At 33.3% G+C, this 144,179-nt stretch overlaps 1 protein-coding gene across 1 annotated transcript; it reads left to right on the forward strand.

Moving 5' to 3' along the window:
• Positions 1 to 30,164: 30,164 nt before the first annotated feature.
• Positions 30,165 to 72,815, forward strand: LOC126880478 (ionotropic receptor 75a-like). The gene is made up of 9 exons (XM_050644338.1): positions 30,165 to 30,359; positions 33,994 to 34,343; positions 35,930 to 36,105; positions 40,726 to 40,967; positions 42,352 to 42,636; positions 44,617 to 44,773; positions 61,295 to 61,412; positions 70,137 to 70,334; positions 72,670 to 72,815. Exons 2-9 carry the CDS (start codon positions 34,015 to 34,017, stop codon positions 72,746 to 72,748), a joined length of 1,584 nt encoding a protein of 527 aa, XP_050500295.1. The 5' UTR covers positions 30,165 to 30,359; positions 33,994 to 34,014; the 3' UTR covers positions 72,749 to 72,815.
• Positions 72,816 to 144,179: the final 71,364 nt, after the last annotated feature.

Raw genomic sequence — 144,179 nt, forward strand, 5'->3', positions numbered from 1 at the left:
AAGATGACTCCAACCTTACAAATCCTTATACAGAACTACATATGTAGTTATCTCGTAACTTCACGTATAACGTTACGTTATAAAATGACAGTTGATACATCAAATAACTCAAGACGTAACGCAAGAAGTTAATATGATACATCACACCAATTCGACGATTATAACTTAACTACAGGATAACTTTACGTTATATTTTAACGTGAGTGATACATCACATTAAGACAGATGAGACAATTGAGTAGAGACCAAGGCCGTGAGAAGATGGGTAGGTAATATCCAAATGACTCCTGCACGTGCCATCTTCGCAAAGAAATTCAGCAGCCATCATAGCTATTCCAATTTTACCGAAGACTGCTCTGAAAAATTCAATTCATAATTCATGTATATGCGTAACATTGTCTCAGGTTGCGCAGCCTGTTCTTATTCTTTTAGTTCGATTACCGTCATCGATCGTTGGCTATCATGTTGGCTACCATATTCGATTTGACCAGTGTAACCTCACATACAGCAGCTCTGAATAATGATGTAGTCGATCTTTCGTACCATTGCATTAGATTTTTCAGCCACGACGTTCTTCTTCTACCAGAACCACGTTTACCTTGGATATTTCCTTGGATGTTTCCTTTCAAAGACACATCCTGGCAGACATCCGAAATATGAGGGGCACACCTGATATCAATAAGAGAATCAATATTTGTGAGACAGCCAAGCAGGCTTGAGGGCTTTAAAGAACCCAAGGATAACTTACAGGCCTGTATGGGAATACCGTGAAGAACTTGACACCCTGGCGGAACATAACGAGGTAAAACTCATATGGGTGCCTGGACATCAAGGGATGGCTGGCAATGAGACAGCTGACGAACTTGTTAGACGAGGATCAGTAACAAGACAAAACAAAGAATACTGGGAAAAAATTCCCGCACAACAGACATGCGCGAATAGAGCTGAAGACCTGCGCTCAATGAACAGGAATCAGTTCAAAATCACTAGAGGTTTCCTAACTGGACATTTTCCAGTAAAAAGACACCTACACACGATAGCACTATATAATGGTGATCTCATTTGCAGACCATGCAAGAGAGAGACCGAAACAGTCAGATATATATTGTGCGATTGGGAGGCACTGGATCGCAAGAGACAAGCAATATATGAAGATTGCAGACCAAGTTCCAAAGCATATGGCACTAACCCAATGGACCTTTAGGGTGTGCTCACTACGGAGACCAAAGGATTGTATCCTCGCTCCTACCCTCGCTCCCTGGTATTTATATGGTAAATACATTATTTTAAATACGAAAATTCACGAATATAAATACCAGGGAGCAAGGATACAATCCTTTGGTCTCCGTAGTGAGCACACGCTTACAGGATAGTGAAGCGTATACAGCGATATTGGATTGGGTGTCATGAGAACAAACTAAAGAAAGCACAATAAGTCAAAAGGCTGCAGTGCGACTGGAGTAGATGCGCGGATGGCTTCCAGAAGGCAAAAAATGGTTTGTAGTGGTCAGTGAAATTTTTGTCTCTGACGACTGGAGCAATAATATACAATATTTTGTTATTATTTATAAAAACTTCCACTAAATGAAGAGTACAGGGGAAAAACAAGGAATCTCACATTTTCATGAATTTTGGCTTTTCTCACCATGTGGTAGCAAGAACTGAGTACTATCGACTGAACTATCGATTCAGAATAATACTTAACCAAAAAGATCAGTCTATATAATTTTTTTAAGAATTTGTATCCAGTTGAAGGAACAAGATTTTCCGCACGCCACTGGACAAAAATAAGGATTGTTAGCAGTTTTTTGTGCATTATTATATTAATAAGTTAATATAGATTAACTTTTATTAAGATTATAGACTAATTGCTGGAGTTCCGCTAAGAATCTTCTAAGTTGTTTTTAGATATCATAAGAATTACACCTTTATTTGTGTTTATCTCAATATGTATAAATAAAATGTGACATTCCCTGTTTCTCCCCTGTACTCTTCAAATAATCTAATAATAAACATACACCAGCATCTTGTGGGAGTTACCTCTAATAAAAATTCCAATGTTATCTTCCATCTAAACATTATTTAAGCAATTTGAAATGGGAGTAAAAGTGAATTGGGTTAAGCTATTCTTTAACGAAACGGTGACAATGCGAATTAATAAATTATTGTTTCCAGGGTACATTTACCAACAACTCCCACAATAAATTACCTTGTCCTTGATACATTTGTGTAATGAATAGGATATGTAGTTAATTTCCTATTCAAACCGGTTTTGCGGCCATACGATCGGATTTGCTCTCGATGGAAATGCATATTTAAGAAATATGAGTAAAAGGTTACAATTAAACCAGTTATTTTAACGTATTTTCAATTGTGTTAATTTATGTATTATTATTAGAAGAATAAAAAACCGCTAAACACCGTAAAAATGAGTGGAGCACACAATATTCCAGCTACAAAAGAGTTGATATGAATATTACGTGGCGTAAAATACCTATTTGCTATATTTAAAGTAAAACGCACCACAAAAGAGCCTCAAACTGCAAACTTTATCAAAGGTACTCTTTTGTGGCACGTTCTACTTCAAATATAGCAAAAATGTATTATGGAAAAAATTTTAAAAACAAAACTATAATTTTATTTTCCATCAAAATGAAAATACATTTTGGCGTCACGTAATATTCATATCAGCTCTTTTGTAGCTGGAACATTGTTTGCGCCACTCATTTTTACGGCGTTCAGTGGCGTTTTTATTCTTGTATCAGGGGTTTTTCAAATAGTACAGTCATTGAAGCTTATTAGCTCAGAAATTTTTTACTATGAACCGATTTACATGAAGTTTTGGAATTAGGCTTATCCTACCTTTAACTTCAAAAGGGATATTGACCCGAACTCCGTTTTCACCCTGGGGGTGGTTGCCACCCCTTTTCGGTGGTGAAATTTTTTTTAAATAACCTCAGATATCGATAGAAGACCTAATTTTAAGCAAAAAATGTTGTATACAGTTTTTTCAAAAACCCAATACTTTTCAAGTTATTGGCAATTGAAAATTCGGAATTTTCTCACGATTTTCAACAGTTTTTTTGAAAACTCCAAAAATATGCATTTTAACGATAATATTATAGTTATAATGAACAAAATTGTAGCAGGTAAAAAAATAAACAAATTGGTTGCTTAAAGAGTGTCCTAAGTGCAATATTAAGCGAGATATTGAAGATCAAAGCCGTTTTTTATTTTGTGTGAAATTTAATCGATGTATTCAATGCCATCTAGGGGAGAGCGAATAAATTTTATGCATGCTAGTAAAGGATTTTATAGTGCTTAAAATAAGCTTTAAAATGAGCACTGTTAAAAGTCTTTTGTAGGTAAAATGAGTGAGCTGTAATGAAAAAAAGAGGAACATCTAATGGTTTTTTTCTAAAAAGTGCCATTTCTACCCAATTAAATTTAATCGTATTCCGTCTAGAATCAACTTTAATATAAAGAGTTTGATGGATTCTAGCAGTTTCGCTGCTTTAGAACACATATTTTTTGAAAAAATCACGATTTTAAGAAAAAAAAAATTTTCGAATTTTTAAGAAAATCAACTTTTTTCATAATATCTCAAAAATAATTAAAGATGCGTAAAAAAGTGTAATAATAAAAAAAAGAATGTGTGTGTACTTTGTACGCACGTAAGAAGTTATACTTCTATTATATGATTTAAACGAAATTAATATACTTTTTATTTATATTTTGTTTAAATATTAAACTAATTTATACTTACTACTTCTCAAACATTTTTATTAGAACAGTGCCAAAAATTAAAATTATAAAAGAATAAAACACACACAAACACATTAAACAAGCCACAAATGATGTCTGAACATTAATTGTCGAAAATTTTTTTAACTAAATACGTATTTTCTGAAAATACAATTATATAATAAATATACTTACAATCATAAAATGTATAAAAAAAACAAAAAAGAAAGTTTCTATTGGGACTCGAACCAGCGCTGATAAGAGCGGTTGGTATTGGAATTCATTCGCCTTCTCCGCTTAGCCACGGACACTATGTGTCATTATTTACGAAGATCGACTAACTAAACGGATTAAACTTGTGATATTTAGATATTTTGAAAATTGATCAAATTATTTTAATTTTGAATTGAAATGATTTAGAATTGAAAAAATACAACAAAACATAGAGTAAAAAAGAATATATTAGGTGAATATTGATAGAAATTTTGATGGTAATCAAATTATATAAATAAAAGTATTACATACTATGTATTTTGGCAGATCAAATAGGTAGGTTTATACCCATGATACATTAACAATTATTACGTACCTGTTGCTTTTAAAAACTATTTAAAAGTCACTACAATATTATAAACTTTTTTGTTTCTGTCCTCACAACAATAAAACTAATATATTATACATTTGTTTACCTTTACCTTTACCTCCAAACCACAGCTGCCATATCGGATAATTTTTGACATGTCATTTGAAAATCCAATCAGAACAAAGTTATAATGCGCATGCGCCGGGCTGATAGGTTTTAACATATAAAAAAATCACCCTCTATCGCCGGTAAAGAAGTATAACTTCAAAAAATAGGTTTTGTTTTTGACAAAAATTTTCGTTTGTTTGTTTTTCCTATCACACAAAAATTGACGAAGATACGATTGATTAAAGAGCGCGCGGTAGCGCAACCACAGTCTCTCTCGAGCCCTTTGAGCCTTTACCGTTTCAAAATAATTGTGATAGCTTCAAAATTGAAGTAGTTATGGCCCAAAAACAAATAATGTATAATCATACATATTCAATGTTTTAATTTAGGAGTAGTTTTAAGGGTTAAAGAACTTGAGCACTTATGATTTTCCACCATAGCTTTTTCGAGAACGTGGAACGATATTTAAATCCTTTTTAGTTTATCAAAAGAAATTTTTTTATACAATTTTTAATCAAGGGGTTGATTTTAAGGGATGAAAGGGGTTAACAATTAAATAATTAAGATAGAGAATGTAAAATATTATTTACTCTATATTTAAGTCTTCTTGTCAAACCAAATTAATTCTTTGTAAATTTTTTTCTATTTACGGGTTATTTTTAAGGGTTGAAAAGGGGTTAACAATATGATAATTAAGATAGAGAACGTAAAATATCATTTTTACTCTATATTTAAATCTTTTTAAGTCATACTAAATTAATTTTTTGTAAATTTTTCCGATTTAGGGGTTGTTTGCAAGGGTTGTACGGTTTTCAAGGGAATGAAAATGAGTTTAACCTGAGATTATTGTGTTAGAAAACACTTCACAATGTCACTCTTTATTATTAAACACGTTTTCTGGCGATAAAATGGCTCAATGTCAATTTTTAAAAATTAAAAACGGGGTTCGGGTCAATATCACTTTTGAAGTTAACGATAAGATAAGCCTAATTCCAAATTCTCATGTAAATCGGTTTATAGTAAAAAATTTCAAAGGTAAAAACCTATTTTACGCTTCAATGACTGCACTAAAAGTTTTTTTATAAATTAAATGTATAAACTTAAATGAAATGTTTCTGGAATACACGTTAACAATATGATATGATAACTCGGATTGCCCGATCAAGTTTAGGGTCGTAACCACTATAACCTTATATACCATTTCGGTGATAATGGTTAAATGGATTATACTTTGGAGCTCGATAACTGTTTAACCGATTTTGACCACTAAACATGAGTTTGGCAGGTATTTACAAGTAGTATGATGCACCTAAGGGCAAATATGATATCTGAAGGTATTGTAGGATTTAGTGAGCTTAAAAGCCGTTTTTACAATCGGAAATGGATTTTATTATATTTATGAAGCCTATAACTTAAAAGTTAGAATTTTCCCAATATAGCGTGAGCCTAGCGCCCAATATAGCGGTAGCGACATTTATTAGTTACGTACGTATGGGGATTGTGGATCACTTCTAAACCGAAATAAAACATAAGCTGTTGTTAATCCATTCTACTGTTTTTACAATTATACTCCAACTTTCGTTGGAATTTTTCCTAGACGAATAGACAGAATGTTACTGCATATTGTAGAGTCCGTTTCATCTTCTTTATTCGTCGTTTCCTTTCTTGTCGCTAGATGTCGCTACCGAGCGTCCGATACGCAGAATTATTTTCATAATACCTTCTTCTTCTTGCAGTACCGTCTCCTATCGGAGGTTGGCTACCATCACAGCAATCTTAACTTTGTTGACTGCAGCTCTGAACAACTGTATTGCACTGCACCCATACCACTCCCTTAAATTTCGCAACCAGGAAATCCTCCTACGTCCCACATTTCTCTTTCCCGAGATTTTTCCTTGGATTATGAGTCTTAACAGAGAGTACTTTTCTCCTCTCATTATGTGGCCTAGATACTCCAGTTTTTTCGTTTGTATGGTTTTTATGACTTCGCATTCCTTCCCATCTTCAGCAAAACATCTTGATTTGTTACTCTTTCTGTCCATGGTACTTTCCACATTCTCCTGTAACACCACATCTCGAATGCCTCAGTGTTTTTGATGTTTAATAATATCTATTCTGCTCAAATAAGCAATTTGGTTTCGTTTCGATTCAGCGGTGTTCATGTATCCCCACTGAAGGCGTCTGGAGAGACAGAAACGTGGTATGGAGATGATGCATCACCTCTGAACCAAAAAGAAACATAAGCTGTTTTTTAATTTTATACATGTTATTTGAAAGCATATACCTGATGTCAGTTTGCCCTATATCGTATTTGTATTATTAGACATTGCGAATTGTGTTAGCCGGTGTCCATTATCATTTTTTGTGTCGCGTAAGATATGTTTACTGATTCTTCTTCTTCACGTGTCATATCAGAATTATCCGACGTTGGCGATCACCATTGCGAAGGCTTCTCGATCTTCCGCAATATGGAATAATTGTCCTGCAGGTGATATCGGAGTCCATTCACGAATGTTTTTTAACCACAAAACTTGTTTTCTCCTTACACCTTTGTTTTGCCTTTAAGGATCAGTTGTAATATTTTATATCGATTTCCTCTCACTATAGTCCCAGATAAGACATTTTACAGTGTTTAAGAGTCTATTTAACAGTTTACGAGTTTTAAACTGCTGAAACTTGATACATAACAAAGATAGATGAGTCCTATCTTCGAATTAAAAAAATATATTGGTTGGATCAGGGAGAGCAGCATATGTGCCTCCTGATGAGAGACTAATAAGTTTCGAAACCGGTAGAGGTGCTTGCAGCACTCTCTGATTGGACTGGAATATGGTTCGGCTGTATTTTCGTTTTGCAACGAAATTGAAAATGGTTATTCATTTTTGATTTACATTTACTCTGTGTGGAGCATGAAGGGAACCATTCTCGTTGGAACTTTACCGCGCTGAGCAGATGGGATGTGAATTGTAAATTGTAGAATTCCCTCAAAAGTCAGATTACTACGATGTTATATCTTCCCTATCCTGTTGTACGGAGTTGAGTCGTGGACTCTCACAGACGCCACCTGCAAGAAAATTGAGGCTTTTGAGATGTGGCTTTATCGTCGAATCCTGAAGATATCTTATACCGACCACATTACTAATGAGGGTGTTTTGCTGAGAATGCAAAAAGATAAAGAGCTGTTAATCAAAATAAAAACAGCCAAAATCGAATACCTCGGTCACATCATGAGGAACAGTGAAAGATATGGACTGCTGCAACTGGTTTTACAGGGAAAAACAGAGGGAAAGCGAGAACCAGGAAGGCGAAGGATTTCGTGGCTGAAAAATCTACGTACGTGGTTCAACACAACCACTACAAATCTTTTCAGAACAGCAGTGTGCAAAGTACAGATTGCCATGATGGTCGCCAACATCCGAAACGGATAGGCACTACAAGAAGAAGAAGAAGAATTCCCTCATCTTCCTTAGTCTCAGCATCCGTATGGCTTGCAAATTGTAGAAGCCTCGGAGGTGTAACCAGAGAAGGTTCCCATTGTTTTCATTCTGGTGGGATGTAGAATAGCATTATGTTGTTTTATATGCCATTAGAGTGAAAACTTAGTCTTTTTGGTAGCAGTTGCCGCTAGGGCATCTATGCCATTTCGTTCGTTGTAATCCGGGACTGCACGCTGGGGTTTGTTTTGGTTGGATCAGGGAGAGCAGTATATGTGCCTCCTGATGAGAGACTAATAAGTTTCGAAACCGGTAGAGGTGCTTGCAGCACTCTCTGATTGGACTGGAATATGGTTCGGCTGTATTTTCGTTTGGCAACGAAATTGAAAATGGTTATTCATTTTTGATTTACATTTACTCTGTGTGGAGTATGAAGGGAACCATTCTCGTTGGAACTTTACCGAGCTGAGCAGATGAGACGTGAATTGTAAATTGTAGAATTCCCTCATCTTCCTTAGTCTCAGCATCCGTATGGCTTGCAAATTGTAGAAGCCTCGTAGGTGTAACCAGAGAAGGTTCCCATTGTTTTCATTCTGGTGGGATGTAGAATAGCATTATGTTGTTTTATATGCAATTAGAGTTAAAACTTAGTCTTTTTAAAAAAAGATACTTCGATGTAGCGATCATAGAGAATTAAACGTAAATTTAAACTTCAATAGTTGGTAATAAGGTTCGTAACATCAAAATGACTGGCTAGGCTTAGGCTCCTAGGAAGAATGCCCTTGGAGAGAGATAGACTAAGAAGGCAATCGTTGATGGACATAGAGTATTTGACAGTATGCGGGTTCTCCACCCTCGGGAACATCTTAGGGTAGTTTGGGGTAGTTACCCCCTACCAATAGGGGTTGATGAATTAAACACTATTGATAATTACTTGTTTATTACCAACTATAAAGACTACAGTAAATAGTTGATGTGCTCACGGTAAAACCATCTACGGGTGCATCTGAATTAAGAATGATAATTGCATTAATTAGAATGAATCACGATACCTCGCTGTATGTATAAACAAACTTGTAACATGTAATATGTTTATATTGTCGATTCAGCTTTGGCCATGACTTACGAAAATATTGATTAGCTGACGACGCATTACTTCCGACTGGTGTTTCTAACAATCTAGGTGACCTACTTAATTGTAACAAATGTGTATGTTTTGATTTTGTTTCTAGGACATTTAAGAATTAAATTAATATGTCTTGATCTTAATTTTGGATGTTGATAAACCCTTACAACAGCGATACAAGGTAGAAAACGAAGGGATGTGGTAGAGAGGAAGGAAAACCTAAGGTAATTTTTGTAGAAGTAGGCAACACCCACCACGCGTTGTAAATAGTACCAAGGATAAGAATGAATAGTGCACGTAAAAATTAGGAAATTATGAAAGGGAGGTAAAAGGATATCACCAAACACATGGATTAATACAGTGAAAAAACTACTAGATACAATTTTCGTAAGTGTACTACGAGTAATAAAAAAATAAAAAGGTATAGAGAACCAAAATTAAAGCAGTAATATCTCTGAAATATCGTTAATATCATAATCAGTAGTGTACACATCTGCTAAGATGAAAAAAATAGAAGATTTAATTTAGTTTAGCATTAAAAAATGTCATATATTTTCTACGGACGTTACGATTTATTTCAAATAAAATAGGATTGCGGTGCTTAAAAATATCGCACTACACTTTCAGCAAACATCTTACCTACCCACATAGGATTATAGAATAACGGATTAGTAAGTAAGGAGTTGCTTTTTAAGTGATACAGTTAATTTAAATGACTATAAAATAGTAGCAATAATTTTATTTGACCTTGAATAGCTTTCTAAATAATAAAAAGTTGACGTGAGATAGCGCCTGAAAAAAAGTATATTTACGTTATATAACAGAAATTTTTAGATTTTTTTATACTTGATCTTGTTTATACGACGCTTTGTATAGTAACGACAAAGCAAACGAGTTCAACATGACATTTACGTTAGAAAACCGGCACTTCCTTTAGCGAATTTTGTTGAACAGCATGTTAATAAATTTTTTTAATGACTACTATTTATATTTCACATACCTTGAAAATTCTGTTGAAAATTATCCAAGCCAGAATACACTCTAAACTGGAATTGGATATTAGTGACACTCAATATGAGTTCCGCAATGGTATGGGTATCAGAGAGGCATTATTCTCCTTCAACATGCTGACACAGAGATGTTTGGATGTTAACCATCCTCTTTACGTCTGTTTTATAGACTACAATAAAGCGTTTGATAAAGTAAAACATGATCGACTCATGGAAATTCTAAAAAATAAAAACCTAGATGCAAGAGATTTAAGACTAATAACACACCTCTATTCTAGTCTATCTAGACTAATAACAACAAAAGAAGTAGAAGAAGTATGTAAGTTTTTAAAAAATAACAAAGCACCAGGACCAGGGAACATACCAGCTGAACTAATAAAATATGGCACAACAAAATTATATGAAAACCTGGCTAAACTCTTTCAAAGATGCATCAACGGAGCGGAAATCCCAGAAGAATGGAAGACATCATGGATATCCACCATACATAAAAAAGGCAGACGGGATCAATGTGACAACTACAGAGGCATCGCTGTAACGAACTCGATCAGCCAAATATACGGAAAACTGATTAAAAATAAAATCGAAAACGAATATAAAGATATAGAAGCTGAAGAACAGGCAGGATTCAGGGCAGGGAGATCAACGGTTGACCATCTGTTTTGTATTACACAGATTATTGAGAAGAAACTGGCCGTCAACCAGGAGGTGCATCTGTTATATGTGGACTTAAGAAAAGCGTATGATAGCATCCCACAAAACAAATTATGGGAAGCATTAGAGAAAACCAATATAAGCGCAAATTTAATAACAGCGACGAAACAATTGTATACCAAAACTGCATCAAGGGTGAAAGTTGGAAGCAGGCTATCGAGAGGATTCCAAATTAGCAAAGGCCTAAAACAAGGGTGCTGCCTTTCACCGACATTATTTAAGATCTACCTCGAACAAACTCTAAAACTTTGGAAACGCAAATGCAAAAACATGGGATTACCGATCAGCAACAATACAATATACACTTTGTCATTTGCAGACGACCAACTTGTACTAGCGCAAGACTACGATGATATAGAATATATGACAAGGAAATTAATAGAGGAGTACAAAAAAGGTGGTTTGGAAATAAACATAAAGAAGACCGAATATATGTGTATCGGTGGGACACAGCAGGACCTTACACTGGGGAATGGCGAAATTATTAAACATTGCGACGCATATAAATACCTTGGTATGACCATCACACAAGAAGGAAGCGTAGACCGGACGATAGAAGAAAGAAACAACCAGGGAAGAAAAGCAATTACCCTTCTCAATAGCATCCTCTGGGACCAGTCAATATCAAACAACAACAAACATAGAATATACAATACAATTGTTAAGAGTATAATCACTTACAGCAGTGAAGTATGGCAAATAAAAGAAAGATACAAGAGAAAACTTGAAGCAACAGAAATGGATTTCTGGAGGCGCTCAGCAGGAAAATCAAGATTAGAAAGGGTAACCAACAACAGAATTAGGGAAATAATGAATGTGAAACACACAATAGTAGATGACATTAGTACCAAACAGCTTAGATGGTATGGACACGTACAAAGAATGTCCGAAGAACGACTCCCGAAACAAATCCTAACGTGGACCCCTCATGGTAGACGAAAAAGAGGAAGACCCCGCCTGAGTTGGAGAGAAGGCATAAATCGAGAAATGAGAGAAAGAGAATTGGATGAAGACCTTTGGATGGACCGAAGTGAATGGCGACTAGGCATCGGAAGACGTAGGAGAACGTTTTAAAACCGATATATATATATATATATATATATATATATATATATATATATATATATACACACCTCTATTACAATTAGCGAGCAATAGTAAGAATTGAAAAAGCAACATCTGAAGAAATGGAAATAAAGAGAGGAGTCAGGCAAGGCTGCATACTATCACCTCTATTATTTAACGCTTATTCTAAAAAGGTAATGCGAGAAACTCTGGAAGGTGAAACAGTCGGCATAAGAGTAAATGGAATCTTAGTAGTTAACAACATCAGATATGCAGATGATACAGTAATAATAGCCGATAGTTTACAAGACCTGCAAAGACTCATGAGTAAAATAGTAAGATGTAGTAGGGAGTACGGACTCTCTCTCAATATCAAAAAGACGAAGTTTATGAAAATTAGTAAAAACAACCATAATACTAACGAAATCTTGATAGTAGAGGGCCAGCAGGTCGAAAGAGTAAAAAAGTAGACTTACCTAGGAACACTTATAACAGAAAATAATGACTACACTGCAGAAATAAAAGTCAGAATCGAAAAAGCACGTTCTAATTTTATAAAAATGAAAAAGGTCCTATGTAACAAAGATTTAACATTAGCTCTTAAAGTACGCCTAACAAAATGTTACGTCTACAGTGTACTATACTATGGAGTGGAATCATGGACGTTAAATTTAGAGACAATGAGACGACTTAACGCCTTTGAAATGTGGACCTATATAAGAATTATGAGGGTTTCCTGGGTAGATAGAGTTACAAACAATGAAGTACTGAGAAGAATAGGTAAAGAGAAGGAAGTTGAACTTACAATTAAAGAAAAGAAGCTACAGTATCTCGAACATGTGATGCGGGGCGAGAAGTATGGCATCCTACGACTCATAATACAGGAAAAGATAGATGGCAGAAGAAACATTGGAAGAAGACGAATTTCATGGCTGAAGAACCTGAGAGAATGGTTTGGATGCAGCTCAAAACAACTATTTAGAGCTACTGCCTCAAAAATTAAAATAGCTATGATGATGGCCAACCTCCGTAGCGGAGATGGCACCTGAAGAAGAAGAAGATTTATATTTCTCTTTGTGTTACATTTCTTTATTCATCCTTCTTAGAACCTCTTTTTTTGTGATATTTTCACAATTCGTCTATACACTCACAACAAATGATTCCAGTTTTTTTCACTGATTGCTCATTCAAAGTTCAAGCTTCTATTCCAAATTTTCTATTTCATAAAACAAATTCAAGAAAACGTAGCACCTCGCCAACCTAACTCTTAGTGCTTGTCCATATGAGGGCGGTTTGCCAGCGGTTGACGCCGCGGTTAGCCGACGTTTCTATCGTACACATGAGAGCGGTTGACTGGCGGTCCCATTCCTCCCCAGTAACTTACAACCACCGCGGTTTGACGACGGAGCGGTTGCATGTGTACGATTCTATTTGTTCCTTGTCAACTTGAACCGCGGCGGTTGGGTTTTTCAAGTAAACCGCGACGTCGACGTTAACAAACCGCCCGCATGTGGACGAGCTGTTAGCTACAACTTTAAATCTCTTGCGCAGAGTAATCTTCTCATTTTGTTGAAATTTGCTCGAGCTTTTTATGTTCTGACTTTGATTTTATGCAAGTAATCATTTGTGAAGTTAATCATTGTTCCAAGATATGCATATTTGTCCACCTGTTCGACATTGTCCAATATTTATTACCTATAAGACTTTCGTCACTATTGGATAGAGATAGAAGTGCAGATATACGACAGAGATGCAAGGCGGACAACATTAATAACTGGATAAAAAACAGAAGAGTGGAATGGAACGACCACATAAGCCGAATGACAACAAACATAGTAGTAAGGACAGCGAGAGACGGTTCCCTAATAGGATCGACAACTTACTGGAGGCACATTGATAAACAGAGTCATGTCTACACAAAAAGAAGAAGAAGGAAAAGAGGAAGATTCTCGTTAATATTTTTTTTTGAGATTTTTATATGCTCCTAAATTTTGTCTTCTTGGCGTTCATTGTTAGACCGTATTTTTTCCCATACTTCCTTATTCTGATCACCAGTCTCTGAATATATTTAATATTTTCGGCAAATATGACAGTATTCTCGTCTGTTTCATCCTCAAGAGCATTTTTCAGGATCTCTACCGAGTAGGCATTAACAATAATTGGCGATAATACGCACCCCTGTCTCACTCCACGTCTAATTTCAATTTCCAGCAAAGCTGTGGGGGGCATTTGCCTGATGCATTTCATACATAATCTTCAATTTAAAAAATACAATCTAAAGAAAAGACGGTTTTCTCTATGTTTCAGTATTTTATGCCTGGTTGCACCAACAGATCTTAAGCTCCAGCTTAGCTAAGCTCTACTTATAGATAGGGCCTCCTTGAGTATCACTTACGTTGCACCATAATTTTAGATTCTTACCTTATTATCAATTATATCTATTATTATATTATAGTATTCTTATTGTAATATATTATAATTATATTATATTAATTCTTATGATATTCTCGACTTAAGCCTAAGATATGTTGGTGCAACCGGGCATAAGTCTCTCCTATTAAGGAATAATAAAGTTAGTATTTAAATCTCTTCATGTTAAGCTATTAAAAAAAAGAATGTGTGTGTACTTTGTACGCACGTAAGAAGTTATACTTCTATTATATGATTTCTTAAAAATAAATATACTTTAAACATTTTGTTTTAATTTTTGTTAAACACCAAACTAATTTTATGCTTACAGCTCTCAAAAAAAATAAAAAAAATAGTATAGGATTGCTCCGGATTCGAACTCAAGACCTCTCGATCTCCGGCCGAATGCTATACCAAATACGCTACGAGGACTGTGTCTGTATCGGTTCGGACGTACCTAATGACAATTCACGGTAACAAACAGACAAGTATAATAAATATACAATAAAATGTTTTAATAATACTCAACTTACTCCTGAGGAAGACAAATCCAAAGACACAAAAATTATAATAAATATATTTACTAAAACACTAATATATCCTTTTCACACCTTTTCTTGCACTGATATATTTATACATAACTTGAAAGATTTAGCAACTAAACGCCATACTGTCTGTATGCGCATGCGCGCAGTATTATGAAATTTTACTCTCAATCGCGCCTAAAGAAGTATAACTTCAAAAAAATTGAGAATTGTCAGTGTTGGAGAAAAAGCAATAAAGAAGTTTGAAAATTTGTCGAAAAGAACGAAATTTTATTGCATTTCCATTAATTAGTTGCAGCTAACCTAATTTGATTGGTTTTTACTTCGAAATCTGGCAAATTAAGGAGTAGAACAAAATAAAGAAGTTATTCTAAGGTAGAAGTTGTCTTGTTCGAAACATTTTGGTGCCGAAACCCGGGAATCGAAATAATTAAGAAGAGGTTAGCTGCTCTCCAAAAGAAGGAACCAGTCATTTTAAGTTCAAAGGTCCTGTACTGTCTACAACAATGCCCGCAAGCGTGCCAGCATGGTGAAAGTAAGCGGATATTAAGGTCCCCTTCAAGAATGTTATACAACGAGTTTGGAAACCCAATAGATACCATAACTCCAGTGACAGTAAGACAACCAATTGCCAATTCAAGCCGAAGAAGCTCATTGTCAAGAGCTTTATCAGTATGATCAACAAGGAGTAACCAGTTCGTACAAGTTGACCTTGAAAAGGAATACGCCTCAAGAGACAAACTCTCCGAGACAAAGGAAAAGATTGCTGAATTAAAAATTAAGATCATAGAAGAAGAAGAAAAGGTTGAACAATCCTCTTAGGACTTTTAACCCTGAAAGAGATCTCTCCAGAAGATCTGAGTGTAGATGATGCCGAGAAACTAGTCAATGTACAAAAAATACCTGCAAGAAAGTAAGAAGACATTGAGGCACCTTCAGCTAAAACTACAAGGCCTACAATCGTTAAGTTTAGTTCAAGAAGAAAAGCTTAAGAATCTTGAAGAGCTTAAAAAGAAAAAAGCTGAAGTCATTCGACAATTAATCGCCGAAGAGCAGTATATAGGAACTGATGATGATGGTGAAGTTATCGAAACCAATCATTCAAATGAAGTGATCATACAAACTGAAGTGGAAGAGATACAACAAGTAAAGGATCTACCGCAATCAAAAAATCTTCCAGTTGACCCAATTGTTCTGATGGCTCAAGCGATTTCACAGATGTCTGCTACACCATCCTATTCTTGTAAACATGAGGAATTGCCAAGGTTCAATGGATGTTCAGAAGAGTGACCACTATTCAAAGCTGAGTTCGATCGATCAACCAAAGAGTACAAAATTGGCAATTCAATCAACATTCGAATATTAAGAGAAGCTTTCTACAGTTTTCTTTCAATTTTGGGCTAATATTTACGAAAGTATATGACTTAAATGATAACTCTTATAAGTAGGTATGTTTTAGTTATTAAGGTATAGTATTTTTACTACAAAAACGTTATTACGTAGGTCAAAATTTTTGACGTAAGAGAACTGTCAAAACATTAGAATGTGACTTTTCATTATTACCGTGTTTATAATAAACATAGCAATAATGAAAAGTCACATTCTAATGTTTTGACAGTTCTCTTACGTCAAAAATTTTGACCTACGTAATAACGTTTTTGTAGTAAAAATACTATACCAAGGGTATTATAAGGATAATAACGCTTGAGATCAATGGCGTATATACCAAGGGCCTTTGGCCCGAGGCATATAAGTTGACCGAAAGGTAATTATCTATAATACCCGTGGTGCCTTCAACGTTTAATATCCGACTAAATATTCTTTATATGCAAAAAATTTGAATGAATTTTAAATGAATTAGTTTTCAAATAAGTATATTTACCAGCAATAGACGTAACGTAATAATTGTGGTAACCATAGTTTGACTTAGGTTGTTATTTGGCAACTTGACAGTATTTAACTAGTTATTTAAATTTAATACCCTAGGGGGTTATTTTTCAAAACAATGCCCTAGGGAAATACATTCATACTTATCTGACTCCGAAATCATGTCATTATTTGTCAAATAATATACCAGTCGGATATTAAATTATTTTTCTATTCTCATACTATAATATATCACTTATGATGTCACTACCTGTATCATAATGAACTTCATTATGATACAGATTTTCATTAAGATACAGATTTTTAACCAATAAGATCGCGATATGGCATTCGCGATAAAGGTGGTACACGCGCAGTGACCAATGACGAGTCAAATACATACGCTTTGGCAGTTCTCAATATGTAAACAAACTGACAAACTACTGAATTTATTTGTGTTACAAAATTAATAAATTTGAATATATTTTTTGTTGCGAATGATCATAGAAAAAATAGTGTATACAACTTGCATTTAATTATCATTATGAAGCTCGTACTCTATACGAAACTCGCCGCATACGGCTCGTTTCGTAACCCTCATACTCGCTTCATAATGACCATCATTAAATGCTCGTTGCATAATATACTATTAAAATTATAGCGGTAAAGAATAAAAATTAAAGTTTTTATTAAATATTTAGTAGCAATATTTTATTTTTTTAGATAACACTTCATTTAAAATTGAAATAAAAGTCGTTTTGGCTTCTACCACACCATAACATTATAGCAGCATATTGGAATATATTTGCAGCGGTAATTTAAGGTCTTTGGAATGCAAAATTGCCCTAAAAGGACAATTTTCGTGTAGATAAAGCTCCAAGACATGCAATTTTATTTAAAGAAAAAATCGTTTACAGTTCATTTAAATTTTAAAAATGTAATTTTTCTTACTTCTCTAACATGGTGTCACTAGTCTGACATTATAATATAGGTATACCCTATTCCACGAACATACGCCTGTTTTGGATTACTTCGACAACGAATATTTTACTATGCAAAATAAGAAGAACGAAAGTAAATTGCAAATTACATTGTTGTTTATTGGAATAATTATTAGCGCCATTTAGTTTCGTACTTCTTATGTTGCACAGTAAAATATTCGTTGTCGAAGTAATCCAAAACAGGCGTATGTTCGTGGAATGGCCCATACTTACTGTTCTTCTCCTTTTTATTCATTATAATATACAAGACCAAGGAAAGGAATCCAATGAAGGCTGGGAACATATTTTACCTTATTTCAGGAAGAAGTTGCCGCAATACAAACATGTTCTATGGATATTTCTGCAAGTGAAGAATGACTCAATCGTGATCTACTACGATAGTTAAGCAGCTCTAAAAGCTCTCAGTTCTATGCAGGGCGCAGGTTGATTCAAAACTCGTGTGGGACTGTTTGGGTACCCTTTGCCAAATAATAAGTCGGAATATATTGAGACTAGCCTGGGTTCCATGATACTAAGACTACGTAGGCAATGGGAAGGCTAATAAACTGTCCTGTGTTATGCGGAATTAATTGGCTCGGAGCCCTTCTTTTGGGGTTACACACAAAACAGCAGTCATTGATAAATGAGTTCAAGAATAGTCTTTGTAATGGTGGACAATTGCACCAGGCTCAAGAGTTGGTTAAGAGACATTCAGCTTACTGACTATGAGAGTAAAAGTAGGGCTTTAAAAGTCGGGCTTTTATGAGAGTAAAAGTTTAGACTGGACACGTAAGCTCAATAAGTATTTGAGTCGTATGGACTTGACGTAGAAGGATAATTTTTGGTTCTGCATGTTTTTTATCAGTGTCAAGGCCGCACAGACCTACGGTATTTAGAGCTCGAAGAGGAAAATCCAAACGCATCAGTCTCATTAAGAGAATAGGAGGAGCGTTAAAGCATCACTCTTCTTGTGGTGCTTTTTGTTTAGTGGAGGCTGGCGACTACACTGGCCAATTTGTCTCTGTCTCATGCAGCTCTAAACATAGATATTAAATCAAGGCTGGTCCAGTAATATTTTTAAGCCATGAAATCTGGCGCCTACCAGGACCCCGTTTTCCTTCAATCTTACCCTAGATGATAAGTTGCGCGAGTCGCTCATTTTTGTTTCTCATGATGTGTCCCAGGTAGCTAACTTTTCTAATTTTGATGATCTTTAACAGCTCTATGTCTGTACCTATCCTCCTCAGAACATTTTCTTTGGTGGTGTGGGTTGTCAAAGGATTTTCAAGATTCTTCTATAAAGCCAGAATTCAAAGGCTTCTAACTTTTTCATCAGCGTTATGTTGAGCGTCCAGGCTTCCGTTCCATACAAAAGTATTGACCATACATAGCAATGCAGAAAACGACATCTAAGGCTGATTTTAATGCTACTGTTACAAAATAAGCTTTTTATTTTGATAAAGCCTTGTCGGCTAAGTACCTCTATTCTCGCTTATACCTCTATTCTCGCTCTTACCTCTATTCTCGCTCTTACTTCTTTTTTATAATCAAGTTGATTGTTGAACCAGCAGCCAACATATTTGTATTAGTTTACGTATTCAAGCTATTGGTGGTTCACATAAGGGCTAAAGTGGTAAATTTTTGTTTTTTGACATTTTCATAACTTTGGTTATGCATTATTAAAATTTTCAATTCCTATTTCTGACGGATGGACTCAGAAAAAGCTAACCATTTGTTACTATAATGATTTATCAAATACGAGAGAAGCTGTTATTTGGTGTCATTTTAATATTCTTTACTATCTTTAATAGGAATTCACTAAAAGTTCAGTTGAAAAAACTTTATTTTGGCGTTTTTTAAACAACATAATTTGTTTAATTTGTATTTTGAGAACGATATCCGAACAGGAAACAAAAATGTATTTTCAGCTGAAATTGTGCTTAATTTTCAAGATACTAAATAAGCCTTCCTGTATATGGACGAGTCATTACATAAGAAGGTAATGTTGTTTGCAGACCACTTTTCTAAATAAAATGTTCAACTCAACTAAAATCTCCGCAAACCAGTTCGGAAAACCAATAACAATGAAATATACGATACTTTTGGTTATTTCATTATTAACACAGCTTGTAACAACTAAACCATCAATTTCAGATGTTGTCGCAAGTTTTGTATCAAAGTATGATGACTTTTTACGAATAACTCAGTTTTCCTGCAACTATACAGGTATAATCGAATGTAGTAAATTAATAGCGAATTAGATATTCATTGTTTACTTATTTAGGTATAATATTGTTTTCACTCAATTTTGAAAAAATGTGAAAATTTTGAATTATCCACGTCCGTCTGTCCGTCCGTCTGTCTGTCTGTGAACACAACTCCTCCGTCATTATACCTACTAGGTAGAATGACAAATGAGGTGTCAAATGAAAGCTTATAATTTAAGGATGGTACTAAAGGTGAGAAATTTGACCTAGGCTGTCTGTCCGTCTGTCCGTCCGACCGCGAATATAATTCCCTCGTCATTAAACCAGGTAGAATGAAAAATGAGGTGTCAAATGAAAGCTTATAATCCAAGGATGGTACTAAAGGTGAGAAATTTGACCTAGGACTTCCAATTTTAAAAATTCGACCAGAAGTACTGTTTCAAAGTGACCGAAATAGTACAAGCGGTATATTATTCGACGCACCTTCGCAAGACGAGAACAAATATATAGTTTCGGTTTCATGACTGTCTATCTGGCTGTCTGTCCGTCCGCAAATACAACTCCTCCGTTATTATTACAGATAGAATGACAAATGAGGTGTCGAATGAAAGCATATAACACAAGGATGGTACTAAAGATGAGAAATTTGACATCGGGCTTCCGGTTTTAGAGTTGCCAATGACTTTACAGCAGTAAAATCGTATCAATCGACGCAAATTTACACGAACAGTTCAAATATCGACTTCCAGTTCTACTTTCGATTACTTTGGGTGTAAACCTAGGACTTACGAAGTCCAATTACATGTTTTTTTTTGAGTAGGGTTTTAAAAACTTTCTTTTATTTAAAACCTTATAAGTATTTATTTTGAACACCTACATACAATGAGTCAGTTTCATAGTTACCCTGCAATTTTACTGCAGAGATTTGGATCGTAGGTTGCAAACACTCTTTTAAGACTACTACATATGGCAATAATCCACTAGATCTCTACAAGCTGATACAGGGATCCAGAAAGAGTATTATAAATCTAACTTTAGTGTGGTACCTGGCTTATTTCTGTTCAACAGCATCATCATCATCTTGCCTTCTCTTCTGCGTCCAAATTTGAACATAGATCTTCCCTAATTTCTTCCAGTACTGTCGGTATTGAGCTTCCTTGATTATTTCATTCATAGGAGATTCTGACCGATAGTAAGCTACATAAATCTAAATTAAATCGATTATTTTTTAATGATTTTAACTTCCAATCGTATAGTAAGATATTTGATCACGTATTTAATTCTGTCCAATCAGATAAAAATTATACTGAGAATTATCTACTGTAGAAAATTACCGATAGAATTTTTTTAAGTAGATTGTTTCTGTTTAATGGCAATTAGTTTCCTAGTTTTGACAACTGTCACATCTAAGAAAATATCCATAATATACGTATTAAAAAATAATCATACGAATATCACACGACAGTAAAAATAAATAAGAAAATAATGCTTCATTCTTACTCAAATTTGTTGTCATTGGGCAATAGCCACTCGAGCCCTGCGGGCTCTCGTCTATTGCCAGACAACAAATTTTCGAAAAACTGTCGCATTATTTTCAATTTATTCTCACTCTCTTGTGATATTATACCCGATAATTTTTGATAATTTCCCGTCGTCAAGTATATTACGCCAGATGCCCTTCGTTGCTACGAAAAAATACGTTCAGTAACATTAATGATAATTAATGTTTTAAAAATTATAAAAGTGATGACTTTCAACCGTCAAATTAATATTTGTAACAACTGTGTGTTTAATTGTACTAATTTGTACTTACATAAATAAATTACAATAAAATTTTGGTTTTGAACAGTTTTATTCATGAAATAATCCCAACAAATTGCACTCGATCTCTAAAATTAATATAGAATTTTAGAGCTCTTGTGCAATTACTACTGATAATTTCCCACCTCTACTAGTTTCATCTCTTTTTATTGCACAGCGTGATATATTTTCCGTCTTTTGCATTATTTTGCCAGTTCTTAGTGCACTCATCACTCTATACAAACTAATTTAGAAGTTGATGTAGACATATGTTTAAATGGTTACCGAAAGGGATACGTAACTTATAGGATATATAAGGGATATATACTTCGTCTAATATACTTACTGTTGCACGTCATCAGCGTCATAGCCAGTGATGTCTCATAATACCAACACGAAATATTTAAGCGGTAGGTGTGTTCTTTTTTAAAATCATTTTGCCAAGTACACTGGAATTACAGCCATTAGAAATATTTTATTAAATACGCGTAGAAATAATATTTGAAGATTTCTATTAATGTTAACTTAAAGAAATACACAATGTTTCATCTAATTTGTATAAATAGATTATAAAGCGTTTTTATGAAGCACATTTGTTTGGGACACACTGTAACTACTGTAATCGAACGAAAGTGATATTTTGGCATAAATTGGTAAACGTAAGATTAAAACTTATTTCTTGTTTTCTATTTCTGAAGTTTTTATTTATTTACTTTGAATATTAATTTGTTTTGTTGTATAATCCACTTCCGCAAAAATTATGTGATATATTTGATTTAAAATGAATTCAAGAATTTTTTGTAATTGGGCAACAATGTCAACTTATATCTCTGACTTAGATAATGACGTGCAACGGTAACTATATTAGACTGACTGTATCAGTAAAATTTGTTATAAAGGATGCAAAACAACATCGAAAAGTGTTCTGGAAGACAAGTAACATTCGTGTACAAAAATGTATGTGGCCTGGTGCCAGAATCCATGGATTAGGTACTGCGCATTACGACGCGCATCGCTTAATAACTTTGTTATTTTGCTATTGGTCGTTTGGCTTGAGAATTGCCCCCACCACTCTGTGAGTACGAACTCAAAGCTATAAATAAAGGTCATTTTCAATTCAAACCATCGACATCAATTCCTGATTATATCTTGATCATTGCATACCTTGCTCAGGTGCTCCCATGCTGGGAATCTCATTCTTTGTTACTGCAGAATTCTGCTTCCGCTTATCTTAACCATAGATATGATCTTAACTCCGCAGCTGGTGCTATTTGTTGTAACTTATTTCCTGCGTTGTTATTCAACTCATTTTAGACGAGCAAATACACCATCATATTACAAAAACAAAGGATGAACGTTTTTATCAAGATCACCTACATACAAAGAATACAATACTATATGGAAATAGAGAACACTGGGATTGACTGACCGTATTGGTCAATTTCAAAGCTTAGACCTCCGTCATGCTCCCTTTGTGGTGACATGTAAAATATTTGTATGCATGACAAAGACGGAAAACTGAACGTACTTCGTGAAGTAGTAGTTGCAATCTACTAGACATAATATATGTGTAGCTATATGCAACGACACATAAATTAGCACATGTTTCCACATATAAATAAAAAAAATCAAACACAATATAATACGTATGTTCTGCTTCGTTAGTTCCGATCTAGATATTAATATTTACATATACCACTGATATCGTGCATAATTTATTTATCGAATAAATAATTTTGGGTCCCACTAAGCGTGACTGACTTGGCACATTTGTTCTTGTAAATCATTGTTCTAAAAAGTCTTCAAGGATATGGATATTGTAGAATAAATATTCCCGTTTACTATTATACAGAGTATAACAAAAATGGGAGTCATAAATTAAATCTCATATTCTGGAACCAAAAAAAGGTTCGATTGAACCTAACTTACCTTAGTACAAATGTACACATAAAAAAGTTACAGACCTTTGAAGTTACAAATCGAAAATCGATTTTTTAATATATTGATTTGTGCACCCCATAAAAATTTTAGCGCAGTTTTGTTCCCTTGCCCCCCCCCCTATTAGTTAAACACAACGTTTTTAGAACTTTTTTGCCTCTTGGTACTTTCTCGATAAGGCAGTTTTTATCGAGATATTTTGAACAATTGTAAATCTACCACATATTTGTAAATGGTTAAGTAATATTTTTGCCAGGTCTCTATAATATTACTTAACCATTTACAATTATGTGGTGGATTTTACAAATATTCAAAACATCGCAATAAAAACTGGCTTTTCGAAAAAGTACTAAGGGACAAAAACGTTTTAAAAACATTGTGTTTAAGTAATGCTACTACAATAATAATTTAAGAGCGTAGTTCCAAAATTTCGCACCAATGCTGTTTAAATGTATTAATTTTTTCGAATCCTGAGAAAACTCATAAGTATTTTTGAAAAATTTAAACGCAGAATGAAAGATTACATTATTACCTAGGGTCTAAAGTCACTAAAAACTTCTCTAATGTTTATGTTAATAAGTTACAGGGGCAAAAAAGAAGTGAAAATTTAGGGTCATTTTTAATTTCAAATATCTCATTCAAAAGGAACGTTTTGTTTATTCTAAGGGACTTTCGGTTCTCGGTAATAATGTGATCTTTCATTCTGAGTTAAAATTATTCAAAATTATGTATTAGTTATCCCATTATTCGAAAAAAATTATTGCATTTAAAAAGCATTGGTTCGAAATTTTGCGCCTACGCTCTTTGGAACGCACACAAATATTTGGGAAGTCTCACATTTTTTTTAAGATGTACCATAAGAAAGCCATATGCCCGTTTTCAATACAAAATCTCTAACAGGTCTCGATGTTTTGGAAAAAATCAATTTTCATTTTAACTTTTGTAACTTCAAAGGGCTGTAACTTTTTCGTATACAAATGTGCACAATCTGCACGAAGGTAAGTTAGGTTCAATCGAACTATTTTTGATCTCAGAATATGTGATTTAATTTATGATCTACCTTTTTGTTACATACTGTATATTTCAAGCTCTGCATATCTTTTAATAGGTTAGAACATTGAGTAATCGCATTTTAAGAAATTTATGAAATTGATTGTACAATCCATAAAAAATAAATACTATGTTTTAACAATAGCCAATAAAAAATTATTGTTTATGAGGTTAATTATAACTTTTGTTTAAAATGAAAGTCTATACTTTAATATTTTTTAAATGTTCAAGAAAATCAAGGTTATTCTGGTAAACGAAAGCAGTAAAACAACGATTTCATAAATCCAAAATATTCCATGCGTTAAAATTTTATCAATCTACATACATTACAACCATAAAAGACATGTTTGGAAACTTCATCATCATTCTCTTTGCCTTATCCCTATGCGGGGTCGGCTTCCCTAATTGCATTTCTCCATACAATTCTATCTTGGGTCATATCAATGTTAATGTACCCCTTTACCAACATGTCCTGCCTAATCGTCTCCCCCCAGGTCTTCTTTGGTCTTCCTCTCCTACTCCTTCCAGGAATCTGCACTTCAGCAATTCTTCGTATTGGGCGATTAGCGTCTCGACGTTGAACATGACCAAACCATCTCAACCTATGCTCTCTCATTTTGGCATCAATTGGTGCCACACCTAGAGTTCCCCTAATATACTCATTTTTAATTTTATCCTTTTTTGTCACTCCACTCATCCATCTAAGCATTCTCATTTCCCCCACATGCATAAATGTTTGGAAACTTCATAAAATCCAAATATTTAATTATTTAAATCTATGGTGCAAATAGATATACAACTTTTGCTTGCCGAAAATCTTTCTTCAAATAGCTCTCAATATCCATTTTTTCATTTTATTTTCTTTACGAGGAACCTTGGTTCCAAGCAGAAAGTATTTCAAAGCTACGACATCAGCAATCACAGAAAAGGTTTATTAGTAAAATTATTGATTTTGATTATTGAAAGACAAACTTTTGGTTGCAAAAAAAATAAAATAAAGGAATAAAACAAAGAAAGTCCCAGTCCAAAAGATAGAAGTGGATTTGGAAAAACAAACTTATAGGAATGCAAGAGCTTATCGGGGTGATCACAACATCACAGAATAGAATAGCAACAGAAGCAGAGCAAATCAACATAATAAGATCAATATGGAAGAATGCTTTATCTGATAAATCAATATAGGTTAGAATCCAAAACACTTGGAACGACCATAACGAACTGGAAAGGTTGTGAAAATTATAGATGAATTTTTATTTTATATAATTTTTATATAAATAACTTCACTTCTCAGTCGGCTGAGAATTAAGAAAGAAAAGTGCTCACAATAAATTAGATGGAGATTTTCAACAACTTGTGGGCCTTCTTTACTGCCAAATTCCTTATGACGAAGGCTGGAGTCCAAGGAATTTGCTGGTGTAGCGAGGAGTACGGGTATTAATTTGAGAAGAAATTGGCTTTTTACACCACTCAAATATTGAACCTTATAAAAACGACGGAGCGACAAAGAATAAAGTAAAGTGTAAAAGTTAAAAATGAAAAAATATGTAGGATATAGGTAATATTAATAAGTACATGCATTTCCCTTACCAAATTAAGATTTGGTAATGTTGCAACTTCTTCAGCGTAGGGTGAGAATGGATGTTCACAACTCAATTTCTAATGGGAAAGTGAATAGATTAGAAAAATTATGCGTTTTTTAGGAAAATATTTAAACAGAAAGAGACCGTATGTGGTCCCAGTGGTCTTTGGGAATATTTTTAAACGGACGTAACGGAACTGAAATTTACTCAACTAACGACATATTTTCGGCACTTTATTTGAGGGATTATTTACTATATTTTACAAACAAAAAACCAATAACAATTTTAGTCAAAACAGCGGAGTGGGTAGTTTTAACGAGGAAATATGACAGCTCCCAAGCGGTAGATTTAAAAAAAAAAGTTTATTACGGGTGTTACAGAAAGTACTGAAAGACCTAATAGGCCAGGAACCGAAGCTTTTCACCTCGCAAATTTTACAGAATGGATTGATTTGCTTGAAAATTTGAGAATAAGGAGTGGATAGTCCACGGATCAAAATCTATATGATTCCGAAATGCGCTTTTACCATGGGGTTGGTTGCCACCCCATCTCGGGGGGTGGGAATTTTTTATTATATTTTGACCACAAAAGTTGATAAAAACGTTCATTCTAAGCAAAACAGGTTCTATACATTTTTTTGATAAAATTAATAGTTTTCGATTTATTCGCTACCGAAAGTGATAGATAGAAAAATCAATGATACACTCATTTATAATTCACTCAATTTTTGCCGTAAAAATTTTTTTTTCAAACCAAGTTCTTGGGAATTAAATAACCTACAATTTTATATTGAAACATTTTTTCCTCTCTCTGATGCTAATCTTCCTATTCTGAAGAAAATGGCATTTTTTACCAAACTACAAAAATTCGTTATTCGCTTTTAACTACAGTTTTTTCAAAACTAATCATTCTAGGCCAGTCAAACTTCTAGAATCTATTAATAATACATAAATAAATCAGAATGAATAAGGCCAATGACTGAAAACACCGCTAACTTACATTATTATGCTTCCAATTGGATTTTTTCCTTTTTTTTTCAAAAAAAATATATTGATTTTTTAACCGTAACTTTTTTATTTTTTATCTAGAATCTTTGTTAAAAAATAATTTTGTAGGTTTTATTAGATCTATAGGACTGTTAATATTATATCATTTTAAAATCCTCAGTCGCAAAAAGAGGTGACTTTGAAAGGGTTGGTAAAAGTGATTCTTGCATGTTATTACAAGTTTTAATTGTCAATAGCTCACTCACTTTTCGCCGTAAAAAAATTTTTGCAAACCAGGTTTTTGGGAATTAAATTTCATATTTAAACATTTTTTTGTATCTCTGATGCTAATATTACTATTTTGAAGAAAAGGCCATTTGTTCCAAACTACAAAAATTCGTTATTCGCTTTTAACGCCATTTTTTTTAAAACTAATCACTCTGAGCTGGTCAAACTTCTAGAACCTATTAATAATACATAAATAAAAAAGACCAAATAAGGTTAATGACTAATTTTAATTAGGGTGGTGATTAAGGGGTTGCTTGGGATCACTTTTTCGCAGAAAAAAATGGGGACTGACTAGAGACTTTTTTATTTTTGGAGATAGATATTTTTAAGTATTTTAAATTAAAAGAAAAAGACTAAGTTTTCACTCTAATGGCATACAACATATCCCACCAGAATGAAAACAATGGGAACCTTCTCTGGTTACACCTCCGAGGCTTCTACAATTTGCAAGCCATACGGATGCTGAGACTAAGGAAGATGAGGGAATTCTACAATTTACAATTCACGTCACATCTGCTCAGCGCGGTAAAGTTCCAACGAGACTGGTTCCCTTCATACTCCACACAGAGTAAATGTAACTCAAAAATGAATAACCATTTTCAATTTCGTTGCAAAACGAAAATACAGCCGAACCATATTCCAGTCCAATCAGAGAGTGCTGCAAGCACCTCTACCGGTTTCGAAACTTATTAGTCCAGTCTCGTTGGAACTTTACCGCGCTGAGCAGATGTGACGTGAATTGTAAATTGTACAATTCCCTCATCTTCCTTAGTCTCAGCATCCGTATGGCTTGCAAATTGTAGAAGCCTCGGAGGTGTAACCAGAGAAGGTTCCCATTGTTTTCATTCTGGTGGGATATGTTGTATGCCATTAGAGTGAAAACTTTGTCTTTTGCTAGCAGTTGCCGCTAGGGCATCTATGCCATTTCGTTCGTTGCAATTCGGGACTGCACGCTGGGTTTGTTTTGGTTGGATCAGGGAGAGCAGCATATGTGCCTCCTGATGAGAGACTAATAAGTTTCGAAACCGGTAGAGGTGCTTGCAGCACTCTCTGATTGGACTGGGATATGGTTCGGCTGTATTTTCGTTTTGCAACAAAATTGAAAATGGTTATTCATTTTTGATTTACATTTACTCTGTGTGGAGTATGAAGGGTACCAGTCTCGTTGGAACTTTACCGCGCTGAGCAGATGTGACGTGAATTGTAAATTGTAGAATTCCCTCATCTTCCTTAGTCTCAGCATCCGTATGGCTTGCAAATTGTAGAAGCCTCGGAGGTGTAACCAGAGAAGGTTCCCATTGTTTTCATTCTGGTGGGATATGTTGTATGCCATTAGAGTGAAAACTTAGTCTTTTGCTAGCAGTTGCCGCTAGGGCATCTATGCCATTTCGTTCGTTGCAATTCGGGACTGCACGCTGGGTTTGTTTTGGTTGGATCAGGGAGAGCAGCATATGTGCCTCCTGATGAGAGACTAATAAGTTTCGAAACCGGTAGAGGTGCTTGCAGCACTCTCTGATTGGACTGGAATATGGTTCGGCTGTATTTTCGTTTTGCAACGAAATTGAAAATGGTTATTCATTTTTGATTTACATTTACTCTGTGTGGAGTATGAAGGGAACCAGTCTCGTTGGAACTTTACCGCGCTGAGCAGATGTGACGTGAATTGTAAATTGTAGAATTCCCTCATCTTCCTTAGTCTCAGCATCCGTATGGCTTGCAAATTGTAGAAGCCTCGGAGGTGTAACCAGAGAAGGTTCCCATTGTTTTCATTCTGGTGGGATATGTTGTATGCCATTAGAGTGAAAACTTAGTCTTTTGCTAGCAGTTGCCGCTAGGGCATCTATGCCATTTCGTTCGTTGCAATTCGGGACTGCACGCTGGGTTTGTTTTGGTTGGATCAGGGAGAGCAGCATATGTGCCTCCTGATGAGAGACTAATTAGTTTCGAAACCGGTAGAGGTGCTTGCAGCACTCTCTGATTGGACTGGAATATGGTTCGGCTGTATTTTCGTTTTGCAACGAAATTGAAAATGGTTATTCATTTTTATTTTAAATTAGTTTGAACAAGTTGTCCTCAAAAAATGCATAGTTTTCCCGTCTTTTGACTTTTAAACTACAATATTTAGCATTTGACGAAGAAGAGCCAACATATAATAAAGTATAGCTCGATTACTATTGGTCTTAAAAAAAATTTTAAAAAACGGTTTTGTTTATTTTTTCAAAAGGTACATTTTTGTTAAGTAAAGTTGTTTTGATAAAACGAAAACTTTTGGAGTTATTAGCAGAAAACTTATTAAAAACATTGATTTTTTCGATATAAAACTAACACTTTCGATAGCGAATAAATCGAAAACTATTAATTTTATCAAAAAAATGTATAGAACCTGTTTTGCTTAGAATGAACGTTTTTATCAACTTTTGCGGTCAAAATATAATAAAAAATTTCCACCCCCGAGATGGGGTGGCAACCACCCCTATGGTAAAAGCGCCTTTCGGCATGATATAGATTTTGATCCTTGGACCCACTACTTATTCTCAAATTTTCAAGCAAATCGATCTATTCTGTAAAAATTGCGAAGTTTTGTCCTATTTTAAGCTTTATTACTTGGACTATAACTGTAGGTCAAAATAGATAAAGGGTGGTCGATAAAGAACAGAAAATATTTACAGAAATTAAAATCTAACAACTGTCGGTTTGACACGTTGAAATATGACCATCAAAAAAAACAATTATGTTATGTAAACGTTAAAAAATAATTTTCTTTATTGTAGAGTCCTTTAATCTACTTAAATTAATAACAAAACAAAAAGCATTTTTTCGGGTAGTGGATGTAGATCCCATCAAGTTGCAACACAATAAATACCCACAGAAGCAATTATTTGTATTAGATTTGGAATGTGAAAATTTTAAGAAGCTTCTAGAAGCGGTAAGTTTAAACATTTCTGTTAACCATTAAAAACAGTGGTAATTTTATACAATTTTCATGTGTAGGTATCTATGTATAGTGTAAAATTTAATAATAGCGTCAAATGATCCAAAATTGGTTTAATAGCAGGGCACACCAAATGATCAAAATCACCACAGGACAAGGAGAGGTTAGTATTTGGGTTGGTAGTATTTAGTTACTAAATCCCCAAGGAAAAGAAAAAAATTTCCTGTAGTTGGTTGTATACCATCAATCACAAAAATTGGAAAAATTCTTTGTAAAAGGTTTAAAATTTTTATTAAAAATCCCTTTAAGGGCTACATCACAACAAAACGTTTTCGATTTTATAAAAAATCATCATCAGTGTTAGACAGATTGGATGCCAGCTGAGCCACCAAAGAAATATTCGGATAAAAACCTTTTAAATATCATATGGAAGCATTAAAGGTGCATACTTAAATAAAAGGCCTTAGGATGAATACATGGCAACAAGAATAATGCCCTTAGGTAAGGTATTGAATTTCCCAACACGTGGGGTGCAAATTGAGTTGTTTACATTCCAATGACTTAATGGCAACTCAATTGCCATTTGATATCAAGCATGCCTCGACGCATAAATGCAGTCATAAGAAGTAGAGGAGGGCCTACACGGTATTAGTGTTGACCCAGATGCATTTTATTGTGTTACTTTACTGATTTTTTTTTCTTTTTGCAATTTGGAGTTATGCTAGCTTATTTACGCATTTCCGGCAAAATCAAATTCTTAAAGAAACAATAAGGCAAATTAAGGTCATGATAAAGTCATGTTAGACTTATTTGTAGGTGTTTATTATTGTAGGATTGTAAATAGTTTACCTTATATTTTAAATTCCCCTGTATATCATTTTTCTTAATTATTAGTACGAGAACGGGATAAGGGTCTCACATATGGACGTTGGCACAGATGTGCAGAACGAATTGGGGATTACGGCGACGGTAGTGGACTACTTTTAACTTTATAGTTTTAGTTTATTGGAAAAAGACGGCGGCGGGTCGGTACGTACTTTGAACCAATTTTAATTGGGTTCTTTCACAGGAAAAAAGAGATTAGCCTAAGAGGGTTGGTTTTAGCGTAGGGAACTAGAACGAATACAGGCAGTCGATTATAACATCACAGATAATACTTAGAAAAGGCGAATTAAGACGGGTATTATATTGATTAGACGCAAATTATCTATAAATACATTTCGTTTTTTGTAAGAATAAGAACACGTAAGATTTTGGTCGCAATTACACACTTTTACATTTCGTCAATTTAATAGTATCAATAATTTAGTTATCTATTTTATTAATTAAAACTGTTAAACATGAAACGGACTTTTATTACCATTGTCTTTAAAGAAAACCTAAATTATTATTTCAATGTAACTTAGTTTTATTTTGTGTTCATATTGTAAATATTTAGATTAATTAAAGTGGTGCGTTAATTTTGTCCAGGAGTTTATATTGTACGGGATGCAGCCAGAAAGCAGTTTCTTAACGAAAAGTCTTGGATTTAAAATATTGTTTATTACTTTTATTTCAGTTATCTTAATTGTAGTAAACTTTTGTATCTAAGGCTTTTCGTCTTTCTCGTTTTACGAGAGATGTCGCTGATTTGCGTCTCAAAGGTGGAATCATTGCTTCGCGATGTTTTCTCTTAAACAGGCAGGCTGTTGATATTTGGTTTAGAGTTGTGACTGCATTGCTCCAACGAGGACGCATGAGATGCTGAGCAAATCTATAAAAATTTTCTCTAATCTCACAGAAAATGTGTTGGAGATCCTCGTCTCACTAATTAATGATTCCTTCGAAAAAGGTCAATTTCCAGAGTGCCTAAAGACAGCCATTATTATTCCTCTTCATAAGGGTGGCGAAAAATCTAATGCCTGCAACTATAGACCTATTGCCTTACTACCGGTACTCTCCAAAATTATTGAGAGACTCATTAAAACTCGACTTATGTCTTTTATCGTTGATAACAACATTTTATCTCAAAATCAATTCGGCTTTTTAACTAATAAATGTACCACTGATGCCATGTTTTCTGTACTACATGAGGTTTATCAAGCACTAAACAATAATTTTTATACCGCCACTATTTTCTGTGACTATTCCAAAGCTTTTGATTGTGTAAATCACGACATCTTGATTAAAAAACTAAATTTCTATGGAATTAGAGGTATTTCTTTGAATTGGTTCCAATCCTACTTGAATAATAGGAAACAACTAGTTAGAGCAAATGATACTGACTCTAGTCTCAAAAACATTGTATGTGGAGTACCGTAAGGTTCAGTATTGGGTCCCCTTCTGTTACTTATCTTTATAAATGACATCACTAATTTAAAAATCGATAGGAAAATTTTTCTTTTTGCTGATGATACCAGTATCACTTGGAGCAACTCAACTATAGCATCTCTTCATGAAACTATAACTTCGGATCTACTGACGATAAAGACCTGGTCTGACTCTAATTTACTCTCTTTTAATGTAGATAAAACAGTAGCATTATCCTATAAAGCAGCTCTTCAACCTTTGCCTCTTAATAACAGTCAGATAAGTACCGTTGATTCTGTAAAATTTCTTGGTATTTTTTTAGACAGCAACCTCAAATGGTCCCTTCATATCGATTCGTTAAGTAAGAAACTCGCCTCAGCCTGCTTTGCAATAAGATCTGTCTCAAGGGAACTCAATTTAGCATCTTCTAAAATAACATATTTTTCATTATTCGAGTCTCATCTTCGGTATGGTCTTCCTTTTTGGGGTTCTAGTACAGCTGCTCAATTTGATGTTATTTTTAAATTGCAAAAAAGAGCAATAAGGTATTTGTTTTGCCTCAGAAGATCTACGCATTGCAGAAGTTACTTCAGGAATCACGGAATTTTAACACTTCCATCTTTATATATTCTAGAAACGGTTTGTTTAATTCGTAAACACCTTCATGCCTTTCCAGCAAGGCCCAATCATCTTTACTCCACCAGAAATTCAATCTTTGATATTTATTTACCGATCCCATGCACTGAGTTAGTAAAGAAATCTATATTATATTTCGCAAAAAAACTTTACAACCATCTGCCTTTACAACTTAAATCTGCAACATCTTTCCCAAAATTCCGTAAACTGACAAAAGCCTATCTATCTGAAAGACCATATTATTCAATACAAGAATTTCTTAATGAATAACTAAGAAAATTGGGTTTCATACGCAGTAGCTTAAACTGTCAATTCCTAATGTTGTATTTTAGTTGTTGTAAGTATGTTCAACTTTCAATTTGCAATGTATATAAATTTTGCAATTAATTGTTTTTGTCTTTGGTTTTATATCTTATTTACTGTATATTGACGATTTATCTAATTTTATTGAATTGTAGTTGTTATTTGTTATTTCTTGTTGATATTATTTTTCTTTTGACTGTATGTAAGCTTTGTCCATAAAATTGTAAAAATTTTCAGTGACAATAAAGCATATTAAAAAAAAAAATGCTGAACTAGCTATCTGGAGATGGTGGTCCAACTCTGGATCAAATAAAAACAGAAACTGCCTTTTCCTTCCTAATCTTACTTATATTGTTTTACCAATAAATCTTAATCTTACTTATATTTTGATTGTTTTCAGGCTAACGACCGTAACTATTTCATGTTTCCATTTAAATGGATACTTTTTCATTCAACTCCTCTAGAAGGTTTACTAGAGAATACGTTACAAAATTTAGATATACTGGTCGACAGTGATGTCACTCTCTGCTATTTTCAAGATACTGAAGCAACATTAACGAAAATTTTTAAGTATCATCATACATTACCACTTCAGAAAGAGAATGCAGGTTTCTGGACTAAAGATGGCTTGGATGATTTTGGTATAGAAAAAAATATTGCAAAAAGAAGAAACGATTTAAAAGGAATTACTCTCAAAGTGTGTATAGTGATTACCCACAATGAAACTTACAAACATTTAACTGACAGAAGGTATGTGTTTATACATTTAAATATTGCTACAATTTGATGTTTAAATTTTTATTATTCCCACTGTGGCTCAGTGGTAATAGAGCTCAGCAGGTCGAATACCAGCTGCGTAGGAAATTTTTCAGTATTAAAAATTAATAAATAGAAATAATTTCGGATACAATTAGCGTATCTTTGTAAAGACAATGCAGTAGACTTTACTAAGTAACAAGACATTTACTCATAACACACAGTACCTACACATTACACTATAATCTAATTGCCAAATCGACTCTACTTTGCCAATGGCTTAGTTTTCGAGGCATTTAAGCTACTTAAACAAAAATTATAACAACAATTTTTTTGTACAAGATTTAACACAAAAACAAAAGTAAGATTTGATAATAAATATTAAGGTTTCTGTTTCCTGTTTCCTGCCATATTTAAACTGTCCAAGTTGCTAAAATTCGAAATCCAGTCATTGCTAACTTGGAGAGATAAGTAAGGTATCTTCAGCACATCTTAAGTTGGGTGTATGCTCTACCAATGAATGGATCGTCCTTTTGATTATTCAGTCACAAGCAATCAGTTTATTTTTGCCTGAAACTAGTCTTTGTTAGTATCTGCGTAAGATTTCAAAGAGCAAGTGAGTACACTTTTCGTGGTTCGTGAGGATTCTAAAAGAGTTGTCCACCACTGTCCACCAGATAGATAAAAACCAACTGTATGGATTTTAGACCTTAGCAGTCAATTAGTGCGATATTTTTACATTCGGTACTCTCTACTGGACCTAAGCTAAGGTTCTTGTGTCAGTATGGGCGTCTCGATATGAGCTATATAGCTATGTTATGTCTTTATATCTAGTTTGTCAATAGTCTGATGACTTAGAAATTAGAAAGAATCATTTTATTTGAACTGTTTTTACTTTACAATTAGCTTAAGACTATTTTAATTTATCTACCCTAATACTAAAAACACAATTAATTTATTTTATGATATATTTACTAGTTGGCAATACAAATATATATTTTAGACTAACTCTCTACCATTTGATATACATTTTATACATGTTTCTGCTTGGATCTCCTAGATTTTATTAGAACTTTCGACTACACTATTGGAGCAGTCGAATTATCTAGTAGGTCATCGGCCGCCGGACACGTGCTTTTCGAGTATTCTCTAGATGGACAGGTAGCTCTGTCGTTAGTATGGGGATTAGTAGCGTAGCGAGCGTAACAGTATGCTCTCGCCAACGCATTTAATTATTTCAAATTTCATGGAACGATGATATCCTTTGAGGCAGATAATAAGTTGAATTTAAATTTATTGTGCAACGAATTTTTCCCAGATATTGGTTTGTTTGCAAGGTGTTTTCTGAGAAAGAGAAAAATAGAGATGTTTAATGTTACCTCTAAGTATATTTCGAATATGTTAATCATCCTAATAACCTTTCACAAAAATATCTTAACTACAATTATTATTATTCAGTCAATTTATTTTGGTATTGTTAATTTTGTTTGACCTACCTACTAGGTACTGTACGAGTAATTTATTTTACACTAATAAGTCAATTTTGCTGTGGTCAGAATTACATAAAATTTACTTTTCAGGTATAAACATGTAGACTCCATTACTAAAGTTAACTATTTTTTATTGGAACATGTAGCAGATTTTATAAATGCAAAACTAAATTTATCCTTTGAGGATACTTGGGGATACAAAGTTAATAATTCTGATTATTCTGGAATGATGGGTCATCTTTTAAGAAAGGAAGTCGATATTGGAGGTAGTATAACATAAAATTTTAAGTACGCAAATAATTAGGAAAAGGGTATGTATTTACGTATAAAGCAATAGAGGTGTATCCAAAAAAAAACAAGTAGGAAAAAAGTAAATACGATTAAATTAAATATTATTTCATAGACCAGAATAAGTAGGAGAAAATAATTTAGTTCAACCACAAATAAGTTCTTTAAACCTTAACTACTGACATGGATGTTTCAGGACTCTGACATACCGTTGCCTATTCTCCCTGTTTTCAATATTTTATCTTATATCACTTTATTTGTATTTTACATCAACTACTAAATGATTATTCACACTGTTGTAGAATAAAGTACTGCTCCAAATAAAATAAACTTTATTATTTAATGAAAATTATCAACGCATGCATAACATTAAAAACCCCAGGCAACCAAATAACGTTTACAAAACGTTGAAAAGGTCATAATTATCACCAAACGACGTCAGTTTATCACGTTTTTTAGACGTCGAAAGTCACGTGAATATGTCCCACCATAACGGACGTCATTTTTATCACGTTTTAGATACGTGATACCAAAAACGTAGTTTTTATGTCGTTTTTTTTAGATTATTTTTTATTTTATGGTTTTAAAAATACACAATAATAATTATTCGTATGGGCATTGTTGGTATTGCAAATATTTATATTTATATATACAGGGTGTCCAGAAACTCTACCGACAAACGAAGACAGGAGATTATTCAGATAATTTTAAGATAATTTAACCCAATTCACTTAGTCCGAAAATGCTTCTTAAGGGAGCTAGAGCTCTTTGAAGATGGCGTCTTGTAATTAGTTTTTCTTAAATACCTCCAGAACGCTTCTATTTAGAAAAACAAAAATTGGTACGCGCATTTATTTTCAAGATATAAATCTAATTCATCCATTGCAAATTTCTAGTACCGATCATAGGCGTCCGTTTTGGGTAGGGCAACGGTTATTTTATCGCATAACTTTTTTATCTTTAACTTTTATGCATTTCTGACACTGGATTATTAAATTGTGAAGTATTCTAGTGCTGAAAGGTACTCTTGTTTTAAATCGGTAAGACACACCGTTTTCTAGAAAAATCGATTTGAAAATTTTTCGCTTTTTTAATTAAAAAAAAAATTTGAAAAAAAAGCTGTTTAGAAAGACGAAAACTGGTACATTTATTTATATTCCAGAGATAAGTCGATTTCATTAATTGCGAATTTCTAGTACTGGTCATAGGCGTCCGTTTTGGGTAGGTCAACAGTTATTTTATAGCATAACTTTTTTGTCTTGAATTTTTGAGCATTTTTGACACTAGATTATTAAATTATGAGGTATTCGAGTACTAAAAGTTACTCTTAATTTATGTTGGTAAAATACTTCGTTTTTTGTTGAAAAGTTCTTTCAATTTTTTTTCAAATTCCAAAAACGAAAAACTTTCAAATCGATTTTCCTGGAAAACGGGGTGTCCTACCGACTTCAGGCAAGAGTACCTTTTAGTACTAGAATACCTGACAATTTAATAATCCGGTATCAAAAATGTGTAAAAGTATGCGATAAAACACCCGTTGCTCTACCCAAAACGGACGCCTATGACCGCTACTAGAAATTTGCAATGGATGGAATCGATTCATCTATGAAAAGTAAATATGCGTACCAATTTTCGTTTTTCTAAATAGAAGCGTTCTGGAGTTATTTAAGAAAAACTAATTTCATGACGCCATCTTCAAAGAGCTCTAGCTCCCTTAAGAAGCATTTTCGGACTAGGTGAATTGGGTTAAATTGTCTTAAAATTATCTGAGGAATCTCCTGTCTTCGTTTGTCGGTAGAGTTTCTGGACACCCTGTATTTAACTGTTTTAAATTTAGCTTATAGGCTAAAAGTAAAACCAAATGAAAGACTTTATAAAAAAATGCATAGAATTACAATGAAATTACAGATACCCTCAATGCAACATTATATAATTTTCACTTTTTATATAGGTATACTTACTGTGTCAAAACTGAAACAACATATAAACTAATAAATACTTTATTAACAAATTATCCAGCATAATATCTTAATTTAACGTAACGCTGTCCATTAAAGCAAAAAGAATCGTGAACAACACATAATAATTAGTTCATTAACAGACAATAAACACCAAAACACCAAAAATCTTATTTTACCACACAAAGCACGTAAACAATAAATGAAGGAGCCATGTCAATATAAGTAGGTACAACCAACGATACAACAATAACATTATAAGCATTAACTCTAAGATCCTCCCATTTTTGTGACGTCAGACTTGGGCTGTCTGAAATGAAAACGTGTTTTAAACGTATTTTAACGTCATTAATCTTACGTATTTAAAATCACCTACAAAAGACGTTTATACGACGTAATGTTCAAACACGTGTATATATTCAACCAAAAATTCAGGTTTCCTCGACGTTATGGACGTCACTTGGTTGCCTGGGACATGATAGAAGTTCTTACAAACTCATTTATAAACTAAATTAGAAAGAAACTTGAGTATTGGTAAAATAATACCCTAAAACAGTTCGATAATAGCCAAATAATATACTGGAATGCTTTTAACTATAGGAAATGTAAACACTGACATTCGGTAAGTGACACTGTAAGAAAACTTTACGTCAACGTAGCTCAAAGACTAAACCATTCTAAAGCGCGTGATACACACGCAATCTTTAAGTACGCGAGTTTAAAGATCGCGGACTTACTCGGCTCGCCGTCGGTGATACACGGCAGACTTAAAGTATGCGGTTTTAAAGATCGCGGTCGCCGTCGGTAGCAAAAAATTTAGAAACTGTCCTATTACTGTTAATTTTGCTGAAATCTAAGTTTTTTAGTAGAGTTTGATTATTTTTTTGATCAGGTTTTGTTAAATAGAAGAATAATAGGCATAAACAAACAAAATATCATAGCTAAGATGGTAATATTTTCATCAGGAGGATAAAACAGCCTATAAATAACTGGGTTTACTCAAAAACAAATAAACAAAATAATTTAGTATAACTTAAAATAACGTTTTACGGTTTTCTCAAAACTTATAAAATGTAACTTGCCTCCTTTCAACAATAAACGATTGAATTTCTAGGCGATTTGTTTAATTAGTGAAAATGTAAGTGTAACTTTAAACGCAATAACATGATGGATCGAGGCTCGTGGCTCGTGGCAGTGATACACGTACGGGTTACGAGTAAGATTTCAAACTTGTTGAATCGACGGCGTACTTACTCGGCGGACTTAAAGTACGCGTACTTGCGGTGATACACGCGCGAAAAAGGTCGCGAGCCATAAGTTCGCGTACTTACTCGCGTGTGTATCACCCCTTTTAAACTGCAGCGGTTGACAGCAGGTAAAATTGCACATACTTGAAGGTAATACACAGATGGTGTTCTAGGAATCTTTTGTAAAACACGTTTTACAACAAAATATATTTTTGGTGCGGTGTAGCATACCGCATCAGTGTTTAAGGGTTAGATGAGCAGTAAACAAGTTGAGATAGCCTTTATGACGTTTACACTCAACTTGAAAATAATGTACATTACCCCACACATCTAGAGACATGCAGTTACTTCCAAAGTTATAATCAACTGTTAAATAAAGAAATCTTGATGATTTCAAATCTGCGATACGACTACCACAGTAATAAGTCGATAACTTTGATGAGGTATAAAACAACAACGCAGAAAAAACAAAAATAATGATGATAGGCAGGGCAAATAATAATCTACCGCACATACACCAAGTGGCGAATTTCCAAGTAGTAGACCGATTTGCTTATCTATTTGGACTCCATGATAATCAACAATGGCAACTGCTTCTTAAAAATTAAGCGTAGACTAGCAGAAAAGAACAAGGAAGACTAAGCTCAGATTTTCAATATACTTATCGTTTTCATTGCTACATACGCGGCTGAAACATGGACTCAAAAATATTGATAGAAGTAAGATCGAAACTTACAAAATGTGGGTCTACATTAGAACTGTATACCAATCCTGGAACGGCCCTAAAAAAGAACCTAAGAGCCTAAAAGAGAACTTACGCACACCTAAATTATTTTGCTTATATAACCAGAAGAACGCAGCTATGGAACTATTGGTAGTGGAAGGAAAGCTAGAAGAGCGAAGACCAAGAGAAACGTCTCCAACAAGATGAACAGACGAAATAAAGAGTCTGGTGGACAAATTCCAACGTGAATCTATCCGTTTGGGACAATATTTCAATCAATTGATATAGCTAACAATATTTAGACTATCATTATGCCTTGACAAGGACTCAAGGTACCTACCAAGTAATAAGGAGAGGAACTTATATCAGACCAACGTATATGACTGATAAAATAGCATATAGTACCAAGACATAAAGGACAAGTAGAGATATTCACAAAATCTAAATGGAACAGTGTCGAACATCTACCTGCTCATGTTTTTGAACAATTTATTTAAAAAGAAGATGATGGAGCGCAAATGTAGAGGTGATAAAAAACTGCAATAGATTATATTTCCTACTTAATCTATGGCCACCAAATGGGACTACCATAAACACCAAATAGAAATTCTAAAGCAATCTTTTTCTTAAAATTTATCTCATATTAAGATATTTAGACATCTTTTTTAGGAACACCATTATTTATCTTAGAAGAAAGAATCGATTTACTGGATTATATTGCTATGCCGACTGCAACATATTCCAGGTTTATATTTAGAGAACCGAAATTGTCATATGTTACCAATGTCTTTACTCTACCCTTTAACAGACAAGTATGGGCATCAACAATTGCATTAGTAACTATAACTGGTTTAGTGCTATACTTTATCATGAAATGGGAGTATAAAAGAAAGTCTAATTTTTGTCATGAGGTAATTTTAATTTCTTATTTCTTCTTTGTTGAACTTGGTACTTTACTCAGTTACTCTTTTCTACGGTAGGTACATACTTTTAACAATGCTAAAGAATTCGAGGTATGCGACATGCACGTATACTGCCCCCAATATTATTCACTATATTCAGAGCACATTATAAACATACTAACTAATATATATGAGCGAATATAAAATACAAATGATTGTGTCACATAAAATATGCTGACGATACTGACATTTTTGCAGATAGTCTGGAATGTCTAGAATGACTCTTGTCTCTGAGTTTAAACTTGATGTTAACATAAAAAAAATAAAATACTGAAGCGCCACCGATGAAAAAATATGGTGTTATAGCTACATGAAACCTTAGAAATATGATACCATAGCCACATGTTGAGGATTTCTTGGATAGACAAACTTACCAAAGATGAAGAATATGTAGCCTATAAATAATATTTAGAAAAAGAAGACGGACGTAGCTGAAATAAGAAAATGTTATGGTGGATGCTGGGTAAGACTAAAAGGGACAGGATCAGGAGCGACTTGATTAGGGAAAGGGCAAGAGTGACTACACTCTCAAAAAAGATTAAAGAACAAAAACCGCAATAGTTTGGTCACGTTAGGCTGCACCTACATTGGATCCGTATTTCTCCGATCCAATCCAATCAGACGTCGGTTTGAAAACAAACTCATGGTTTGATTCTATTCGAAAAATTTTTCCCAGCCAGAAATAGTGGATGTGTGAGTTATTCGTAAGGGGATTTTTCCACATTCTCTATTTCATTTGTTTGATTTAGTACGAGTGGTCGTTAAACCAGTACCTGTGGATCTTTTGATCACTGAGTGTGTTTCAAAGATCTACATCTTTTGTTTTTTCATAAACTCATGGTATTAAATGGCTGCACCTACATTGGATCCGTAAATCGCCCGATATCGGGTGATTGATAGGAGAAGCTACAGCAGAGAAGCAGTTCGACTTCGGTCGATATAGGATCGGATCGGATCAGAAATCGGAGAAATACGGATCCAATGTAGGTGCCGCCTTAGACGTAGAAAGAAATGAAAACTATGTGGTAAGAAAGATACAGCTGTTAGAAGTTGATGGAAGAGGAGGTAGAGGAAAACCGAGGAGAAGGTTCAAATAAGGAGAAAATCAAATATGTGGTCTCTGAGGAAACCTCAATAAGGGTATAAACTAGTTAGAGTGCTTTTGGCGCTCTCTGAACTAACTAAAGTAAGACGACTCATGTTTCGGTTCATAACGAAATGATTATTTATTATTATTATTTTAATATTTATTTCAGTACTGCCCATTTTGCAGCATACTGTACATTAATATATGAATATAAAGTATTGTTATTAATTTAAATTAATTTTGTAGGACCAGTTGTCACCCAATAACGAAGTATCTATTGCTGAAGTAGCTCTTCTATCTTATGGAGCATTTTGTCAGCAAGCATCAAATATTGTACCAACTAGTATACCTGGACGAATTACCACGATAATTTTGTTCATTTCTTTAATGTTTTTGTACACATCTTACGCAGCCAACATTGTTGCTTTGCTCCAGTCATCATCATCAAATATACAGACCGTGAAAGATCTGCTAGATTCAAGGCTAGGAGTCGGAGTAGACGATACTGTATATAACAGGTTTTATTTTGCTGTAAGTAGATTAACGCTATTAACGTAAGTAGATTTTGCTGTATTTATTGACTATGAGAAGGCCTTTGATCGAGTACAACATCACAAATTAATTAAAATATTAATGGATATAGGAGTTGATAGTCAAGATGTACGAATCATAGAAAAATTATACTGGCGTCAAACAGCGACCGCTTGCATAAATGGAAAATCAACAGAAATATGCAAAATACAAAGAGGTGTCAGACAGGGTTGTATACTGTCCCCACTGTTATTCAATTTATATTCAGACAGAACATTTAAGGAAGCGCTGCAAAATTTGGAATGGGGTGTGAAAATTAATGGAATTCTGATAAATACAATCAGATATGCAGACGATACCGTTATTTTAAGTGATGATATGAATGGACTACAACACCTTTTAAATGCCATTGATACAGTGGGAAGAGAGTTTGGCCTAAACATAAACTGTTCAAAAACCAAATACATGGTATTTAGCCGTTTGGCCCATCAATATGCACGGTTATATGTTGATGGTCATATAATTCAAAGAGTACCCAGTTTTAAATATCTTGGTTGCCATATTACTGAACAACTAGATCCAGATAAAGAGATAAAGTGTAAAATCGAGATAGCCCGCACGACATTTTTAAAAATGATGTCATTCTTCTGTAATGATAACTTGCAACTTCAACTTCGAAAGCGCATGATTAAATGTTACATTTGGTCAGTCCTATTGTATGGTGTCTAAGCATGGACATTAAAAATATCCACCAATAACCGTTTGGAGGCCTTTGAGATGTGGCTGCACAGACGTATACTGAAAATGCCATGGACGGCTATACTGACAAATGTGGCAGTCCTTAAGAGAGCAAATGCTGCCCGCGAGCTGCTTGATAACATCAAATATAGAAAGTTGACCTATTTTGAACACGTAGTAAGGGGTGACCGGTATAATATTCTTCAACTTATTATGATGGGTAAAATCGAAGGACGCAGAGAAATTGGTAGAAAGCAGGTCTCTTGGTTGAAGAATATCCGGGAGTGGACAGGAATAAAGAAAGCAGAACACCTATTTAGAATAGCTCGATGTTAATCGCCAACGTCAAGGGGACTTATAGGGCACGTTAAGAAGAAGAAGATTAAACATAAAATTTTTTAAAGTTACGTATTATTATTTGTTAATCGAAAATAAATACAAATTTTTTAATAATAATAATAGTCTCCCGTTTTATACCGCTCACGTGGCTTTGGGAGTATCGCAGGGTATTCTGCTATATCTAGGGCCTACGGTATATAGGGAAGGTAACAGGGCCAGTGCTACGCTTCAACCGCATATTATTACCCCTGGTTTTACCCAAGGTACTCATTTTATTCAGGCTGAGTCGACCTGGGGCCTATAAACATTTTTAAAAATGTCTAGTTGTTCTTGCCTGCGATAGGATTTGAACTCCGGACCACCGGCACGCGAGCCAAGCACACTACCGCTTAGTTACACCAGCCCTACAATTTTTTAAGACTTCAAAATAAATATACCGAGTGATGCTGCCGAGAGGGATGAAGGCCCCGATAAGAAGTGAAGAGCGGGCCCCCGGCAAAAAGTGAAGAATGAAAAAAATTGTTTAACCTTTTTAGAAATAAAATTATCAATAATAAATAATAAGAAACATCTCAAACATAAATATTATATGATTTTGAATATATTAAGAAGAGTGAAAATATTTATGTTTTATGATTGGCAAAGATGTCTAATTTTCAAAAAATCGTATGATTTTACCAAATCATTCTCAATGCACAAAGTTGCTAAGTCAGTTAACCGATCTTTGTTTCATTATAGATCTGATAGATTTCCAACGAATAATTTCCAAGATTATTTTGAGAACGATTTCCAAAGTGGAAATCGAAACGTTAAGATAAAAATATTTTAAACTAAAATTGTGACATATTGTAAATTATTGTGTAATTTCGTATTTCCTAAAATAAAACAACAAATTATTTTTAGGCTTATCAAGAGCCAATACATAAGGCCTTATATCTAAAGAAGGTGGCTCCTCCCGGTATGAAAAACCAGTTCATGCCACTTAAAGAAGGAATTGCCAATATTCGAAAAGGATTATTTGCTTTTCATACGGAAACTGGGCCGGGCTATAAGTTAATTGGTAAGATTTTGTATTTAATGAAAGACATCTTAAATTTCAATTCATTCAGAGAGGACCATAAACCCCTTACGTTCGTTTCACCCTCATTAGGGATCATCGGAGGAGTATATATAGTTACCTCTGGGGTAACTGAGGAATGAATTGAAATACAAGATGTCTCTCATTTTAATTGTATATTATAGTCCAGTAGAGTTAGACGAATAATAGGCCTAACTTTGCATTAGGAGCTGCCCCAAATTTTATTTTTCTAATCTTTAAAAGAGGTCAATAGTAGTGTAAATTTAAAATCTTGACTGAATTCCGCCGCTGCGATAGCCTCCATCTTGATTTTTAACGAGAACTGTTTTTGCTCAATATCTCCGCCATTTTCAACTTTTCGACAAAAAGTATAACGACCAAAATTGTTGAAAATGTGATTTTCTATCATTTATATTGTTAGAATTTTTTCGTGGCGTCGATATTTTCCGAGTTATGGCGGAAAATAGTGACAGTTAGAGCATAATTATTGAATTATCTCGTTTATTGTTAATTTTACGACAAAAATGGTTCCATACAAAAATACACAGAATTAAAATCTACACAATTTTAATCTCTTTCATTTTTTTGATAAAGTTAATATTTAAGGTAGTACGTTTGTGATAATATCGCGAGCGTAAGACCTGATTGATTTTGTAGCAATTGTTTTTGTTCAATATCTACCCAATTTTCAACTAAAATTGTTCCCAAATATGATTTCCTACAATTTATTTTTAACAATTTTTTTCATGCGGTTGATATTTTCCGAGTTAAGTGGGAAAATAGTAAAAAGTGGTGGGGGGAGCATAATTACTGAATTGAATCTTGTCCCAGCTGCCCCATTGTCTGAAAGCTGCCCCAAATTTTATAATTCTATCCTTTAGGGGAGGTCAATAGTAGTACATTTTTTTTTTTTTATTTTTATTTATTTATTATTTATACATATGACCTGGCCTCTAGTGACTAATCCAGGTCGTTTTTTCCTGATGGGATTACATTTTTGTAGATGAGATATTTTTTTTATATTTTTACATTTTTTACTCAACTATTAAATCTATTTTTACAGTAACAATTTGCCATAATCTCTTAATTACGTATAACAAACAAATTTAAATAAACAATTTAAAATATTTTTGGTACTATCAACTCCCTTCTAAGTTATAAAGACAGTCCCTCTATTTTCAGAAGAGAGTTGGTAGTTTTTTTTTTTTTTATTTTTTTTTTTATGAATTATGTATTGAATTATTATTTTTATTTATTTATTTTATATTGAATTATTATTATTATAATTGTAAATATCTATTTTTGAATTTATATTTTATTTTATTTATTTTAACTTTATCTTACTCAACTTCATCAGGGTTGGATTATTGGTTGTCTTCTTCTATTATTATAGATTTCTTGTTGTTTTTTAGATATTATTTGTGTGAGATTGTTTAATATTTCAAAATATTCTTCATTTTGTAATATATCTCTTATTTCAATTCTTTCTAATCTTCTTCTCATTTCTCTGTGTTCTTCATTTTCTATAGTATTTTCACAATGTAACACTATATGTTCTGGTGTACCTAGTTCTCCACATTCACAATATGCATCATCTTTTAAGTTAAATCTTTCCAAATATGTTGGGTACGGTCCATGTCCTGTTAAAAAGTGTATTAAACCTTGTTTTGGATTAAAATAATTTGGAATGTTTTCTAATATTGGTATAAAATTGTATAAACGTCTAGATTTTGTTGAATTTTCCCATTCATTTTGTCTTTTTCTATTTATTATTTCTTTTAATTCTCTTTTATTTCTTATATCTAATCCTATTATTTGTATTATTTTTTTATATTTTTCTTTTTTTAGCCAATAATTACATGCTCTTTTTTGTGTTTCTAAATGCATTGGCATTACTCCAGTTAAAACTGTGAGTGCCTGTGTTGCAGTTGTTCCAAATGCTCCCGTCATTCTTACAAGAAATCCTCTCTGAGCTCTATTTAATTTTTCTGCGTTTTTTTTATTTATTAATCTATGTGCCCATACACTTGAACCGTACCCTACAATTGATGCAAGTATTGTACTTAGGTATATTCTCATCTGTCGGAACGAAATTCTATATTCCTTCTGTGCTAGACTAGCAATGCTATGCATGATCTTTGTTGCCTTTTCACAGACACAATTCATGTGTTTTGTAAATAATTTTTGTTCGTCTATTATAATACCTAAATATCTTGTTTCCATTTTTCTTTTTATTGTTTTCCCTCTAATTTTTATAATTGGATCTCTTTCTAAATTTCCTTTTATTAAACTATATGTTGTTTTTGAATCTGATATTGTTAATTTTACTTTATTCATCCAATCATTTACTCTTATTAATACTTCATTTGATTTATTTTCTAATTCTCTTCTTGAGTTTGCATCTATGATCAACAACAAATCATCTGCATATGCTATGCTTCCAAGCACTTCAGGATCTATAGTCAATTGTTCCAACAGTTCCTCTAGCATTACATCCCAGAACATAGGTCCACAAACTGATCCTTGTGGACATCCTTTTGTGATATGTTTTGTCTTTTTTCCTGTTGGACAGCTTAGGCTTGCATATCGGTCTTGACAGTAGTTTCTGAGACTTCCGTACAGATTTATTTATTTTATTTACGGTCAATAGTAGTGTAAATTTAAAATCTCGACTGAATTCCGCGGTTGCATTAGCCGCATATTGATTTTAAAAGAGAACCGTTGTTGCTTAATATCTCCGCCATTTTCAACTTTTCGACAAAAACGGTAGGATCTAAAATTGTTGGAAACGAAATTTCCTACATGTTCTTTTCCACAATTTTTTTATGCGATCAATATTCTCCGAGTTAAGGGGGAAAATAATGGAAGCGGAGGGGAAGCATAATTATTGAATTGTCTCATTTATTAACTTTACGACATAATTGTACATAAGCAAAAATAAATAGAATTATATTTTATACAATTTTTGAAACAAACTAAGTACCTACATAAGACATAAATAATAACTTATGTGCATTAAGTTCACTTAATTTTATTAACTAGCGGGTTTTATTGGTTTAATTTGTCTGTCGATAATTAAGTTTCATGTCAGTTAACATATTTTAATATTTCAACAATTTTTTTTTAATTTTGGACCCTGTTGGGAGGAATTTTCCCATTCTCCCCCCTCTTAGACCCGCCACTAGTTCTCTCGCAAAATTGTAGTAAATCTAAAAACGAAAAGTTGAAATGGCGGAGATATTGAACAAAAACACTTGCTATAAAATCAATCGGGTCTTACACTCGCGCCTTTACCGCATACTTACTACCTTAAATATTGAGTTTATCAAAAAAATAAAACAGATCAAGATGGTACAAAATTTAATTCTCTTCATTTCTGTATAGGTTAAAATTTGTTGTAAAACTAATAATAAACGAGATAATTCAATAAATCAATAATTATGCTCTAACTGTCACTATTTTTCCCCATAACTCGAAAAATATGGACCGCACGAAAAAAATTATAATAAACGAAATTATAGAAAATCGCATTTTCAACAATTTCAGTCTGTATGTTTTTGGTAGAAAAGTTGAAAAATGGCGGAGATATGGATCAAAAATTGTTCTCGTTTAAAATCAAGATGGCGGCTAACGCAACGGTGGAATTTAGTCGAGATTTTAAATTTATACTACTTTTCATCCCCCCCCCCAAAGAATGGGAAAATAAAATTTGGGGAAGCTCGTAATGCTCGTAATGTATTAGGTCAAATGCTATCCCGGCTGGGCTATTAGTTTACACCAATCTAAGTGCAGAGACAAAGAGTTCGTTGGAATTTTTACCTTGATGAATACACCTGTAGTGAAGTGCAAATCGTAGACTACCCTGTAGTCTTATTTCATTCATTGTTCGTTTGGTTTGCTAATATTAGAAAACACGAATGTATGAGTAACCAGAATCTGGTCCCAATAGAAGTTTTATTTCTTCGGAAATAAAACTTCGAACTTTTTTTACTATATGATTAGTTTGCATATTATATTGGACTTGTTTTTGTTATATCAGCAAAAATATGATAACACCAGGGCAGCTATTATTAGTTAACTAACAACCTACATCCTAGATCATTTGCTAATAGAAGCCAAACATGCAAGAGCCATACAAGATAGCCGAAGTTATAGAGGTGCAGATGCAAATTCTGATCACTTTTTGGTCAAAGTCAAAATGGAGCAAATAATTCCCACAATCCCTAAGACTAGTTGCACAAAAATGAAAAGATATAACGGTGCACTACTTCAGAATGAAGAGGTTAAGAAAAAATTCAAGCAGAAAATTGAACAGAAAATAGAAAGCCAGACAACAGTAGATGATATAGAAAGCAGATGGGTACAGCTAAGGGGAAACATTCAAGAGGCAGCCGACTTAGTATTACTAAGAAAAAGACAAAGTAAACAAACAGACTGGTACGATGAAGATTGTAAGAAAGCAATTAGGGAGCGAAATAAAGCCAGAATAAACAGCATAATGAGAAATAATGAAGAAAGTAAACAAGCCTATGCTGAAAAAGACGGGAAGCAAAGAAGATCTGTAGAAGAAAGAAACGGTTAAATCTAGAGCAGAAATTAGACCGAATTGAAGAAGATTTTTTAAATAAACAAGTCAGGAATTTCTACCAAGAAATAAAACGCGACCGAACCCAGTACAAAACCGCATCAAGATATTATAAAGATGAAGAGGGAAATCTGATAGGTGGAATAGATGAAAAATTAAGAAGATGGGCCAATTATTTCCAGAATATATTATGCACAGACGATCAAGACGAAATAGAGCAAATGCAACTACCACATGAAGAAGAAAGAGACCCAAATGTGAATGAAGAAGTACCTACCAAGGAAGAAATTATAGATATCATAGAAAACTTAAAAAACAACAAAGCACCGGGAGAAAACGGTATCATTGCAGAATTTTTAAAAGATGGTGGCGAAGGGCTTCAAGAAGAAATCACCGAGTTAATATGCGAAGTGTGGATCAAAGAAAATATACCCAATCAGTGGAAAGAAGCTATCCTATGTCCTGTACATAAAAAAGGAGACGTTACAGATTGTAGAAATTACAGGGGAATAGCTCTACAAGATACAGTATATAAGATTCTGGCCATATTAATTAGAAATAAAATTAAAACAAAAGTGGGAAATTGTCTAGGTGAATATCAAGCGGGTTTTAGAGCACAAAGATCGGTAATAGACCAAATTTTTGCAATGAAACAAATTTTATCTATCTCATATGAATTCAACCTAGCATTAAATATGTTATTTATTGATTTTAAACAGGCATACGATACCATAAAAAGAAGTAAAGTATATGAAACACTAGAATATTTTGAATTTCCACCAAAAATAGTAAGATTGACTAAATGCATACTTAGTGACACTAAAAGTAAAGTCATGATAGAAGGACGGGTTTCGGATAGCTTTATCACCAATAGAGGCCTGCGACAAGGTGACCCGTTATCAACAGATTTCTTCAATTTAATTTTAGAGAAGATTATACGAGAATGCAATATCTATACTAAAGGCACAGTTTATCATCACAGGCATCAATGTGTAGCATACGCAGATGATATTACCTTAATAACAAGGAGACCTGCAGAATTAAGAGAAATCTTCAATAGACTAGAAAGAACAGCCAAGGAATATGGTTTGGAAATAAACGAAGAGAAAACGAAATATATGGTGATGAAGGGAAATGAAAATCATCTGGGACAGTCCTTTAAGATACAAAGCCCAAGTAAAGAATATAACTTCGAAATTGTCGGCCAATTCGATTACTTGGGAGTAACACTAACAAATAGGAACGAAGAGAACCAAGAAATAGCAAAAAGAATGGCGAAAGGTAGTAAGAGTGCTGGAAGTCTAAATAAGATACTGAGGTCGAAGATAATATCCAGAAAAGCAAAAAAACGAATATATACAACAGTTATCCGACCTACGGTACTCTATGCTAGCGAGACCTGGACATTAAATAAAGATATGGAAGTAAAATTAGATAGATGGGAACGAAAGATCCTCAGAAGGATATATGGAGATTTAAAAGAGGGGAATATCTGGCGAAGAAGAACGAATGAAGAAATAATGCAAATATATGGACAACCAAAAATAACAACACTCGCCAAAATTCAAAGATTAAGATGGCTTGGGTATATAGCAAGAATGGAAGAAGGAAGAGTTCCCAATCAACTAATAAACACGGAGGCTGGAACAAAAAGAAAAAGAGGACGCCCCCGAAGAAGATGGTTGGAGTCTGCAAAAGAAGATCTGAAGTCGCTGAGGGTACAAGATTGGAAAAACCTAGCACAAGACAGAAAGAAATGGAAGAAAACAATTGAAGCCTTGGGCCCCTAAGGCCTGTTGAGCTGAACTATATATATATAACAACCTACATCACAAATCACCAATTTCTGTATTTGGGTGCAAATTTGAATAAACAGTGGGAACACTCGATGGAAATTAAGATAAGGATGGAGAAGGCAAGATTAGTTTTCATCAAAATGAAAGAAATCTTTAATAGTCACGATATAGAATTGAAAATAAAAGTTCCTTTACTAAAATGCTACGTATTATCCCGTATTGTCACTTCTTCTACAAAGAGTTTAGTGTGATAAAGTGTTTATTCTGGCGTCATAACCTATGAAAATGGTTTAACTTAACCACTAACAGAGTTTTAGGGCAGCAGTCGACAAAATCAAAATAGACATTTCAGTGTCCAGCACATGTAACCGATAGACATCGTAAGAAGAAACTAATCATTTCCCTATCTATAAAATGTTCTCGTTGTCAGCAGATGGTTTGATGTAGGTACTATTATATAACTTGCGGAAGCCAGTCTGTTCCATCAGTTTAATTAATATTATTAAGTACACATATCGATACATCAGTATCAGAGTGCATCAACTCAAAAAACATAGTTGTTCACAAATCGACTTTAACTTATTTTCTCTGGGAGCAAATATTTTTAATCTGTTGTAAATGGTCCATTTGATTTTCAAATAGAACAAAATTTTGGAATTATATGTTTATTTTATGGTTCTTTTAGATGATAATTTTTGATTAATTTTTTTTTAAAGAATTCAGATTTTTTTTTTGAGTTGGTGCACTATGAAACTCTCGATACATGATTTTTTTAACAGTTAGTGCATTTTGTATAGGGTATTTGTATGGAACTCAATTAAAATTATCTAAGTATTTTTTTCTTATAAAATCATTATTGTTTCCTTGTTATGAAAAAATATAATAAAATCAAAATAATTCTGAATTATCTTATTATTATAACTATCTTATTTTGTGTGGCTGGTCTTTCTCAACTCTTAGAATTTGTATTTCGCTCCATTTTATTTTGTCTCCGGCTTCATTTATATTAAAAATTTCATACACTTCGGCAATTTCTTCTGTAGCGTACCAAGCCGTCCAGTTTTCTTCTTCTCTTCTTGTTCTTTTTGTATAGAAATGACCCTGTCTCTTTTTACAATGTGCCTCTAGTAAGTTGTCGTTCCATCGTTTTCGTGGTCTTCCCACTGATCATCTTCCTATTGGGGAACTGTCTCTCTCTGTCCTGACTACACTATTTGTTGTCATTCGGCTTATGTGGTCATTCCATTCTATTCTTCTGTTTCTTACCCAGTTGTTAATGTTATCCACCTTGCATCTCCGTCGTATATCTATACTTCTAGCTCTGTCCCATAGTTTCTTACCATTGCTTTTTCGAAGGGTTTTCATCTCCGCTGTTTCGAGCAATCTTTTTGTCCTATCTGTATCAGGTCGTGTTTGTGACGCGTATTTCATTATTGGTCTAATGACTGTTTTGTAAATTCTGCCTTTCATTTATTTTCCGATATTTTTATCGGAAGTTTTCTTAGCCAGGCTATTTGCATAGCATTTGCGATAAAATATAGAGCGGGTTTCCTTTTAGGTATCTTTTTTTTCTTATTCTGTGAGGTCGTGCATCGCATCACCCTCATTTTGAGTATGTCCAACTACTAAGCATTTGTGGGTTATGCTTTTCATTGCTAAGTTTTGACAGCAATATAAAAACAAGCAAGCAATGAACTTGTTTCTGTTTTGGCCCAGGCAATTATCGGAGTAAAATATGTACTCATATTGAGGTCCATGTTTCTTTAGATACTGTCAAAGACACGTACATATTTCATTAAATCCTCTGCTTGTGATACGTTCGTGCCACAAAAAACTATAGCCATGTTTGTGAGAGATATCAAATATAGTGAAGTTGTAACATGATAGGCGTCTCATGTAAAAAGAAAATCACTCCGGTCTCCATTTGGTAGTGATAATACAACTTGGAGATGAAAGCAACAAACAATACTTTTTATCTTCCTTTGAATCCATGATATAAAAACTCTTTCTCTAACCGAATCCGATTTTTTTCTCTGATATGTGCATCATACTTAAGTTGTTGTAATACTTTTTACAACACTGGTCTTTTTTGGCGGAAAAAAGGCAATATTAAATTCCCTGTTGAAAATATTGGTGTAATAATGAAGTTTTACAAGAATTTTCAGTTCTCTACATTTTTCTTGGTACACTCTGTACGTGGTGGCTAAGTTTAGAGATTTGTTTTTCTTGCTCCGCAATAATGAGAGTCAATTACTGGAAAAGATTTGATGTGGGACCGCACGAATTCTTTTTCATCATCTAGCACCCTTGGTCGCCCCGCATTTTTTTCCTCCGCGATTGTCATTCTGTGCAAACCCTCTGTTTTTTTAATTGCTGTGCATACTTTTTCATTATTATACTATTCGAAATGTTCAAAGTGTTCATAAAGAAAACTTTACATACTCTAATTTTTTCATTTCTCATCTCAAAGTAATAAGCTCTATTTTCGCTTCTAAGACTCGCTTCTTTCTTATATTGATATTTTGGCTTAACTGGCATTACATTGTTAAGGTTGATATGAACCCTTAATTAATTTGTTTCTGATCCTAGAGATGGCTGTACTGTAGCATGTTACTGTGGTAACATTTTCAACTTAATTGTAGATTTCTACATGATGACTCTGTAATAATGTAGAAACCTGAACACTATTCTGTCCTTACACCCATTGGCTCAATTGGCCCTGTTGCCAAATTGTTTAAGACAGTAATTTTATCAATGCCTAATAACAAAATGTAATGTTGGCAAGAAACATTTAGTCCATGACGTGATGCCGCTCCCGTCTAAAAAAAATTATGGTTCGGTTTCTCTGCGGATTCCTATTCAGAAATGTTCTCTTTAAGGAAATATGAAGTGCGCAGGGCGAAATTTTTGGCCAGAAATTGTTTAAAAATGTTTTTTTAAGAAATTCAAAAGATCACCCTTTTTGCTCCGGAACATATTTTTTTAGGTTTTTTGGGCCATTCTAACAAGAAAGGTATGTTGCCATTTTTCTCAAAAGTTGATAGATTTCGAGTTAAGGGCGATTTAAAATCTGAAAAATGCGATAATACGCATTTTCGAAGTTTAAAAACTTAGATTTATGTATATTAATATATCTGAAATAGCCAAGTGCTTGTATTAAAGTTTAAACATTTTTTTTTCAAAATTATGAAGAGTAGTCGGTTCTGTCTTAAATTTAGACCGTTCTTTTTAAAATGTATCAAAGAATATATAGTGAGTAGAAGTTTACGGCCCTGTAACGTTTTAGCATAGGATTTTGCGTTCCAACTGAGTAGGTGCTATGGAGGTGCATAGATCTGACAACGTCCGTAGTCACCGTCATCTCACCACCGCCCGCTCTGCGGCCGTAACATCCCTCGTCAACAAGCCTCCTTATAAACGTGACCATCTGTTTCATATAAAAGCTTTCTCTATGAGCTATATTATATTCGTTCAATTCGTTGATGTTATTATGCGTCCATCCAATTTTAATGCCGATGCGGCAGGTTCTATTTCAACAATCTTCTATTTTGCACGGGAAAATATTTTTTCAGGTTTTTAGGGTAATACTAAATAAAAAAGTTTGTTTTCATTTTTCTGACAAGTTCACAGTTTTTGAGTTATAAGCGATTTAAAATCTGAAAAATGCGAACATACGCATATTCGAGTTAGAGGCTTGAAAACTGATAATTATTATTATTTTTGTAGTTGACAAGTGCCTAAAATCGAAGCTTAAACATTTAATTTTAAGATTTTGCTGGGTAACCGGGGCTTATTTCAAAAATAAATCGTTTTTTACTTGTTAATTATGCGCGTTAAAAATAAAATTTAATAGTTATTTATGATATAAGTGTTAAAAGTTTAAAAGTACACGTTTAAGGCAGGCATGTGAAAGTTTGCAGAATCAGCGAAGCGAATTCTGCAATTCACATTAAAGTGCCTTAAAAATGTACTTTTTAACACGTATATCATACAATATTTTTTCTACTAACGTCTTATATATCAACAATTATAATTTATTCATTCTCATTTACAGGACAATGACAATACCTACAAAAACTTTTACTTGAACTTGACTGACATTCCATTTTTATATTTTTCTTGACATTACATCAAAACCGTCTATATTGTCAATACGTAAATCATAACATAACAAAATATAGAATAACATCTACTTTTATTGTTGTAAGTATATTCTAACAAATTTTAATAGTTTTTTCTACAAACGTGTTAAAAATGCAATAATACAGTTTAATTTAAATTTTACAAAACGTTTTAAACTACCTTTTTCAAATTGAGCAAGTTGTACTATTAATATTAATGTTAATAAATGAAATATGAAATATAAATATTTTTACGTTTCACAATTTGACAATTCACTTTTAACTGCAGTGCCTTAAAAAGTTTAAAGCACTAGTGCCTTAAAATAGCATTCTTAACGCTCGTATGGAGTGCTAAAAATTGCATTTTTAACACGGTTGTAGAAAAAAGTTATTTAAACAATTTCTGCCCAAAAATGCCGTCCGGCACCCTTCTCATAAAGTTTAAAGGAGACATTTTTGAGCAGGAATTCCAGAGAAACTGAATGGGAAGCATTTTTCATGCGGGAGCTACCACACAACCGGGACTACTTGTCTTTAAATTTTGTATATTATTATTACCATAGTTTTTTAAACAATTTATTTATTTATTTAATTATTTACAATGTACCAATTACATACGCCAATCATATCGCACGACAAAACTGTGGAAAACCAACAACCAACCTACAGTTTACAGGACTTAAGCAGTCACCATATGTAAATGAGGGAAACTCCTGGAGTTGGCCGAAGAAATCAATATTCACCTTATTCATAGTCTAAAAGATAAAACTACTTTCTTTTATAGGAGATGGCGCAAAGGCGCAACCTCGATCTATGCTGGGTTTCGAGTAACTCACAGTTGCAACTACTCCCAAGCTTCCGAACCGTACTCCATAGTTTCCCCCCCTCAGCCAACATCGACCAGTCATAATCGAAATAGATTCAGAAATATTCAGATTGAGTTACACTAAATACCAATTACCAATCTTGTGAATTTGTTTAGAAACATTGTTTAGACAATTTCTGCCCAAAAATTTCGCCGGCACCCTTCTGATTTATTTAAAGGGTACATTTTTGAATAGGAATCCGCAAAGAAACCAAATCAGAATTTTTTTCAGACGAGAGCGGCCTCACATCATAGACTAATTGCATATTATGTTTCTCGGTAACTAAATATTCCAGTTGTTAGTCATCTCTTATCTCACACTGAAAAATGGTAATAAAATTTTATGACCGCTTGCAATCTTGTAAAAATGTATTAGCACAAATTTTGTTTATACATAAACTTTTTAACACGTTGACGGACAGTGCGTCAAATGTATAAGCAAGTGTTGTGACACTATATGAATTTTGCAAAGTAGAATATACACTGGCGCGCAAAAAATTTAGGTCACTAGATGAATTATTTGATGCCTCGGATTTCCTAAACCTGTTGTCCGATTTGAATGATTTTTTTAGTATGTTATAGCTTTATTATTTAAGAATCTTAATGTGTTAATATTGTTTGCTAGACAGGTAAATGTCATTTCATACCGGGTGTAACAATCATACTGTGTTTTTCCTTAAAGTTCGGAACACGCTGTGGAATATTATAGCATAGATAAAATGAGGCGCTCAGAGCAACAGTGGCCTAACAAACATCCCACAATTTTACACTATATAATCCCACACTATATAATCTCGCTGCCTATTTACATCACCAAGACCCCAGTAGTTATTTAACAGTTCTTCTCTTTCTGTATCACTAAATTTTTCCGAACATTTAATTTAGCAACGGTCAGTGCAAGCAGCTTTCACAGACCATTTTGAGTTAGTAGCTGACAACAGTTCTTCCGATCAAGTTTCATTATGCACTAACTCAAAGTGATGCGGTATGAAACTACGACGTTGTAAACAAAATATTCGATTCTGCATGTTGACAAGTCAAAATTTTTACGATGGTGTTGGAATTTTGGGATGGTGTAATTTGAAACTGATAAATAAACATATTTTAACCATTTCCTCATACGTATCTCAATATTGAAAAATTTTGAGTTGGTGCAGTCTGATACTAATGTATCGATATATACAGGGTGAGGCAAATAAAGAGCCTATTAGAAATATCTCGAGAACTAAAGGCAACAGAATCATGAAAATTGGAATAAAGGGGTTTTGAAGGATGATCTATTAAATGAAAATATTTTCATCTCTTTGCAACTTCCGGTTATACCGGAAGTTGCTTATAACTTCGTTTTTTTAAATGGGACACCCTGTATATTTTTAATTTTTGGATTCTCTTCGATGTCTTCTTTTAAAATATGAGGTGTTGTAATATTATACAGGGTATTTTAAAAGATAATTACGTTTTTTTATTAATTTCGTAGCAAAATTAACACCCTGTAGAATTGTAGTAGTTTGACGTCTAAAACTCTACTTACGTTCAAATGATTTTTAATATACTCTACTATTGTTAAGAATCATTAGTATAGCTAAATTTTTAATTTTAGTATACAGGGTTGGTCGAAACTCGGAATGAATATTTTCTGAGTTTTCTTAAATGGAACACCCTGTATTTTAGTATTGTAATGAAATGATATTTTATGGTACTTTTTTATTTCTTAAGCATTCCCTATACCTAACTGCTTTAATTTGTGCATAATTGTTAATCGCACCAACAATCTTAACTAAGTAGGTATTTCGATAGCTAAACCAATATTGGTAATTTTAAGGACTAGTCTGGATTAATATGTATTTATTTCTGAAAAATTATTTGGGATTGAGTATTTTCACGGCCAACCTAATAAAATTTTACGTATTTTTTGTTGCAATTAATGTTTAGCTTGAATCACCAATAACTCACAAATTAAAGCAGTTAGGTATAGGGAATGCTTAAGAAATAAAAAAGTACTATAAAATATCATTTCACTACAATACAAAAATACAGGGTATTCCATTTAAGAAAACTCAGAAAATACTCATTCTGAGTTTCGACCAACCCTGTATACTAAAATTAAAAATTTAGCTATACTAATGATTCTTAACAATAGTAGAGTATATTAAAAATCATTTGAACGTAAGTAGAGTTTTAGATGTCAAACTACTACAATTCTACAGGGTGTGAATATTGCTACGAAATTAATAAAAAAACGTAATTATTTTTTAAAATACCCTGTATAATATTACAAAACCTTATATTTTAAGAAAGAAGACATCGAAGAGAATCCAAAAGTTTAAAAATATACAGGGTGTCCCATTTAAAAAAACGAAGTTATAAGCAACTTCCGGTATAACCGGAAGTTGCAAAGAGATGAAAATATTTTCATTTAATAGATCATCCTTCAAAACCCCTTTACTCCAATTTTCATGATTCTGTTGCCTTTAGGTCTCGAGATATTTCTAATAGGCCAGTTATCTGCCTCACCCTATACATACATAATCGGTTGCCTCTTTTACCATTAGGTGTCGAGGATTCCTCCTTTATATAATACTCTCTGCAAATTTACGCCACTTCTTCCTATCTGCTGCTAAAACTTTTGCTTCTTGCCACGATGTTTCTCTTTTCTTGAGTATTTCGTTTACACTAGTGTTCCAGCTTTTCCTTGGTCTGCCCCTCGTGCTTTTACCCACTGCTTTGGCCTCCCATGTCATTTTCAATTGTCTCTCATCACTCATTCTTATCATGTGTCCAGCCCATTTTAACTTCTTTTCTTCAACTTTTTCGTTGAGCGATTTTACCTGTAATTCATGTCTTATATCTTCGTTTCTTCTTTTGTCTAATCTTCTTGCTCCCACCACTTTTCTTAAGTATCTCATTTCTGTAGCTTGTAATCTTTTTCTTTTTCTGTCATTAAGTACCCAGTTTTCTGCCCCATATATTTTAATTGGCATATACCGTTTTATATACTGTCATTTTGGTTTTCCTCGATATTTCTTTTTTGTTTAGGAAATTTTTATACAGTGAATAATAAGTTCTTGTTGCCAATTTTATTCTGTTTCCAATTTCATCTTCTTGTGTTCCTCTGTTGTTTAACATTATTCCCAAATACTTAAAGAGGTCTACTTGCTCGATTTTTTGCCCTTCGATTTCAATATTTACAGTTGCTTCTTTGTTGGCTATTGTCATTACTTTAGTTTTCTCCATATTTATTATTCAGTTGTAGTTTTTTAGTTCTTCAGCCCAGATTCTAATGTTATCTGCGAGAGCCTTTTCAGTTCTTGCAACTAATACAATGACATTTTTTAGTTTTTTTCCAACACTTTTTAATAACTTCATCCATAACCGAAATAAACAACAGTGGGCTCAACACTCCACCTTGTCTAACCCCGTCGTTATTAGAAAATTCGCCGGAGATTAAGTTACTTGTCCTGACCTGGTTTTTTGTGTTGGCATACAAACTCTTTATCAAGTTCTTCATATACTTCCTTGTTTATCAGGCTTTGCCATATTTCTTCTCTATTGACCATGTCAAGCGCCTTTTTCATATCTAAAAACGCCAGGTACAGTGTATCGTTTTTTAACAGTGTTTCTTCAGTAATTTGCTGTAGTGTGAATATATGATCTTGTACGCTGTGTGATGGTCTAAATCCACTTTGTATATCCGCCAGTCGAGGCTCAACTATTTCTCGTAATTTCTTTTCTAGGATAATTTCGTAGATTTTCAACGCTGAGCAGAGAAGTGATATACCCCTAAAATTACTGCACTCTTTCGTGTCTCCCTTTTTATGTATAGGCAGTGTTATTGAAATTTTCCAATCCTCTGGGATTTTTTTGTTTGTCCACGCTAATTTTAGTAGGTCATGTAATTCTTGTTTACCCTGTTGTCCAAGATATTTCAATAATTCAGCATCTATTCCGTCGATGCCTGCTGCTTTACCAACTTTTAGTTTCTCTAGTGCATCTTCAACTTCTTCCATCTTTATATTAGTTTACGTCTTCTTGCCCTCTTTCAGGTGTTTCATCTGTTATCTGTGTGCGATTATCTGCTGTTGTATTTTCATTGTTTAAAAGTTCCTTGAAATATTCTCTCCACCTTTCTATAATGGGCTCATCCTCAGTTATTATATTTCCGTTTCTATCTTTTATGTGCTGTAGTTTAATTTCCGTTTTACTTTTCATATTCTTTAATACTCTATAACATAATTTTGTATTTTGGGTACTATTTTCTTCCATAGTTCTTCCAAATTCTTCCCAGGCGTTCTGCTTTTCTTGTTTTATCCTTACTTTAACTTTGTTGCGCTGTTCCTTGTATTTATCGTATGCCTCTTGATTTCTTTTTTGTATGTACATTTTCCATAGCCTTTTCTTTTCTCTGACTTCTTTTTTAATATCGTTGTTCCGCCAGCTTGTCTGCTTTTTATGATTATTTCTTCTGGTATACCCGCAAATTTGCCCTGCTGTTTCTAATAGTATTGCCTTAAATCTGATCCACTTTTCTTCCACATTTCTACTTTGTCTTCTGTTTTCAATCCTTGCAAACTGTTTTTCTGTTTTTTCTATATACTCATTTCTTGTTTGCAAGTTTCTCAGCTTATAGGTTCTTATTCTTCCGCTATAGTTTTTGTTTTGTATCTGTTTTCGGTCCTCGACTTTGTTGTTATTCTTGAATACTCCTTCTAGTAGATAATAGTCACTACCTATATCATAGCTTCTTTTCACTCTGACATCTTTAACTTTACTCCTTTTTTCTCGAGGAACAATTATGAAGTATATTATTGATTTTTCATTTCGCTGGGGCATTGCTCTTGTTATCTTGTGTATTTCTTTGTGTTCAAAGAAAGTGTTGGCTATAACTATATCATTATCTATACAAAACTCTAGCAATCTTTTCCCGTTTTTATTAATTGTGTGTTCTCCGTGCCTACCTATAGCTCCTTGCCATTTCATGTTTTCGTTTCCCACTCTAGCATTGAAGTCTCCCAATATTATGAGTGTTTCCTCATAATCTTCTACTATTATTAAGTAATTATTTTTAAATTATTTCAGTTGTCTTCTATTTTGAATATTGCCTTGTTCTATTTGCTCCTAATTCTTTATAATTTGCAGAAGAGACATTTGAGGAAAGCGAAAAATGTGGTTTACAAGAAATTAAGTACTTGGAAGTAATAGATCCATGGTTGGCCATTCAGAAGAATTCTTCATACAAGCAATTGCTTCAGATGTGGTAAGAAAAAGTTATTTATATAACAAAAGTTTAATAAAAAATAATGGAGATAAGGAAGCCCATATCCATGGGCAGTGGGGCCGTGCCCCCCCTAACTTTTCGGGTGCTTTAAACTATATACAGGGTGGGCCAACTCAATATTTGGCAGTAGTTATTAGATTTTAAGGAAATGCCACAGGTCAATTTTTGTTCTAAGTAGGACACATTATTACGATACATACCTACTCTGACATTTGTCAACCCCCTCCCTTCCACGTCCCCAACATCTTATTTTTAAATAGAGAATAGGGGTTGCCTCCTAGCTCATTTGAAAGGGTATTCAATTCTCTATTCAGTAATATAAACATTATCATAATTATTTATACAGAGTGTCCAAAAAAATGTTAATAATTAAATTAATTGACAAAAAAAAGAAGAATGTATGTAATTTATTTTATTTAAAATACATTTTACTGCTATCAGAAAACAGAAATAAATATTTATTTCACAAATAAACATTGCGTTTCGCATAAATTCAATGTTCCCGCCACATACCTGCCTTTTCGACGTTTGAACATTTAATTTAAGCGAAAAGCAATGTTTATTTGTGAAATAAACATTTATTTGTAGAGGAAAGGCACCAAATTTGAGACACTTTTTTTGAAAAACAAATATAAAACAGAATATTCAAAATTTTTAAAACATTTATTTCGAAAACTTAAATTGAGTGTTTCTACAACACAACAAAAAATAAATAAAGCGAATAAGACATATATTTTTGCAAAAAAAATACATTTAATTTTTTTGCGACATTTAATATTAAAAATAAAAGGTCGCTTAATTTGAGATGGCCAGGTATCCAAATTTGAGACAGGTACCCCAATTTGAGATATTATTCAAAAAATCCCTTTCCTTCGCAGAAAAGACAAATAAATGTGCTGGACTTTATTTCTCCACAGTCTTCATGTGCCCACCTGCCACATTGGTAACACTTTGCCCATCGTTCTCCATATTTATCGTCGGAAAATTTTCCGGTGCAAAATAGACATTCCGCGTCGTTCTCTCCACTTTCGTCAGACGATGAATCAGCTAATGGAAAGTCTTCGCTGCTATCTGAACTTGAACTCGAAGAAACTTTCCGTTTCCTTCTTGATGTTTTGCCTTTTGATGTAGAAGGTTGACCTGCGTCTTCGTGTACTGCTATTTCTTCTTCGGACGTTGCTGTTTTTTCTGATCTAACACTTTTTGTTGAACTGTTTTTTTCTGGAGCTAATACACAATCCAAGTTTAGCTGGGGTACTAGTTTTTTTGCTTTCTTCTTCTGCAAACTTTGCTCTAATTCTTCTTTGTAGGGTGTTAGAGTAATTACTGAAGCCTTTCCTGATCTGGCATGTGGCTTTTTAGTGGTGTCTCTCTTATATATAGGGATCGGACAGATGTCTTTCGGAGACACAAGTTGTTGATGAGGTAGTGGTGGACTATGAGTTCTATGTTCTCGCATTGGATGATTTGGTTGTTCATGGTTTGGTTCTATTATTTGTTCGTCCCTTTCGTTTTGTGTTTCCAAGTTCTCTTGAATTCCAAATTCAAAGTCCCTAAAAATATGGCGACAAATAGGGACCAGTCCAGTTTTTCGGAAACCATTGCAAGATATTTCCATCGTCGCAGCTTTGTTATTCGCTTTACAAAAAATACTGGCAATGGCATAAGGCGACACAACACTCAACTGATTTTCTCTAAGCCAGTTTTCTATTTCTTGTGCGTAGTAAGTTTTCAGCGGTGCCATAAAAGCAACATCCAACGGTTGCATTTTATGTGTAGAATGTGGTGGGAGGCAAATAATCGTCACATGATTCTGTTTGGCTAAATCTATTAGAGCAACGTTTCTCGTATGAGAATAGTGGCCATCAAGGACGAGAAGAACAGGGTCTGCAGCTGAAGGTTTAGTGAATTTTATGAAGTGCTGTAGCCATCTAGTGAAAATATCGGCCTGTACCCAACCTGACACATGGCATTCTGCGACTGCTCCAGTGGGAGCTCCTAGAATCAACTCTGTTTTCATATTTTTTCTAAGGAAGATTAATAATGGTGGTACGAAAACTCCTGCAGCATTCATACATGAAATAACAGTAATCAGCTTGCCCCTTTCTGCTGAAGTAAGTGACGAAACCTGCTTCTTCCCTTTCAAAGAAATGACTTTGCTATGTTTGTGCTGAACAATTGTAATACCTGTTTCGTCTATATTGAATATACGTTGTGCAGGGTTAGTAAGCTTAAGATATTCTGGTTCATACAGGTCAAATAACTTGGATACATTTTCATGAGTAAACGATTTTACTCGAGCAGATGACATTCCCTGAGGAGTACGCATTGAAAGCGTCGGATGCCTTTTCAGAAAGAGTCTCAACCATTTCTTTCCGGCTGATTTTTTGACTTCGCTAAATGGATGTGGTATTGAGTTTCGTATTGCAAGTTGAAATGCCAGTCGTTTTATATCACGCGCTCTTAGCCCGAAATAACGTTGCTCCATAGTTAGGGCATACTCAACCAACTCATTTTCTAATTCCAAAGGAAGAATAGGTCGGCGGCCAATTGATATCCCGACGAGTTCTTCTGGAGTCTTGTCTGATTTCACATATCGTTTTAAGGTACCTTTTGGTACTCCAAAAACTTTTGAGGCCTTCAAATAGCCCATCTCTCTATTTCTTACTGTATTTACATCATTTGCATTCCAGTATCATATCATTTGCATTCCATTTTTTATTTTTTGGCGGCATCTACAAACAAAAAAATACATAAAAATAAAAATTTTACACGGGGTCCTAATTTGAGACACTCTCAAATTTGGAACCTACAGGTGTCTCAAATTAGGATTTTTCCGTCAAAAAATAAAACGAATTTTTGTTGGTTATGTATGCCACACAATTACCGTTTAATTTGCATAAAATGTATTAACTAATATTAAACTACCAAAAAAAAATTACTGGAGTAAATGTAATCATCTTACCTTGATGTATTGTAAGTTTTTATAAATTCTGAAAAACTTTGTGTATGGTGTAAATCAAATTAACGTCGACAAAACAACAACGGTCACTTCTAAGCGCCAACTAAAAGCAGGTCTACTACTAACTTCACAGAATGATCAGTTTTCAATATTTTCACTAGATGTCAACCCATCGTACACAAATATACGACGGTGTCTCAAATTAGGCGCCTGTCTCAAATTTGGTGCCTTTCCTCTACTCACCGGAGGGAAAACAGACGTTCGGATACAATTAGCGTCTTTTTGCAAAGACAATGACGGCGACTTTGCAAAGTAACAAGACACTTACTCAACACACACACACACTACACAAGACACTAGGTACCTGACTGCAAAAATTCACCGTACCTACCATGCCAATGGCCATTAGTTGTCGAGGTATTAGCTAAAATAAAAAAAAAAACATTTATTTCTGTTTTGTGACAACAGCAAAATGTATTTTAAGGTACTAGTACACTTTAGAAGACCAAAAATAATCATTTTTTTAAGATTTTTTTCTCAGAACCTTTATTAAAAATGAACATAAAACTTTTTACATATCTAACTCTTAAAGAATACAAAAAATATATCTTTTTTCATTTATGCACGTATGTACAATAATATTGTAGAGGGCGCCAAAGTCGAGACCTCGAAAAAAAATAGTTCCGATGGCGGACAGTTAATCTCAGGATTATGATCTCTGAAACAAAAAAATCGTACAGGATTTGAAAAAGGAAGGTTTCTTACGTGACAATTTACCACCGTTAGTGAAAAATTCCGCAAACAAAGATTTTAAGGAGAAAAATTTTTGTGAAAATATCGCCCGTTTTTATTTAGTTTTTCATGCTTAAAAAATATTTATTTTTTATTTTTTGGTCAAATTGTGGTAAATTATCACGTAGGAAACCTTCCTTTTTCAAATACAGTACGATTTTTTTGTTTTAGATATCCCAGTCCTGAGATTAACTGTCCGCCATCATTTTTCGAGGCCTCGACTTTTGCGCCCTCCATAATATTAGTGTACGAGCATACATTAAAAAAGATATATTTTTGGTACTCTCTAGGAGTTAGATATTAATATGTAAAAAGTTTTATTTTCATTTTTAATAAAGGTTCTGAGAAAAAAATTCTTGAAAAAAAATGATTGTTTTTGGTCTTCTAAAGTGTAGGTACTAGTACATAAATAAAATAAATTACATACCTACTTCTTTTTTTTTGTCAATTAATTTAATTAGAAAAATTTGTTTGGACACCCTGTATAAATAATTATGATAATGATTATATTACTGAATAGGTAATTGAATACCCTTTCAAATGAGCTACGAGACGACCCCTATTCCCTATTTAAAAATAAGGTGTTGGGGACGTGGAAAGGAGGGGGTTGACAAATGAGAGATGTATGTATCGTAAAAATGTGTCCCCCTTGGAACAAAAATCGACCTGTTTCGGCATTTCCTTAAAATCTAATAACTACTGCGAAATATCGAGGTGGACTCTTTTCTTTGGCCCACCCTGTATATGGTTATAGAAAGTATACAAAATTTTTATAATTCAAAATTTTTATATGGGCGCCCGTGGATGGAGATATTTTCTTTTTACAGTTCCGTCTTCTATCGTAGATTGGACATAAACATGGCAATTTTCACTTTCTTTATGGTAGCTCTAAAATGTTGGATGGATCAATTTAAACCACTTTCTCTGATTTCCCCGCCAATAGGTTCGCGTTCTTCTTTGTACCATCCTTATCAACTTCATTTTCAAAATTTATTCAAAATTCCTCAATTTTTGATCACAGATTGTTTTGCGTCTAGGCTTTAAAGTCGGACAATGGCGTTGTGAAAACATAACAGTGCAGTAGCCTTAACCTTAACCTAAGACTGTAAGATTAAAACACATATTTAGGAAAAAGCCAAAACCTAAAATGAATCTAGAAGCGCTTAAAGAGCCAGACGTTAAGCATATATTTGTAACAGACTTGGAAAGAGAAATGGAAAACATCGAAAGTATCACTGAAGTATCACCGGAAGATCGAATCGAAAAAATATGGACAAATATAAGAGATCCATTCAGACTCATATAAAAGGGAAATTAGAGACGGTGAAAGCTGAACCAAAACAAACATGGATGACGCAGGAAATTCTCGATTTGATGGAAAGAAGAAAACTACACAGAAATCGCAATGAAGACCAATATAAGTTATTGTATACTGAAATAAGAAGGAAAATAAGGAGTGCTAAAGCGCAATGGTTCTCCCAAGAATGTAGCGAAATCGAGGAGTATGAAAGAAAATATGATTCTTTCAACATGCATAAGAAGGTAAAAGAATTAGCAAAGTGTGGAAATATAAGTGGTCGTGCGATAGCTGATTCAAATGGAAATCTATTGTTTGACACCAAACAAAAACTGCACCGATGGAGGAAATACATTGAGGATCTTTTTCAGGATAATCGACCAATACAACATAACATAACGGACGCGAATAGTGGACCACCTATAACTAAAAGCGAAGTGGAAGATGCTATATGCTTGTCAAAATCAAAGAAGGCCATGGGACCTGATGAAATATCCACAGAGGTTCTAAAACTACTAGGAGATTGCGGAAGTAAAGTATTGGTTGACTTGTTTAATGCTATATATAATCATGGTCACTTACCACATGATTGGCTGAAATCTACTTTTATACCAATTCCCAAGAAAGCGAAGGCAAAAGAGTGTCATGATCATCGAACCATTAGCCTAATGAGCCACGTACTTAAGGTCTTTCTGCGTGTGATCCATGCGAGAATATATAAAAGAATCGAAGAACATTTGGGCGAAACTCAATTTGGCTTTAGAAATGGACTAGGTACACGAGAGGCCCTGTTTGGGTTGCTGGTATTAGTACAAAGGAGTAGAGATGTAAATGCTGATGTGTACCTATGTTTTCTTGATTTCGAAAAAGCATTTGACAAAGTATCACATACTAAGGTGTTAGATGTTCTAAGGTCAACTAATATTGACGATAAAGATCTAAAAATCATTGCTAACTTGTATGGAATCAAAAAGCCACAGTTAGAGTAGACGGTGATCACACAGAAGTTATTCAAATTCAACGTGGAGTAAGACAGGGATGTATTCTTTCACCATTAATTTTTAACATTTATTCAGAAAAGATGTTTGAAGAGGCACTCAGTACTACACAAGGTGGAGTTATGATAAACGGGAAACTGATAAATAATCTCCGATATGCAGGCGACACTGTACTGATTGCCAGTAGTGATACCGAATTACAATATCTATTGGATTCTGTGGTAGCACAGTGCAGTAATTATGGTCTCCACCTTAACATCAAAAAAACAAAATATATGGTCGTCAGTAAGGATAATGTCATCGATGCTGGAATTCACGTTAATGATGTACAACTTAAGAGAGTTGAAGCTATAACATACTTGGGAAGCAGAATCACTGATAATTGGGATCCATCCACCGAAATACGTTGCAGAATTGCTCAAGCCAAATCAGCATTTTTCCGTTACAAGAAAATTCTATGCGGTTATGACATAAATTTGAGTCTTAGGACAAGAATTTTAAAGTGTTACGTGTTTTCCGTTCTTCTCTACGGAGTTGAGTCATGGACCTTAACAGGAAGAATGCTTAAGATGGTTGAATCCTTCGAATTATGGTGCTATCGAAGAATGCTGAGAGTAAGCTGGATGGACAAGGTGCGTAATGATATTATTCTGAGCAGAATGAAGAAAGGCAGAGAACTGGTAAAAGTGATAAAGTCTAGAAAACTCGAGTATTTTGCGCATGTTTGTAGACATCCGGAAAAATATAGATATACATCTAATTATGCAGGGTAAAATATTAGGCAGAAGAAGTCGAGGAAGAAGAAGAACACCTTGGTTAAGAAATTTGAGGCAATGGTTTGGTCACACTTCGGAATCGCTCTTCAGATCTGCTGCGAATAAAGTTATGATAGCCAACATGATCGCTAACGTTCGATAAACGGACATAGCACCCGAAAAAGAAGAAGCCTTAACCTTAGGTGCATCTTTGCATTTTTATTGCATAATGATTTTTCCATATTTATAAATTTGTCTAGAGATAGGTATTAATAAGACTGTTATTTTCACGAATTTCTGTGCATTATGAGTTATCCATGTTTCCAAATACTTCCACCTCTTTACTCTCTCTATTTGAATATTATTTATTAATATGTAATATTTCGTTGTCTTGTAGATGTTTTGTGATAAATATGGATTTTATCTTACGTCATATTTTTCGTCTTCCAGATGATCTTTTTTGTCCTCTATATTAAGAAGTATCTAGTCAAAGTATTCCAACATCGATTCAATACATCTTCCTTGTTGTTAATATGTTCCCATTCAGACTTCTGCATTGGTTTGTACTTGAATCTAATTATTTTCTAATGACGTTAACTTTCTTATTCAATGCTCTCTATTAAGATTTGGCATTAAGATCCTATTTAACTGATTTCGCTTTTTTCTTTTTGTCTGGTAATTCTCTACAGGTGTTCTAGTTCATTGATTAAGCATTTCTTGGTAGGTTACTTCTTTTCCTCTTGTTACATTCTTGAATTCATTGTCCTACTATGATTTTACAGGTACACGTTTCTGTTCTTGTTCGTATTTCATCTTTTGCTACTGCTTTAACATCTTCCTTTATTCAGGTCCAGTGGGTATCTATATCTTTCTGGCCTTCTTTATTTACATTCTAATTCCTTAGCCTCTTGGTGATGTTTTCCGTTTTTTTTTTTCAGTTTTCAGTTACAACTGTTGCATCTCTCAGCATTTACATATTCCATTTCTTTTTAGACATTTTATTTTGAGCAGATGGGACGTGAATTATAAATTGTAAAATTCCCTCATCTTCCTTAGTCTCAGCATCCATTATGGCTTGCAAATTGTAGAAGCCTCGGAGGTGTAACCAGAGAAGGTTCCCATTGTTTTCAGTCTGATGGGATGTAGAATAGCATTATGTTGTTTTATATGAAATTGGATTGAAAACTTAGTCTTTTGCTAGCAGTTGCCGCTAGAGCATCTATGCCATTTCGTTCGTTGAAATCCGTGACTGCACGCCGGGGTTTGTTTTAGTTGGATCAGAGAGAGCAGCATATTATGTGCCTCCTGATGAGAGACTAATAAGTTTCGAAACCGGTAGAGGTGCTTGCTGCACTCTCTGATTGGACTAGAATATGATGCGGCTGTATTTTCGTTTTGCAGCGAAATTGAAAGTGGTTATTCATTTTTGATTTACATGTTTACTCTATTGGAGTACGAAGGGAACCATTCTCGTTGGAACTTTACCGCGCTGAGCAGATGGGACGTGAATTATAAATTGTAAAATTCCCTCATCTTCCTTAATCTCAGCATCCGTATGGCTTGCAAATTGTAGAAGCCTCAAAGGTGTAACCAGAGAAGGTTCCCATTGTTTTCAGTCTGGTGGGATGTAGAATAGCATTATGTTGTTTTATATGCCATTGGATTGAAAACTTAGACATTTTATTTTCTTTGCTGACGTTTGAATTCTAGCCCTCAATGTTGAGATCACTAGGCCCATTATCTTAGTCTATGATTGGGCCTATATAACTTCTGCAGTTCATTACGTCTAATATTTCATTATGTCTTAACATTTTATAATGTTTTATTTAATTTCCAACTAGAAGGAAAATTCTAATTGGTTATCTTTATTTTTTTTTTGCTTTGAATTTTACCTTTTAGCTACAGGAAACTACTTGAAAGCGGCATACAGAAAAGGGAAGTTAGTTTAATTTACACTAAGAGACCAGTCTGCATTTCCAGAGGTTCCAGTTTTATAAGTGTTAGTTTAGTAGATTGTTATTCAGCTATAGTAGTACTAGCCGGAGGTGTTGTTGCTTCAGTTATAATTTGGATTCTCGAAGTGTTGTCACACAAAAGGTATCCTTGCTAATATTTTTTTTTTATTTTTTACTGAGCATGAAATTTTTTTTGCTGAACATTTATTGTTGTTGAAGCTTATTATTAAATGTATTTTAGGTAAATTTTACAGAAAATAGTTTTGATCACTTTGTATAAACATTTTTTTAGCTGGTAATTTTCGGTTTTTGTATTACATTTTTGTTATCTTTTTTAATTTTCTTAAAAAGAAATAGTGTATTTCATTTCTAAAGTAAAATAATTTAGTGCATTTTAAAGATTACATCCTAAGATTTAAAAAAGCACTTATAAAACTGTAATAGATCTGTTCAAACTTGAGTAATACCGTCTTAAATTGGTGGTAATTCTATAAAACTACGAAGACTTCAAAAATTGCATTTTTTGAGACGTCATATTATTTGAATTAAATTTTTGAGATTTTTTTTAATAAAACATCGTTTAATAAGATGATTGAAAGGTAAGGTGTGCAAAATTGAGAATTTTATAAGGAAATTTGTATTAGTTACACATTTTTAAATCATTTTTAAACAAAATTCATGTAAGGCTCAATTTCCGCCCACACCGTACTTATGCCCATACATTTTATTTCTGTCTGTTATAACCATAAGATAGCTTAATTATTCTTCTTTCATGTTCAATTTGTAAAATTTCATTTGATCCATTAGTTAAATAATTACATTAAAATAACTCAACTGTGCACTTCGTCGTACGTTAGTTTACAGTGCGCCAATGTTTGTGAAAAGGCTGACTTTAGCGTTATAAATAAAAAATTATAGAAGATACAGATTTAATTTTAGAAAATTCTTTATGTAAGGTTTTTTTGTAAAATTTTCTGAATTTTTCAATGGTCAAGTCAGTTTTTTTCTAAAATTTATATTTTAAGAGTTATTTAAACATCTAATTTCGTAGTTCATTTATTTAATAAAAAATGTAGCACCCACTTCTCGAGTAGAACTTTTTGATATGTTGTTTATTAAACATTTCTTAATGAAATTACAAACAGTTCCATCTTGTTTGATTTTTTCCGAAGTGAAAATCTATATGCACTCCCCTATTTGCAGTAATATCAATTCCATTAATCATGTAATTGTTCAACTTATTTCTTAAAAATCAATACGTAATAAATTAAACAGAGGACAATTCATAAAATCGAGTCATTTGATCGAGTCGAATTGATCAAGTTGATCAAGCCTTTGTGGATAAGAGCTTAAAATTACAAATAAAATATAAAAAAACCAAAAAATCATACAAAATATGAACATGTTCAGAAAAATTTAACAGTAAACTGATTGTAAAAAAACAAAATTTGTACCTATAGTCAGTAGGTAGGTACATAAAACTCAATAACATTTTTGATACAAAATCATTTTTTATAGAACTGAATATTTAAAGTAAATTGCTTTAGACAACAACATTTAATATTTCTGCATTTTATATTATTTTACAACTTAAAATAATCTGCTAGGCGGACGATGCAATACTAATCTCTCAAAGTGAAGATGATTTACAACGTATGCTGCACCAATTTAACATAATCGCCAGAAAATTTACCATGTTAATTTCCCCAAAAAAGACAAAATGCATGGTTATAACAGCAGATCCAATAAGATGTAAATTGGAGCTGTAAGGTCTGATAATAGAACAAGTGATGGAGTTTAAATACCTAGGCATCGTACTATCTAGCTACGGAAGGCTCGAAACTGAAGTGGGAGATCAAGTGAATAGAGCAAACAGAGCCGCAGGTTGCCTGAATGACACAATATGGAGAAATAAAAATATCGGAAAAGAAATGAAAGGCAGAATTTACAAAACAGCCATCAGACCAATGATGACATACGCGGCAGAAACACGACCCGACACAGAGAGGACAAAAAGATTGCTCGAAACAGCGGAGATGAAAACCCTTCGAAAAATCGATAGTAAGGTTTTATGGGACAGAGCTAGAAGTACAGATATACGACGGAGATGCAAGGTGGATAACATTAATAACTGGGTAAGAAACAGAAGAATAGAATGGAATGACTACATAAGCCGAATGACAATAAATAGGGTAGTCAGGACAGCGAGAGACGGTTCCCCAATAGGAAGACGATCAGTGGGAAGACCACGAAAATGATGGAACAACTTACTAGCGGCACATTGAAAAAACAGACAGAGTTATGTCTATACAAAAAGAAGAAGAAGAAGAAGAAGAAGAAGAAGAAGAAGAAGAAGAAGAATATTATTTTACATCTATTTTATATATTTCTTTTACACTTTTTACATCTAAAGTTTTGATGGCGGATATTTTTAATTGTTTAACTTTTTAATTGTTTAACTTTTGTTTATGTTTCAGGATTTTCATCAGATGTAAAGCCGCTTTATTTATTAAAAAATTACATCTGCTCCGCATGCTGCACTCACAACTAAAGTAGTTTTCAGATATTTAGTGCTTAGTACAAAATTTAGAAGTCATCAATAAATAGATAAATGCAGAACAAATGATTATATGATTATTTTTTATTTATAGCATTTAAGGGGAGTTTTTCAAAAATCTTAAAATTTTGAATATTATTAAATACTAAGTGACATAGAAAAAAGAACACCAAGCAATACAAAATGTATTAAAACAATTTTTTCTATACAGGTCTATTGGGGTTAAGTAGGTAAGTAATGGAACAAGATTACAGAAAAGAGAAAAGTCCAAACGTTGGAAAATATGTAAAAAGTTAATAATATCTTGTACTAACCTCCACGATGTCTTCTACACTTAGAAATACGTCTGGGCATATTCCTAACGAGATGACCTCTTTTGTCTTAAGTCTTAAGGTATCTCATCTTAAGGTATTTATTCATTACGTTGGTGCTCCATGCTCCGTGTAGGTGCTCCACATAGTGGATACGTGGGTGCTCCAGGAGCGGCGCTCACCCTCGGCGATCCAATCGGTGGCTGTTTACAGGGTATTCAGAAACTCTACCGACAAACGAAGACAGGAGATTCCTCAGATAATTTTAAGATGTTTTAACCCAATTCACCTAGTCCGAAAATGCTTCCTAAGGGAGCTAGAGCTCTTTGAAGATAGCGTCTTGTAATTAATTTTTCTTAAATAACTCCAGAACGCTTCTGTTGGGAAAAACGAAAATTTGTACACATATTTATCTTCCAGAGATAAATCGACTCCATGCATTGCGAATTTCTAGTACCGGTCATAGGCGTCCGTTTTGGGTAGGGCAACAGTTATTTTATCGCATAACTTTTTTATCTTTCATTTTTAAGCATTTTTGACGCTGGATTATTAAATTGTGAGGTATTCTACAACTAAAAGGTACTCTTGTTTTAGGTCGATAGGATACATCGTTTTCTAGACAAATCAATTTGAAACTTTTTCTGTTTTTGAATTTCCAAAAAAAAAATTTAAAAAAAACTATTTAGAAATCCGAAAACTGGTATGTTTATTTATATTTCAGAGATAAATCGATTTCATTAATTGCGAATTTCTAGTACGGGTCATATGCGTCCGTTTTGGGTAGGTCAACGGTTATTTTTTTGCATAACATTTTTGTCTTTAATTTTTAAGCATTTGTGACTCGAGAATATTAAGTTATGAGGTATTCTAGTACTAAAAGTTACTCTTGCTTTAAGTTGGTAAAATACACCGTTTTTTTGAAAACAAATTTCAGTTTTTATTCAAATTCAAAGAAGGAAAAATTTTCAAATCGATTTTTCTAGAAAACCGTGTGTCCTACCGACTTAAACCAAGAGTACCTTTTAGTACTAGAATACTTCACAATTTAATAATCCAATGTCAAAAATGCTTCAAAGTTAAAGACAAAAAAGTTATGTGATAAAATAACCGTTACCCTACCCAAAAGGGACGTCTATGATCGGTACTAGAAATTGGTAATGAATGGAATCGATTTATCTCCGGAAGATAAATACACGTGCCTATTTTCGTTTTTCTAAATTGAAGCGTATGGAGGTATTTAAGAAAAACTAATTACAAGACGCCATCTTCAAAGAGCTCTAGCTCCCTTAGGAAGCATTTTCAGACTAGGTGAATTGAGCTAAATTGTCTTAAAATTATCTGAAGAATCTCCTGTCTTCGTTTGTCGGTAGAGTTTCTGGACACTCTGTATATGTAGACGACCGCATGCCGCATTGGATCAGTTACACGGAGCACACAGCACCAACGTAATGGATACGTGCATTTAAGGTACTTGCACTTTGTGCCGAAATACCGCTAGAATCGGTAGAGGGTGAATTAAGCAGAGTAACTTTTTTCCCTTAATATCACAGACATATTCGATGGGCAAAAGAGGAAAAAATGATTTAGAAGATCAAAGCAAAAAATCGAAATTACCTTATTGTCTTCAAAATGATCCTACATAATCTACCCACTGTACGGTACAACATTATCTTCTTGCAGAAGTGGGTAAGTGACCACCTATATATAAAGCTGAGTACGTGGATCCATAACCTCCTCTATATAACGTATTGCAGTTGTGGTGCCTCTGATGAACACCAAATGTGGCCTAGTTCCATGGCCAATAACCCTCCATACCAAAATTCCAAGAATGTGATGCACACGTCTTCAATATAAAATTGAAGATCTTCTATTTCACCACGTGGCGTCGTCTTCTTGCCTTGCACGGCCATCATCCATAGCCAAGCAGAATCTGGATTCATCACTAAAAGTATTAATACTATTCCATTTGAGGTACCAGTTGAGCCGTTCTTTACAACAAGCCAGTGGATCATTTCGATGCCTATAAGTGAGAGGCATAAAGAAACTGAGGACGGTATGAAATAAGACCAAAACTTCTGATTCAGTGATAAACAGTTCTCACTGCAGATAGAATTTCCACGCACTTCAAACCACTAGTCCTACCACTAGTGAAGCGGTCCCGTAGCCGTTCCTCTGATACGGCTTATACCTCTAGATCTTTCTGTACGCCCTTCCTGATTCCATCTTCTTCTTCTTAGAGTGCCTATCCGTTCCGAACGTTGGCGATCATTTTGGCTATGATGACTTTATTGGTCTGGTTCCATATCCGATTACAAACCAACGCCGTATTAATACTTTTTTGTACCTTTGTGTCTATTTCTCTAAACGAAAAATCGGTCTCAAGCAAGTGTCAGATGCTAACGTTAAATTTTTGTCTCTAGAGTAAACTTATAATGTTAATTTTTTACTCTAAAGTAGAATTTTAACGTTAAATTTTTCCTCTATGCATTAAAATTTTACTCTCTGATTCGGGGTAACACATTGCATACAGTGGCGTAGCTGAAGATTGAGGGCCCCCCGCGAAAATTTTTGTGGGCCTCCCGTATTATAAACATAACCACAACTAATAACAGTATAATACTAAAATGTGTAAATGACAATATTTGGCCTTCATCAGTTAGTGTTAATACTTAGATTTTTTGGGAATAGACATGAAAACCTATTTTACATGTATCTTAATCCGACAAACACGCTCGGACAGATCGATTTCTAAAATATTCAGAGTATATTATAGCATCAAAGTTTCGAACTTTACGCGATTCCTCTTCAGGTAACAGTCATACTTTTGATTTTTTTAAATGGGAAAGTAGGTAAATCATGTGACACCTCATTTAAAAGCTTTTGAAATACTGATTACAAAAATGTATAATATTTCGCCAAAATTTCGGTCAAATGCTTTTTAAATGCATTCATTTTTTTCGAATACTGAGAAAACTAATGAGTATTTTTTAAAAATTTAAATGCAGAATGAAACATTATATTACCGAGTGTCGACAGTCCCTTAGAATAAGCAAAAAGTTTCTTTTGAGTGATTTGAAATTAAAAATCATACTAAATTTTCTTTCGTTTTCACCTCTGTAACTTATTAAAATAAACATTATAGAAGTTTTTAGGGACTTACGGCCCTCGATAATAATGTAATATTTTATTCTGCGTTTAAATTTTTCAAAAATTCCTATTAGTTTTCTCAGGACTAAAAAAATTAATGGATTTAAAAAACATTTGACCGAAATTTTGCGCAAGTATTATACATTTTTGTAATCAGTATTTCAAACGATTTTAAAAGATTTTTACCTACATTCCCATTAAAAAAATAAAAGTTATGACTCTCACCTGAAGAGGGATCGCGTAAACTTCGAAACATTGATGCTATAATATACTATGATTGTTTTAAAAATCGACCTGTCCGACTGTTTTGATTATGTGCTAAAAATAAATAAGTTAAGATGAGGGAGTACATTGAAAACATTAACTTCAACTTTTTTTGCTATAAGTTATTTTTTCGTCTCAGCTGAGCTCATCGTAAAATTTTTTTATACGTTTATCCGTTTATTTTTAAATTTTGGTGTAATACCCCACTATTTTGCTATTCCTGCTGCTTTTGCTAAAGTTTCGGAAAACGGATTTCTCATTTCTCGAGGATTATCACGAGGTTTTTGAAAAAGTTGAAGGCTGACCGTTAACTCTTCCATTTCAGATTGCAAAAGTCTTGATGTTAGATTAATAAAGTTAAGTATTTTAGATTGAATAGTAATATTAACGACAAATTCAAAATTATTCATATATGCTCTAATAATGCATTAGTTTATAATTTTTCATCGTTTTTTAGATAGCAATGAAATTTTCGTTAAAGATTTCATTACTTGTCGGGAAGCTCGACGCAAAGCCATAAGAGCATCATGTCTGGATGACCACCGGGTTTCATCTTTTAAGTGTTGGCAAACGCGATGAATCGAAAGTCATAATAGTACATACTACATACCATCTTTTAATACTTGCACAAAAAAAACATAATCGTTTAATTATATCCTAAAAAAACCATAATCGTTTAATTATATCCTAAAAAAAACAACTTCTGTATACCATCAAAGGCATCATTCAACACTAGGTTCAGATTATGGGATGCACAATGAAAATAGGAATCTGTTTTTTCAATGTCAGTTATATGTACACCTTTGTATGCCTGAATATACACCACTCATAACGTCCCATCATAACCCTTTCCTCTGCAGTTGTGTACGGAAAGGTGCTTTGATTGTATACATTTTAAAATTTAATTTACAAGACTTTCTGCAATTTGGTCTAATTTGCGAATAAATCCCAAAACGCTGTACAGGACTTATATTATCATTCCAAAATAAAAGCAACTCATATTCATTTAATTTTTAAATATCTTAAAACAAACATTGCCTGTTGTTGTAAATAACTAGGTGACACAAATTTCCCAATATAATGCACTTGTTTCTAGAACACCTTTGGTCAGCTATTTTGATATAATTATTTCATTAGGTCGAATCGTGTCAACAATCATAATAAACAATTGGGATTGATTATAGATACGTAACAAGTAAAGAAAGAGATCATTCAGTACTTAGCATTAATTATTCAACCATCAAGGTAGTTATAATATAGACTTTCGTCCACCAACTTGTTACTGATAATAAGTAGTAGTGTTCAATAAATAAAGTATGAACAAATAGTGTATTCCTAACAACCAACCCTCTTCTCAGAGTAACTACCCCATTACGAAACGTATTCTATTATAACGCTTTCAACAACTTCTGCTTTGGAAGGTAAATTATTTTCATCGCAACTTATTTTTACATACCGGAAAATAAAACTAATCTGCTCGGGTTCTGAGATATCTTGAGTAGTATCAAGAATTATTTAATAAAAACAACAAAATATGTTTTGGTTCCCAATTTAAAGAAAGTAGAATTATTAAGCTTGAAGGCTTTAAGGGGCCCCTCCTAACGTCGGGGCCCCCGCCTTGCGGGCCCTGCGGGCCTGTCAGCTACGCCACTGATTGCATATAATTTTGCATTAATTATTTTCGCTTATACAGGGTGAGGCAGTTAAAGGGCCTATTAGAAATATCTCGAGAACTAAAGGCAACAGACTCATGAAAATTGGCATGAAGGGGTTTTGAAGAGTAATCTATTTAATGAAAATATTTTCATATATTTCCTACTTCCGGTTATACCGGAAGTTGCTTATAACTTCATTTTTTTAAATGGGACTCCCTGTATATTTTTACATTTTTGGATTCTACTCGAAGTCTTCTTTCTTAAAATATCAGGTTTTGTATTGTTATACAGGGTAGTTTAAAAATAATTACGTTTTTTTATTAATTTCGTAGCAAATTTAACACCCTGTAGAATTGGAGAAGTTTGACATCAAAAACTTTATTTATGTTCAAATGATTTTTAATATAGTCTACTATTGTCAGAAATTATTAGTATAGCTAATTGTTGAATTTTAGTATAGAGGGTTGGTCGAAACTCGGAATGAGTATTTTCTGAGTTTTCTTAAATGGAACACCCTGTATTTTAGTATTGTAATGAAATTATATTTATTTAACTTTTTTTATTTCTTAAGCATTCCCTATACCTAACTGCTTTAATTTGTGCTTAATTGTTAATCGCACCAACAATCTTAACTACATAATTATTGTGATTATGTACTCAACCATTATTGGGAATTTTAACGATCAGTCTAGATTAATATGTATTTATTTCAGAAAAATTATTTGTGACTGAATATTTTTAAGGCCAACCTAATAAAATTTCACGTATTTTTTGTTGCAATTAATGTTTGGCTTTAATCACCAATAACTCACAAATTAAAGCAGTTAAGTATAGGAAATGCTTATAAAATAAAAAAGTACCATAAAATATCATTTCATTACAATACTAAAATACAGGGTGTGCCATTTAAGAAAACTCAGAAAATATTGCATCCGTGTTTTGACCAACCCTGTATACTAAAATTCAATATATAGCTATATTAATAATGTTTAACAATAGTAGACTATATTATAAATTATCTGAACGTAAATAGGGTTTTTGATGTCAACGTACTATAATTCTACAGGGTGTGAAAATTGCTACGAAATTAATAAAAACACGTAATTATCTTTTAAACTACCCTGTATAATAATATAAAACCTCATATATTAAGAAAGGAGACATCGAGGAAAATCCAAAAATGTAAAAATATACAGGGTATCTCATTTAAAAAACGAAGTTATAAGCAACTTCCAGTATAACCGGAAGTAGAAAATAGATAAAAATATTTTCATTAAATGGATCACTCTTCAAAACCCCTTCATTACAATTTTCATGATTCTGTTGCCTTTAGTTCTCGAGATATTTCTAATAGGCCCTTTAACTGCCTCACCCTATATATTATTTTCCTTCTAATATATCCCGATCAGGGAACACAAAATTTTACGAAAACCTCCAAAAAATAAAGGAAGGATGAAAATTTGGGAATAGGTAGTTGAAATTGTCTATTATTATATAAGAAAATGTTTACAATTCTACATCCCCTCCATTTTACAAAAATTGGGAAAAATATTTTCTCGGGAGTGAAAAAATATACGTTCAAAAGGGTCTCGGTGAATTCGTAACTATTTTACTCCCCCATCCTAATTACAGGCCAACTCGTAACTCTGGCGCGCAGGTAATTCTTCGATAACCCACTAACTACCGGTGAACTACGGTAGTAACTTTCATTTTTAAGTAATGTTGATAATTTAATACCGGTATTCCAGGTATGTACTTGTAAAAATTACTCTCTTTGAAGGTGGTGTAAAAGGTGTTCATCATTTATGTATGTATTGTCTCTTGGAAGAGTTACTAGAGAAAATCCAAATAAATTTTGTGAAAATGACTGAAATTCTTGTAACAGATAACAGATTTCGTAATGAGTGCACGTGGGTGTAAGTTATTGGTGGTAAATAATTTTAAATTTCAATTAAAGGAAGTGCTAAAAAGTGGAAAACATTTATGGTACTGTTCTGCATCTGGTTGCAAGGCAACCTGTTATACCGACGGAATCATACGGCCTGCTTTCATACAGCCCCTATTCTCATTTAAAAAAATCATCGATTGCGTCATCACTCCCAGATGGATGACGTCAATAGTATGATATGTATACCAAAAAATTAGAATTTAAAAATAAAAATCGACCTATTTCGGGATTTATCTCCAGAGACGCCCATTCTCGAGAAAAAAATGAATTTATTCCAACTCAAACGTCCTCACTGTATTTGTTTATAAGCCAAAAAATTGTTTATACCTTTAAAACAGAGCTGAGGCCGCTTAGATAATCCGATTTTAATTCTGTAAAGTGTATTAGATAGGTAGAGAGCCTCTTTATATGTGAAAAAAATTAGCAGACTTCTAAATGGTTTACTTTCTCTTCAGAAAGTTATTAAAAAATTTGAACTTTTTTAAAAAAAATTAGATTGAAAAATTATTATGCAAAATCTATCAGGTCGATTTTAATGAAATTTGGTGGACGATTTAAGTATGTTATAAGGATTTTCTATGCGACTTAGGAAGGTTCTAAGTGCAACCAAAGTTGTTGAAAAGCATTGAATATAAAGAGGCTTATTTTGCCCCCTTATTTTGTATTTATTGCTATTTTGCCGAAAGGGTAATAATTTAAGACATTTTTAACTAGTCGTATATCATAAAAAATTCAATTATCTATATTTTAATTCCGTACGACCTTGCTCCAAAATGAATCGATTTAAAGTTATAAGCAAAGAATATAGAAAAAAATTAATGTTTTTCCAAATTTTTAAATATTTTAATTTTTTTATTAATGTTCCGGGTATATTTGAGAAGGAGCATAAGTCAATTATTATTATTGAAGTTGTCACCTAACTTTATCTGCAAAAATACGAATGCCACCTCGCACATCCACAAATAGACGTTTTTTTACAGATCCGCACTGGTCTATACATATAATATTGTGCCAATCAAGAGATTTAAATTTTTGTTATTTTTTTATAGGTACATAATACACAACATGTTTTTAAGCAAACCAAGAACCATTCGCTTACATAATAATATGTTATATGCCCCATGTTGGCTTAATCCGTTACTGTTTAAATTTATTTCTTACCTTTTAACCTAACAACTACCTCGGGTATAAAGTTACGAATTGGCCGGTATACATTTTGATTTAAAAAAGTTTGTCATTAAGAGTTACGAGTTGGCGCGTGTCCGTTCAAAATAGGCCCGGAATTGGATAAAATGACTAATTCTAAGCAACTTTTGTTAAGTATATAGAGTTTTTTCACTAAGTCAATACTTTTCGAGTTATTTGCGAGTATATGTTCATGTTTAACAAAAAAAACATGGTTTTGGACGGTTTTTCGGAGATAACTCAAAAAGTAAGTATTTTAGCGAAAGAAATATTGTATAAATATATAGCTTATAGAAAATTTAACAAAATGGGGTACGCGTTAGGTCTGCAGACCCAGTAGAAGCAGAGTTGTAGCTAATGAAAAGTAGATTCTTCTTCGTCAAATTCCAAATCTAATATTTCAATGTGAAATAACCAAAAAACCGAGTACTTTTCGTGGAAAATTCATTTTAACTTTTTTAAAGGTTTATTTTTGTTTTTTAAAAAACTTCTAACATTGAAAATAAGTGACTTACGCTCAAAATATTTTTGGTCCCTTTTATTTTTTGGTACAAAAATCGCGAAAATCACCCCCTAATTAGCTTCCCAAATAAAATTATTCATTATCGCTTCACTAGTTACTTTACTTATGTATTCTTTATACAATAGGAAAAATGAAAGAATACCCATGAACGAACATATAAAACACGCTGTATTTTCCTGTCACCGTGTCACACAAAATATTGGCCAGCGCAAGTACATGTAATAATTATTGTTACATGTACTTGCACTGGACAATTTTCTTTGTGACACGGTGACAGGAAAATACAGCGTGTTTTATATGTTCGTTCATGGGTATTCTTTCATTTTTCCGACTGTATGTATTATGATCTATAAGTTTCATTGGTTCAAAGTGCTCATTTTTGAAAAAAATTGGGTTTAAAATAAAACATTTTTTTAATTTTGAAAAAAAAATGGAATTGTTCATGGAATTAACTTAAAAATTATTAGTAATACCAAAAATCTCAAAAAATAATAAAACGTACGTTTTGCTTTTCTGGGTATTTTTTCTTGTTTGTTTTCTTGTTAGACAAAAATTGGTTATGCTATGGCAGTTCAAAATAAGCACCTTGAACCGATGAAACTTACAGATCATATAAATAATATATACGCAAATTAACTTGTAAAGTGGTAATGATAAAATTTATTTGTGATGCTAATTAGGGGTGATTTTCGCGATTTTTTTACCAAAAAATAACAGGGGCCAACAATATTTTGAGCAAAACATTACTCACTTACTTTAAATGTTACAAGTTTTATTAAAAAACAAAAATATAACCTTTTTCTTAACACTTTAAAAAAGTTGAAATGAATTTTCCCCAAAAAGTGCTCCATTTTTGGGTTATTTCAGATTGAAATATTCGATTTGGAATTTGATGAAGAAGAACCTACTTTTCATTAGCTAGAACTCTGTTTCTACTGGGTCTACAGCCCTCAAGCATACACCATTTTTTTCAGTTCTTTATAAGCTATATTTTTGCTAAGAACATTTTTTTCGCTGAAATACTTACTTTATCTCCGAAAAACCGTCCAAAAACATGTTTTTTTTTCTAAAAATAAAATAAAAATTCCATTTTTATTCAGTTGCAATGCGAAAGGCAAAACAATCTTATTTTTCACCTAAAATACGGAGCGCAGTCCAGCCCTCGGAATCGACGATTTTCGACTCTTGTTGGAGTCTCATCGGAGAGAACTTAGACCTGCTACTCCATACTTCAAGTGATCAACACCGAGAGTTGCAACTGAATAAAAATGGAATTTTTATTTTATTTTATTTTTATATCGGTCGTTACTTCTTTGAGTAACTAGGTCCATTTTCTGTTGAAATTTACCAGCTGAACAGGCGGGGTCGTGAATTGTAAGATTTTTGAATTCCCTCTTGTCTTCCTCGCTTCAGCATCCATCTGGCTTGCAAATTTTAGAAGCCATGGAGGTGTTACCAAGGAAATGGGCCAATAAGTTTTCAATTTAAAAATCTTTTAGTATTTTTTTAATATTTTTAAATATCAATAATATTGCTATTAGGATTGAAAACTACTTCATGTTTTTTTCTGTTAAAAATGAACACATTCACTTGAAAATAACTCGAAAAGTATTGACTTAGGGAAAAAACCCTATTCTAGAACAAAAGTTGCTTAGAATTATTCATTTTATCTAATTCCGGACTTATTTTGAATGTATATTTTTCACCTTCGAGAGGGGGGTATTCCCCTCCATTTTTGAAAAATGGGGGGATGTAGAATTGTAAACTTTTTCTTATATAATAATAGAAAATTTCAACTACCTATTCCTAAATTTTCATCCTTCCTTTATTTTTTTGGGGTCAGATTGTTGTTTGATCGGGCTTATAATAGAAATAAAATTTCCTTTATGTTGTAACCGCAGCAGTTGAGTAATATGAGTTAAATAACGAGTTCTACCCTTTGAAAATAGACTAAAGCATAAGAAGTATCTCTCGTGACCAGGATTTTTAACAAAATTTAGAAGGCGTACACCACCCATGTACGAATGATCTGCTTTTGTAATAAGCAAACCAAAAGAGAAATGCAGAAATGCACTTGAAAGGTTAAATCGTGCCAATTTGAAATTATTCTGTTTATCATAAAACTGTGAAATGAAAACAACAAATCAACAATTTTGCAATAAATTACTTGGTATTTCAGATCAAATTATAGTGACACGGAAGCAATGATTAGTGGCTGATTTATGTTTCAATTCTTTAGATTAGATACGCTCCTTGGCACCACCTTAAAATTGAGACATTTTTGACGTCTCGAATTGCTTTATCCTGTTGTCCGATTTGAGTAATTTTTCTAATATGTTATAGCTTTATTCTTTAAAATTATAGTTATAATATTGTTGCTAGACAGGTAAATTCCATTGTATGCTGGGCGTAACAATCACACTGTATTTTTCCTCAAGTTTCGGAACAGCCTGTGGAATATTCTAGGATTTATGGTAGGGGAGGAAAGTATGCTAAATGTGGAGTTACTCGAGCGTTATGGGGACTTATTGGATTGTGAATATTAGGTCTTAAAACCAAAAAAGTTAAGTAAAGTTTTCCATTTAAGTGAGGACTCTCCATTTTTTAATTTAATTTTCCATTTTCAACAATTGTTTTTCCGATTATAACGCCATCTATCCATAATTCGAAAAAATGTTTCGAATAAAAGTTACTTATTTTTACGTATAGAATCCAAATCTGCAATAAAAATGGGGGCCCCTATTTAAAATTTTAAAGTAACCCCCCTCCCCACCTACGTGAAGGATCGTGTTTGGAGGCATTCGATAGTTTTTTTAAAAATATTGAATACGTGTATTTTGTAGTTTTTCGATCTGATGTTTATTTCGCGAAATATCGCGAGGTTCTTATTTAAAATTTTAAATTTACTCCCCAACCCTCTCCGTGGGGGGGGGGCGGGTCGTGTTTAGTGTCGATCGATATATTTCAAAAAAAATATATAAGACGTTTTTTTTAGTTTTTCGATCTGACGTTTATTTCTCGAAATATTCGCTTATTTTGTGACTCACCCATTTCCTTACGCCGCGCCCCGCTCAAACCGTTAGATTTTTTAAATATACACTGCCCTGCATGTACTTAACTTACCTTATCTTACTCTGACGATTTCGAGTAACTCCCCTGTATTAAGATCCAATATATGCTAGGAGTACATTTACAGGGTACAAGGTTAAAGGTATAAAATATTGAAATTAAAACTGAATTGTAGCTTTAGGCTTCTTAACATCTTATTTTTTTATTCATTCGCTTATGTTCGATAATAAAACAGATGTACGGTATGCGGCAAAATAAACAGTACTGAAATTCGTATGACTCAAATTCATATATGTCATGTGCCGAAACGTATTGAGTGGTTTCTGAACATTGTTATACCGTTTGTGAATATCTTGTTATGTCAGGATGGTTCTCAGTTTTGCAGAAAAAATTTTTATGGTGGAGTACTATTTTCGATAATACGGAAAAGCTCATGAAAACGGTCCAAGCTTAAAATCAACAATAATTGCTTTAGCAGGACAAGACAACCTGTCACACTGCCAGGGAGTCTCTTCGAATACTGTGCGATAATTTTGGGAGTTGCCACTCACCAAAACTAACGCCACCAGATGCGTACATATGGAGAATGCTGAAGGAGTCAGACAGATACATCGTCTACCATTTCAGAATTTCGAACTAGAATTAAAGATTTTTTCGTGCAAGAGGCATTAGTGGAACTAGAAATTTGCCTTGGGAGGGTGAACTTCCAATGAAAAACCAACCAAAAAACCATAAAAAAGATAAACTCAGACTACAAAAGACATAAATATTAGCTTATAGGTATTAAGTTTCATTAATTTTGTTAACTAGGGTGTTTATTGGGTGGAATTTGTCTTTTGGTGGTTTCGGTTTTATGTTAGCTTATATATTTTTATTTTTCAACAATTTTTTTTTCTTTAATTTTGAACTTTGTTAGGAAGTAAACTTCCTCATTTCCCACCTTGTAGATCCGCCACTGGCCAGAGGTCATCTTTAACATCTGTTTTATCGGGAACGCGCGTCGTCGTGAATAATGCTTGCGGGGCTATATCATATATTATATTATAGCTATATGTATAAATAATCATAAACATTTCAATATTCATTTCAGTACTGTTTATTCTGTCGCATACTGTAGGTACCTCTGCTTTTATAATACAAAACGTTTTTATTAGCATAACGTAAGAAGTATAGGTTAGAACATCATTAAAGTAGGTACGAGTACGTAAAGTAGTGCGTGTTTCCGCCTCTTCTTCTAATGCGGGCTTCACATCGTCGAAACATACTCGAAATGAGGTTTGCTATTGTTGGTCTTGATCACGTATTGATCTTGAGAGAGGTAAGTGATATGTGATCTTGATCCATATCATTCCAAATATCGAGAGCGACTGTTTCTACCTCTTGTAAAGTACTAGGAGGTAGCAAATGCTGTCGTTGTCTTCTGCCAATTATGTTCCAAAAATGTTCGATCGGATTAAGATGAGAACTATGGGGTGACCAATTCAAAGTCCGAAGATTTACCTGTTGTAAATATTCAGTTACAGTTGGTCCAACGTGAAACGTGAGGTCTTGCATTATGGTGCATTAACAAAAAATTGTTATCAACATAAGGAGCGAAAAGTACATGCTCAGATAAAATATCGGCTATGTTCCTACCTTTCACTGTTTAAAGAACTTCCACGTAATGGAACAAGATCTCTCCGGATCAACGCCACTTTCTGGACTTTATTTCATTTTTACCCTCTTTTGTTGAGTCAGGTGTAGCAGATCTTCCATTCTGATAATTTTAGGCCAGAAAATACGAACAAATTCTTCATAGGCATTTAGTAACAAAGACCTACAGTTTGTGTATGAAGAGTTTTGTCACTTTCTAGGTTTCACATCCGTAGAGTAGAACAGACATGACATTTGACTGGAATATTCCTATGTCTTTGTAGTATACTGGCAAACCTTCAAACAGGGTTAAGAATGCTGAATGCTTGTTGAACTTTTCATCTTCTCATACGAATATCGCCTCCTCTTCCGTACTTCATCTTTCTGTTATGACACTTCCAAGATACCTACGTAAAATTTTCCAAAAATTAAAGAAAAAGATCTTCTGTGTAAAAGGTATATCTGTCTTCACAAAGAGAAATCAACTCAACCACCCACATACTCGTGGTACAGTCGAACCCGCTTATTGGAATAGCTGTCGTGCTAAGAAAAATATTCCTATAACAGGGATATTCTAATAACCGATCATATAAGCATAGTCAAAACGTTTTGGTACCTCAAATTTCTATTCCTTAAACCGGGAGATTCCTTTAACCGGTATTCTAATAAGCGGGTTCGACTGTATAGTCATATAATGCTTTGAGGTATATCTTGTTTAAATTTCACCCATCGCCAGGGTTTAATATATAACACGCCAATGTAAGACTTTTGGTCGGCATTTTAAGAGTTTTAACCCATGTATTTTTGGTGGCTTAACATGTAGAGCTTGCTTAGAACATACTGATGCTCTCTTTAGAGCTAAAACGTTCGGTTTTTTAATGTAGCCCTTTATTGAGGTTTAAATAAATATACCTTTTACACAGAAGATCTTTTTCTTCAATTTTTGTAATTAATGGTATACAGCCAGCTACAGGAAATTTTTCCTTATGGATTTTAGATTGAGAACTATTTTCAATCAATACATACAATTTTCAATCTGCATGTTGTTCATAGTAAATTGTATGTTGCTTTTTGCATTTACTCTTATAGATTTGGTTTTATTAATATTGATTTTCAAACATATTTTGTTGGCTTCAGTGGAAAGCGTTTCCCATTGGTCAGCCACATCTTGGAAGCTTTGTCCTAATAGGCAGGTATTGTCGGCGTATTCTAGATCGCTTAGACGTGTGGTTAACGTCAATTGAGTCCATCTTGTGTCCCTCTTGAGACTAGTTTAAAGAGAACATAGTCTAAGCCTAAGCTATGTTAAAAAGGAAACGGAGAAAGCACTCATCTCTGTCTGACTCAATTAAGTACGTTAAATTCGTCAATGTTGATCCCATTGTGTGGCACGCTCAAGCTCCATTTCGCCTCAGTGTACAAGTGTACAGTGACTTTATATGGAAATTAATTTTTGCGGTATGTTCCTTAGCTCTAAAATTTTTCATATAGCGGCATGAGATAAGCTGCCAAAGGCACTCACGGAATCGACAGAAACCATGTATAGGAGTGTGTTTCATTCAACCGATTGTTCCATTATTACTCTCACAGTATTAATGTGGTCTATGCAGGAGGGATCTGGAATCTGCTCGAGATTCAATTTTGTTAACTTTTTCAGCATGTGCAGTTAACCTCTCCAATTTTTGAAGTGTGAGATTTCCCTTTTTAGGACGCTAAAGATGTTTTTTTTTAGATCGCTAGAATGCTGTTTGTTTGCACCTCTCGGATTATGGGTAAAAACTTCAACAGTTAGGTGTGGATCAGTTTTTAATCTTTCGGCAGCAATGTTATCGATTCCCGGGGACTCTTTGTTTCTCAGAGATTTGATAGCTATTATTATCTCCGTTTTGGAAGGGGCCTCGAAGATATACGCAAATCTATATTCTGCGAGTTTTCGACAATTTCATCTGCGTTATCTCTGGGCGTATCTAGCATCTCCTGGAAATGCTCTTTCTATCTCTCTACTTTATCATTAAAATGTTGTCATACTTCCTGATAATGCCTTTATTTCGTTTTCGTCCGGCCATCCTTCCACATTTATTTGTAGTTACCATTAGGTAGGTATAGATTAATTAAAAACGTTTAACACAGAGCAAACAAAACAGTTAAATAAAGAAAGATACCTACAATAGATTGCATATTCGTTTCAGATTAGTTATCAGTTGCCATTATATATTAATTACAAATGTTTAACACTGAGTGAACAAAACATTTAGATTAAGAAAGATACAATAGATTCTTGTAGATACATTAAGTGAGGTCATAAGACACCTACAGCAAAGGTCATTAGTTAGGTGCAGTACTAGATTATTAAAGAAAGTACATTGCACTATAATTACCATATATACGCAATACGTAAAATAGGAAGTGAGTCGGCTGGAAATATGGAATTGGAGTAATTGTGAATGCCTACTGAAGTTTTACATATATATTCTACAGATACGAAGATCTTAGATTAGATATATTTAAACACAAAACCACATCAACTGCGCAGGGATATTAGTGGATAAAACAAACATAAGAAATTATGTATAATTTATGTTTAACTTATGTTAACTTAATTGTATAACTTAATGTCTTTTAAATAATTTAACACTAATATTGGTCTTAATCTATTTTTTTGTTTCATTTTATGCAATTTACTATTTTTTTTTTGGAATAAGCCACAATTCGAGTTTCAAATTAAGTTTATTTGACGTTTCAATTTCCACTTAGGAGATCTTTAACAAATTTGCGTTCCTGGTACGAGTTTATTGGAAGTTCATTCGATTACATGAAATCAACTTTAACTTAGAATATCCATAAAAAATCATAGCATGTGATTATCACATCTTGTGACATAAAGTGAAAATTTATAATAAATAATAGTTATTTATGAAACAGTACGTGAAGTATGCTTTTTGCGAACGCACGAGATTTTTAGAGCACGAGCGACAACGGATCGAGTGCTATACATCGCGTAAGTTCGCAAAAAGTACTTCACGCACAGATTCATACAATATTTATTATCTACGATAAACTAATAAAAAAACTGTAACTCTTCGTCACTGGAATTTATTTCTATTCTACAATTTTTAGAACTTTGACATTTAAAAATCCTAACTACTTTCAAACCACAAAACTGTCAAAAATTTTGTTGTAAGTCATTGCTCATATTGTCATCACCATGACAACGCGAAAGTTAAGGATATTTGATTATATGAAAGTGTGCCAAAAAACCCATTTAAAGTGTGCGAAAAAGTAAATCCCATTTTAAATACATTGTTACTTCACGCATACCTACTTTAAACCCTTCACGCACTGCTATCTATACTGACAGTTTTCACAAACTAAAAACTTATACATAATATGACATAGAGTAGATAAAATATTTTTCCACCTACCTCTACCGAAAGTATACTTTTCCGGACCTGATTGTAGGGAGCAAAGTTGTACTTTTCCTCCCTAGGGAGGAAAAGTAAAAGTGACATCATGATATTTCATTCATGAAATATAACTTATTGACGCCCTGTACAATATCTATTTTCTATTACGTAAATATCTATACATTTTAACGTTTATTTAAAAACACTCTGTATTTTGCAAAATGGTAAAAAACTGTAAATTGTTATTCTGATTTAACAATGTTTACATTAATAATTTGACTTATATTTGACAGTTGACAGTTATATTGTACCTACTTGTTAGTTTTAGTTCTAATAAATTTTGTTGGTTAGTTAGGTACATAAATAAATTAAGTAAAAATGAAAAAATGACTTGATATTTGAGGAAGGTGGAAAAACCATATGTATAACATGGGAGTAAAGTGCCTTTTCCTCCCTTGAATGATTACTGCCCTCCGCTATGCGTCGGGCAGTAAACTTCATTCTCGGGAGGAAAAGTAGCACTTTCCTCCCTTGTTATACAAATAGCTATTACACAATTGTATAGTTAAAGTGTCGACACCGAGAAGGTCGACCATAGACCAGCTTCGTCCTACGCCAAGTGTTAGAAAAAAACTGGGAATTCAACCGCGATGTACATCAAATCTTCGTAGACTTTAAACAAACTCACGATTCTGTAAGCAGAGAAGCATTGTGGGAGACTATGGTAGAAATGGGAGTACCTGGAAAGCTGATAAGATTGGCAAAGGTGAGTACGGAGAATGCTTCCGCACGGATCAGAATTGGCAGCACCACGTCGGAGGAATTCCTCATTGACACCGGGCTTAGACAAGGAGATCTTCTCGCCCCCCTGCTGTTTAACTTCGCACTGGAACATGCAGTAAAGAAAGCTCAGCTACAACTGACAAACGGATTTGCCACCCAAGGATCAAAAATACTATTGGCCTTTGCGGATGACGTGGACACAATTGCACAGTCCACCAGAGATGCAAAAGAAGTTTTCACTCTATCGAAAACGGAGCCAAGGAAGTTGGTCTTAAGGTCAACGAGGACAAGACCAAGTACATGGTGGTTACGAAGAACCCAAGACCAAGGGTTAGACAAAACGTAACAATTAATGAATACAACTTTAAAGTCGTCAAAAAATTCAAGTACCTGGGAGCGATCATAACATCTGAAAATAAATATGAAAAGGACGTGGCAGCCAGGATCATTGCAGGAAACAGGGCATATTACTCATTAAGGACCCTACTTAAATCAAAAATACTCTCAAGACCAGCAAAAATAAGAGTATATAAGACAGTAATTCGTTCCACACTAACGTATGGAAGCGAAACATGGACTCTGAATCAGCGGGAAACGACAAAATTACTGGTACTTGAAAGAAAGATACTGCGGACTATCTATGGGCCTTGCAGAGACGAGACAACAGGAGAATGGAGAAGAAGACACAATGATTAACTCTAGACAGTATACGGACAGATGAAAACAGTATGCTGCATTAAAGCATACCGAATAAGATGGGCGGGCCACGTGCTAAGATCGAGTGACGAAAGACGTCCATCAAGTTAGCAGAACAAAGTCAGCAGAACACAGTTATTCTTATACCATAATTAAGTGTAAATTAAATGCAAATTTAATGTTCCAAGAAAAAATTTATTGCTGTTTTCTTTTAAAAGTTATCGCATGTTCTGCTAACTTGATAATCAAGCTAGCAGACAGAACAGTAGTTCAAAAATTGATAAATCATTTATAATTGAATGCCAAAGTATTCTCTGAATTAAATGCTAATTTAATGTTCCAAGAAAAAATTTATTGCTCTTCTTCTTTAAAAGTTATCGCATGTTCTGCTAACTTGATAATCAAGCTAGCAGAACACAAGTTCAAAAATTTGATAAATCATTTATAATTGAATGCCAAAATATTCTCTGAATTAAATGCTAATTTAATGTTCCAAGAAAACACTTAGTACTCTTATTCTTTAAAAGTTTTCGCATGTTCTGCTAACTTAATAATCAAGCTAGCAGAACACTAGCTCAAAAATTGGATAAATCATTTATAATTGAATGCCAAAATATTCTCTGAATTAAATGCTAATTTTATGTTCCAAGAAAAAATTTATTGCTCTTCTTCTGTAAAAGTTATCGCATGTTCTGCTAAGTTGATAATCAAGCTAGCAGAACAGTAGTTCAAAAATTGATAAATCATTTATAATTGAATGCCAAAGTATTCTCTGAATTAAATGCAAATTTAATGTTCCAAGAAAAAATGTATTAGTCTTCTTCTTTAAAAGTTATCGCATGTTCTGCTAACTTAATAATCAAGCTAGCAGAACATAAGATAACTATTAAAGAAGAAGAGGAATAAATTTTTTCTTGGAACATTAAATTTGCATTTAATTCAGAGAATACTTTGGCATTCTTTCTTGGAACATTAAATTAGCATTTAATTCAGAGAATTCTTTGGCATTTATTTATAAATGATTTATCAAATTTTTGAACTAGTGTTCTGCTAGCTTGATTATCAAGTTAGCAGAACATGCGATAACTTTTAAAGAAGAAGAGCAATAAATTTTTTTTGGAACATTCAATTAGCATTTAATTAAGAGAATACTTGGGCATTCAATTATAAATGCTTTATCAAATTTTTGAACTAGTGTTCTGCTAGCTTGATTATCAAGTTAGCAGAACATGCGATAACTTTTAAAGAAGAAGAGCGATAAATTTTTTCTTGGAACATTAAATTAGCATTTAATTCAGAGAATACTTTAGCATTCAATTATAACTGATTTATCAAATTTTTGAATTAGTGTTCTGCTAGCTTGATTATCAAGTTAGCAGAACATGCGATAACTTTTAAAGAAGAAGAGCAATAAATTTTTCTTGGAACATTAAATTATCATTTAATTTACAATTAATTATTGTATAAGAATAACTGTGTTCTGCTGACTTTGTTCTGCTACCTTAATGGAGGTTGACGAAAGAGTTCTGAACGCCACATTATGGGAAAGGCCCGATGGCAAAAGATCAGTTGGTCGCCCAAGAAAGAGATGGAAGGACGCAGTAGCCAGTGATCTACGAAAAATGGGAGTAGGTACAGCAATGGCAAATAGCTGCTCAGGACCGACAACAATGGAGGAAAATAGTAAACGCGGCCAAAACGCACATAGAGTTGTAGAGCCAAATGATGATGATAGTTAAAGTGTGTCTTGAGGTACCAGAAAACAGACATTGTGTATTTAACAAAAATTACATAAGGACAGAAATACACATTTTTGAAAATGTAAAAATATCTCGTTTTGGAAGAAAGGTTAGGTAAAATGGGGTACATAAAAATATTAGGTTAATTTTAAAACAGTATTAAAAAATAAAAATCGAACTATAAACAAAAATCGCATATAGAAGTGTCATCACCATTTTCACAGCTTGAACAATCTTCATGTGCAAACAGCCGTGTTGAGCTGCCCCCCCCCCCCACTTGCAAAAATCAAAAAACAAATAGCCCTGATTTATGAGCTATTTATGAGCTCTTATATTCCGCAAACTAAAAATTTTGAGCTCGTTCCACTGAGCAGGAATTTAATACTTTAGTGGGGGGGCTGAGTCAGCCCCCCCCACTACTTAAAAATGGGAATATTGAATCGGTTTTTGCGGCAGAATTACGAGCTATTTATGAGCTCTTGAAATTTAACAGTTTCGATTTTTGAGCTCATCCCCTTCACCCCCAAACAACCCTTTAATTGATTTAACTTAAGAGAAAAATGCCGAGAAAACTTAAAATATATCGTATTGCGGATATAATTCCTATAGCGTATATACTCTAAGAATAAACTATTAAATCACGTGCATTTCGATTATTGAGCTACAACCCCTTCGCAAGAAAACCACCCTATCTTCCCGGCTTAAGAGAAAGTTGTACTTAAAATGCATTAAATTAATTATTTGGCGACTACATATCATTTAATAATTTATAAGCTTCCAAATTACACGCATTTAAATCAGTAAATTGCAATTTATTTTGTATAGTGCAGTCACCGAAAGTAAAAATCAACGATTACCGTCAATTTCGGTGAACCTTCATCGATTTTCACCAAAATTGGTCAGTAGTTGGAGGATACCTCAAGAAACAAAGGTGACATGGTACCACCTTGCGCCTTTACCCTGAGGGTGGATACCGCCCCTTCTCGGGGGTGAAAATTATTTTATAAAAAATAACTGCACAAATCAATAAAAGAACAAATTATAAGCAAAATTTATTATATAAAGTTATTAAAATAAGTCAATACTTTTTAAGTTATTAAAGATTAAAAATTTTAATTATTCGTGAAAAAAATGCATGTTTAGAAGCGGTTTTTCGTAAATCACTGAAAAACTGTAAGTTTTTACAAAAAAGTTAATAGTACTTTAATTCGTATAGCTTATATTCTATGAATAAACTCTTAAATCATGCGCCTTTCGATTATTGAGCTACAACCCCTTCGCAAGAAATCCATCCCATATTCCCGGCTTAAGAGAGAGTTGTACTTAAAATAATTTAAATTAATTATTTGGCGACTAGATATCGTTTAATAATTTATGAGCTCGCAAAATATACGCATTTCAATTATTTAATTGCCATTTTCTTTCTATAGTGCAGTCACTGAAGGTCAAAATCAACTATGACCTTCGATTTCGGTAAATCTCCATTCATTTTCACGAAATAGGTGAGCGGATTTTGATGCTATTAACTTTTTCTGGAGCTCATTTTTGATAGGTATTTCTAAGTACTTTGACAAGTATTTAGTACCTAAGTGTTATAAAATGCATCTCTTTCCCGTTATTTATCTTGAATCAATAGATTAGAACAGTCGGAGAAAAAAATATACATTTAATTAGCAATAACTTACTTTAAATTAACATTAAAGGTTTTTTCAAGTAAGCAGTTTATTATATTTTTTATTAGCTTCAATTTTAGTAATGAAAACTTTTTTGTAAAAACTTACAGTTTTTGAGTTATTTATGAAAAATCGCTTTAAAGCATGCATTTTCTTTCACAAAAATTAAAATATTTGTTTATTAATTTTTATTAAAGTAATTTTCACCCCTGAGAAGGGGTGACATATACATCAGGTTAAAACCCCAAGTTTTTATTGTCAATTCGTGAAAATGAATGGAGATTTACCGAAATCGAAGGTCATAGTTGATTTTTACCTTCAGTGACTGCACTATAGAAAGAAAATGGCAATTCAATAATTGAAATGCGTATATTTTGCAAGCTCATAAATTATTAAACGATATGTAGTCGCCAAATAATTAATTTAAATTATTTTAAGTACAACTCTCTCTTAAGCCGGGAATATGGGATGGTTTTCTTGCAAAGGGGTTGTAGCTCTATAATCGAAAGGCTCGTGATTTAAGAGTTTATTCTTAGAATATAAGCTTTACGAATTAAACTACTATTAACATTTTTGTAAAAACTTACAGTTTTTTTTCACGAATAATTAAAATCTTTGATCTTTAATAACTTAAAAAGTATTGACTTATTTTATTAACTTTATATAATAAATTTTGCTTTTAATTTGTTCTTTTATTGATTTGTGCAGTTATTTTTTATAAAATAATTTTCACCCCCGAGAAGGGGCGGTATCTACCCTCAGGGTAAAGGCACAAGCCATGTCACCTTTGTTTCTTGACGTATCCTCTAACCACTGACCAATTTTCGTGAAAATCGATGAAGGTTCACCAAAATTGAAAATAATCGTTGATTTTCACCTTCAGTGACTGCACTATACAAAATAAATTGCAATTTACTGATCTAAATGCGCGTAATTTGAAAGCTTATAAATTATTAAATGATATGTAGTCGCCAAATAATTAGTTTAATGCATTTCAAGTACAACTTTCTTTTAAGCCGGAAAGATAGGGTGGTTTTCTTGCGAAGGGGTTGTAGCTCAATAATCGAAATGCACGTGATTTAATAGTTTATTCCTAGAGTATATAAGCTATAGGAATTTTATCCGCAATACGATATATTTTAAGTTTTCTCAGCATTTTTCTCTTAAGTTAAATCAATTAAAGGGTTGTTTGGGGTGAAGGGGATGAGCTCAAAAATCGAAACTATATAGTTTCAAGAGCTCATAAATAGCTCGTAATTCTACCGCAAAAACCGATTCAATATTCCTATTTTTAAGTGGTGGGGGGGCTGACTCAGCCCCCCCCCCACTAAAGTATTAAATTCCTGCTCAGTGGAACGAGCTCAAAATTTTTAGTTTGCGGAATATGAGAGCTCATAAATAGCTCATAAATCAGGGCTATTTGTTTTTTGATTTTTGCAAGTGGGGGGGGGGCTAGCTCAACACGGGTTGTGCAAACTACATTTGCAGCACCGAATCCAACCGTTCCGATCGAAAGAGTTTTTGTACATCCCGTTGCAAAAAAATGCAAACTTCTTAGTCTTCTTCTTGCTCGTCTTTGTTAGAGGACGTATCAGAATTTTCAGCCTAACACTTTTTATTTTTACGCTTAGTTTGGGTGGACAAACCACTGTGTTGTTTTATTTTCTTAGCCAGTGGCAGGACTGGTCCTCTAGTCTTTATTTTCTTTAATAGATTATCACTGGAAGTAGCAAATTTTTTATTTTTTTAACAGGTCTTTTTTTTTTGTTTACCTTCTTCTTTCTTTTTGCGCTCCTGTTCTTCGGTCTCTAGTTCAGCCTTGTATGATGAAGATGTTAATATGACATTTTTTATCTTTTCTCTTGTCACTATTCTTTTTTACACGCTCGTTTTCTTGGGGTGAGGACATGAAAACTTTTGGTGAAAGCAGAAAAGCTGATCTGGGCGACGCCGACGTAGACCCACCTGTTGAAGTAGAGAGTTCTTGAGAATCTTCTTTATAGCGATTATGAGAAGCGTCTTAAGAAGGCGCAGTTCCTCTTGAAAAAGTAGAATATTCTGTTCTATTGTTTGTGGTGATGGTAGTAGTGGTGCATCATATCTGCTGCTCAGAATTGTGGTTTGGTTGTTCTGTGGTACCTAACGGGCAAGCAGATAATCAGGGAATACATCTCAATTGAAGGGATATATTCCTGTTTTTTCAAATCCCTTCACTGCTGTTTGAACATAACTGCTCTTAAAAAATCTTGATAAATTTTAACAACCCTGCCAGGGTGATGAAGCTTAGCAACCATTTTTACGTCTTGTTCATAAAAGTACAAAGTGGTTCCATAAATGAGACATCAAGCGGTTGTAATCGATGTGTGGTGTGTGGCGGAAACACAATAATATAAAGTTATTTTCTCGAGCAAGATTAAGGAATTGTAAATTTTTCGAATCCATATATTACCCTGCGTCCCCGTTTCAGGTGACTCTCCCCTACGGCAAGAGATAGGAGCTTGCGGCTCAGTGATACTCACTGAGTATCACAATATTACAGAATTAACATTCTTAGCAAAATTCAGCTTGTTGGTATGATTTTTAGAGGTTCAGTGACATTTTCGTGTCTGACGACTGACCAATGTAGACTTAATTAAATAAGTAGGTATAATAATTTCATTATTTTTTATTTAAAACCAGATATTTACAACCTAGACGCTTTTTACATGTGTATTAAATAAATCAATAGGTACGCGGATATCTGTTATATAGGCTCATACATTCTCTGAATAAATTTCATTCACAGTCTAATGTCAACTTGAACTGATTGAAATATCAAGGTTGTTAGACCATGGCTTACTTTGTTGGGTGGTGCTACATACGGTATAATGTACTTAGGTTTTCTTAGTTTTAAAAACTGTTTGTCTAATCCGAATAACCGGAATAACAGATATATTAGATACGGCGATAAGCTAATTACTAGTGTTGGTTCATTTATTGTACCATGTAATCGGCAGTATAATGTCTGATTTCCATACATTTTAATTTTTATCGCTTAGTATCTGTTACTATGCTCGTTAAAGTAGGAACTGTTGTTCCTACTGGTTGTGATGGAGGCTAATAACAAGTTGGATTATCTTGATTCTAGATTATCTACAAGGTGTTATTCTGCGACTGATAAATTGCCGAATGGACATCGGCGTGGCAGATACTAGTATGCAGTTATATATAGCTGTATAACTACATAGGTAGGTACTAGTATGACAGCTGTCATGGCTACCACAAAGAACATCATATTGGACACGAATTGATAGATACGAATATAACCGAAGCTATTCGCGAACTCAATCGACTATAGGTGGCAGTGCAGTTGCATGAAAATGGCCGATGTAATTGGGATATCGTATTTTTCTGTAATTGATAGTGTTATTGATGTAATTAATTAATATAAATAGATTATTTATTAAATGAACACATCCGACAAGCTTTCAAACGACGCCCATACATAGGTTAACGGATGATTGGTTTATATTTTGATCCCAATTCCTCTAGTTCCAAATAAGCGGCAGCACCCTCGCTTGAGCTCGCGATGATAAATATATGAAACTATAGGGCTTTTCATCGATTGTCATTTGTTTCGAGCTTCTGTCATATGTTGTATAACCTGTGTATAATATTAATATAGGGGAGAGTTGGACAAAACGGGATACCATTCTTTACCAAATATTAAAGAAAATATCATATTATTATTTTTTATAGGTATAACATTTATTGAAGCACACAAAAAACATATTTTTAGCTATTTTTAATGACTGGAAAATAGTAAAAAAAAATATTTATTAAAGTCCTGCACATCCCGTTTTAGCATACCACGGTTGGATAAAACGGGATAGGTTCACAATATTTAATTTTTTGCATAAAATTATCTAAAAAGTTTATTTAAGTAGATATAAGACTGCAAAGCAAAATTTACCGTTGAAAAAACAATACCTTCAGTAGGTAGTCAGAAACTTAAAAATAGGCCTTTTTTATGTTTTATTGCAAACTGGGAAATGAGACCTTTTATTTAGGACTAGGTACGTATATCAGAAAAAAAGGCACATAAAGATAAGTTGTTCTTTTCTGCAGTATGAGAATACGCTTTATCGCTGTTTAAAATTTTAATAGGCCAACAAATAAATAGGTGGATAAAACGGGACATAAAAAACTGTATCCCATTTTATCCAACTTATAAGTGTCCCGTTTTGTCCAACTCAGACATTTTTCAAAACAAAAATGGCTCCTACCTAAACGTGAAAGTAAAATTAGATGGACTACACATGAGAATATTCATTAATGAGTGCTTAATTAAATGTAATAGTCACCGGAATTATATGTTTAGATATGTAGGCAATATAATGTAGAAAACAACGCACTTAAAAGTACAAAGTACCAAAAAAATAGAGTCAAACAATTCTAAACACAACTTTTCATCAAATGACGGCATCGAGGTAAAACGAACTGAGAATGTTAAAATGACGACTGAGAACAAGTTTTCGTCGTTGTCCGATTGATAGCAGCACTAGTTGGGTCTCTAGGCTAGGTATCCCGTTTTATCCGACTATCCCGTTTTATCCAACTCTCTCCTACACGGATTATACGACATATGACAGAAGCTCGAAACAAATGACTGTGAATGAAAAGCCCTATATGACAAATGAAAGATTTAACAAGTAGTGAGTGAAAACTCTGCATTCTGAAGAGTAAGACAAAGTTGCAAAAAATTTGCTGAAATCTATTATGAAGAACTAAACGAGAAAGAGTTAGAAATGGAATACCTACCTATCTACATTTATCAGAATTCTTGAAAATTAATCAAAGTAAAAATGAAGGAATTAATAGTGTTGTAAAAATATATCAGCTTAACAAAAATTGAAGACATATTTCCTAATGAAGAAATGGTATTGAGAACCTCTTTAAGCACGATAGCATTGATAGTAACAAACTGCAGTGTGGGACGCTCGTTCCCCAAATTAAAACGAATAAAAAAATGAATTACGAAGTGCAATGCTTCAAGAGGGGCTAAACCTAAACAGTTTGACGCTAAATGTCGATAGAATGTGAAATGCTCGAAAACATATATTTTGAAGATGTGATTATCGATTTTGCTCATCTAAAATCTAGAAGGATCTGTATCTTCAATCAGCATATCTATACTATGATAAAATCACAATAAAGATGCACTAGAAATAAACAAACCAAGATACTTTGAATTTTACGAGGAGCACTACTGAATCATAATTTACAATATATAAACTTTGTAAATCATGATTTGGGATTTACAATATATATCTATACATCGTAAATCATGACTTGGGAGTGCTCCTTGTAACATTCAACTTGTCTTGGTTTGTTTATTTCTAGTGCATCTTTATTGAGACTTTAGTATAGATAGGTAGGTACTTATAAGGACTAATTGGGTGCTAATTACTTTAAGTGTTTTACATTATTAAAATTTATGCTTAATACATATATAAAACATAATGCTTAATGCCTGGTTGAACCAACAAATCTTAAGCTCCAGCTTAGCCCAACTCAGCTTATGGATAGGGCTAGTCTATCTTAGCACGCCTTATCTGATAAGTTTAAGATAAAATCCACGTGGCAATCCGTTGTGCAGGGGAATCATTTGATAGGGCCAGGGGCAAATGCCCACCCCCCCTGACCCTGAAAATGACTGAAATTTACAAAAAATTCATCAATTTTCACCATTACATCATATATAATATATTTGTATATATAATGCTTGCCCCCCCTAATCAAATGACACCCCTGTCGTTGTGGCAAGCTGAAAATTGATCTAAGACTCAATGGTGCAACCGTATGTTTCGTAAGCGGAGCTTAAGGCACGTCTTAAGCCTAAGATCTGTTGGTTTAACCAGGCATAATACTATTCTATTCATAATAAATATTTAATGTTACTGTAAAAGAATAAAAATAAAGCTAAAACTTTGCATATACCTATGTTCTTTTTCTGTACTAACAAAATAATGCTTTATTATAGACAAGACTGTTGTACCAACCCAGTCCTATATGGGTGGTCAAATGTCACAAAATACACACCGGTTCTGAATGGGCCCAACCTCTTCTTGAAACAGAAAAAAAATCAGAATGGTGTAACTTTTCCCCACACATACACACTCACATATATTTTTCCCTTTGTGAATAGAAATTGAGTCACATTTCGGAGCTCTGTAACTTTTGAATGATGTAATTTATTTTTAAAATTAGACATGTGTTGGAAATGTATTGACCAAACTGCTCCTCTTGAAACAGAAAAAAATCAGAACGGTGTAACTTTTCCATATACATACACAACCACAAACATTTTTCCCTTTGTGAATAGAAATTGAGTCAAATTTCGGAGCTCAGTAACTTTTGAATGGTGTAATCTATTTTCAAAATTAGACATGTGTTGGAAATGTATTGACCAACAGAACTCCTCTTGAAACAGAAAAAAATCAGAATGGTGTAACTTTTCCATACACATACACAACCACAAACATTTTTCCCTTTGTGAATAGAAATTGAGTCAAATTTCGGAGCTCAGTAACTTTTGAATGGTGTAATCTGTTTTCAAAATTAGACAGGTGTTAGAAATGTATTAACCAATACTACTCCTCTTGAAACAGAAAAAAATCAGATTGGTGTAACTTTTCCATACACATACACACCCACAAACATTTTTCTTTGTGAATAGAAATTGAGTCAAATTTCGGAGCTCTGTAACTTTTGAATCGTGCAATCTATTTTCAAAATTAGACATGCGTTGCAAAGGTCTTGACCATTACTACTCAACTTCAAACAGAAAAAAAAACAGAATGGTGTAACTTTTCCATACACATACACAACCACAAACATTTTTTTCCTTTGTGAATAGAAATTGAGTCAAATTTCGGAGCTCAGTAACTTTTGATTGAAATCTGTTTTCAAAATTAGACATGTGTTAGAAATGTATTGACCAATACTACTCCTCTTGAAACAGAAAAAAATCAGAATGGTGTAACTTTTCCATACACATACACACCCACAAACATTTTTCTTTGTGAATAGAAATGGAGTCAAATTTCGGAGCTCTGTAACTTTTGATTCGTGTAATCTATTTTCAAAATTAGACATGCGTTGCAAAGGTATTGACCTTTGCAAGGTATTGACCTACTCAACTTGAAACAGAAAAAAATCAGAATGGTGTAACTTTTCCATACACATACACAACCAAAAACATTTTTCCCCTCGTGGATAGAAATTGAGTCAAATTTCGGAGCTCAGTAACTTTTAAATGGTGTAATAGATTTTCAAAATTAGATATGCGTTGGAAAGGTATTGACCAATACAATCAAAAGCCGTAGAGGTGCGAGTTAAATTTTTGGGGGAGTTTTGGAAACGAGCCTGAAAAACAAACTCCCAATGGGGTGTGCCGTAAAACCCAAACCCTTGGACAAAAAAGGATGGTTGACATAAGGAATTGGAGGGACTTTTCCTTTACTTTATGATGGGTTTTGGCTCATTTTTCAATTTAGTCAAGTTGACAGAATCGAAGACTTCGCGTATATGTAGTTTCGCATGTAGGGGTGTGTGCGCCACTAGCGAGAACTATTACCATCCTCTGGAATTTCTGTCGTTTCTAAAAGTTGTTATATTTTATCTTAGTTGAATCGTATAGGAAACGCTAGGTATATGCGTCATACGCGTGTTAAATTTTTTTTAAAAATTACCCAAAAAAAGATACATAATAACCTAGTTTTACAGCTAATACATCTAAATGTTTTTATTTTGGCGGAAATCGAAATGTTTCACCACACTTTTTCTATCAAGGTGAGAGGATATATAATTCGCTCCGACAGCGTCAAAATATGGGTGATTATAAAAAATTGGTTAATCAAGAAAAACAAGATAAATGGGGTATCACACGGTATGAAAATATAAATACACGCATAGGCAAAGAACCCTGGACTCAACTGTTAGCAGAATAAAATCGCGAAGATCTAGCTGTAAATTTCATATTAAAACAAACGAAACTGGTTTTACTGTTCTAATAAGTATATTTTGAAGAACATCAATATATTCCAAATTAAAAAAATATGGGGGGGGGGGTTCAGTTCAGCATTGAAACCCCAGACTGAAAACAATTCCCATGCCCACGCCTGCTTCAGAAAAAGGTCTGCTAAAGATACTGTGTCACTGCTAAAATATCTGACAGTTTAAGGAAGGAAAAAAGAATAGAATATTGGTACAGTTTGAACTTTATTTTAAATATCTCTAGACTAAAACATAAGAGTGCATTCCTCGTAAAAAAATAAGACTATTTTTTTAGATGGGATGCAATCAATTTAAAAATTATAAAAATTCACACGCATCATAATTGAGGCTCAGTGCCGGATTAACTATTAGGCGGACTAGGCGGCCGCCTAGGGCCCGGGCACTTGATGGGGCCCGCATCCCCAGACAAATGCATTAATTAATATTTGATTATTTAAGCAGTTATTTAAAAAAAATTAAAATGTTAAAAAAATCAAATAGGGCTAACTGAGACAAAAAAAAAGAAATAGGGTAATTTATGATTTCTAATCAAACTCAGTTTTTTGCTTTGTATTTTGTCAAATATCAAAAAAATACAACCGACTTCAAGACAAATTAAGCAGTAAGGCATTTTTATATTCCATGTTCTAATCATTCCCTCAATTTGGTAATCAATGTTGCAAGCAAATTTTGATAAAAGCTGGTAATTATTTTGGTATGGTAAGTTTTTTTTTTCAATTTCTACCCACCGATGGGCCTTAAAGTCCAATAACTCACGGTAAAATATTGCAAAACCTCCGGAATTTAAAGAACCTTTGGATTTGAAACAAGAGCTTGGATTGACATGAAATTTGGTATAAACATAGCCAACATGTCAAATAAAAAAGTGATATTGTGCCAATGTGTGTTTTTGCTCTACGGTTGAGTCCACCCCTTCTCGGGAGTGAAAAATATACCGTCAAAATACGTCCGGAAGTGGATAAACTGACTAATTCTAAGCAACTTTTGTTCAATAGAGTTTTTTCATCAAGTCAATACATTTCGAGTTATTTGCAAGTGAATATCTGCATTTTTCACAAAAAAATAACACGTTTTTAGACGGTTTTTCGCAAATCACTCAAAAAGTAAGTATTTTATCGAAAAAATATTCTGAGCAAAAATATAGATTTTAAAAAATTGAAAAAATGGTGTAAGTGTGCAGTCTGTAGACCCAGTAGAAGCAGAGTTGTAGCTAATGAAAAGTAGGTTCTTATTCGTCTAATTCCAAATGGAATATTTCAACGTGAAATAATCAAAAAATTAAGCACTTTGCATGGAGAACTCGTCATAACTTTTTTAAATGTTTTAAAAAAGCATTATTCTTGTTTTTAAAAAAAATTTCTATCATAAATAGTAAGCAAGATACGCTCAGAATAAAGTTGATCCCATTTTTTGGGTAAAAAAACTGGTGAAAATAACCCCTTAATTAGCATCCCAAATGAAATCAATCCTTGCCGCTTCACAAGCTACTTTATTTATGTATTGTTTATATGCTCTGTAAGTTTTATCTCTATTATACATTTAGGTATAAAGTGCTTATTTATAAAAGGGCTGTAGTAGAAAGGGCTCGAGCAAGTCACTAATCACGAGTGTATGCAATTTTTTTTACTTAGCTTAATGCCTCGACAACTAATGGCCATTGGCATGGTACAGTGGATTTTTCCAATCAGGTACCTAGTGTAGTGGGTAGTGTGTGGGTTGAGTAAATGTCTTATTATTTAGCAAAGTCGTCATTGTTTTTGCAAAGAGACGCTAATTGTATCCGAACGTCTGCGTTCCCTCCGGTGAGTACCGATCCCACAAGAATAGAAACTATTTTCATTTATTAATTTTTAATAAATGAAAAATTCTCTACCAAGGGTATGCAAATTTTGAACAGTCAAATCTTTATCTTCCAATTTTTATCTTCCAAAAAACAAAAATCTGAAATATTCAGAAAATCAAAACCTATATTTTTTACTCTTTATGATTTTTGGTACCCCTAATAATTTTTAAGTTATTTTGAAAAAAAGACATTTTTTTCAAAATTTAAAAAAAGTTGTTTTACTTTATATCCCAATGTTTTGAACTATAAGCACTGTGAACCGGTGAAACTTACAGATCATATAAATAATATACTTATAAGTTTTTTCAAGATTTTCATAAATTTTCAAGATTTTTGTGCCAAAAAAAGGAATCAATATTATTTTAAGCTTTACTTGCTTAGTTTTGATACTCAAACCTTTTTTTAACAAAAGCAAAACACAAAATGAAACTTCTTTTTTAACACTTTAAAAAAAGTTGTGATGATTTTTTACTGAAAAGTGCTTCATTATTTTGGTAATTTACGTTGAAATATTTGATTTGGAATTTGTCGAATAAGAATCTACTTTTCATTAGCTCCAGTTCTGCTTATACTGGGTCTACATACTTCATACATACACCATTTTTTTTTTATTTTGTATACGCTATATTTTTTCTAAGAATATTTTTCGATAAAATACTTAATTTTGGAGTTATTTGCGAAAAACCGTCTAAAAAGGTGTTTTTTTTTTTCTTGAAAAATGAACATATTCACTCGCAAATAACTCAAAAAGTATTGATTTAGTGAAAAACTCGATAGAACAAAAGTTACTTAGAATTAATCAGTTATCTATTATTTTGAATATATGTTTTTTCACCCCCGAAGGGGTGGCACTCATACCCAGGGCAAAATCACATATCGACACAATATCCCTTTTTTCTTTGGCATATTCGCTATGGAATATTAATGAGAAGTTGTTGCGAAATGTAAAAAAAAGAACTAGAGTAACTACTTCCCAAAGCAACATAAATAATATCTGTAAATTTCTTTTAAGTAAATGGTCGATATAAAGAGGCCTACTTCTTATGGCCGCCTAGGGCCTCATGATGCCTTAAACCGTCACTGTTGAGGCTTTTACAAAACATGTCTATTTCATACACCCGTAGGTTGAGTGTACGTACATACATAACTTCAAAACGCATTTTTATTTATTTTTTTAAACGTAGGTATAACTGTTTTTTTTAGATGGCTGCAAGTCTAATTTTTTTATTTTGTGTATTTCATGTATTTTTTCAAAAACATTATATATTGTTTTCACCCATTTTGAAAAAATGTGAAATCTTTGTATTATCCACGTCCGTCTGTCCGTCTGTCCGTAACCACAACTCCTCCGGCAATATAGCAGCTAGAATGACAAATGAGTTGTCAAATGAAAGCTGATAATCCAAGGATGGTACTAAAGGTGAGATATTTGACATTGGCGGTCTGTCCGTCGGTCTGTACGACCGCGAATATAACTTCTCCGTCATTATACCAGGTAGAATGACAAATGAGGTGTCAAATGAAAGCTGATAATCCTAGGATTGTACTAAAGGTGAGATATTTGACCTAGGCGGTCTGTGCGTCGGTCCCTCCGACCGCGAATATAACTCCTCCGTCATTATACCAGGTAGAATGACAAATGAGGTGTCAAATGAAAGCTGATAATCCAAGGATGGTACTAAAGGTGAGATATTTAACTTAGGCGGTCTGTACGTCGGTCCCTCCGACCGCGAATATAACTCCTCCATAGTTATACCAGCTTGAATGATAAATAAGGTGTCAAATGAAAGCTTATAATCCAAGGATGGTACTAAAGGTGAGATATTTGACCTAGGCTGTCTTTCCGTCGGTCCGTACGACCGCGAATATAACTTCTCCGTCATTATACCAGGTAGAATGACAAATGAGGTGTCAAATAAAAGCTGATAATCCAAGGATGGTACTAAGGTGAGATATTTGACCTGGGCAATCTTTCCGTCGGTCCGTAGGACCGCCAATGTAACTCCTCTGCCATTATACCGGGTAGAATCACAAATGAGGTGACAAATGTCAAAGTTTAGTAAGAATGACTCAACATTAGTAAATTCGTATATCAATCCACGCAAAGTTACACGTAAAATTCAAATATCGTCTTCCAGTTTTACTTTCGATTACTTTGGGTGAAAACCTAGGACTTACGAAGTCCAATTACTTGTTATGAATATCCTAAGTCATAAAGGACAAAGTTATTCCAAAATATATCCTACTAAAAAACCTTCATTAGAAGTTTATATATAATGGGGAGAATTTTCCAAATCCTTTAAAAAACAGTTTTTCTGGTTTTTGAAGGTGACGCACCTCTCGGAAAAATCTGAAAAAAATCAGAAATACAGATGTATACTTTGTGATGGTAGGGGAGCCGAAGCGGGGATTTTTGCAGTTATTCGATCGCGTCAGATTATCATATGGGGAGAAACCTGGTACCCTGCAGATGTACCTCTATATACCATATATTGGCACTTAAAACAGGAGAGTTCGTTAAGGGGGGCCCGAAAAAAAAAATCTTTCCTTAAAAAAACTCGAAATTGTCAGATTAAGATAAGGTAAGTGAAGTACATGCAACAGAGTGTATATTAGTCTGGGCTGATTATCGGAGAATAGGCCATTTTTGGGAAAAGTTATTTACCAGCAATTTTATTGCTGGAATCGAATTATAAGATCCTATATATTAATAATATAGGTATACAAAATCCTCAGATAGTGTGCTACTTTTTTTATAAACAAAATGGCGCCCGAAAATCGTGTTTTTTCAATTATTGCTCTATAACTCCGAAGATTTTAACTTTACAACAAAAACACTCAAATAAAAATTCACCGTGATTCAATTCTGCATAGAGACGTGTTTTTCTCGATCTGCTCCGACGAAAATTTTCCTCGGAAAATGCGGGTTTTCCCAACAACATCTTTAATTTTCAAATAAAGTTTTAGATAAGTAATTATCTACCAATAATTAAATAATTTGGTGACTTAAAACCCTTCTTAGTTTAGATTATAGTTCCAGAAGCTGGTGAAAATTAAACGAATATTTTAGCAACAATTCAATTGTAAATTAATAATTTACGGTCGCAATAATAACCAAAATAATTATGATACACTGAACAAACTTTAAAATCTTATAAAGATGAGATGCCTATTTAATATTTTGCCGACAAAATATTTTTTTATTTTTTTGCATTATCTTTAAATGTTTAAAAAAAATAGTTATAAACAAATTAACGTTTCTCAGAAAGTTTTTATTTTATTATAATTTTAAAAAATAGCTAAAATGCGCATTTCAAATATCTTGAAAATGAATGCTTTAAAACTTTTTTGCAACCATTTGCAAAAAAGTTATGAAACAGCAAAGTAAACATACGATTACTACGGTGTTTATAATTTTTTTTAATTCTTTCAAAGCGTAGAAGTGAATTTAAAGTACAAGCTAATTATTTACAAAAAAATAACGATTATAAGTTTAATGGTTATATTTTAATTAAAGATTATAAATATATTTTTTTATAATTTACACGCGCGAAAGTAGAGTAATACAGTACTGTAGCTAAAATTTTCACTCGGAGCGACGATCGGCCGCGCGACGTACAGTTTTAATAAATAATGTATGCTGCGTGTCAGTCGCTTCGAGTGAACATTTTAGCTCCGACTCTGTATCAGGCCTACTTTTGCGCTAAAAATTACAAAAAAAAGTATATTTAATCTTTGATTAAAATATAACCATTGCACTAATTTTTGACATTCTTTGTCAGTGATTAGATTGTACTATAGACTCACTTTTAAGCTTTGAAACAATTAAAACAAAGTATAAACAACGGAGAAAACGTATATTTACTTTGCTGTTTCATAACTTTTTTACAAATGGTTGGAAATTTTTTTTTAAAGCATTCATTTTCAATACCTATGAAATACGCATTTTAAGTATTTTTTAAAATTAGAATATAATAAACAATTTCTGAGAAATGTTAATTTGTTTATAACAATTTTTTTTAAACATTTAAAGATTATGCAAAAAATGAAAAAATTATATTTTGTCGACAAAATATTAAATAGGCATCACACCTTTATAATCTTTCTAAGTTTGATCAATGTCTCATGATTATTTTGGTTGTTATTGCGACTGTAAATTGTTAATTAACAATTGAATTGTTACTAAAATATTCGTTTCATTTTCACCGGCTTCTGAATTTATAATCTATACCAAGAAACCTTTTATTTCACCAAGCTATATAATGATTGATAAATAATTACTGGCCCAAAAAAATTATTTGAAAATTCGAGATTTTGTTGGGAAAACCCACATTTTCCGAGGAAAATTTTCGTCGGAGCAAATCGGGAAAAACATGCCTCTATGTAGAATTAAATTGGGGTGAATTTTTATTTGAGTGTTTTTGGTGTAAAGTTAAAATCTTCGGAGTTATAGAGCAATAATTGAAAAAAGTACGATTTGTCGGCGCCATTTTGTTTATAAAAAAAGTAGCACACTATCTGCGGACTTTGCATACCTATATTAATAATAAATAGGATCTTATAATTTGATTTCAGCAATAAAATTGCTGGTAAATAACCTTTCTTGGTACTTTACTAATTAGACCAGCGTATTATAACTATTTTTTTTTAAATTTAAAGATTATGCAAAAAAAAGAAAAATTTATATTTTGTCGATAAAATATTAAATAAGCATCTCAACTTTATAATCTTTAAAAGTTTGATCAATGTATCATGATTATTTTGGTAATTATTGCGATCGTAAATTGTTAATTAACAATTGAATTGTTGCTAAAATATTCGTTTAATTTTCACCGGCTTCTGGAATTACAATCTATACCAAGAAAGATTTGATGTCACTAAGTTATTTAATTATTGATTAATAATTACTTACCTAAAACTTTATTTGAAAATTAGAGTTTTTGTTAGGAAAACCCGCATTTTCCGAGGAAAATTTTCGTCGGAGCAAATCATGAAAAACATATCTCTATGCAGAATTTAATTGCGGTGAATTTTTATTTGGCTGTTTTTGTTGTAAAGTTAAAATCTTCGAAGTTATAGAGCAATAATTGAAAAAATACGATTTGTCGACGCCATTTTGTTTATAAAAAAAGTAGCACACTATCTGCGGACTTTGCATACCTATATTATTAATATATAGGATCTTATAATTCGATTTCAGCAATAAAATTGCTGGTAAATAACTTTTCCATGAATTTTGCTAATTAGCCCAGAGTATATTTCAAAAATCTGACGATTTGAGCCGGGCGTAAGGAAATGGGCGAGTCACAAAGTTTCACAAGAAAAAAGCGAATATTTCGCGAAATGAATGACAGATCGAAAAACTAAAAAATATGTGCTCAATTTTTTTAAATCTATCAAATGATACCAAACACAACTTCCCACGGAGAGGGATGGGGGTAAATTTAATATTTTAAATACGAATCCCGCAATATTTTGCGAAATGAACATCAGATCGAAAAACTGTAAGATACACTTATTTAATATTTTTGTAAAATCTATCGAATGGCACTAAACACGACACCCCACGGAGGTGGGGTAGGGGATACTTTAAAATCTTAAATAGGAGTCCTTATTTTTTATTGCAGATTTGGATTCCTTACGTAGAAATAAGTAACTTTTATTCGAAACATTTTTTCGAATTATGGATAGATGGCGTTATAATCGGAAAAAACGATTTTTGGAAATGGAAAATTAAATTAAAAAATGGCAAGCGCCCACTAAAATGGAAAACTTTACTTAACTTTTTTTGGTTTTAAGACCTAATATTCACAACCCATTAAGTCCCCATAACGCTCGAGTAACTGCACATTTAGCATACTTTCCTCCCCTACCATAAGTCATAGAATATTTCACAGGATGTTCCGAAACATAAGGAAAAATACAGTGTGATTATTACACCCAGTATACAATGGAATTTAACTGTCTAGCCAGAGCCTGACTTGTCTGGCAAGCGCCCACTAAAATGGAAAACTTTACTTAACTTTTTTTGGTTTTAGGACCTACTCTTCACAACCCAATAGGTCCCCAAAGCGCTCGAGTGACTGTACATTTAGCATACTTTGCTCCCCTACCATGATAAAATACACAAACAAAATTTAATAAGACTTGCAGCCATCTAAAAAAATTACACGCTTACGGTCTATAAAAAATAGAGAGTAGATTATAGACCCGTAGGTACGTGCCTAGGGGCTATAAAAAAAAGACATGTTTTGTAAAATTCTAAGCCTGTAAATTTTATGAAATTTTTGCATCCGGCATAAACAAATAAAAACACAAATATAACCTTTTTTGGTTAGGGGAGTGGGCGTAGGGATAAAATTGCGCTGTCTTATTTGTTAATCACATAAAGCAAGTAAAAAAATGAACAAAAATTATTCCGATTTTATCGATCTCAAAAGATATGAGTAATCCCGTAAAAATCCCTTGAAACATGCTTTTTGGGTGATTTGAACGTGTTTCGCCCAATTTTTGACGATTTTAAAGAACTTGGGTACCTACTTCAAATTATATGTAACTTATAAAAGAAACTCTTGATTTGAAGTCTATAAAATGGAAAAATCTACTCCTAAACCCCTAAAAACAGTTTTTCTGATTTTTGTAATTGGCGCACGTGTGGAAAATCTGGAAAAAATTAGAAATATACCTAGTTTCTGATAAAATACAAGAAATAAATGAACTATTCTAAATGGGAAATAAGCCACAATTTAACTTAAAAATTATTTTATTAACGTTTCGACGTCCACATAAAAAAATTAGACTTGCAACCATCTCCAAAAAAACTATACGCTTTTTTCCAAAAAAAAAATAATACATATAAATTTTGAGGTAATGTACACTTAATCTACGGGTCTATAAAAAATTGACATAATGTAAAAGCATGGTCTAAGCAGTTGAATTTTTTGAAATTTTTAAATTGATTGCATCGAAAAAAAAATCTAAAAGATGACGTGTTTGGTGGTAAATTGCGCTAATTTTTAATCACATACAACTTAAAAATATTTTAAAAATTTAATTCTGGGAGTGAGGACATTTTGTCTATCTTAACCGGGGGTACCATGTCTGTCCTTTTTAAAAGTTGTTATTTTTTATCGATACCGTATTGTTTAAATCGTATAAGAGACGACAGCTATATGCGTCATCACTTGTGTCAGTAAATTTAAAAATTACCCAAAATAGATACACAATAACCTAGTTTTACAACTAATCCATCTAAATGTTTTTATTTTGCCGGAAATCGAATCACTTTTTCAATCAAGGTGAGAGGATATATAATTCGCTTCGACAGCGTCAAAATATGGGTGATTATAAATTGGTTAATCAAGAAAAACAAGATAAAGGGCGTGCCACACGGTATGCAAATTTGGGTACGCCTACAAATTACTCCCTAAGAAAAAATTTATAAAAAAGCGCAAGTAAAATGGCATAGTATGAGACAGAAGTAGATGGCCTTAATTTTGAAACGTGACTCTAAGGTCAGCACTCTTGATTTAATGTAACTAAGATTGAAATTTCATATGGCTGCTGCCTACCTGTATCAAACCAGATTTGGTTCGAAGCATGTAATCAGATATTTCATTAAATAGTCCATGTGGTGAGACCACTCCCGTATTTATGATTCCTGTTCAAAAATGTCCCCTGTAAACAAATCAGAAAGGTTCCGGGCGAAATTTTTAGGCAGAAATTGTTTATACCCTATTCCACGAATATACGGACTCTCTTGGATTATCTCGACAACAAATATTTTGCTGTGTAAAATAAGAAGAATGAAATTAAAGTGAAAATTACATTGCTGTTTATTATAATAATTATTAGAGCCATTTACTTTCGTACTTCCTATGTTGTACACTAAAATATTCGTTGTCGCGATAATCCAAGAGAGTCGTATATTCGTGGAATGACCCATAAACAATTTTTTTAACAAATTTAAAAGATTACGTTTTTGCCCCGGAAAATATTTTTTTTAGTTTTTTGGACCATTTTAAACAACAAAGGCCTTTTGTCATTTTTTTCCAAAGTTGATACTTTTCGAATTATGAGCGATTTAAAATCAGAAAAATGCGAAAATATCTACGCATTTTCGAGACCTGTAAAATGTTAATTATTATTTTTAACAGGGACGTGCGGTGCTATGATGCGGCGAAGCAGTCGCATCAAGCGGCATCACAAGGGGGGCGGCATAATCAATAAAATAAAAAAAATTGTCAAATTTTTAATTTTTATATCATATTTTTAAATTGAGAAAAATAGATGATGAAACACTTGAAAATATTGTATGAATCTTCATTCAATACTTTCAATAGAAAAAGAAAAAAATCTGGTGATATAATGATCTTCTAATAGGAGAATTGCGTGATATATTTCAAATGAAACCATACTCCATGAAACCTTTATGGAGGTTTTGAACTATTTGTGCCAAAATAACCTAAGTTCTTTATACCCAAATGTAGTTGTAAACTAAGAATTTTATTAACACTCCCTGTCTCGGTAACTAGTGGGGAAAGAAGTTTTTCAAAATTCAAAACTATTTACGAAGCTCTATAACACAAACAAAACTAAAAAAATTAGCATTTATTTCAATAGAGCTCTCACTAGCTGCTACACTTGTCTCTCCCAACTAGACTACACAAATCTGATTGACGAGTTTGCCAAAATTAAAGTCAGAAGGGTAGCATTATAATTTTTGTAAATGTTACTTAAGAGCATAGGGGCAAAAATTTGCTTGCAATGCTTTTTAAATGCATTCACTTTTTTTCGAATCCTGAAAAAACTAACAAATATTTTTGAAACATTTAAACGCAGATTGAAAGATTACATTATTACCGAGGGCCGAAAGTCCCTTAGAATAAACAAAAGGTTTCTTTTGAATAAGATATTTGTAATTTAAAATTACACTCAATGTTCTCTTTTTTTTTCACCCTGTAACTTATTCAAATAATTATAGAGATTTTGTGGGACTTTCGGCCCACTGCCTTAGTCTGCATTTAAATTTTTCAAAAATACTAAATAGTTTTCTCAGAATCTGAATAAAAATGAATGCATTTAAAAAGCATTGCAAGCAAATTCTGCGCCTACCCACTTAATGTAGTGTTAATACATATTTAATTTAATTTAAAGTATGTTTTGTTTTTAAAATAGAAGTTTTCGTTCATTTTGTGTAGTTTCTTTTAATAAAAATAAAAGTTAGGTAAGTTTCAATAATATTTAAGAAGATGTACCGCACGGCTCTGATTTTTAAGGTTGCCTGGTGTCTAAATTGAATTTTAAACATTCAATTTCAAAATACTGACGAGTAATCGGGGCTTATTTCAATTTAGACCATTGTTTTTAATTGTTAATTATGTGCGTCCATCCGACATTTAAGCCGCCACGTTGCAGTGGCGCGCTGTCACACTATATGATTAGCTTATTTAATTAGTACATTGGCAATATTTAATTGAATAAACAAATAAATTATTTAAAAAACTATAATAATAAATTATAAAATTTTAATCAATATCATGTATTTGTTGGATCAGTACAGCTCTTCTTCTTCTTCTTCTTCTTCTTCTTCTTCTTCTTCTTCTTCTTTTTCTGTTAGCACTAGAACCCGGGGTGGGTTGACTTGGCTGGCTGACAACTCGCTTCCATCTCGAACGGTCGTCCATGATAGTTGGGTCAGTGGGTAGCCCCATTGTTCTTAGATCTGACCATATATTGTCTCTCCATCGCATTCGTGGACGTCCCAAGGGCCTTCTTCCTTGAGGGCTTCCTCCTAGATTAACTTGGCAAAGCGGTTACTAGAGAGTCTATGGACATCTTAGACGCTGAAATTTAATTTCTTGGACTATGTCGCTCGCCCTATACATCTGCTTGACCTCAGCATTTGTTCTCATTCGGTATTGGTTGCTATTAATAGGGTAGTCATAAGGTTCAAAGATTATTCTGAGATTTTTCTCTCAAAACATCAAAGTTGTCTTTCACTTCCCAGATAGCACAAGTACGTTTTATGGACATTTAATGGAAGTACATCTGTGTACATTGAAACGTCCAATGGACCTCCGGCTAAGGTACAATGGACATCCGATGGACGTCCAACGAACGTCCAGAGTTCACAAAATTGGACGTCCATGGAACGTCCGCTACAAACGTACAGTGTACGTTGTTAAAGCTTTCAGTGTACACCTTATGTACATTCAATGTACATCTGATGTACGTTCAATGTACGTCTTATGGACATTTGTAGGACACTTTTCAGAAAGCAATCTAGTGTCCATAATTTTGTGAATAAATAGCAAAAAGCCTTTATAGGAAATAGTTCCTATAATACTAAACTTATACTTTAAAATATTACTCAAAATACCTTTTTTATTTCTCTTTATTATTACTTTATTATAGGAACTTCATTACTGCACGACAGCACTTGCACGATAAACAGCAAACACAAATATATCACAGCATGTATTATATTGTATGTAATAATTTAATAAAGACAAAATTCAGATAATGGCGTCCTATGAAGCATGCACATTAAAAGAGGTTTATTCTCTGTCTGTTCTGTTCCAAACATTATTTTTTAGAGTCAGTACGGTTGGGTTGTATACATTGCAAGCGGGTTTGCCATTCTGTGAATTATCATAAATAATAGGTCTGGATCCCGCGTATGAAAAAAAAGTTGATTAATAGCAAGCTGAAAATTTGTTAATAGCTTAAGGGTGTCTAGTCGGATAAACTTTGATATATGGGAATAGTGAAACAGGGGCAGCTTTAGTTGTGGAACAGGTTAAAAATTTGGAACGGTCACACCACGAAAACGGCACATTTATTTTGTCCGACAGAATAGACTTAAACTTTCCTAACAGAGATTAAATTCTCATGCAAAAATCAGACTGCTATTTATCACCTGTCATAATTCCTGTCATTTGATATATTCTACATGTTCCACTCATTAAAACGCCCATTTGGTGATAAATAGCAGTCTGATTTTTGCATGAGAGTTTAATCTCTGTTCGGAGAGTTTAAGTCTGTTCTGTCGGACAAAATAAATGTGCTGTTTTCGTGGTCTGACCGTTCCAAATTTTTAACCTGTTCCACAATTAAAACTGCCCCTGTTCCAGTGTTCCCATATATCAAAGTTTATATGACTAGACACCCTTAAGCTATTAACAAATTTTCAGCTTGCTATTAATCAACTTTTTTTTCATACGCGGGATCCAGACCTATAAATCCTCCTTCAGTAGTCCACAACAATTAACAGCGATAATCCCCTAAAAGTATTTGCCTAATACTACCTTTTATACCTTTTACGGCCGATAGCGTGAAAAGCGACAACGTTGTCAAGAAGATTCTCATTTAGTTTGTATTGGAGACAATATTGCAAGGCGGGAAATTTAACAGATACAAAATGCAAATTTAAGATTTAAATTTAGTGTGTAATTATTGTAAGCTCTGTAATTACCGATGCGCGATGTAGCTCCGTTATTCTTAAAAAGTTTACGATCATTTTATCATCATCTAATATAATATTATATAGGTTTAATTAAAATAATTTTAGTGGTTCAGTGTTTTAATTCGATGATGAAAAAAATATGTGGCTACATTTATTAGAAGCTTCTTGTATTCTACTAATAATATTGCTTTGATTAAAATAAGAAGCTATATATTACTCATAATAATAGTCGCGTTTTGTGTAAAATCTCCATGGACCACAAATGGATGTCCAACAAACCTAATAAAATCTGAAGTGTCAACTGTCAAATGAATTGAGCGAAAATGCCGCCTTCGTTCGATCGCAAATAAAGTATGATCCGGACAAGTGTGCTTCATAAAAACGCTTTATAATTCACTTATACAAATTAAATGAAAAAGTTATGGTGTATTTCTTTAAGTTACATTAATAGAGATCTTCAAATAGTATTTCTACGCGTATATATAAAATATGTCTAGTGGCTGTAATTACAGTGTACTTGGCTTTGGCTAAAAGATTTTAAGAAGGAACAGGCCTACGACTGGAAAATTTTGTATTGGTATCATGTGACGTCACTTGCTATGACGCGGATGACGTGCATCGAGATTTATGCTGTACCAGCTGTAGGTATAATATGTATAAGTGCGACAGAGACACACCATATAGGTGTGTCCATGCGTGTGACACGCACGTAGGCGCGCCGCCGCACCGCGGCTACTTAAAACTTGACTTAAAAAAACGAGTCGATGCACATAATTAACAATTAAAAAATAACTGTCTATTTTGAAATCAACCCTGATTACTTGTCAGAATCTTAAAATTTAATGTCTAAACTTCAATTTAGCTACTTGGCAACTTCAAAAATAATAAAGTAAGTTATGAATCAAAGTAGGACAGAAAACGACACTAAATATCGTCTCCATACCACCAGATTGACAACAGGTGGAAAACTTTCGTTGGTTACACCTCCTGAGATTTTCAAAATTTATAAATCAAACAGGATGCTGAGGAAATTAAGATGAGATAATTTTAAATAATTCACAACTCATCTGCTCAGCGTGGTAAAGTTCCAACAAGAAAGATTCCTTAATATTCCTACAGAAGAGTAAATGAATTAAAAATGTATAAATATTTTCAATTTCTTTGCAACACGAAAATGCAGCAGCTGCATAATACTCTGGTTAAATCGGAGAGTGCAGGAAGAGTCTATACCGGTTTCGGAGGTCTTTTCCCCCTCATCAGTAGTTCCATATCCTCTTCTCTCCGATTTCTCCACGTATCATACTTCATACTTTGGGCCTTTCCGAATTGCAAAGAAAGAAATGTCACGGATGAACTAGAGCCATCTACCGAAAAACAAAGTAAGTTATCAATTGAAGTACCACAAAAAACGACAATAAATATCGTCTCCATACCACCAGATTGACAACAGGTGGAATATTTTATTTGGTTACACCTCCTGAGATTTTCAAAATTTATGAATCAAACAGGATGCCGAGGAAATTAAGATGAGAGAATTTTAAATAATTCACAACTCATCTGCTCAGCGTGGTAAAGTTCCAACAAGAAAGATTCCTTAATACTCCTACAGAAGAGTAAATGAATTAAAAATGTATAAACATTTTCAATTTCTTTGCAAAACGAAAATGCAGCAGCTGCATAATACTCTGGTTAAATCGGAGAATGCAGGAAGAGTCTATACCAGTTTCGGAGGTATTTTCCCCCTTATCAGTAGTCCCATATCCTCTTCTCTCCGACTTCTCCACGTATCATACTTTGGGCCTTTCCGAAATGCAAAGAAAGAAATGTCACGGATGAACTAGAGCAGGGGTGGGCAAAAGGCGGCCCGCGGGCCGGATCCGGCCCTTTTGCTTACTTTATCCGGCCCGTTGAAAAATCCCACAAGCTTTTTTTTTAAGAGCATAGGCGCAATTCTTTTTAAATGCATTAATTTTTTTCGAATCCTGAAAAAATTATATTGCCGAGGGCCGAAAGTCCCTGAAAACTTCTACAATGCTTATTTTAGTAAGTCGCAGTGGTGAACAAAAAAGAGAAAAAAATAGTGTGATTTTTAATTTCAAATATCTCGTTCCAAAGAAACTTTTTGTTTATCCCTTTCAGTCACACTGTACCTCAAGAGGTAAATTTATTATGTATGATTTCAAACATCAATGGGAATTGACTTATATCCAAGAAAATATTTTACAGATCAAATATCATGTCTAATCCGTAGACGCCTGTATTCTGCGGGCGATATTGTTTTTGCTTGACAGTTATAACTTGATTTGAAATTAGTTCGTTTGAGTATCATTTGCAATAGGTTAGGACAGTCTGTTTGTGTATGTTGTTTTTGCTGTTTATTTTCGAGAATAAACGCGGATATATGTTTGATAGGTAAGTAAACACTGTAATTTATCATAGTATGTATTAGTTTCTAAAATGTAGATGATACAAAGTAGTAATCTGGGCACCTCAATTAGATGTACCTTATGAGGTACAAACTACTTCTAAGGATGTTTTTGTGATAGAACGAATAATATATATTTTCGTGTAGAACATGTTATTTCATGAAATATTTATTTTCAAATATTGCTAATATAGTAAAAAAACCACTTACAAATGACGAGTTACCATATTATCTTGAAAATGACGATGATTCAGATAATACGAATCTTGACGAGGAAGATGATGGATGGGAGGATGATACTCAAATGGAAACTAATGATGAAATAGTTCAATTTTTGAATGAAAGTGCTCGTTCAGATGAATAAGAAGCTAATTCTCAAGATGTAGAGGATGTTTGGAGCAAGAGCCAAACAACGACCAAGAAGTTATAGAAGATGAAGTAAATGGCAGGAATTGTTTTGCTGATTTTCATAATAGATACGCTCTTAAGTAATACTCTAAACAACTACTCTTTTTTTGTATTTTGTTAGATGATAATAATAAATTTATTTCTAGTATTAGAATAAATTATAATACTAATTAGTTGATTTTGTTTTTTTGAAGTTATACTTCTTTACGGGCGTAATGACGGTGAAATTTTATATGGGAAAACCTAGCGACCATGCGCATGCGCATTATAACTTTGTTCTGATTGGATGTTCAAATGACATGACAAAAATTATCCAATATGGCAGCTGTGGCACAGCTGTGGGACTGTGCATGGTTTGGTTATAATGTATGCTTGTTGCGTTTTAAAATTTGTAGGAAGAGAAACAACAAACAAAAAGTTAGTTAATGGTTATACTGCCTTTTTAAATAGTTTTCATATTATATTTTTGGACTTATTTACATAGAAGAGATGATTGTTGCATGCCAATGTGAAAGCTCATTAAACTGTGCCTAATATGAGTGCCGCAGATCTCGCTTATTCAAAGCTAAAGAATCTTTCACTGGTAAGTGTTTTATAAATAGTTGATCAAATTTTGTTATGATATTTGAACATAGCCACTTTGCACGACGCAAGTGATTGCGAAATTTATTAGTCGTTATACGGGCTCCGATACCTACCTTGAACCTACCAAAATACATAAGTAGTATGTAATACTTTTATTTTACACCTTAATATTCACCTAATATATTGTCTTCTTACTCTATGTTTTGTTGTATTTTTTCAATTCTAAATCATTTCAATTCAAAATCAAAATAATTTGATTTACATAAGTTAAAAATGTCAAAAGGTTAATCTGTTTAGTTAGACGATCTTCGCACATAATGACAAGCTGCCTCTGTGGCGAAGTTTTAATGCGGGTGAATCCCAATACAACGCAAATACCAGCCGCGTGGTAAGTTGGTTCGAATCCCAATAGAAACTTTTATTTTTTTATTTTTTTTTATACATTTTATGATTGTAAGTATATTTATTATATAATTTTATTTTCAGAAAATACGTATTTAGTTAAAAAATTTTCCGACAATTAATGTTCAGAAATCATTTGTGGCATTTTTAATGTGTTTTTTGGCACTGTTTTAATAAAAATTTTTGAGAAGTAGTAAGTATAAATTAATTTAATATTTAAATAAAATATAAATAAAAAGTATATTAATTTCGTTTATAATCATATAATCATATAATAGAAGTATAAACTTCTTACGTGCGTACAAAGTACACACACATTCTTTTTTTTTGTAACATCCTTAAAGGCAACATGTACCTTGTGAGGTACAAGTGGTCACAAGAAAAACAGATGGAGGGGGAGTATTTTTTTGTTACGTATTGTTTTAGTTACCTCTCTCAAGCATATCTACCAAATTTTATAATTTTTGGATGCCTCTTTCTAGGTGTGTGACTGAAAGGGTTATCCTAAGGGACTTTTGGCCCTCGGTAATAATGTAATCTTTCATTCTGCGTTTAAATTTTTCAAAAATATTTATTAGCTTTCTCACGATTAAAAAAAAGGAACGCATTTAAAAAGCATTGGTCTGAAATTTTGCGCCTAGGTTCTTAATCCCTTTTATGCGATTTTGTTGAAATCGACAGTATTAGTGTCTGTAGTGTTCATATAAATAATGAATCTCTATCTTCTGCTTTTCTTAAAAGCGTCTGTGTGTTTACCCCGGTCCAGTCGCAAGTATTTTTCGGCCAGGGTATTTGTCGTCTACCAGGGCCCTTTTCCTTCGATTTTGCCCTTCATAATCAGCTGCTGCAACAACTTACAACAACATACTTATCATTTATTAGTATGTGCTCTTTCTCCTTGGTGTCCTTCTACCTTTAATGATGGTCAAAGTTCTCTGTTCCTTTTCCATTCTGTGCAACACCATTTCGTTCGTATATAATACGATCGGTACATGGTATTTTCAAAATTCTCCTAAAAAGCCACATCTCAAAAGCTTCCAGCTTTCTCACTAAGTCAGCATTAACAATCCAATAATGAAGAATAGAGTGGACATAACATTTTTTATTATCATCCCGGTTTTTTATAGGGTTCTCCGCCTTCCGGTTCCCAGTTTCCAGCTTCGTCCGTCGTTGCATTCGCCAGGGTGAACGTTCCTTTCCGACATTGTCTTCTGAATGACACCCAGCCAGGATTGTTTAGGCTTTCCTCTCTTCCTTCTTCATTTTAAAATTTGTTTAGGTAGCCTGTCGTCGTCCATTTTGTCTACATGACCATACTAGATCAGTTGACACCTTTGAATTTCGACTATGATGGTTGACTTGACCTAACATTTTACCATGCGATATCAGATTTGCAGATTGAATCTTTGGTTGCTCAGTAATTTCCTCATCTTCAAAAAGGCTGCTCTTGAATTTCTGAATTTCATTTTTATCTGGATCCCTGTTATGGCTTAATATAAAGGACCATATTAAAAATTTCGTAATTTTACTGGGAACAAATTGTTCGCATGTACACACAAGTAAGACAATTGATTATTACTATTATTTATTATTAACAGTCAAATGTATTTGTTAAAATGCTTTGAAATGATGCTTATAGTATTTATGTCAAAAAACTTTCTTGGAAAACCTCCACTAAAAACATTATTGTGTGCGCAGCGTACATACTGGGTATAGGTCTCCGGCCCGGGAGACATTTTGAAAATTTCATTTTGTCCCGCGCTTAAAAGTATTTGCCCACCCCTGAACTAGAGCCATCTACCGGAAAACAAAGTAAGTTATCAATCGAAGTAGCACAGAAAACGACAATAAGTATCGTCTCCATACCACCAGATTGACAACAGGTGGAAAACTTTCTTTGGTTACACCTCCTGAGATTTTCAAAATTTATAAATCAAACAGGATGCCGAGGAAATTAAGATGAGAGAATTTTAAATAATTCACAACTCATCTGCTCAGCGTGGTAAAGTTCCAACAAGAAAGATTCCTTAATACTCCTATAAAAAAATAAATTTTAAAGAGTAAATTGAAAATGTTTATTCATTTTTAATTTCAAAAATAATAATTTATATATTATGAGTTTTCAGGCCTCAAAAATGCGTATTTTCGCCTTTTTCAGATTTTAAATGGCTTAGGTATAACTCGAAAATTATGCACTTTTGAAAAAAATTAAAAGAGACCTTTTTGTTTAAAATTGCCCAAAAGACCTAAAACATATTTTTCGGACCAAAAAAGGGATCTTTTGATTTTGTTTAAAAAAATTTTTAAACAATTTCTGCCCAAAAATTTCGCCCACACGCTTCTGATTTGTTTAAAAGTGATATTTTTTTTTAAACAGGAATCCACCAACCCACAAAGAAACGGAATCAGATTTTTTTTCATACGGTAGCGGCCTCACAACATGGACTATCAAATAATATGATTTGTTGAATGAGATCTTACAGAAAATAACTTAATTACTAAACATTTTAATTTATGTAGACTACATGGTTTTTAATTGATTCTAATACCTACTTAGGTGCAATTAACGGTTCAATATGGAATGGCTTAATAAGGGTAGCAATAAATTTATTGGCGAATTATGCAAAAAGGAGCAATCATCTTAATTGCCCCAATTTAAAAAAAATACACCTTCCTACATATGACATTGCTTTTGATTTAAAAATTATAAAAAAACAATTTATCCACGACAAATGTATTTGAGCAATAAAAATACAAAAATAGATTATTGTACTTTGGCTCTCTTACAGGGTTGGAAAAAAACTTAATAATTATTCAATCACCAAAAGCGTAACTAATACGGTTAAAGTCACATAATATACATTTAATAAGTAAATAAATAGCTATTTGTATAACAAGGGAGCAAAGTGCTACTCTTTCTCCTGAGAATGAAGTTTACTGTAATCATTCAAGGGAGGAAAAGGAACTTTACTCCCATGTTATACACCTTCCTCAAATAACAAGTCATTTTTTCATTTTCAAATAATTTATTTATGTACCTAACACAATTTATTAGAAAACTAAAACTAACAAGTAGGTACAATATAACTGTCAAGTGTCAAATATAAGTCAAATTATTAATGTAAACATTGTTAAATCAAAATAACAATTTACTGTTTTTCCATTCTGAAAAATACAGGGTGTTCTATAAATAAACGTTAAAATGTATAGATGCTTATGTAATAGATAATAGAATATTGTATAGGGCGTCAATAAATTATTTCATCAATGACATACCATGACGTCACTTTTATTTTTCCACCTACCTCTACCAAAAGTATACTTTTCCGGACCTGCTTGTAGGGAGAAAAGTTGTACTTTTCCTCCCTAGGGAGGAAAAGTAAAAGTGACGTCATGGTATTTCGTTCATGAAATATAACATATTGACGCCCTGTAAAATATCTATTTTCTATTACGTAAGTATCTATACATTTTAACGTTTATTTATAAAACACCCTGTATTTTGCTGAATGGTAAAAACAGTAAATTGTTATTTTGATTTAACAATGTTTACATTAATAATTTGACTTATATTTGACAGTTGACAGTTATATTGTACCTACTTGTTAGTTTTAGTTCTAATAAATTTTGTTGGTTAGTTACATAAATAAATTAAGTAAAAATGAAAAAAGTGACTTGTAATTTGAGGAAGGTGGAGAAACCATATGTATAACATGGGAGTAAAGTGCCTTTTCCTCCCTTGAATAATGATTACTGCCATCCGCTACGCGTCGGGCAGTAAACTTCATTCTCGGGAGGAAAAGTAGCACTTTCCTCCCTTGTTATACAAATAGCTATTTATGGGTATCCAACAAATTCTTTAAAAAATAATAAAAATCCGAGCGCCAAGATCATATTTATCATCATATCATCAGAAAAAAGGGAAAGATCCAATGTAAACGTGGTTCTGGTAGAAGAAGAACATCATGGATGAAAAATGTAAAACAATGGTACGGGAAATCGACTACATTATTATTTCTAATATAAGTTCCAATAAATTCCAATAAGAATAAGTTCCAAACTGTCAGGAAAAAAATATTTTTCAGTATTAGACTTTAAAGATGGCTTTTATCAAGGTAAATTAGATGAAAAATCTAGTTTCTTAATAACATTAATTTGCAACTCCATTGGGCGTTACAAATTTCTTAGATTACCATTCGGTCTAAATCTGTCCCCAGAATATTTTCAAAAATTAAATTGTAAACAATTTGGTGACATAGAAAATGTTATTATATATTTTGATGATCTGTTAATTGCATCTGATTTCATTTAGGAGCATGACAAAACACTTAAATAAGTGTTTTATAGAGCTAGGGAAAAGGGTGTAAAGTTTAAGAAATCAAAATTTCAGTTTAGACAACTAACAATGAAATATATGGGACACATTTTTATTGAAGATGGTATGAGAATAGATAATGAAATATTGAGGGCTATTCAAACAAGGAAGAGCTTCAAAAACTGCTGGATGTAGTAATTTATGTAAGAAAGTTGTTCCGAAATTGTGTGAGATTGCAAGACCACTGTATCAGTTACTAAACGAGAATGTTATTTTTTAGTGGCTTTAAGTTCACAGTAAAGCACTGGAAGTGATAAAACAGGAACTGGCTAAAAATATATCTCGAAAGAATTTTGATTCTAGTAAAGATATTGTAATTCAAGCAGATGCGTCCCAGTTTGGTTTGGGATGATGTTTAGTGCAAGATGGAAGACCTGTTGCTTTTTGCTTATGCTTCGATAGGTTTAACAGGTACTGAGAAAAATTATGCTGTTATAGAGAGCAGTGGCCGCTCGTGGTAATTTAAGGAGGGTGTTCAATTAAAGAATGTAATTATACGAACGGTGAATACGCGCCGCCGGCGAAAAATTTTTGGGGCCTCGCCAAAAGATGTTCTGTAAAATGAAACCTATCTTTGACCCGATTAGTCAGGATGTCACACACTTTTTTTTGTTTTGTGCAGAATATGATACCTACTGAATGATGGCGCTTCTTCGGTGGTGAAGGTGGAGGCAAAAGTTACGAATAATGAAATGGCTTTGTCAAAACTGTTTAAAAATCCGTTTATTTTAACGGCATTCAAAGACCGAGATTGAAATTATGGTTTTATTCTTTGAAAATACTAAACATTGAAAACAAAATAAAGAATGTAGTTTATCACACCCACATAATCACTAAATTTTTCTATATTGTTCAACTTTAAAACAATGTTTAAACTTTTTGTTTCTTATTGCAAATTCTTGTACCAAGTTTATCTCCGGCCAAGTTAGTCCATTCCTTTTATAAGAAGTCGATTTTCAAAACCATTTGCATTTTCTTTTATAAACTTTACTGAATAAGGCTCCACCATCCTAAAAAACTACCTACCAATATTGTATTTAATAAAATCCCACAACAGAAAATGCCAAACTGTGAATCGAAACGCTTCGCCCCGGTCTCTGTGTGCAGTGCACAAATGGTCAACGTTTTAAGATAGGAGAATCCCTGGTTCACGAATTTAAGAGCTCTCGCTCTTCTATAGGGTTACTGTATAGTGGCTGGGTTCAATTTGAATTCTGCACTTACCACGTTCTAGCGTAGCGGTGTTGTGCAAACAAATTATGTGATTAATAAATACAGTTATATTTTAATGATACTATTATATGATACTATTATATGATACTATTATATGATATTTATGAGATTTAAGAAAAAGTATTTTAATGATATTTATGAGATTTTTAAAAATATGTATTTTAATGAAATTTGATTGGGTGTTCACTGCACAAATGAACCAATGGAGAAACCGCCCCTGATAGAGAGTTATTAGCTGTAGTGTTTGCATGTCAAAAATTCCAAAATTATATTTCTTATGATCGCTCTGTAAAATTCATAACAGGCCACAAACCTAATGTAAGTATCAGCATAAGCGTAACCAGGGGGGGTTTTGGGGGTTGTAACCCCCCCATTGGGATGTACTTTGAGCTCTATACGCTTAACACCATAGCCCTCAGAGACCTTCCAGTAGTTGTAACCCCCCCCTTTCAGGACACCATAGCCCTTAGAGACCTTCCAGTAGTTGTAACCCCCCCCTTTCAGGTAGCTGTAACCCCCCCCCTTAGGATCATCCTGGTTACGCCTATGAGTATCAGGGGTAAGCATATTAGTCAAATTAGTTCTCCTGGGTTGTAACGACTAAAACTGAAGCTACTGAAATATGATACAAATTCAGGATGTACCTGGTAAATATTTACATATTGCTGATTATCTGTCTAGAAATGTAAGTGGTGAAAGTGAGGAGAATGGTGCTGATATAAATGAAATGGTGCATTTATTAGAAAAGCATTTAAGAATGAGTGATACCTACTAGAAAGATTCAGTTTAAAGCAGAAATAGTAAAAGATAATGTATTCAGTAAAGTCAATGAGTGTTGTCTGAGAGGGTGAAAGAATACAAAGTATGAAGGAGAGATTGAAGTTTTTCACAAGTTCCTCCTCCTCCTAAGTGCCTTCTCTATTGAGGTTGGCGATCAATATGGCAAATTTCTCTCTGTTCTGGGCTTGATGGATTAAGTCATTCCCTGTTGTGTGGGTTCAGTCTCTGATGATTCCGAGGCAGGATTTTTTCTTTCTTCCTATACCCCTTTTACCTTCGATTTTGCCTTCTAATATTACCTGGAGCTGCTCAAATTCCCTATGGCGCATTATGTGTCCTAGATATGACGTCTTTCTAATTTTGATTGTGTTGACCAGATAAGGACGTGTGTTCATTATTTCCGGTACTTCTTCATTTGTAGTTTTGTTGGTCCAGCTTATTCAGTTTGTTGACGTCATACTGTTTTAATGTCCAGGTCTCACAGCCATATAGTAATAGAGACCACACATAACACTTTAGTGTTCTCAATCTTATTGTGACTGATAGCTTGGGGTTACAGGGCATTTTACGCATGTTCATGAAGCCATATCTTGCTATTTCAGTGCGTCTTCTAATTTCTTTTGAGTGGTCTAGCTGACTGTTTAGCTCTCTGCCCAGGTATATGAAGCTTTGGGAACTCTGAAGGGTGATACCATTGATTTGTATGTTGGGTGTAATTTGTTCATGGAGGTTCTTGTGGAATACCATGATTTTGGTTTTGGAAAGATTAATATCCAAGCCCAGTCTGTCACAAGTTAAGAACTGATTTGTTTGTTAATAAAAATCTTTTATTTTTCAATAATAGGATTGTTGAATTGTTTTACACACTTGCTGTGGCCTCTAAGATCTAAGCCAAGTACATCAATTTTTGAAAAGACATACATAAACTAATTAACCTATATTATACAATCTTTCCAGAATTTTTAGAAAAATCTTTTTGAGAACGATTTCCGGAGTGAAAATGAAATTTTTATTACACCAATAATTGTGACTCAATCCCATATAAACATAATACTTAAACTAATAGATACATTTTCCCAAATAGATCTAGGTATGCTGAAAAGTTAACAAAATACACAAATTAATAATAAATGGAACAGACACTAATCTTCTCATTAATTTTGTTGAAATGTCAGACTATAAATCAAATGAATTCAAAAAATGATTTATACTTTAATGCACCTCCATAAAAGATGCGTGGGTTGGAAAATGATTAATAGACTGATCAAGACATATTAAAATACAAGGTAGTCGTAGACAAACAAAAATCGTGGATCGTTTATTATAATCGTGTGATGTAACACTGCACTAAATAAAAAATATCTTGTATATTTTGTTTTTATTTCGATAACGTTAGAAAGAAATAATTGGATCTAAATAATAATAGGAAAACAAAATTTCGCTCCTAGAGATATACTGGGTTGGGATAAAGTATGGAACCAAGCAAATATCTTTTAAACGAAAAGAACAATATTTTTATGACTTTGCATGCAAGTACAGTGACGCGAAAGGCATCTGTTGCCATATTTTTTGTTACTATTCCACTTCCGGTTTCACCGGAAATACCCCTACCTTATTTAATTTAAACGAGACACCCTATATATTTTTGCGGATTTTAAAAGAACTTGTTATTTTTAATTCATACATACCAAATTTGGTAGAGAAAATTTGTTAAAAAGTGTCTGTAGATAATTTTTTGTATTAATACAACGTAGTAGGAAATAAACGACTACCATCTCTACTGTAGACTAAAATTGTTGTTTACATGACTTATTTGAATTTAGTATAGTAAGTAAAACTGTTACTGAACTAATTGACAGAAATAAGTTATATTCAAAATGGTTCATTTAAGTGGAAAAGATCGTATTGAAATTTTAATGATTATAGGTTATGGTGAATTTTCATTTTTTGGAAGTGAATTTTCCAAATCCATGGATTGGACGTAGAGGATTCATAGAGTGACCCGCTCGTTCTCCGGACCTCAACCCGTTAGATTTTTTTCTTTGGCTTATCTAAAATTACGTGTTTACGTTAGGCGACCAACATGCTTGCAGGATTTGAGACAAAGAATAATAATTCATGAATGTGAACTAATACGTGGAGAAATCTTGCAAAAAGTTACTCACGAATTTATTTATAGGCTTGCACGTTGTCAGGAGATGAACAGCAAAAATTTTCAACATTTGAAATTATTTTTTTTTATTTTTAATATCATTGGTCTAATGTAAATAAATTAACCTATTTTTTAACTGTAAAGAGAATTATTTCTTGTTTTAATAGTTTTTTCTTCCAAACTTGGTATGTATGAATTAAAAATAACAAGTTCTTTTAAAATCTGCAAAAATTTAAAGGGTGTCCCATTTAAAGTAAATAAGTTAAGGGCATTTTCGGTGAAACCGGAAGTGGAGTAGTAACCAAAAATATGGCATCAGATGCCTTTTTCGTCACTGTACTTGCATGCAAAGTTTCATAAATATTGTTCTTTTCGTTTCAAAGATATTTGCTTGGTTCCATACTTTATCCCAACTCTGTAGATCATGTTTGTGGGCCAATGTGCAACGCATGGAGAGGGCAGGCTAACAATATTTGGAGTGCCACCATACCCTGATAAGGGCTCGAGGAATGAGGAAGAGGAAACATCCTTCGAATCGGTATCGGGTAAGAAAAATCTTTAAACACAAGACATCAAGATATAGGTACCTATTAAAGAACTGACAGAAAATTATAAATATATCTGCGCTTTAAGATAAAAAGATAAAACGACATGGTCAAATTATGAATGTTAGATGAACTGCAGTGGTATTGTGAAAGAAAGAACCAAAGAAGTTAATAGACAGAAAATTTATATACTTACAAAGTACAATAATAAATATATCTCTGAAAGTTTAGTTTTTTGACATTGGAATCAGTCGTTTCAGCAACAGATTTTCAAATATGTACTTAATATATGTTCAGCAACAAATCAAATATGTATGTATATGTTTATACAATTTTAGTTCTTCAGTTCTTTCCTAGGAAAAACTAATATTGTAGTAGAGTAGTGTAGTAGTGAACTAATATTTACCGTCCAGAAGAGAAAATTTTACAGAGGATAAAGATATACCCTACTCCAGTTAATCTTCTTCTAAAAGTGCCTATCTTCTGGATATGTTGGCGACCACATTAACCCATCTTATTCTATTTACGGCAGCTCGAAATAAATCAGTTGACGTTAGACCAGTCCACTTTCTAAGATTGGCCAGCCAGGATATACGTCTACGTCCAGGGCCTCTCCTGCCCTCAATCTTGCCTTGTAGAATCAACTGTAGCAGTCGGTATTTTTCATTACGCATAATGTGGCCGAAGTAAGCCAATTTTCTGTTCTTTACGGTGTTAACCACTTCTTTGTCTTTTCTTAGCCTCTGGAGAATAGTTATATTAGTTGTGTGGTGTATATATATGAGACCCTCAACATACGTCGGTAGCACCACATTTCAAACGCTTCTAACCGTTTTATGGCATCTTCTGTCAGGCTCCAGCTTTCAACTCCGTAGAGGACACTAAAGACGTAACATCTAAGAATTGTTATGCGTATATTGACACTTAAAGACAAGTTGTACAGAATTTTCCTAAGACTGTTAAAAGAGCTTCTGGCTTTTTCAATACGAAAACTCCAGTTAATCATACAGGGTAAACTAGAGGGAAAGAGATGCACCTCCATTGAGTTATTCAGGGAGACAGCATCATATGCTGTCGCCGTGTCGCCCTGAATGAATCGTCAAAGTAGCTGCAATGATTGCTAAAATTTTATAACTGAGATGCTATTGGTTTTTATCAGAACAGTGTTGGCTGTGAGAAAAGTTGGACATGACCCTTCTTTATGCTGTTAAAAATTGGCCTTTGTAGTCAGTGGTTACAAAGCAAAGATCGACGTTATATTTCCTATGTCCTTAGTGGAATATTAAGAGTCGAATAAGAAGTGGATACAATTTTCCTCTAAGAACTCCAAAAGGGAAGTGCCATTTTTGTCATTGTTCGAGTAAGGCGGCGGTTACATTGGATGTGAGTCCGTACGAAACTTTATTCATACGAATCCGTAATAATTTAAGTCGTAAGACAGATTGGTTACATTAGATGTGACCTCACACGAAAAAACGCAGTAGATATATCAGAGTGTTCACGTTGTGGTTTGTGGTTATTAACAATAATTATTACTAACGCTGCGAACTATTACTTTTTTGAAACGCCGCGCCGTTATTATTAAAGTTGCTTTTATTAGAAAGCTCCAGAGTTTGGGATGGTGATTTTTTATTCAGATCTCGGTTGTTATATTGTTTACTTTTTTGGTCCCATAAATATTGCCTTTCTTGGACTAGTATTATTAATTTTTCAACATCCATGTTGTAACTATAATCAGCCGAACACCACAAAACTATTAAATACAATCGACCTCTCGTACGAACAGTCGCAGAAAAAAGAAATTATGTTGGTCGTATCAGAAAATCGTATGAGTTCGTAGGAATTTGTAAAAAATATTTGTAAGTAATGTAACCGTGCATGTAACATTGTACGCATTTGTTTCGTTCTGATGATTTGTACGTATTCTTACGAATTCGTACGATCGGTTTTTCGTACGAACTCGCATCCAATGTAACCGCCACCTAACTCCACATTTCGTACTGACTATTGTCAATGGCAGGAGGTTTGTAGACGTAAGGTCGCGTCCATAGTGCACGCTGGTTTCCGAGTCAGACAGCCAGCGCCGAGTCGATGTGCTATCCTATGTGTCCTATTTAGTTGCCAGCGCGCTGGTGCACTTTGGACAGGCCCATTTAAATACGAAGGATTTAGCTCAGTGAAGTGAAAAATAAGAACGCATTTTTTATGCTTTTGTATATTAACACGTTTAAAAAAGGTGGTGATCAACTTTTTGCTGCAATCCATAAACTGATAGTTCTTATATGGCAGAATGAATTGGTACCAGAAGAGTGGCTAAAGGGAGTTATATGTCCGTTGCATAAAAAAGGTGATCAACTGGATTGTAAGAACTATAGAGGCATTACTTTGTTAGCATCTGCATATAAAATCTTCGGCAATGTATTGTTTGAAAGACTTAAACATTTTACAAAGGATATTGTAGGTCAATACCAATAATTCGGATTTACTGCTGGAAAGTCAACTACACATCAAATTGAAGCACATAAGGCAGATTCTAGAAAAGTCACTAGAATATAACATAGATACCCACCATCTCTTCGTCGACTTCAAAGCAGGCTATGACAGTGTTAAAAGAAGCGCATTATATATTGCAATGATAGACTTTGCAACAAACAATGCAAAACGTAAGCTCGTGCGTTAGAATTCAAAGAGAAAACTCTACGTTCTTTGACGTTAATAATGTTCTAAGACAGGGAGACGCACTGGCGTGTCTCCTCTTTAATATTGCCTTGGAAAAGGCAGTCAGAAAATTAAATATTAGAATGAATGGAACTATTTTTAATAGATCGACGCAAATTCTCGCATTCGCTGACGATATAGTTATAGTGGGCAGAAGTTTGAGAGACATGGTGCAGTGTTTTACAAGGCTTGCGGATGCGGCAAGTGAATTAGGACTTATGGTAAACGAGGAAAAAACCAAATATATGTTGGTTTCTAAAAACTCCCGAAATATCCAACAGAGAATTCAAATTAACAATCACACCTTTGAGCAAGTCAAGGAGTTCACATATCTTGGATCGCTAGTAAACTCAATAAACACGACAAGTGATGTAATAAAAAGACGCATAGCAATAGCAAACAGAACTGTTCACGGTCTCCATAAACATTTCAAAAATAAAAATATAAAACGTGCAGTAAAGCTCAATATATACAAGACCTTAATAAGACCGGTTTTGATATATGGAGCTGAAACGTGGACCCTATCTCAAAGTGATGAAAGACTTCTTGGTATTTTTGAGAGAAAAATTCTTAGAAAGATTTTTGGGGCAGTAAATGAAAATGGGCTATGGCGTCGAAGATACAACTTTGAACTGTATCAGTTATACACCGATCCAGATATTGTGAAATTCGTTAAAGTGCAGAGACTTAGATGGGCTGGACACATTGCTAGGATGTTAGACCACGAATACACTAAGAGATTAACATTTTCAAAACCAGAATGTACAAGAAGTAGAGGACGACCACGAAGAAGATGATTGATGATGTTGAAGAAGACCTAAAAATTCTAGAGGTCAGAAGATGGAGGGAAGTTGCCAGGAACCGACAGGAGTGGCGACTTCTTTGTGAGCAGGCTAAGATCCACAACGGATTGTCGAGTCACTTATGATGATGATGATGTAGGTATATTGACATCCCGTAAGCTCTACATTAGGTGGCAGCCAGTAAAGTGGCGATCTTTACAGGAAAGAATAGGGAAAATTTACCCCACCCTCCCCGCCCCTCCAATAAGGTCCAAAATTCATGAGACTTATAGCGTAGATAGACAAATTCAACCCAATAAACTCGCTAGTTAGAAAAATTTAGGGAACTTAATGCATATAAGAAGTTATTACTTGGCTTTTATGTGATTTGGGTTTATCTTTTTTATGTCTTTTGGTTGTTGTTTCATTGGAAGTCTCCCCAAGGCAATTTCCCGCGAAGGCACATTTCTAGATCCGCCACAGATCTGTAGGTGGAAGCCTGTGATTTTTTCTCTTGAGCTTAGTTATTGAATAGCATTTTCTCTGAGCGTTTCCTAAATTGCGACTACGTGAATTTCATTTTTTTTTAATCTATGCAGACATTTTTTTGCTGATTCGTTATACATAATGTCCCGAAAAGATTGGTCATAAATTATACCACAGATTCTGGGGTCAAGAATAGGTTGATTGAACATCACTTACCTATATACCTACAATAGTGCACATAAAAAAAGTTACAGCCCTTTGGAGTTACAAAATTAAAATCAATTTTTTTCATTTATCGAAAACTCTTAGAGATTTTTTACTGAAAATGGACATGTGGTATTCTTATGGCAGCAGCATCTTAAATAAAAATTAAATTAAAATTTGTGTACCCCATAAAAATTTTATGGGGGTTTTGTTCCCTTAAACCCCCCAAACTTTTGTGTACGTTCCAATTTAATTATTAGTGTGGCATCATTAGTTAAACACACTATTTTTAAAACATTTTTGCCTCTTTGCACTTTTTCGATAAGCGAGTGTTTATCAAGATATTTTGAATATTTATCGAATCCACAACATATTTGTATATGGTTAAGTACGTTTATAGAAACCTGTTAATAATCTGAAAATGTATTTAGAATTTACATTTTAGGTATATTTTGAAAAAGAAGCCACATCTCGATAAAAGGTGACTTATCAAAAAAAAACTAAGAGGAAAAAAGTTTTAAAAACACTGTGTTTAACTAATGGTACCACAATAATAGTTTAATTGGAACGTACACAAACATTTGGGGGGTTTAAAGCATAGGCGTAACCAGGCGGTGGTTTGGGGGTTATAACCCCTCCCTTTGGATGTACTTTGAGCTCTATACGCTTAACACCAATATTATTCCATACCCCCCAGAGACCTTCAAGTAGACGTAACCCCCCCTTAGGTTCATCCTGGTTACACCTCTGGTTTAAAGGAACAAAACTCCCATAAAATTTCTATGTAAATATATTTAAAAAGAAGCCGCATCTCGATAAAAACTCGCTTATCGAAAAAATATTAAGAGGCAAAAAAGTTTTAAAAACGTTGTGTTTAACTAATTTTTTTTTTTAACTAAGTTAATGGCACTGGCGTAGCCAAAAGGCCAGTCATGTTTTCTTATAGTTTTATCAACCATTGCTTACTTATACTTACATTTATATACGTGGTACATTGGGTAACAATAATTTGTATACAATACAATATTGGTATGTTAGTAAATGCCTAATGATTTTGTTTGCATATTTTTATTATTTTTTTTTGTATTTTTTTTGTTTTTTTTTGGTTTTTTTTTAATTTTTTTATTTCTCTTCGTTTTATTAGGATTTATGTATTTTTTTATTGTTTTGTTTTTTATATTATTATTTTTTTTATTTTTTAGTACATATTTTATTTTGTTGTTTGTCTTTTTTATTTATTTTTTTAATTATTTTTTCGGTTTAGGCTTACAATGAAAAAATTTTTTTTGTCTGTCGCAATACTGCTTACAATGTAATGTTAGTAGATTTTACATACTGATATATAATATTATAAATACTATTATCCTCTAATGTCAATAGATTTGAAACATTTATTGGAAATTTCATATTGTAAGATATTAAATTTTGATAAAGCTTGTCAATTTCTAATTTTTTTAAAGGACATTCTAAAATAATATGTTGTAAATCGGCAATTTCATCACAAAGACATTTATTATTATCTAACAAACCTATTTTACATTTATACACGGGAAATAAGGCATGATTACAGCGCATTCGACTTATAATCCGAATAATTGAACGATTACATATATTCTCATACCATGGTTTGTCCCTTATTTTTGGTTGTATATTCTTAAAAAACTGTCCCTTCTCTCCTAATTCATATTTTAGCTGCCAATTTTCCTTTAGTTCCTTTCGAAAAATTGGAATAAAGTCAGACTCTGGTATTTTTGATCCGAGTATTCTTCCATTTTTCGCACCATTTTTTGCTAAAGAATCCACTTCTTCATTTTCTTCTATACCTGAATGGGCTTTGATCCATGAAATATAAATTTGTTTTCCCATACTTAATACATTGTGATACAATTCCAAAATATCAAGAAGTATATAATTTAAATTAGGATTTAAACAAAGGTTTTTAAGTTTTTCTACAGAACTTTTAGAGTCTGTGAATATAACAAATTTATCATCTTCTTGTTCTAAACACATACTAATTGCTAGTTTTATGGCAATAAGCTCTGCACTGAAAATTGACAACATTTCTGGTAGTTTGTATATTAACTTAATATTTTTAGATGGGTAATAAACGGCACAACCAACTCCATGTTCCGATTTCGATCCATCAGTATAAATTTTTCCATACTCCTTCCACTTAACTGTACATTCCCGATAATGTTCTTTTTGTATAATATCACTGTTTTGACACAAGTATCTAACATTAATATGAGTACTGGATATAGAAACATTTCATAGGGATAATTCCATAAAGGGATACCATTGGATTGATAAAGTTGTTCATATCTGTGTACATTGGTAATAAAACTTTCAACTAATAACGGTGTTTTTTTCTTCTCCCAATATTTTGATGTCAAAACCATACTGGCTAAACTGGATATTTTAGCCAACACCTTAGATTTCTGAGAACTTAACTTTAATACGAATTTGTCAGACAAAAATCTTCTACGCAGGTTCAGTGGTGGTTCACATGTTTCAGCTTCCATGACGTCTATAGGCGTGCTTCCCAAGTATCCAATACTGAGTCGAAGACATTTGTTTTTTATTTGATCTATTTTTTTAAGATTTGATTCCGCTGCTGAATGGTAAAATAAAGAACCATAATCTAAAATAGATCTGACAAGTGTTTTATAAAACAGTAACATTATTTTTGGATCTCCTCCCCAGGAGGAATGACTGAAAGTTTTTAATAAATTTACACTATTTTCTGTTCTTTTGATTACATAATTTATGTGTTCTTTCCAATTTAATTTACAATCTAAAATTACTCCTAAAAATTTAATAGAAGATTTGTAAGGAAATACATATTTTGATAACTTTATTTGAGAAGGACAACGAAATCTTTTTCTTGTAAAAGTAACTAATACTGATTTTTCTTCGGAAATTGATAAGCCATTATTGAAAGTCCAATTGTCTAAATTTTTTACTGCATAATTAAGTTGCTTATGGCCTATCTCAATGGATTTGTGACGAGTGTAAATAACAGTATCATCGGCATATTGCAAAATAGATACATTTTGTGGGATGTCAACAATTAAATCACTTGAGTAAATTAAATATAATATAGGACTTAATATACCACCTTGTGGCAGCCCCATAGATGTTTGTCTGCATTCAGAGAATGAGTTATTTTCTCTGAAAAATAGATTTCTGTTGTTGTATAGAATATATACGTGTTTAGCTAGACTTTGAGGAATTCCCATTTGACATATTTTTAAATATAATATATCTAATTTTACGTTGTCATATGCCCCTTTTATGTCTAAAAATAAAGCTGATGTTGACTGGTCATTGGAAAGTGATAGTTGAATATCTGTAACAATATTGGCCAGGTTTTCATATGCCGATTTTTTTTTTCGAAACCCAAATTGAGAACTATGAATAAGGTTATTAGATTCTAAAAAAAATTCTAGTCGTGATTTTATCATTCTTTCATATGTTTTTAAAACACATGATGATAAAGAAATGGCCCTATATGACGATGCTTGATTTTTTGGTTTTCCTGGCTTAAGTATGGGAACTAAAATATAGTTTTTCCATTGTGAAGGTATGTCGATTTTATTTAACCAAATATCGTTTAGTAGATTTAGAAGCAAAATTTTTCCTGGTTTAGAAAGATTAAACAACATAGAATAATGCATATTATCAAAACCTGGGGCTGTATTGGCAGACTTTTTAAATGCCGTATCTAATTCTTGTTTTGAAAACTGATTGGTGAGATAATTGACACTACTATGATGTTCTGTCACCCCTGGACAGTCAAGAAAGATTGGATCAGGTGATACATATGGAGGAGTTAAAATGTTATGAAATTCCGCTCTCCATTCTTCCTTGATCTGATTGAGTTTGATTAGAGATTTTGCGATTTTTAAAGTTATTTACCTTTTTCCATATAGTCTTAAGGGGTACTGATCTATTGAGAGATTTACAATAATTTATCCAGCTATCTTTTTTAGTTTGCTTAAAAGTTTTTTTTGCTATAGCATCAGTTCTTTTATATTCTAACAAATTATCTAATGTGGGATTATTCATATATTTATGAAAACTATTTTTTCGTTTCTGTACTAAATACTGGCATTTTTCATTCCACCATTGTATATTTTTATTTGAACATTGATTGGATTTAAATTTAGGTATAGAAAGGTTTGCTGTGGTTTCTACAATTTGTATAAAAGAATTGTAATCACCAACTTCTGTTTTACTAAACTGTTCATGGGACTCCATATAATATAGATCCCAGTTAGCCTTTTTAATATTCCATTTTCTACAAGATAATGATTTATTAATTTTGGGAGACATATATATTTGTGTAATGCATGGAATATGATCAGACCCGTAAAGATCCTTCAATGTTTGCCAATGTAGTAAATGTTTTATACAAGGAGAACAAATTGTCAAATCGATAGCTGACTGAGTTTGTAAATAATTTCCTATAAATGTAGCTGTTCCATCGTTTAGATAGACAAGATTATTTCGATCTAGGGCTTTCATAAGTGTTATGCCGTAGCAGTCTGTGTTTGGCCCACCCCAAGCAATATTATGCGAATTAAAATCTCCTGAAAAGATTACAGGTGGCTTAAAACAACTGAAGAATTTATCCCAAATATGCAAAGAAATTTTAGTTTTTGGTGGAACGTATAGCGATACAATAGTAATATTTTTTTTATCATTACATTTTACAATAATGGATGTTTGATTACAATTAGGAAGGAGAACAGAGATCGGTAGTTCCGTATACAAAAGTTTCGACTTAATAAGGATGGCCGTTCCACCACCACTGCGGTCTAAACGGTCATCCCTCACAATATTGTAGCCTGGAAGATTAAAATATTTATTAGATGTAAATCTAGTTTCTGACAAGCAAGCTATATCAATGTTTTTCTCATTTAACAAATATTGTAAGTTTTCTTTATTTGAATTTGCCGATTTAAGATTCCATTGACAAAGAGTTATCTGATCCATGTTCAAAAAGGTTATTTAAACTAGCTTTAATAATATTTGTAATTTCGTTTTCTTGTATATCGAATTTATTTTTGCTCTTTATTATATTTATGGTTGATAAAACTATCTGAAAAATTAAGTTTTAAATTTCATTACCTTCGTTTTCTGAATTATTTTCTTTTTGGATATTGGAAAGATATTGTTCTGTGCTCAAAATTCCTCCTTTTTTAAACGGAAGGTTAACTGAACTAACAATGGACTGGTGCTCTGACAATGTAGGATCGGGAGATAAAGGATACGATCTTTTACTTTTTTTTGGAAAGCTATTTAATTGTGCTTGAGAATATGAATGTGGATTTGATCGTTGAGAAATGGGTCGCGTATTGGACTGATACGATATTGGTGGAAATGACTTGGACGATGTAGACGGTACATGAACATTAACTGAATTTAATAATGAATTTTGTTCTAGATTAGAATTAACTATTTTATTATCAATTGTGGTTGTAGTTAAATGCTTAGATACTATATCAGCGTAACTTTTTTTAGGAACACTACTATTTGCATCCTTGAAGGAACAATTTGACTGTGACATAATTTGTTTAATTTTTTCTTGTCTATTGTATTCTGGGCATCTACTAAAATCGTTTGTAAAATGGTTTCCATTGCAAGAAAAACACTTTACTGTAACTTCTTCTGATGAGCAGGTTACTGTGTCATGATTCTGAGAGCATTTCAAGCATCTTATTTTAGAACGACATTGCTTACCAATATGTCCGTAACGATAACAATTATTACACATTACAACCCTTTGTTTATAAACTTCTACTTCGTAAAGAACCTTATTTATTTCTACATACTTAGGTAGAGTTTGACTTTTGAAAGAAACCAAAATGGTACTTGTGGGTATTAATTCTATTTCGTTATTTGAATTTTTTATTTTTCGATTCATTCTTTTAACAAATTCAACTTCAAATTTACGATGAAAATCATAGGCCCTAATTTTATTTTTCAAATAATCAACTGGTAAATCTTTATCAATGTGTCTAATAATTCCCAAACGAAATATTAAAAATTTAGGAATGTATGCAGACAAATTTTTATTTTTTAAAATGTGTGATTTTATTAATATATTAGCACTTAAATAATCTTTCAACAATACCCGAATACGATTTTTCCCTATAGACTGTATTTGTTTTATTTTATTATCTAATTGCGGATATGATGTTAATATTATTTCTCCAATTTTTATTGCATTTAACTGCCCTGTATAATTATCCGTATTGTTTTCAATATAAATTTGAAAAGGAGCCGTGTCCGTAGACTGATAAAAGAATGTTGTTTTATCTTTTTTATCGTTGTCATTAGAAACCGATAAACTCGGTGTTGGATTTAAACTAGAATCTACAAACTTTTCTTTCGATACAAACTGATTTTTGTTGTTTTGTTCATTTGCATGTTTATTTATTAAAGGAGAATCTATAACTAAATTTAAATTATTTGAACCACTTATCTGATTTACAGGATCTATATTTTCTCCAGGCTCTGGTTGAGGAGGGGGTTTCCCCTCAGTATCCACCTCCATATAAATGCACTAGGAACTCACAATATCCTTATAACTCTAACTATATTTATTAAATAATAATTAATATTACTACTACACTATTAATAATTGTTCTATACTTTAACGATGTTCTCACCTACGCTGTTGAAGTACGACGTGTTTAACTAATGGTACCACAATAATGAATTAATTAAAACGTACACAAAAGTTTGGGGGGATTTAAGGGATCAAAACCTCCATAAATTTTTTATGGGGTGGACAAATCTCACTATAATTTTGTTTTAAGATGATCCTGCCATAAGAATGATACATGTCCATTTTCAATAAAAAATCTTTAATAGTTTTCGATATATTGAAAAAAATCGATTTTCATTTTGTAACTTCAAAGGGCTGTAACTTTTTTTATGAGCACATTTTTACTAAGGTAAGTTAGGTTCAATCGCACTGTTTTCGACTCCAGAATGTGTGGTATAATTTATGACCAATCTTTTCGGGACACTGTATATTAAAGTGTGTCATTTCAATATTCATTTCAAAGCTTCATTTCAATATTCATTTCTGAATTTTCTTTGGCGCTTGTGATTTTCTTGTCAGGAGTTCTAAAGATTGTTTGGCGTCTCTTGTGGTATTTAGCACTACCCATAGGCGTAACCAGGGGGGGTTTTGGGGGGTTATAACCCCCCCATTGGGATGTACTTTGCGCTCTATACACTTAACACCATACCTCTCAGAGACCTTCCAGTAGTTGTAACCCCCCTTTCCAGTAGTTGTAACCCCCCCTTTAGGATCATCCTGGTTACGCCTATGGCACTACCCAGGATACACGTCAATTATTCTGCTACGGACGCGAAGTAGCTTTACACCCGATGGTTTACCAAAGTGTTCCATTTATTACAGCATTTTATGCTGTAATAGGTTTTTATTTGATATAGGTACCTATATATCATTATTCACTCCATGTCAATAATTTCGGCAGAAATGCTCTCATATTCTTGTGCCCCGTGAGTGGACTTGCCCCAGGGCCCCCGGATTTATCGCTACGCCACTGTATTCTTATTTAGTACATATATTCATATTTCTGAAGGAAATTTACGCTATCTCCATATCTCCTCATAAAGTACAGCATCGTTAATTTTGTTTTGAGGCATATGGATATTAAAGACTAAAGACTTTGAAGTAACAAATTGACACCCTGTAAAACAACCGCTCTTAATATTAGAATATTGTCGCAAGTGTAGGCATTTTTAATGTAACCAGATTACCTTCACAGCACATTTTCTTTTAGTCTTGTATGTATTTACTTAACACGTCATTTCTTATCTCGAACGATTTCCTTATTCGCGTACAAGTAGGTCTAAAATAAAAGACTGTAATTAATCTTGCATAAAAGTTGATTTAAAAATGGAACCATTTGTCAACTATGCAGTAGAAAAATTTCATAAAAAAATTGAAAAAAATAAATTTAATTAATGAAGTCACTTAAGCGATTGGTAAAAATTATAATCTGATTAAATAAAATTACAATACACGTACCTAAATCAAAATATAATTCAATACAGAGGGGCCTGTTTCAAAAAAGTGACAATTCCTGTCGGACAAGTGCCAAACAAGACTTGTAACAAGTTTTTGTTTCATAAAGTGACAAGAGTAGATTATCAGTGACAAGTAATAAGTCTTATTTTTACAAGTTTGTTTTACAATTATTGTAGGTATTTGTATCAGGTATTGTAGGTATTGTAGGTATTTGTAGTAGGTTTTTGTATCATAAAAAATAAATCAATGAAAAGTTGTCATTTTTTCCTAGCATTTATTAGTGTAAAGTGACAGGAACTTAGTATCCTGTCACCGTCCTATTTTCTCATAAAAAATGTGGTCCAGCGACAGTGAGGACAAAGTCAACGTGGTAGTACGGAAGTACGGTAGTAGGAAGAGTAAATTTTACTTTTAATGCATTGATGGAGTTCAATGAAAGATTTCGAATGAATTCTATAAAAATGGAGGAAATAATAACAGCAATTGTGCCTTGGCGGTTGAAGCTCCATTATTAAAAATTGTGTAAATTTTCGTTTCGCTCCGGGCTATTATTGGTGGACACATTATCAAAATATTTTGCAATTGGTTCCATTTCTGCCGTTGTTTCTTGAATTCCATTCAAAACCGGTGAATCTTTTCCCAAAATCTCGTACACTAACAGATCTATCTCCGTTTTTTCACAATGCACAGACACTTCCTGTGCCTGTTTTTCTGGCATTTTCCAGCTTCTCCACTGCACGCTTCCGTAAACTTTGCCAAAGTTCATCACGGCCAGGGCCGGCGATAACGGGCCTGCAAGGGATGCACTGCAGGCGGGCGCCCCTGTTTGGGGGGCGCCAGAATGAGCTTTTTTCTGCTGGTGTTATGCAAAATACTAAAATAGAAAAATTAATTTTTTATGTGGTTTAAATTCGTCAAATTAGCCTAATCTGTGTTTGTTAGTTTTGCATATCACACATGCAAAATATACAAAAAAATGCAATGCCGCATAGAATTCTTAGGTACCATGTAGTAATATAATTGATTGGTCAAAGATATCATATTTCAACTAAACAACTTTGCTCTTAATCTAGCATAAAGCATTCTAGCTTTATATTTATTGTCTTCAAATTTTTTGAAAGTTGTTAGTTTTGTATCAGCAGTTATGAGAGGAAATAAATGATTTCTAGTAAAATAAACAAGATTAATAGATTAATAGGTATCAAGTTAAGTATTAATTCCATAAAAGCATAATATTCTTTAAAATAAACCTTTTACATAAAATTTAGTTTAGAGCTCTTTAGATTTAGTATTATTTAATGTGATTATAATACAGAATAGTTTGTCAGTTGTACTCTGCAGAAGAATCTAGTGTTGCATTCAATTAATATAAAATTATATTTGTTAAGAACTCAGTACTATTATTAAATTACGGTTTCACATTACTGCAGAAGCATTTTATCTTGAGATTTTAAAGTTATTATTTTTATTTAGTTAAATAAAAATGTGTTAAAAAAATTACCTGCGACACAAATCGAAAAATATAAGCCGAAAAAGAAGACATGACAAAAAAAAACAATCTTAGTTCTTTTGGCTTTCTTAAAAAAGTTAAAGTGAAGTTGTTTTGTCAGATCATGGGTCCAATAAAACTGTAACCTAACTTTATTTACCGGGAACATTTGCGGATAGCGGGACACCAACTTAAGTCGGTGCCTCGCTGGCCGGAACACACAGTTTTAGGACACAAGTCCAAAATCAAGTCATTAATAGGGAGAAAAGCTATTCTAGCTACCCCTAACATCAGGTGGTTTAACCACATAAAGTAATGCAGAGGATGCCCAGGGCATCCAAATAACATTCAGTACAAAGCCTCCTAATTTGTTATGTACTGCGATGGGGAGGGTTGATGGTATATCTTGGGGGTCAGATAGATACATGTACTGCGATGGGAAGGGGTGGTGGTGGGGTCAGATAGATACCACCCCAGGTTATGGGCGGCCAGATAGGTACCACTCCAGGTTACGCAGTGTGACCGATTTGAACCGATTTGATCTTCGGACATGTGGGTCTCACTGTTCCATTAGAACACACATAATGTCGCCGATGCTGGGGTTGCACGAGTATCTGTGTGTATGTGTGTGTGTGTGTGTGTGTGTGGGGGGGGCCGCATGTGCTAGTTTTGCTGGCGGGCACCATATACCCTAGCGCCGGCACTGATCACGGGAATAGGAATATTGCTTGGTTTCATTGATGAGACCCATTGCAAGTGCTATTTTTCTTACGTTACCCCAATGTTCACTTTTCAACGTCTTTATTAAAGTGGGACTAAATTTTCCAAATAAAATATCTTTCCTCGCTCTGATCTCACGCAATACAGTCCAGAAAGCCACTGCGCATCCGCTAGGAAAAATATTCTAATTCGGATTTTTTGCACAATCTTACTCAAAAAGGACTCCTTTTAACAAATTTGCATGTTGCCAGGACCAAAAGGTGGTCAAAAATTTTTTAAACGTTTTTTTTTTGTTTTTTTCCTAAAATGATTTTTTTGCATGGAAAAAAGTTTTTTTAGGTTTTTTGGATCATTCCAAACAGAAAAGGTCTTTAGTGACTTTTCTCTAAAAATGATAGTTTTTGACATATAAGCTATTAAAAATTGAAAAATTGCGAAATCGGCCATTTTTAGCCCTCAAAAACTGTGTGAAAAACTGAAAATTTGAATGTTGCCAAGGTAGGCAGATATTCTTTAAACATCGATTGATGAAATCCCGAAGAGTTTTTTGCCATACAATATTCAAAACTCCTTTGTTTTTTAATTGCTATCCAAGCGTGCGCGACACTATTTTCCACCGACAGTATGGTGCAAATGAAAGGAATAAATTCGTTAT

Source organism: Diabrotica virgifera, chromosome 2 (assembly GCF_917563875.1).
Source record: "Diabrotica virgifera virgifera chromosome 2, PGI_DIABVI_V3a".
NCBI classification, from domain to species: domain Eukaryota; kingdom Metazoa; phylum Arthropoda; class Insecta; order Coleoptera; family Chrysomelidae; genus Diabrotica; species Diabrotica virgifera.

Coding starts and splice junctions, on each gene's coding strand:
- LOC126880478 (XM_050644338.1), top strand. CDS start 34,015: ATGTTTCCATTTAAATGGATACTTTTTCATTCAACTCCTCTAGAAGGT. Junction 44,774..61,294: donor GCCGGGCTATAAGTTAATTG/GTAAGATTTTGT, acceptor TATAATTTGCAG/AAGAGACATTTGAGGAAAGC. Junction 61,413..70,136: donor AAGCAATTGCTTCAGATGTG/GTAAGAAAAAGT, acceptor TTTACCTTTTAG/CTACAGGAAACTACTTGAAA.